Source organism: Sapajus apella, unplaced genomic scaffold (assembly GCF_009761245.1).
Source record: "Sapajus apella isolate SASKATOON/1434 unplaced genomic scaffold, GSC_monkey_1.0 scaffold40, whole genome shotgun sequence".
In the NCBI taxonomy this organism is placed as follows: domain Eukaryota; kingdom Metazoa; phylum Chordata; class Mammalia; order Primates; family Cebidae; genus Sapajus; species Sapajus apella.
The window spans coordinates 12,603,949-12,748,127 of record NW_022436980.1 but is presented as its reverse complement, the minus strand read 5'-3'; the positions used below and the strand labels follow the sequence as shown (position 1 = coordinate 12,748,127).

The 144,179-nt window shown below is 41.1% G+C and overlaps 1 protein-coding gene, 2 long non-coding RNA genes and 1 pseudogene across 11 annotated transcripts; 3 read left to right on the top strand and 1 right to left on the bottom strand.

Annotated features, from left to right (window-relative positions):
- Window positions 1-39,888: 39,888 nt before the first annotated feature.
- CD47 (CD47 molecule) lies at window positions 39,889-88,392 on the bottom strand. 8 transcript variants are annotated; one of them, XR_004275476.1, is made up of 12 exons: window positions 88,155-88,392; window positions 76,958-77,311; window positions 67,779-67,868; window positions 57,274-57,381; window positions 55,963-56,055; window positions 54,710-54,802; window positions 53,492-53,584; window positions 51,645-51,690; window positions 48,024-48,055; window positions 46,666-46,690; window positions 46,018-46,050; window positions 39,889-44,056 (listed from the first exon to the last, which is right to left on the bottom strand). XR_004275476.1 is itself a non-coding variant. In XM_032299180.1 (11 exons), exons 1-9 carry the CDS (start codon window positions 88,198-88,200, stop codon window positions 48,025-48,027), a joined length of 954 nt encoding a protein of 317 aa, XP_032155071.1. In that variant the 5' UTR covers window positions 88,201-88,392; the 3' UTR covers window positions 39,889-44,056; window positions 46,666-46,690; window position 48,024. The 8 variants fall into 8 exon arrangements, 7 of the variants coding, with proteins under 7 accessions (XP_032155071.1, XP_032155069.1, XP_032155072.1 ...); XM_032299180.1 differs by lacking the exon at window positions 46,018-46,050; XM_032299178.1 differs by lacking the exon at window positions 51,645-51,690 and having other exon boundaries at window positions 46,018-46,110.
- Window positions 88,393-88,466: 74 nt separating this feature from the next.
- On the top strand, window positions 88,467-104,506 carry LOC116565512 (annotated as a pseudogene). Its single transcript, XR_004275475.1, has 2 exons — window positions 88,467-97,510; window positions 97,702-104,506. The product of XR_004275475.1 is annotated as an elongation factor 1-alpha 1 pseudogene (transcript).
- A 4,989-nt stretch (window positions 104,507-109,495) lies between these two features.
- Window positions 109,496-119,332, top strand: LOC116565514. The gene is made up of 2 exons (XR_004275477.1): window positions 109,496-110,187; window positions 117,140-119,332. It is a non-coding gene; the product is annotated as an uncharacterized LOC116565514 (long non-coding RNA).
- Window positions 119,333-119,902: 570 nt separating this feature from the next.
- Window positions 119,903-123,260, top strand: LOC116565511. Its single transcript, XR_004275474.1, has 2 exons — window positions 119,903-120,894; window positions 122,738-123,260. It is a non-coding gene; the product is annotated as an uncharacterized LOC116565511 (long non-coding RNA).
- The last annotated feature ends 20,919 nt before the right edge of the window (window positions 123,261-144,179 follow it).

Genomic DNA, 144,179 nt, shown 5'->3' with positions numbered 1-144,179 from the left:
TATTGGTTACAGATTCACTTAGGAAAATAAAAGCCTCTCTAGGTATTTCAAGCAAAGAGGGATTTAATATAGGGAGTGAATCTCCCAAGTTGTTGTAAGGAAATGGGGAACACAAATGGGAGTGGGAGGAGTGTTGCCCCCCTCAAAGATCAGGCCTGCAATCTACCTGTTTGATTCCTATGTGAAGTCACTTGCCCCTGAGCTCATGGGACTCTGTAACCCTGCTGTCTGCTCAGCTGCTTCAGAAGCCAGCCGTCATCGGCCAGGGCCTGGAGAATCACACTGCTGCCATCACCCTCTCTGCAGGACCTGGCATTAGACTGTCACTGCCTAGGCTGCAGCAGAATGAGAATCCCTCTACCTGCCTCCTGTTCTCATGCAAGTGCTTGCCATAGGCAGAATCTAAACTCAAACCCTCTAACGGAGAAGTCTGAGGAATGTAGTTTGCAGGTTTCTAGCCCTTGTGACTGGAGAAGACAGAAAAGCAGGGGTTTATACCTGGCAGGTAATTCCTGTACAAACCAGTGTTGTGTGGCAGTTGAAATAAGCACCTTCTCAGAGATGGCCTGAACCCTGCATGATGAGTCAGCCCCAGGCTCTAGAAGGATCATAGTTGCCAAGGTCGACAGGCTTGTCTTACCAGCCCTGTAATCTTGGGCAATAATAGCAATAGCCAATTATCAAGCCCTTCCAGGAAGCCAAGTGGTCTGTGAAGTGCTGTGAACATTATGCCAACGTGCTTGTAACGTAGGTTTTACAATTTCCGTTTTACAGACAAGGAAACTGGAGTCAGAGAGAAGAGGTCACATAGTAACTAAGTGGTGGAGCTAGAGTTTGAACCCGGGTCTGACCAAGTCCTCTGCCATTTAACTCTGATCTTCAATTTCTAACTCACAAGGGGTGTGATGAGACCCCGGATATCCATCTACAGTTGTTTTTTTTTTTTTTTTTTAGACAGAGTTTCGCTCTTGTTAACCAGGCTGGAGTGCAATGGCGTGATCTCGGCTCACCGCAACCTCCGCTTTCCGGGTTCAGGCAATTCTCCGGCCTCAACCTCCTGAGTAGCTGGGATTACAGGCACGCGCCACCATGCCCAGCTAATTTTTGTATTTTTTAGTAGAGACGGGGTTTCACCATGTTGACCAGGGTGGTCTCGATCTCTTGACCTCGTGATCCACCCGCCTCGGCCTCCCTCCATCTACAGTTTTAAGTTTCTACTTCCTTATGCCTCGGAGTGTTGCCCCTTTCCACTGGCTCCTGAGTTCCACAAGCACCTCCGTTCAGAGCATCACTGTATGGTCTCCCCCTCTTCTGAGACTCGTCACTGTCCTCTGCACAGATCAAGCACCAGGCAATACCACTGCCTCCCTGGTCTGATAAATGGACCCAGTCCTGGACTTAAGAATTAATTCACAAGATTCAGAGTTGCTTCTGCCACTGGGTAACTTCTTCCCATGACCACCTGTATTCGCTTCCAGTGGCTTCTGTAACAAATTACCGTAAAGTTGGTGGCTTTAAACAAAATCAGTCTATTCTCTCCAGTTCTGGAAGCCAAAAGTCCAGAATCTAGGTGTCAGCAGGACCACACTCCCTCCAGAGGGGGTCTAATTGAGCTGATAAACATAAGCATAACCTACAGAAGGCTAAACTAAACGAGCACCCTGTAACACATGCACACTGGGGCCTCAGGAGCTCTGACCCCTAGACACTGCCGTGGGGTCACAGCCCCACATCCTATGGGTTTTGAGTAGCAGGACACTGAAGAAGCGAGCTGCACCCCCATCAGACGCCCCACAAGGGGTATAAGGGAACTTTGTTTATTTCATTACTAACCTTATTTTACAGATTAAAAAACCATGGTCATATGACTTGTACCAAGTCAACAGCCTGTGTGTGGCATTGCTGAGGCCCCAGTGCAGGAATTCCGGTTACACAGGAAACTTGCTTTCTGTTCTAGACTTGTCTTCTTCTTCCCTTTTATTCTGCTCTTTCTTTCTTTTTCTTTCTTTCTTTCTTTCCTTCTTTCTTTCTTCTCTCTTCTCTCTTTCCTCTCTTTCTTTCTCTCTTACCTTCTTTTCTCTCTTTTCTTTCTCTCTTTCTCCTCTTTCTTTCTTTTCTCTTTCTCTCCTTCCTTCCTTCCTTCCTTCCCTCCCTCCCTCTCTCCTTCTTTCCTTCCTTCCTCCCTCCCTTCCTCTCTCTCTCTCTCTCTCTCTCTCTCTCTCTGTCTCTTTTCATTTTCCCTTTGCCCCCTGACTCAGTTCCCTATCATGTAATCTTCCTCTCTATTCTAATTCTTTCTGCTATTACCCTAACTGGCTTTATCACTTACTAACTGTGTGATCTTGGGCACATTTCTTAACCTCACTGAGCTTTGGTCTCCTCATCTTGAAACAGAAATAATGCTGGTTTCTTCATGGGGTCGTGGTGGAGGTTTAATAAGATACATATAGAAGGCCTGGAGTGGGGCTCATGCCTGTAATCCCAGCACTTTGGGAGGCTGAGGCAGGGTGGATGGCTTGAGCTCAGCAGTTTGAGACCAGCCTGGGCTAAATGGCAAAACCCAGTTTCTACAAAGAATATGAAAATTAGCGAGGTATGGTGATGCACAGCTGTAGTCCCAGCTATTCCAAAGGCTGAGGTGGGAGGATGGCTTGAGTCCAGGAAGTGGAAGCTGCAGTCAGCCGAGATTGTGCCACTGCACTCCAGCCTGGGCAACAGAGCCAGATCTTGTCTCAAAAAAAAAAAAAAAAGATTTTATGTATAGAGAGAAATAAAAGCAATAAGATAGAGATGACAAGAGAGTGAGAGAAAGAGACAGAGAGAGTAATTAATAGTCTCTGGCTCTTGGCTAGCAGTCCACAGAAATTTTCTTCCTCCACTTTTTTAATAGGATGGACCTATGGCTACGGCTGTATGCTTCTGTCCCTCATTCACCTGTGCCATCTTTATCATAGAACTGTTGGATTTGATTTATCAGGAGACCCTGGTTGTGCCTCTGTGACTATGAGCCGTGGCCAAATGAGAGAAGCCTGATAGATGTGGTCAGAGTGATTAATAGCAGCCTGTCTCCAGAGCTGCGAGAGTGGCAAGTGAGACACAGTGCCCTGACTCCACTTCTAATTCTGTGTTGTTATATGCGGTTGTTTGGCCAAGCAGAGGCCCACACCCAAAGCACAGTATCTGGCTGCAAGCCCTGGATTTCCTGGGTCACCAAGATAGATTCTTATAGTGGAAAAGAAAATGATCCGGGCAGTGGTATTTACCCAGAGCAGGCGAGAGCACAGGGTGCACGTGCAGCTGCGCTTCCATCCCTGACTGATTTCATCACTGGGCAAAGTGTAAGCTGGACAAGGCGCAGCAAAGGCGTGCCGGTGCAGGCTTCGGCCCCATTCCTGCTATGCCATTATCTGGTACTTTCCTGGTGAGAAATTCATCAGTAGGACAGCATGCCCAGGAATGTGAGAGCTGAGTCCAGGGAAGTGGTGTCTGTTTTTAGACATTGTAGTTGCTAAGCTTCACCATCTTCTGCAAATAAAATAGCATTACTTTGCAAAGCCAGGTACTTACCTACTTCTGTTCTGCAGGTATCTAAATGCCCTAGCATAAGGAGGATTAAACAGAAAAAATCCCCAGATATATCATTGTGACTTACTAATATTAGGATTTTCTTCCTGCAGCAACATGTCTTCACCATTGTCAGAGCATTTACTGATTCCATTCAAGGGAAAAGGCAATGGTGACTGTATCTTCTTTCTCAAGCCAGTTACGAATTCTTAAACAGAGCTTCCGGGACTGTCATCTGTCAGAAAAGGGGAAATCGAGGTCCTGGTCTGCTGGGCCAGTGGCCCTGATCTCAGCCTGGGAGTGGAACTGGAGAAAAACCACAGTTCCTATTTGAAATTATACAGTTGGATGATGTTTTTCTTGGCTTCAACTATAAAAGCTGGTGCCCAGAGCCAATTTTTGGCAAAACTGAGAAGTATGAAGGTTTTTTTTTTCCTCCAAACATTCCCAGCATCCTTCTTTAGCACTTTTTGTCTTGATCTTCCTCCAAGTTCCCCAAGACTTCTTTCTTTCTTTACCTCATCCACATGTGAACACCGAAGGCTCAGAAACATATTGTCTCTATCTGCAAGTGGTTGATAAAATCTGGAGGAGTGCTTTACAACTGGAAGGTAGCTATGAACCTCCTACTTTTTTTGCTTGTTTGTTTTTGTTATTTGTTGTTTTGAGATAGAGTCTTATTCTGTCACCCAGGCTGGAGTGCAGTGGCGCAATCTTGGCTCACCAGCCTCCACCTCCCAGGCTCAAGCGATTCTCCAGCCTCAGCCTCCCAAGTAGCTGGGACTACAGGTGCATGCCACCATGCCTGGCTAATGTTTTTTTTTGTATTTTTAGTAGAGATGGGGTTTCACCATGTTGGTCAGGTTGGTCTTGAACTGGTGACCTCAAGTGATCCACCCTCCTCGGCCGCCCAATGTGCTGGGATTACAGGCATGAGCCACTGTGCCCTGCCCTTAAGTTTTAAAAATGCAAATTTGGATCCAGGGGTTCTGGAGTGATGTCTGTGTGAAGGTCTACATTTCTAACCAGCTCCCAAGTGATGCTGATGTTGCTGTTTTGTGGACCACACTTTGAGTAGCAAAGCTTTAAATCAATCCCAAGGGGAGAAAGTGGGAATGGAGAAAGGTCCCTCTTTTGCCTCGGTGGTTTAGGGGTGTGTGTGTGTGTGTGTGCGTGTGTGTGGGGGGGTGGTGTGTTGTGTGACTTTTTATCCTAGTGACTAGTTATATCCTTATGCTGTTTCCAAATCATGCAGTATGATTGGTTTACTTGATCAAAATTTTAAACTAATTGCTCAGGTTTCAGTTCCCATTGCCGTGATAAATACAATAATCACTTTTTTAGAAATGTATTTTCCCTTGAAGAGAGAGAAATCAAGAGACCTCAGACTTAAAAAGTTCCTTACAAACTTTGTGTTCCTCCTCTGTGTTTGGGGGCAGAGGTGAGCAGAGAGGAGTCCCTGGCTAAGGGTGAAAGGTGATCTGAGCTTATGGACTGCTGCCATTCAGTGCATCTAGTGAACTGCCAGAAGAAACAATTTGCCTGAGACACTGAAGAGCCTTCAGATGGAACTCATTTTGGAAAGGAGTAACAATCCAGCTCACAAACCTCATCTAGGACCAGAACCACAGTCCTCATTGACCCAGATTGGTTCTCATCCCAGCTTTCCACTGACTCAATTATACGGTTTCAGGGGGCGAGAAGCTTGTAAACAAATACAAAAAGTTTATTTCCATGATGATTCTTGCTTTGGTACCCGTTTAACAGAATGGCATGCATAAAAGAGGGAGGCCAACCTTAGACAGAGTCTCCCCGTCTCCACAGCCTTAGCAGGGATACTCACTGCAGAGGGCGGCAGCAGACATGCCCAGCAAAAGCAGTAGCAATGCCTGTTGGATTTAGGAGCACAGACTCCACCCTGTATGGAGTCGAGAGGGCAAGAAGGGCAGGGAGATGGTGCTGTGTGGGGAGCTGACCGATTTCATTCATGTTCACAGATGAGAAACTCTCTGGAACCTTCCAAGAAGATTCGGGAAGAGGTGGCAGTGAAGGGGGATTTTGCAGGGACAGAGACCCCACATTCACTATGAGGAATTAAAGCCTAGGGCTATGAACTCAATGTGTTCAAAATCCCAGGAGATCTGTAAATCCAGAACATAGGCTGAAATCAGTGGTTCGAAGTCTACGTACGTGCTTCAGTTAGAGCAGCTCTATTCTGTCTTATGGGACTTCCATGTATGATTCATTTGTGGAAAGCATTCCAAGGCTAAATGCCCGGAGCAGGATGCTCTTAAAGGGCCCATCCACCACTAGGACTCTATGATTGTCTTCCTCTATGAGTAAGGAAGCAGTGGGCTTGTCAGAGCCAGGGGTCAGGCCAGGAGAGGTTGTAGTTGAAGAGGGGATTCCTGGGGTCTGTGTTCAAAGAGGGGTTTTGTGGTCAAAGAGGAGATTCCAGAAGTCTGAGCCCTTCATAGCTCAACAGCTCTAAGTGCTGATGAAATCCAGTCCCCAGTAGACACAGAAGTCATCCAGGACCACTGTGGTACCATTTAGGACAGTAAGAAGATATTCAGGACAGGGGCCAAAATCTCTGGAAACAAGGGTGATAGGCAAGGATCCAGACCTTGCAGGCTATTTTAAGCCAGGAATTAAGAAGCTACAGTTCATCCTCCTAGCTTTGGAGTATTCAAACTCAGGCTCTATCACCAGTTGGCTTCAGCAGCTCTGAATGTCCCCAGGGAGAGAAGCCATTTCTAAATTAGCCAGGACCCAGATCAGAGACCTCTTTCTACTGTGATTGAAATGTTTCAAGTAATGGGATTTTTAATAAATTAGTTATTCATCATGGAAGCAGTATTATAGATAAATACCGTACCTTATTGCTATTCCAATCTGTCCACCAGCCATCTCTTTTCAGGAGAAAAATAGATGAATTAATGTGGTCTGAATAGTGATCTGCTTAATGACTTCAAGGTTTTTATCTGGAGAGGATTTCAATAAACTACTTTAAAAGAAGTGGAATGCCAAAAAAATTGTGTGAAGGGCTTGTGTAATTGCTGAAAGGTTGGTTCTCTAGGCTACGAATCAACAGAAAGGGTGAATGTTAACGAAAGATTTTTAAGTACTTATTGCAGAGCAACTAAATAGAAAATCAATCAGGAAAATAAAAAATTCATAAATCCAATTGCTTCTAATTGGCTCAGAACATAGTACAGAATTCAAAATGTTTGGCTGTGAACAGCTCAGTCTCTTGAAATTATGACTCTTATCATAGAAGAGTACATTTGGGTTACATTTTTTTTTCATCAAAGAAAACTCATCAAGGCCAAGGCAATCGTACAAATGGCTCAAGTTGAAGAACTCTTCATCTTGACAATTTATGAAGAAATTTCTACTAAAGATTTAGTCAAACCAGGGAAGAAGAACATATTTACATTTCAAGTCTTTAAACATTGAGTCAGCCCCTATGATGTACAGAGCAGTAGGCTGGGCCCTGTGGAAGATACACAAACTAATGAGGTATGATTCCTGAGATTTCACAATTTAGAAGGAGAAATGAATGGGTGAATGCCTAATTAACCTGAGGTAGGACAAGAGCTAATGTAATAAGCCTTAATAATAGACATATCACCATATAACATGAAAAGAGAGAGGGGGGCACAGACTATTTCTGACTAAGGGGATCTGAGACGTTTTCCTGGAGGAGGTAAAATCTATTTCAAGGGGTAAGTAGATATTCTGCATGGAGAAAAAAGTTTGAGCAAATGTTCAGTGGAAACGTGAACTAGGCTTAGGGAATTCAGAATATTTTATAATAACTTAAATTAGTTGGTACAAGGTGAAATCCTGAAGAACACGACATTTATATTTAGCACTGTAATCTCTGCCTCTCCATCTCCAACTTTTGTGGGCGTATATAATCTGTGTACTGCGTTTATTTCTCTTGTTGGGATGAAAATGTCCCAGTAAACGTATACACCCTTAAGTGTTACTGACTCAATAGGTTACCCCTCCAAGGAATATTTGCTTTTTACAATAAAAGAACTTTTTAAATGCACTAGTTTAAGGTAAAGAAGATTCAAGATATAGAAGTATTCATAATTTAAATAGTAAGGACAGCTTTAAGAAGCTGCCGGCCCCCTTTTCTTTATTGTAAGCATTTTCAACATTTCAAAGCTTGCACAGTGTTTGTTTTGATAATTACAACAGGGCCATGGGAAAAGAACCACATACTGTTTTTTCTTTTTTCCTTTTTCTTTTTAGTTTCCTTTAAGTTCTGGGATACATGTGCAGAATGTGCAGGTTTGTTACCTAGGTATACATGGGCCTTGGTGGTTTGCTGCACCTATCAACCCATCATCTAGGTTTTAAGCCCTGCATGCATTAGGTATTTGTCCTAATGCTCTCCCTCCCATTGTTCCCCACCCCCCAATAGGCCCTGGCGCATGGTGTTCCCCTCCTTGTGTCCATGTGTTCTCATTGTTCAATTTCCACTTATGAGTGAGAACATGCAGTGTTTGCTTTTCTGTTCCTGTGTTAGTTTGCTGAGAATGATGGCTTCTAGCTTCATCCATGTCCCTGCAAAGAACATGAACTCTTTTTGATGACTGCATAGTACTCCAAGGTGTATATGTGCCACATTTTCTTTATCCAAACTACCACTGATGGGCATTTGGGGTGGTTCCAAGTCTTTACTAACATAAATAGTGCTGCAATAAATATATGTGTGCGTGTGTCTTCAGAGTAGAATGATTTATAATCCTTTGGGTATATACCCATAATGGGATTGCTAAGTCAAATGGTATTTCTGAACCACATTGTTTTCTAAGACCTAACCTTTCTCTGGTGGACAGGTTGCAGGCATCTGTGTAAAGATGGTATTTTCATGAAGGAAGATTCACTTAAGAAGACCTCTAAGAGTTATCTTAGTCTTGTAGAAAAAGCACACGTTTTATAGACAGACAATCCTGGGTTCTAATTCCAGTTTTGCCTCTCAGAGTGGGGCAAGTTGCTCTGTTTCTCAGAGACTAGACTTCTGTGTGTGCAATCTGGAAGGGATCACTGATGACCAAGCCCAGAGTGTGGCACAAAATTGCCTCAGATCACAGCAGGAGGTGGCAGCTGATTTCATCTCTAAACAAAGCCACCCCAGCATGAATGCAGTAGAAGAGACTTTCCAGAAGTGCCCAGGGCCACGGGCATCCCCCAGAGCAGCTTCAGGCTGGGATCAGGAACACCTTCTGCTGCTTGAGTGCAAAAGAGCTCCCACACCCCTCTCCCACTGCCCTTGCTGGCCCCCAAACTCCCTCTTCCTAGCCTGTTCCTCCCAGCTGAACTGCTCATTGTTCAGATCTCCGGGGAAAATTATTTCTTCCAGGGGACCTTCTCTCATCCTTCAGAAATTGTTTGAGTCTTATCTCTTCTTACTCCCATGGCAACTTCTAATTTACTAACATTCAATGTCTATGTTCCTAGCCAGACTGTAAGACTCACAAGAGTAAGTACCAACTTAATATGGTTTACTGCCTGGCTCATGGTAGACAGCCTTAAATATTCTTAGGTGAATTAATAAAGGAAAACAGAAATGAAGGAAGAAAGGGAGGGAAAACTAAAGGAGGGAAGGAAGGAAGAGCAGAGGAACGGAGGAAGGGCCCTGTTGAAATTCACTCCATCACAACCAAATAGACCATCCAGAGAACTGAAGGATGGTGTGTTCACAGTGATGTGGCAGCCAGCAAGGAAGAATCAGAAGTCGCTCCATTAATATGCTATGATCGTTCTGAAAGAAGAAAAAGGCAGCACTGGAGCCCACTCATTCTTATATACGTCAGCTTTGCTTTCAGTGCTATTCTTGCTAAGGTTTAAATGCCAACATCATGACCCTGAGGCCCCAGGAACTCCATATAATAAATTCCCACAAACTGACACTCTTCTACTGTTCAAGAGACAGCCTCATAATATCATGCACCTGCTTTGCAAATCGGCCCTCTTTTACTGAGTAGGGTAGATGAATACTTTAAAATAGTCTTTCAAAAGAACATTGCAGAGTATTCCATCAGGAAACAATCCACTTCCGTTTGCAATTCAAAATATTTGTTGGGATCTGGGAATAGAGAATTTGGATTGCTCTTTTCATTCTTATCTTGACTTCGGATAAGAAGTTCTAGCAAGGGGGAGAGTGAGGTTAGAGAAAGGTGAGGATGAGGTGATAGGAGATTAGCATTGGGATTTAGCATTCAATTCAACGCAAGGAATATCTATTAAGTGCTTATTGGGTTGAGGGGATTAAAATAATTCCAAGTGTCAGACACAGTGTTAATAATAAAAATGTTTTATGTAATTATGGTGCCAGGTAATAAATGATCTCGTTTAATCCTATCAGCTCTGTAGTTGGTATTGCTCTACTGTTATCCAACTTCCGGATGAGAAACCAGACCAGAGATTAATTTCAAAAGCACAGAAAAAGCCCACAAAACTTCAGAACAATGTAACAAACAAACAAACAAAAAAAAAACCCTTCCCAGGGACTCAATTATTAAATGGTAAAGCTGAGAGGCCAATGTGGCATCTGACTCAGCCTGTGTTCTTGACCACTGCGGTGAGAGGAGCAGGGCAGATGGAATGGGAGGGCAAAGGAATATGGATGTGAAAGGAAAGACAGACAGATAGAGAAGGAAGGAGTGAGCAAGGCTAGACAGGAACATGTTGTCTTGTAGTGCAGTCTGATGGTTTCGCATCCTTTAAATCTTTGTTCTTTAAATATTTATCCAACATTTGTTTGAATGAGAGGCTGAGCTCTGCCTGGGAAAAGGCAGAAGACAGGCCCCCCTCATTTGTGCCACTGTTCTAATTTAGCTGTGACCTCAAATATCATGGCCAACTTGGCAAAATAGAAGGTCCATGGGAAACAGGATCTACTGCCCCCAAGTTGCCCCTCTCAGCCTACCTCACACCTCCCTCCAGCCACCCCTTGGGGTGGTTCCTCCAGCATACCCCTTGGGGTCTCATCCCCTCACCCATCCCAAGAGTCTTAAGCTTTCCAAAAACATGCAGTAATCTCTGAGATGAGATATTTTGCTGCTAACAATTTGATCCCAGATTACATTTGCTGTTTTTCAGAGAAGCTGCTCCAATGGAAGGACTCCAAGCCTGTTCTTGACCTACTTCTGAGATGAGGACAGGTGAATTGCAGAGGGTCAAGTTCAAGATCACACAAGGAACTGGGAGCCATCGGAGGTTTTAAGTGGAAGTGATCTGGAGACGGTTCACAGAACCCTGCATGGGGCATGATTGGTGGGTCTGGACACCTGAGGGCAAGAGAAATGAAAAGAATGATGTTAGTATCTCTCAATCTCACGTCTGCCTAAGTGACTGAGTCCTTTTTTTAATAGTAATCATTTTTGTCATCGTGGTTGCCACCATCATCATAATTTGCAGGGCTCAGTACAAAATGAAAATGCAGGCCCCCTAAGAATGTCAGGCCAACAACAGCAAGTTGGGGGCATTTCTCAGCACAGGTCACATGCCCATGAAACCAGTCCTTCTAGGGGGCATATTTTCTTTGTCCTAGAATTTCCCTTCTTCTTTCCCTGTCTCCCTCCTTCCTTCCTTCCTTCCTTCCTTCCTTCCTTCCTTCCTTCCTTCCTTTCCTTCCTCTTTCTTTCAAGACTGGGTCTCACTCTGTCACCCAGGCTGGAGGGCAACGGCATAATCTTGGCTCTCTGCAACCTCTGCCTCCCAGGTTCAGGCGACTCTTCTGCCTCAGCCTCCTGAGTCGTTGGGATTATAGGCATGCACCACCACATCCAACTAATTTTTGTGTTTTTAGTAGAGATGGGGTTTCACCATGTTGGCCAGGCTGGTCTTGAGCTCCTGACCTCAAGTGATCTGCCCATCTAGGCCTCCCAAAGTGCTGGGATTATAGGCATGAGCCACTGTGCCCGGCCAGAATTTTTCTGTGGGAACTCAGCCACTCCCTGTTTCAACTTCTTGTTTCACTGTTTGTTGACTTTACTCTGCTTTTTTCTGCTTTATAGTTTCTGCTTACTGCCTTCTTTCTGTATGTCACCTGGCCTCTGTCCTTGCTACTGACTGATGATTGTCTCCAAATATCTCATTTTCAGACTCCATATAAAAGAGGGTCTGATACATTGAAATAGATAATTTAATCTAGTGGAGATCATTTTTATTGGCAAGAGCTAGAGCTCTGGCAATGCTTGATCTCAAGGTCACAGACTGACTTTAATTAAGATGTCCACTCCTGGCCAGACTGGCAAGGCGCATGGGAAGATGGAGGTCCTGGGTAGGGCAGGCACAATTGCAGGGGCCTCTTCTCCAGTGAAAAATATAGGAGTGAGTCCTCTTCCAGGCTCTAGAGCTATAAAGAATGAGAAGAAACGTTGGGGCTGGGTGTGGTGTCTCAGGCCTACGATCCTATAACTGAGTACCTTATTTTGAAAGTTTCTTGATTTCTTTTCCTTCTGCAGCTCTTTGTATTAACCTTTTAGTAATGCAAAAGTAATCTCTACCCTTCTTTCTTTCCACCGGGTACTCCCCTGCAAGCAATGCTAGCTTATCTAATTATATGTTTGCTTAGATGTTCCAGGGACTGAATCTTAAGACAAACGAGGTACATTCAAAATTCTCCCCCATGAGGAGACTACTTTAAGACAATGATTAATTTACAACCTGGTCATGCCCACAATGGTGCCAGCCAGGCCACCAGATGGCCTATTGCTCAGGATAAGGCCTCAGAGCAAGTCACGTGATGCCACACCTCCATGGCCCTCGTGCATGCCCTGCATACCAAAATTTTCCTTCTTAAGACCCTGCTTTCTGCTCAGAAATCTGAAGTGGTTCCTTTAGAGGTGAAGTGAGTCTGGTCACCTCCCCACTGCTAAGCTCTGGAATAAAGTAACTTTCTTTTTATTGAATCTCATCCTTGTCATTTGCTTATAAAGCTGCAAGTGGTGAGCAGCCAAGCCTGCCCTTGCTAACAATCCTAGCACCGTGGGAGGCTGAGGAGGGAGGACCACTGGAGGCCAGGAATCAACAGTATTGCTCACTAGACAACAGAGTGAGACCCCGGCTCTACAAAATATAGAAAAAAAACAATTAGCTGGCCATGGTGGCTCCCACCTGTAGCTCTAGCTACTCAGGAGGCTGAGGTAGGAGGATCGCTTCAGTCTGGGACTTAGAGGCTGCAGTGAACTCTGACTGCACCACTGCACTCCACCAGGCTGGGTGACAGAGAGAAAGAAAAGAAAAGAAAGAAAGAAAGAGAGGGAGGAAGGAAGGAAGGAAGGAAGGAAGGAAGAAGGAAAGAAAGAAGGAAAGAAAGAAAGAAAGAAAGAAAGAAAGAAAGAAAGAAAGAAAGAAAGAAAGAAAGAAAGAAGAAAGAAAGGGAGAAAAGAAAAGAAACACTACAGTCTTTCTTCCTGGACTCACAGGGCTTATACCCTTATTGGGTAGAAAGGACATAACCTAAATCCTGCTAGAAGGCATCAGGCAGGACTGAAATGAGAAATAAGAGATGCATCTCACTGGTTATCCCTGCCCTTGAGGTCGTCCCCTCTCCCATGCTGGCTGGGAAGTCGGACAGCTCGTGCCGGATTGTGCTGTGTGTTGGGCACATTCTTTCACTCCTCTGTGTCTCAGTGTTCTCATTTATGTAACATAAAATTAGGATATTAAGAGTACAGTCCTGATCTCACAGTTCTGTGAGGTTAAATGAGATAATCAGTTACTGACTCAGGAAGTGATTAGACCTAGTGTTTTCTACCATAAGCCGTTCTCTCTCTCTTTATTCCTTTCTCCCGCTGCTCTTGAATGGGCAGATCTTACCTTTTCCCATCCAGAAGGCTGATGCTCCTTCCTGCTCCTGGGATTTTGCTCAGGGCATTTCTACTGCGTAGTGTGTCCTCCCTTCTCTTAGCCCCCTGTTTAAGCACGATCTGTCTTCACAGCCGAATTTAAGTCCCAAGACTTTCAAGAAACTTTCCTTGATTGTTTCAACCCAAATATAGAGACTCATGGAGCCGGATGGGGTGCTGAAAGCACTGAGACCTCAGGACCCAGCCCCGCTTTACAGCTCAGGAAACAGAGGCTGACAGCTCACCTCTCTCTGTAGCCTAATCTACTTCCATCACTCATCTGTAACACCCATCATGGCATTTAATCATCCGTTGCCTCTCTTCCTCCTTCTTCCTGCCATAAAAGCTTCTCCTCTTAGGTATCAGGCCTCAACTCAAATGACTCTCAACTAAGTGTTCCTCTCCCTAGAATAGATCAATATCACCAGTTATTCTTTCTCATCGCTACCTATTTTTCCCTCAGAGGACTTCATCAATAGGCAATTCAGGAATTACTGCTGTAGTTAGTTGTCTAAGCTTTTGTTGTTGGTGGTTAAAAATCAAACATTACCAGATGCCTAGGTGCCCACTCTGTGTGTGGCAGTGTGTCAACTGTGGGGTTCTGATGGTGAACTGGACAGATCTGGTCCCTGCCTTCAGGGATTTTACATATAGCTATGAAATTATGAAGTGAGAATAAGCTCCTAAACCTTTCGGTAACCCTCATAGACTGGAAGGAGAGGTTTTTTTTTAACAGAAAATCAAACACCGCATGTTCTCACTGATAGGCGGGTGTTGAACAATGAGAACACATAGACACAGGGAGGGGAGCATCACACACTGAGGTCTTGGCGGGGGGACTAAGGGAGGGACAGCAGGTGGTGGGGCGTTGGGGAGGGATAACATGGGGAGAAATGCCAGATATAGGCGATGGGGAGGAAGGCAGCAAACCACATTGCCATGTGTGTACCTATGCAACAATCCTGCATGTTCTTCACATGTACTCCCAGAACCTAAAATGCAATAAAATATAAAACAAAATAAAATACAATGAAAAAAAAGAATAGTACTGGGAATTTCCTCGACACTAAACTGAAGCAATGTAGTGAAGTGATTTCTACAGTCAAACATAAGCTGATAGAAATATCAAGTGTTCCATGCAGCATAATAAAGAAAATGAAATACCATCTTCCTTAGTCTAGGATCCTCTTTCAAAGGGCAAGAGTCGACATTTGTTTTAGTCTTACTTGTCTACACTGGTGTAATGCTTTGTTTTTTCCAATTATTTGTTAAATAAGAAACAACGTAGGTCTTCATTATGAAAGTGGCATGGCCCCTGAACACGCAAGCAGTTGTCTTCCTTTGTTAACTAACCTGAGTGCAAGCAAAGCCCTTCATTTGAAGGTCAGGAGTTTCTTTTGTCCTTTATTTAAAGGAACCAAATTCTTGTGAAATGGAATTAAATTATAAGCACCCGATCCATTTAATGTGAGACTAGTAAGTTTAGAGGCTCCAAATTGTCCACTTATGGGGACCTCCACCTTCTGCCAGTCTGTTTGAAAATACCCTCCTTTGAGATGACAATGTTTCCAGCATCCTTCAAATGTTATGAGGTTCCAGTTACCTAAGGGGCGTTTCTGCTTAGCTATCTCCACAGGCAATTCAACAGCATGTCTCAAATAAATTATGATCTGGTTACTCTCTTTTTATTCTGAATATCTGTTAATGAAACCTCCCAACTAGAAATCCGAGGTGCACTCTTGACTCCTTATTCAAATACAAAATCCTGCTGTTTTTACCTAAACGTCTCTCACATTTACCTCTCAGCCCCTTCCTTCCATCACTCTTTCTCTTCCTGCCATCCCTCCTCCCCCTGCCCTGGCTGAGACTATAATATCTCCATTACCCTTGAAAGTACTTGAACTGTGGCTCCTTAATTTTTCTCAAGCCTCCACTCCTGTCTTTCCAACTCACACTCCCATCACACCCTAATAATCTGTTTGCAATTCCAATCTTGTCGCTCTTCTCTCTTTAAACCTTTCTCAAGGGAATGGAGCTCTTTTGAAATTTGGGGATGGATAAGGCCATCTTGCTTGGGCTGGACTGTCCATCACACTGAAAGACAGTAAGCGTCCCTGGCTGCAAGGCCACTAAATGCCAACACACAAATTTCCAGACAAGCCCTTATGCCACATCAGTTGATGATAATCTCTAAGAGAAAAGATCGTACTTCCTAATATAGCCTGCGAAGCCCTCCAATCCTTGGCCCTTACCTCAACTTCCAGCCTTCCTCACTCTTGCCTCACACCTGATTCTCTGTGAAGAGTGGATTGCTGCGCTGTTCTCCCTGCCTGATACCTCATCCAGCCTCCTCCCCAGCTGATGTCTTCTCATTCTTCAAGACTCAGTTCTTGGTCTCCTTGAACAGGCTCCCTCACCTTGTCTCCAAGACTGTCCTCCCTCCCCCAACCTGAGCCCCGATTAGACAAGTGCGTCTCCCAGCTCATGTTGACTTCTAAATGCTTCTAAAGGTTCATGTTAACTAAACTCGTAAGGCATTAATAAATATGAACCTGCCTTGCTGTTTGTTAATTAACATGAGAAATTAGCATGGGAAACACTCCTCAGTCAAGTGACAATGCCCCGTTCATGCCTGAAGGGCCCACGGGTAGTTCTGAGAAAAGGGTGGCAGAGGTAGATGTACCTTTCAGGCCCGGCATCAAGGAGGCACTTGCTGTCTGCATTAGCTTCCAAGGGCTTCCATAACAAACTAAAACAACTACAATGCATTCTGTACAGTTCTGGAGGCCAGAAGTTGGAAATCAGGGTTCAGCAGGACTACTCTTCCCTTAAAGACTCTAAGGGAGCATCCTCTCTTGCCTCTCCCAGCTTCGGTGGCTCCAGGCATTCCCTGGTTTGTGGCGTTCCAAAACCCGGTCTGTCTCCACAGGACCTTCTCGCCTTCTCTGTGTCTCTTCCTCTTCTGCTTCTTATAAAGACACCTGTCACTGGATTTAGGGCCCACCCTGGGGATGATCTCAACTCCAGATCCTTAATTATATCTGAAAGGATCCTTTTTCCAAATAAGGTCACCACCGCAGGTCCTGGAGGTCAGGAGGTGGATTTTTTTGGGGGATATTATCCAATCCACTACAATCTCTAACTCCAAGATGTCTGCGGGATCCTCTTCATAACAGAGCTGTGTTAGACCAGGTGACCTGAATATTGGCTTGAAGATTGGGATGGGTCACTAAGAATTAGGCCACCTTGTCACCCGGCAATGACTGGAAATACCCATGGCCAAGCTCTTTGTCTTTTGCTTTAATTTCCTATACTGGTACAGCTTACTTTCAGACTATCCTTCAGTGTTAATTTATGGATAGTCTTTTAAGGCTCTCACTGAACAAGATGTTGAGGTTGCTACAGAAAAAGCCTAATAGATTTCCTCATCTTCCTGGGGCCAACCTTCCTCATAAGAAAGATGTTGATTACTTGTCAAAATGAATGGTAAAGAGAAGTGGTAGCCTCCGAAAGGGAGCACGGTTAGGTTCTGTCAGGCCCAATTTCCTGGTTTCCAACACTGCAAGTATCTCTGTGTGAATTGAAACAATCAAGGTAAAACTTCATGGGTCCTAAGCCTTGGGTCTTAGGCTTAGCCATGGAGTTAGATCAGCCTTCAACAGGGAAGAAAGACAAGGCAGTCCATCCAGCCCGAACAAAAATATGGGGGCAGGAGGGGGAGGGGCATCTAGAGGAAAAGGAACAGAATTTGCCTGCTCTAGAGGAAGGGGCAGAACTGGTTTGCGAACAGAGGAGCTGGGTTTGGGGTATGAAACAGTAGGCGGTGAGGATGGGAAAAACCGCAGGTGCACAGGGCTTAGGGGCCAGCCTGCTGCACATGTGGGGTCATAGAGCTGTTGAAATAGCTTCCACATGGGAAGAGAAGTAGGAGTTGAGGTTAGTAAAGAGGTATTTGTTTTTTCAAAAAAGTATTTAAGGCAGAAGAAAAGGTGAGACCAGGAACTAGACGCTCACTCAAGATACTGTTACAGTTGCCCAGGTGTATGATGGGATGGATTTGGAGTAAGGCAGCAATAAGGCTAGAAACCTGCATGAGTTGTTGATTTATTAATTGGTCTCTTTAAAGAGAGAGAAATCTCAAATAACTCCCAAGTTAGGAGGCTGAGAGACACCTAGAAATCGGGACACGTGGGAGTCGAGGTGGAACATGTTGAGTGGTGGTAATGTCAGAGCATTCAAATAGAAATGTCCAGCTGTTTGTTAAAGATGGCTCATTGCCGCCCTGTCACCGCCACAGCAGTGTCCTGTCACAGTCTGTCCTGACGGGCTGTCTCTCCACTGCTCCTGGGAAGACAGCCTCCTGTTAACTCCGCAGAGGCATTCTCTGTCTTATCTTGAATGTGACCTTTTCCTTAATTTACAATAGCGGCTCCTGCATCTTTTGTTGTGTTAGTATCCATTCTCCACTCTCTTGCAGTTGAAAAGGAGGCACAAGGGGAGGTCAGGGCAGCATCTATTTATCTATTTGTTCAGCAGATATTTATTGAGTACCTACTTTGTCCCAGGCACTGTGCTAACCACTGGACATCTAAGAGTCGCTAAAACCAAACTTGTCCCCTTCAAGGTGGGAGAGGGAGACGGCAAACAAGGGTGAGAAGTGCAAGAAAGGAAAGTGTAGGCTTCTTAGAGCATGAAACAAGGAAGCCAAATATCTTTGGGGGGGGGGAGATCCTCGCTCTGCTGGTTCCTGCTAAGGAGCAGCAGAATTTAAGTGGAGCCCTATGGAGTTATTTAGGGCGGGGCTGCAGGGTGGCACAACTCCAGGGGGCACCTCTTACATCGAACTCTGTCAATGGGCCCCGGGAGATGTGCCCGAAAATGGTCCAGAATGAGGCCTCGGAAATCAGGTGGGGCATGGGGCAGTGTTGGACTTTTTTGGCTAGAGGAGAATCTTGGGGAATTCATTGCAGCTCAGATCTTACAGGGACCTTTAAGCTGATCAGAGTTGTTACCAACTCGTGCTAACTAAACTGATAAGGCATTAAAAAATATAAATCTGCATAGCTGTTTGTTAATTTTCGTGAGAATTTAGAGTATATCTGTCATGCAGACCAGAGATTGACAGCTTTGAGGTGCTGACTCATACTAACTAAACTCCCAAGACATGAATATATGCAAGCCAGCATGCTGGCTTGTTAATTTTCTATGAGAAACAGAGTCTATCTGTCAAGTAGACTAGAGATTGACAGCCCATCCTCTCCCTGTGTGAGGGGCTCCCTGGGAAGCCCAATTATCCTAGGATTTTGTGGTGAGCCTGAAATCAGAGGAAAGAGCGGTTATTACAGGACCTAAAGATTTCCAGACCTCAGGTTCTGTGTCTAATGCATCCGCTTCCTGCTGGGGACAGGCTCAGGGGGCTTGTCAGGGGAAAGCGGCAGCATGGGGTCTCTGTTCACAGGAACCTCTTTGCACCTTTCTGTGCCAAAGCTCATTCACTCTCCTGATTCTCACATTCTTGAGACAGAGTAGGAACAAAGCTTGACTTGGCAAATCTGACCGCGCTGCAGCAAACTTGACCCTTGCCTCCTCAGAGGAAAGAATTTTGTTAATGGGCAGAAGTAGATTTAAGGCAGAGGGAAAGACTGAGGCAAGTTTTTGTGTAGAAGTAAAAGTTTATTAAAAAGTTTAAGAGCAGGAACCAAAGGAAGTAAAGTACAGTTGGCAGAGGGCCCAGTGGGTAACATGAGAGATCCAAGTGCCCTGTTTGACACACCCCCCCTCTTTTTTTTTTTGAGACGGAGTCTTGCTTTGTCACCAGGCTGGAGTGCAGTGGCGCCATCTCAGCTCATTGCAATCTCCGCCTTCCGGGTTCAAGCGATTCTCCTGCCTCAGCCTCCCCAGTAGCTACATTGACATGGTTCCAGGGTTTCCATTTCTCCTCCCTTGGTTTTTCCCTTGGGGCGGGCTGTCTGCCTGTGCGGTGGCCTGCCAGCATTTGGGAGGGGCCCCATGTATAGTGTGTTTACTGAAGTTGTACACATGCCCACTTGAGGTGTTTTTCCCTTAGCAGTTGAGCATTCCTAGAGGAATGCAATATACCAGTTAAATTCTGCCATTTTGCCTTTTAGCGCACATGCTTGAGCCCATGTGCCCAGCTTGTGAGATCTTAGCAGGAAGCTGCTGATCATGAGCATCAGGAATTTTCTGTTGGAAAACTGTCCTTCCCTGGCACCAACTGCCTGAGCATCACCTGATGATCAGCTGACATTGCTTGCAGCAGGCCGTTCCTGCCCTGCTCATGTCTGCCTACCTCCCTAGTCTAACAGCTTCAGGTCATTCCTGCTGGAGAATTAATTCTTGCCTGCATTCCCACTGATCACAAACCCTACACCACTACCTCATTGATGCCACTAGGTTTAACCCTGCTTTTTCCTTAAAGATGTCTAGGAACTGGCCTTAGGAAATCCAGATATACAAACCCAGATTGCGTCATGTTCTACCTCAGGAAGGAATGCTGAACAACTTATTTACAGCCTTGTTGCTGCTGGCCAGACCATGAGGTGGCCCATTACTCAAGATAACCATTGAAACCAAATATGAGGAGCTGCGTACCCTGCCCCTCAGCGCTTTGCCCAGCCCAGCCTGCGTGCTCTACCCTGATGTCAATTTCTGTGCTTTGCCTGATAAAAAAGCACTATTATTTCCTTTTGGAGAGCCAGTCAGAGAATTCTCTCTCTCCTGTGCTGCCACCCTTATGTCCAAAGACACACTCCAATGAAGTCTTGTCTGAGAAAACTCTTTTGGCTTCATGTCAATTCTTAGTGCACTGAGAACCCAAGAACCTGGGATTGGTAACACTCTTCAGTGTGTGAATGCTAACTGTAGCCTGGGGTTAACCCATTGACCACAAAACTTCAGAAAAATCAATGTCTGTGTTGATTTTAAGAATTTAACTCAAGGGGCAACTCATCATTCAGGTTCTTGGTGGCACCTTCCTGCTGTCCTCACTTACAAGCTACCCACATTTACAAGCTAATCTGGTATCATGAATTGTCAGTAATAGCTTTATGGTTTTAGAGAATGCTGAATGCAAATCAGCCTGTAACCAGGTAAAACGCATGGTAGCTTTGGCCACTGTGTAAGTCGTTTTGCTAAGATTAGAACTCACACCTACAGACTTCCTGCCCCGCTCTGCTGGTGCCCCTGAAGGCCTGACCAAGCACTACCCTGCTGCTGTAGGGGTAGGGGGCTTAGGCGCTAGCCTGACCTCCACTGGATCCTCCTCAGTCTGGATATTCAATGTGGTGGCAGAATAACATCCCCCAAAAGACCTCCATATCCCAATACGAACCTTACGTGGCAAAAGGACCTTGCAGATGCCAGGAGATTAATCAAGTCTTGAGATGGGGAGCTGACTGTGGATTATCTGGACCCAATGTAACGTCGAGTGTCCTCATAAGGGAAAGAAAGAGTTAGAAGAATGAAAGAATGAGACGTGAGGGTGGACGTCAAAGTCAGAGGTTCGAAGATGCTATTCTGCTGGCTCTGAAGATGGAAGATGGGGCCATGAGCCAAGGAACATGGCAGCCTCTAGAAGGTGGAAAAGGCAAGAATACAGATTTTCCTCTAGAGCCTCCAGAAGAGACACAGCCCTTCCAACATCTTGATTCTAGGACTTCTGACACACAGAACTGCCAGATAATGAATTTGTATTGTTTTACCCCCTCTCAACAATCGGGGACCGATACAGTTGGCTTCTCCTGTCTCCAGGACTTACCTAGCAATGTTCACCTTGCTCTTGAGAGCCCCGTCACTCCACACACACGAGAGTCTGTTGGTGGGAGACAAGTCCCCAGAGTTTGCGCAGGATGGAGATTTATATTTCTCACAATCTGTGCAGCCTTAAACTCCCCAGCTCATTGCCCCTCATGCATAAGTGGTGATTCCATGCCCTGGGCCAAAAATTCAGTTCCATTGTCACTGCCTGTGTCCGACACAGCCCTCCTGGGGTGCTGATGAAGATGTAGGCTTCCTTTGAAGCTAGTCATTCAGATCAGCTCTACGGGGGCCGTATGTAAGATGAGAAATAGATCCAAGATCCTCATCATAATGCAGGTTTTGTATCAAAATGCACAATGAACTGACTGGAACAGGAAATAATTAATCAGGACATTACAGAGCAGTTAAGTATAATTAATTCATACAAAAGAATGTGAGTGTGCTGTTATAGCTGCTAGAGTGATTTTATTTCCCTGCAAATTTTGTTCAAGATAAACAAACATCAGAATAGTCTTTTCAGGTTTTTCATGACTCATGGATTATTTCCTCTTTTCTAGTTACCAAAAATATTATTAAACTTATACACTAGCACCGCCAAGTTGATCATATTTTAGAAAAAAGGCTCCCTGTTCATAGTAAATGGGAAATTAACCCTATCATAGAAGTCACTTTCCACATATGTTAATATCCATGTGAGTGTGTGTGTGTGAGATAGAAACCTAGCACTTAGTGTGGAATGAAAACTGGAGGGAAATTTTGACTTCTGCCCAAATATCTAAATCTAAGCAGAACGTATAAAAAAAATTATGTTGTGAAAACACCATCTGAGATGCGACTTAATCTGGAGGGTAAACTTTATTGATATTGTATGGGTTTTCCTTTCCTCTTATCTTCTTTTTCTCTTCTTGGAGCTAGGAGCTCTTTATAAGAAAAGAGGTGAAAAATGTCAGGCAATATGGGTTGGTGATACGAGCAGCATTATTGGTCTCCTACCTGTTTTCCTGTCATAGTCAGGATGCTCAAAAAGCCAGAAGACATGCCCTGTGAGCAGAGCTTAGTGTAGAGGTGGAAAAATTCATCAGGCAGGAGTGTTGGAGGGGATATATTCTTCTCTCTTTGGCTCCAGAGAGCACAGTGTGCTCTGTTGAGCTAGAAAAATAGAATGGGGATGATGTGATGGATGATCAGTGTTTGGAAGTGCCAATCCATCAATGCCACAATAGAAAAGGCAGGGCTCCTGGATGGCTTTCATCAGGCCAGTGTGCTTCTCTCCTCCAATGGATCGCTGTGGGATATTGATTCACTTCCAAGATTAACCGGATCACACATTACAACCAAAGGGTCGTCTGACTACCTATATCACATAGTGTTTTATTATGTGACAAATATAGACGTGCTCCAATTTTCTGATCTAATTCACAGTGTAATGATGCTCCAGCTTCTTAAGCTATAATTCTTGTATTTAGAATCAGTCTAGTTCCCAAGGACCTCAGTCTGATCCTCTTCCAGTTCTACCTCCACAATAGGATGTGGTTTTCAAGATGAAAGTTATGACCCACCAATGGGTTTTGAAATAAATTTAGTAGGTCACAACCAGTAATTTTTAATAAAGGAATAGAATAGAAAAGAAGGTATCAGGATATATAACACATAGCAAGGATGATAGTATGTAAAACTGGTTTCAAAGGTAATATGTGTCTATTTTTATATATCTATTTCACATCATACATGCTGACCTATGTACCTACATGTTTGTGCATACTTGGTTATGATAAAAAATTTTTAAATGATGGTAAAAATGTTTGAAAGCAGGAACTTAACAGCAGAAAAACAAATAATTCAATCTAAAAATGAGCAAAGAATCTCAATAAACATTTCTCAAAAGAAGACACACAAATGATCAACAAGAATATGAAAACATGTTCAACATCTCTATTAGGGAAATGCAAATGAAAATCTCATGAAATATCTTCCAAGCCCCATTAGAATGGCTGCAATCGGAAAGATGAAACAAAAACAGCAACAACAATAAAAAACCCAATATTTATTGGTAACGATGTGGAGAAAAGTGAATTCTTACATTACATTCTTTGTAAGGATGTAAATAAGTACAGCCATTATAGAAAACAATATGGGGGTTTCTGAAAAACCTAAAAATATAACTACCAATATAAATACCAGCAATGCTACTACTTCCTCAAAGGGAAGGAAAAGCACTCTCATGTTAATTCACAATAGCCAAGATATGGGATCAACCTAAATGTCTGTTAACAGAAGAATGAATAAAAAATAATGTGGCATATATACACAATGGAGTACTATTCAGCCATAAAAATGAATGAAATTGTGTCATTTGTGACAACATGGATGATCTTGGAGGACATTATGTTAAGTGAAATAAGCCGGGAACAGAAAATAAATACTGTGTGTTCTCACTCATACTTGGGAGGGAAAGAAAGGTTGGTCTCTTAGCAGTTGAGAGTAGACTAGTCATTACTAGAGGCTGGGAAGCACAGTGGGGAGAGGTTGGTTAACAGACAAAATTACAGGTAGATAAGGGAATGAGTTATAAGTGTTCTATGGCACCGTAGAGTGAATATAGTTAACAATACTTTATTGTGTATTTTTTAAATCCTAGAAGAGAGGATTTTAAATGGTCCCAACACAAAGAAAAGATAAATATTTGAGGTAATAGATACGTCATTACCCTGATTTGGTTATTACACATTATATGCATGTATTGAAATAGTACTCCGTATCCATAATATGTACAATTCTTATACATCAACTAAAAATAAAAGGAAAAAAGTTTGAAGGCTTCTGCTGTATGTATTGAGCCATTCTAATGTCCGAATCACTTATAGAGAGATGCAGAGTGTGATGAAGCTAGTCGGTACTGGGAAAGGAAATGGCTAGAGCCAAAAAAAGACAGGGACATATGGAAGCACGCTCACAGTGGCTGCTCTGCCCCCACCGTTGCCTCTGATGAGTTGACGTCTCCAGGAGGTCTCCTCACGCTCATCGTTCTTCCCTGACTGCCTGTGAGATAACTCTTTCCCTTTTTTCCTGTCTGCATACACAGCATGAGCTTCCATATGCTAAATGGGACATAACATGATTGATTAGGGGACATGTATAGACCTTCTTATGCCCAATACAGAAGTAGAGTGTGTGGGCAGAGGGAAAGTCCTGTTGTGTAAGTACCATAGCCTCTGTGTTGTACTAGAAGTAGGGGAAATGTCTAAGAAGTATTGTGATAGCCTAAGACATTTTTTTTTTTTAAATGGAGTCTCATACTGTCACCCAGGCTGGAGTCCAGTGGCACGATCTCAGCTCACAGCAACCTCCCTCTCCCAGGTTCAAGTGATTCTCCTACCTCAGCCTCCCAAGTAGCAGGGATTACAGACACTCACCACCTCGTCCAACTAATTTTTGAATTTTAGTAGAGACAGGGTTTTGTCATGTTGACCAGGCTGGTCTCGAACTCCCGACCTCAGATGATCCGCCCGCCTTGGCTTCCCAAAATGCTGGGATTACAGGTGTGAGCCACTGCGCCTGCTGTAAGGCATGATTGTTGAGCAAGAGCTGGATGGAATCACAGGCCACATTTGTATGTTTGCAGTTTCAGTGTTCTAGCTGTATACTTACAGCCATGAACAATGCCTTTGTGGTAGAGATTTCTGCAGTCCTCATGCCCCTCTTTTTTTTTGGCTGAAACAAAAGTTTGTATAATGCTGTTTTTCTTAAGGTAAGGTTGCCTGGGCACACCACCCTCACATCACGGCAGAACACACCATGCCAGAGCCCACCGTCGCTTGGGCCAACACGAGGGGATTGCTCTCCCTTGTCATCATAAGGACCTGAAACCGAGCAGGTAACAGACCCAACATCTCAGATTCATTATTTTTAATGCATATTTTTGGGGTAGCTTTAGTATGGGGCAGTCAACTCAAAGGTGCTTGCTATGACCTAAGCAATCATCATCAATAAGCTGATAACAACCAAAGAGAGAGACAGCAGACATTATGCACCTCCTGATTAAAGTACAAAAAAAAAGGCAGACTCAGTCTGCACAACCTCCTGCTCCAGGTACCAATGCCCAGGAAACATAAGAGAAAGGAAAAATACTAAACAATGTTATTATGGGAATGCCATTAGGAAAGTCAACATGTGGGAAACTAGCGGACAGGAAGATTTAGTTCCTTTAACAACCTCAACAACACAGTAAACAGGGAAAAAGAGGATGGGGCTTTTATGCCTCAGGAACACTGAGTCAAATAAACGGTCAGTAAGGAAAAGAGAGCAAGGGAGAAAGAGGCTATTTATAGGATAATCAAGAAAATGTATATACTAAATGAATGTCTAATAATATTACAGAATTAGTATTGGTTTTTAGGGAGCTGTGATGATTCTTAGGTAGGTGTCATGGTGTTGTCAGAGCTGATTTTATAAAGGGGAGTCGGCCGGGCCAGGTGGCTCACACCTGTAATCCCAGCACTTTGGGAGGCAGAGACGAGCGGATCACCTGAGGTCAAGAGTTCCAGACCAGACTGACCAACATGCAGAAACCCCGTCTCTACTAAAAATACAAAATCAGCTGGGTGCGGTGGTGCGTGCTTGTAATCCCAGCTACTCATGAGGCTGAGGCAGGAGAATCGCTTGAACCTGGGAGGCAGAGGTTGCAGTGAGCTAAGATCACGCCACTGCACTCCAGCCTGGATGACACAGAGAGACTCCATCTCAAAAAAAGAGGGTGGGCAGTCTTTGTCTTTTATCCCTACTGAAACGTTTACTGATGAAATGCTCTAAAATCTGGGATCTCCTTCAAAATTATCTGGGGCAGAGAGGGAGTGGGTAGGGGCAGAGGAAATAAGACAGGCCGTAAGTGGAAAATACTGAAGCTGAGTGAAGGGAGTTCATTGTAACACTTTTCATGCTTTGGTATCTGTTTGGAACTTTCCCTCATTAAAAAAATCAGCGTCTATTTTATAGATGTCTTTGTCATTCCAACAAGCATACATTGAAATCGTGTTGCACACTAGGAATTGGAGACACATAAACAAATTAGCTTTCTGGCCAGGTTTCTTATCATTACTTCTTATTTCCTCTTTGTAAGATGCCCTTTGTCCGGGCAAGGTAGCATGTGCCTGTAATACTAGCTCTTTGGGAGGCTGCAGTGAGAGCATCACTGGGGGCCAGCGTGGGCAACAGAGTGAGACATCATCTCTACAAAAAGTAAAAGTGAAAAAATTAGCCAGGCATGGCATTGTGTGCCTGTTACATAGTTCCGGTTACTCAGGAGGCTGAGGTGGGAGCATCCCGTGAACCCAGGAATTCAAAGCTGCAGTGAGCTAAGAAGATGCCACTGCATTCCTGCCTGGGTGACAGAGAGAGACCCTGTCTCTGTAAAATAAAATAAGACGCCATTTATTTTAAGACACATGGTTATATTAATTGCAGCTTTGAAGTCTCCTGACACGAAGTCAATGCTTGTTTGAGTGGGAGAGGGGAAAAAAAAGACCATCATATTAAAATTAAACATTGATTTTAAGACACATCCTAATTTCAGACTATCCAAACTATGTATCTTGAGATCAAGGAAGAATGGTGATTCTTACTTTCTTTTGGATCTATAGTAAATATCGGGTTGTAAAATCTGAGGCTATCCTCAGGGAAAATATTGTGCTCAGTGTAACTGTGGTTTTGATCCTTCATATACTTTTTTCTTTTTTCATATTTTTCAGTGTGTCAGAATCCGGCTATCAAGTTGAAATAGGTTAATCTGATCTTATCACCAGCAGATACAGCTCAGTCATCTGGAAGAAGACACTGTTACAAGAAGTAACTCCAGATATGCGCTTCAGGAATGCAGTTGTGGAAACCATGTTTGCAGCTGCTTTAAACTGTTTCCCAGGAGTCAAGGGAAATTCAACAGTCTGAGATCGAAAAGATAGCTTCGGCACAGCCTTCCTTGGCACAGCCGTGGAGAACGGAGTCAGGGTTTTGGGTCAGAGGAAGTGAGTTGAAGCCTGCCTGTGCTGGTTGCAAACCTGCTGACCTTGGACACCCTTATATTCTGAGCCTTATGTTCCCCCTGGATAAAATACATCTGAGGAAACATGCCGCTGCGTGTTCTGGGATTCAAATGAATAACACCGTACCTGAAGCGTTTGGTGCAGTGTTAGGACGTGTAGAAGCTTAAGTTGTTATTCTTTTTCTAAACTTCCTCCTGGAACCCGGGTGAAGCTCCCTGGGCATGTGACTTTTTAGCTCCGTCTGATGACTGGTTCCTGCAGTGAACTGATCATTCTACAAAGCAACCATTTGCTGAATTCATTGCCAAAGAATCGATACAGGTGATGTCTCAGCTCAAGCTGCTATATCAAAATACTATCGACTGAGTGGCTTAAACCACGAATGTTTATTTCTTACAGTGGTGGAGGCTGGGAAGTCCAAGATGAAGGTGCTGGCAGATCCTGTGTCTAGTGAGGGCTGTCTTTCTGGTTGGCAGAGGGCTGTCTTCTTGCTGTATCCTGACATGGTGGAGAGATCTCATGTTTCTTCATTTTGTGTGTGTGTGAGGGTATTCATCCCATCATGAGGGCCCCACCCTCACCCTCATGACCTAATCTAACCCAGTTATTCCCAAAGCCCCACCTGTAAGTGCCATGAGGATCAGGGTTTCAGCATATGAACTGAGGGAGAAAGACACAACCACTTAGTCTATCTCAGGTGAATTGGCTGCTTCTGTCCTGACTTGGAACTTCACACATAGAAGCCCAGGGACTTTCTCGGGACTTTCTCCACATCTGATTCATGCTCAGCAAACAAGTATCTCTGTGGATCACGTGGCCTTAGCCAGGGATGTTTGGGAAACTGTGTGTTGGTCTAGGTACCTAGACCATTCATCGATTAGCTTAAGTGAGTGATTGTGACTGAAGAGGCATCCTGGGCTGTGCTTTCGCACCACCCGTGCCAATGCTATGTGTTTGCTCTTTTTCTGGGATTTTGGTTTTTGAGACAGAGTCTTGTTCTGTCTCCCAGGCTGGAGTGCAGTGTTGTGACAATCTTGGCTCACTGCAACCTCTGCCTTCTGTGTTCAAGCACTTCTCCTGCCTCAGCCTCCCAAGTAGCTGGGATTACAGACATGCACCACCATGCCCAGCTAATTTTTGTATTTTTAGTAGAGATGCAGTTTTACCATGTTGGCCAGGCTGGTCTGGAACTCCCGACCTCGGGTGATCCACCCACATCGGCCTCCAAAAGTGCTGGGATTACAGGCTTGAGCCACCACGCCCGGACTCTAGGATGTTTACATGCTCCCCATGCACCATGATATTAGCGCCCTGGCAAAGCAGTCTCAGTTCCACTTCCGAGCTGGGATGAGTATTCAGCTCCTTCCTCATGCCCTCCCTGATGGTAACTAGGCAGCACTGCAGAGCCAGAGGCAGAAGACAGGGAGAGCTTCTGATGTGTCCTTGTCCATGAATAGTGTCCAGTGTTCCGCTCAGAACTCCAGGAACCCACTCTTTATGATCAGCCTCACTTGGCAGTGGCCATCTTCTCTGGCAGGAGGCACCAGTGGACTTCTCTCCCTGCCTACATCTGCTACAGAGGCTGGGAGAAGCTAGCCAGCCTGCAACCAGTGAGCGAGTGTGTGCATATTGTATGCATTCTGGGGGACAGAAGAGGGTGTGGGGAAGGGCACCTTGCTTTCCCCAGGTGAAGGAGCAAGGAAATGTTTCCTTCCCAGACTTCTTTCTAGACCAGCTAATACTCCAGTTCCACCCTTTGGGCAAGTCATTTACCTGTCTCAGCTTGAATTTCCTCATGTATATGAAAGATGGAGTAGACCGTCGTAGAAATTCATGTTACTAGCATTCCAAGCAAAAGAGCTAATGATTAGTCTCTCAAATTCCTACCTCATCTATTTTTTTCCTGACTACCTTTTTAATTTTTTCTTTTAAAAAAAAATTTTCCCTTAATTTCAGACAGGAAAAAAATGTACGAATTCCTATCTACTTTTTAAAAAAATACTTTAAGGTCTGGGGTACATGTGCAGAATGTGCAGGTTTATTACATAGGTATACACTTGTCGTGGTGGTTTGCCACACCCATCAACCCATCATCTACATTAGGTATTTCTCCTAATGCAATCCCTCCCCTACCTCCCCACCCCCAACATGCCCCAGTGTGTGATGTCTCATCTCTGTGTCCATGTGTTCTCATTGTTCAACTCCCACGTATGAGTGAGAACACGTGGTGTTTGGTTATTCTGTTCTTACATTAGTTTGCTGAGAATGATGGTTTCCAGCTTCATCCATGTCCCTGTAAAGGACATGAACTCATCCTTTTTTATGGCTGCATAGTTACTCCTTTGAAGACTGATGGATAAGATTCTTTAAGTTTGCTGCAGGTGATTAAGCATGCAAGGACTAAAGGCAGCAGAACTCTTGCCAAAGTAGGGTGCCACAGTAATTCTGCCATGACCTATATTAGGGGAAAGAGGTGGACCAGTAGTTGCAGACTACTTACAGATTTCCATCCTCCAAGTCTTCCAGGCAGAGGCTACAAAATAAAATGCCTTTCAGAGCCAGGCAGGTAATGAGAATGAGTGGTGCATGCCGGAGATTTGCATAGTAAATATTAGCACTATTCCTTGCTTCCACAAAGGCGCTTTCTGCTCTTACTGGTAAAACACACAGTCCTCCGGGTATATGTTTTGTTTTCTCACTTTTTGTAGATTCATGAGCACAGAGAAATATTTCTCCACTACAAGCAAAACACTAAAATACAGGCTCAAGCAGCAACTGTGGAGGCAGCCCTGGAGAATTGGGGAGCATGATCTCTACCCAAAGAGGACCGAAGCTGTGTGGCTCCAGCTCACCTTTAGGGGAGGGGAGTGATGCGGGCCCAGTGTAGCCAGATCCTCTACTTCTTTATTTAATGGAAGCTGGAAATCCAGATTTTAAAAAATGTAGAGTCTCCTGCTTTTATTGTTTTTCTTTTTCTTCTTTTTTCCTTTTAATGGTGCACGTGTATTTTTTAAAACTTTGTGCACACCAAATAAAACCCACCTGCCAGGGGCCTCTCTGTACCTTCCCTTCTACATGGCACACTGAATTTTGAAGGGTCCTTGCTGAATGGCTCCGAATCTGGCATTCTGAGTAACCCTCCTCATGCGGCTGGGAGTCTTTGGGATCTTCACAACCAGGAGGGTCGTGTCTTTGACCTTGATTTAGGCCTTGTGCCCTCAGGGCATGCCAAGGGGCTAGGACAGGCTAGACAGAGGTGTGATCTCCTTTTCTCAGCAAGTTTCCTTCCTGGGGTCTTTATGTCACCGAGGCAGGAGCTGGAGTGCTGACTCCTTTTGCATTTCACTTCCTGGCCTTTGCCTGGGTGGAGGTTAGAGAGGAAAGGTGACCCTGGAAACCTGACCAGCTTCCAGGGAGAGATGATAGGCTAGTAGCCCTGGGTGAGCTTTTGAGGCATCTGGGTCAAATCCTTCATTTTACAGACAAATGAGCTGAAAGGCAGGAAGCCACAGCATCTTATCTGGGTCCCCAGTTCGTCCGCAGCAGGGTGGGATCCTGCATCTGCTGTGCTTTTTGGCCTCTCCCTCCACCGAGTACACATGACCCCTCCCGGCCATCTCTGGAGTTTAGTTAGGATTTGAACTGACTGAATGACTTGAACTGCAGTGACTTGAACTTCAGTACTAAACCTGGCGACCTAGGTAAGGCCAGAGAAAAAGCTGAGGAGGGGAGGAGAAAAATTGGAAATGCTCATTTTCCTCTGGCTCTGAGCAGAATTCACCTGCGATCCATCCAGAAAAGAGTCTGTTGCTTATTTTGTCACCAGGATCTGGGGTCTCCCATGTCCACAGTGCCCATCAGGTCATGAGGGGCCGACCTGGCAGTAAGTAGCATTTCCATGGCTCTCCACCAATTTTCACCAGCCTGTTGCTTGAGATTCAAGTGAGCACCTTTCTGACTGCCAGTGAAGGGTCTGCTTCCCTGTGGAAGGCATCCTGACAGGGAAAGCTTGGCTTAAAGAATTGCTTGTCCTGTGATTTCTGACCTGTGATTTCCTACGTATTCCTAAGTAGCTATTTTTTTAATCAAAACTTTCAGGTTTCTCCCTAACACCACCCTTTAAAAAAAAAAAATTTAGAAATGGGGAAATGTAGGGATTTAATTTCTTTTCTTTTCCTGCTTATGATTGGGGGGAAAAAAACAGTATAACCTTTGTTGAGTTCCTAGTTACATCCCACTAGGCCCTTTTATACACATCATCTTATGGAGTCCTCAAAACATTTCCAGAGCCAGGCGTGGGGGCTCACCCCTGTAATACCAGCAGTTTGGGAGGCCAAAGCAGGAGGATTACTAGAGCCCAGGAGTTGAGGCCAGCCTGGATTACATAGTAAGATCCAGCCTCTATGTCTCTACAAAAAAATTTAAAAAAATTTAGCCAGTGTGTTGGTGCGTGCCTGTAGTCCCAGCTACTTGGCAGACTGAGGCGGGAGGATTGCTTGAGCCCAGGAGATCAAGGCTGCAGTGAGTCATGATCATGCTATTGCACTCCAGCCTAGGTGACGAGCACTACCCTGTCTCAGGAAAAAGAAATCCGGAATGTATGTGTTACTATTTTTAAAAATGTCCTATGTAGTAAATGAGGGGATCGACGTTCAGAGAAAGGAGGAAATTTACTAAATTTACATACCCCATCTTAGAGGGACTGTGTCTGATCCAGACTATATTCTTAGGCCTTGTGCAGTGACCAGCACAGAATTGCTCAATAAATAGCTTCTGATAATGTTATTTTCAGGGTAAGAAAGCCAGTAAATGAGGAGACTTTCATGAAAGATTTAAAAAAAAACAAAAACAAGAAACCCTTGTGAGATGAAGAAAGACAGACATTTGCATCATTAATAGTGAGATAAGAAATGTCTGATTCATCTTTCTTTTAAGGATTTGGCTTTATTTGACGTGGTATCTCACTTGTCTTTTCACCAATTCTGGCAGTATTCCTGACAAGTGAGAGGATGTGAGACATGAAATGATACAATAAGGGCCAAGCAGGCAGCTCCCGGGTCAGGCACAGTCACTGCCTGCTTGGACCCCAGCTCCTTCCTGTGCCCCTAGGGTCATCAAAGTGCATTTCTTTTCAGATTCCTCTGGAGAGAGGAGCTTCTGCCTCTTACACCATCCCCTTCCCCTAGGGGAGAACCATTGGTAAACTCAGCAAGGAAGATGATCTCGCCTCGGGTTCTTAGTTAATGGGGTAGACGCAAAACAACTAAGGAAACTGACTGCAGTAAGGCATTTAGACAAAGCAGGTGGAAACAACCCTCCTCCCAATCTACCCTTTCCAAATCTGACCTCTAATGTGTGCTAAACAAATTTAGTTGAAAAGAAGCAAAGCCTTAAGTCAATGCTTTGCTGAGCATTGATGTATTGCTTTTATTGTCAGAAAAAATAGCACCACACTGATACTTCTAGCTATAGCTCTAGATATAAGCTTTGCTTAATTTTAGTCCAATATCAGAATCACAGAGGAAGAGTTTAGAAGTGGCCTTACAGTCACAATTCTTCTAGAAGTTTTCCATACTCCAACTGCAGATTTATAGACTGTCCACTGCAAGCCAATGGGAAGTTTGCCTGAGACTCCCACATAATACACCCCTACCGCGACTCATCTTCAAAGCTTGTGTGAGACACGGAAGTCTTGATTAAATGTAGATGACACAGTGTCCTGAGTTGATTTTTCTCATTTAATATTAGACTGTCTCAATTTAAGTAGCTCGGTAAGAAGTGAGACATAATTGGGTCTTGCTTTTAATTAAACATAGACATATATTTATTTATTTACTAGTACCGCTGAGATACTGCTTAATTTTCATTAATGCTGTTGACTTTTTCTCTCCTTAGCACGTTCTTATGAATCATGCTCAGCTGCAATTAGTTGTCCTGTGTTTATCTTTCTGGCTCCACAGCTAATTCCAGTGTAGAACCAATTTATTTATAGTTTTCACCGCTCAGAACATCCTTCCCACTGAAAATTCATTGATAATGCCATAACTCACAGTGTCCTTTTATTTCTGGGTGCAAGGAAGCAAGGGATTGGTTTAGAGGAAGAAGCGAGAGGGAGGTGTCTATAAAATCCTCTTCATTTGGTAGCATAGAAAGGCAATGTTCCTAATGAAGGACACATGCATAGCTTTCTGTTATAATTATGGTGCTGAGATTGGCTCTCTGCATCACTTTCTGTTCCCTCAGAGGCAGATGACAGCCTAAGAAAGAACTCTAGTGTAGTTATTGCATTTCTAAACACCAAACAAACATAAACAGGGAAGCATCTTTTAATGGAATGTGACGTATTGTTTCACCACACATCTCTGGCCAAGTTGGGAGTCAGGAGCTATGTGGGAAGTAGAAAGGTTTCTTTTTACTTTCCTTTCTGGTTAAAAAATAAGTGTGCTAATAACTTTCTTAAGCCCTATCCTATGTAGCTGTTAGACATGTCGTGCTTACAGGCATGTAGTACATTCTACATCCTTATACTTTAACCAAGATATCTGTGCTAGATGTGCTCACAGGCATGTCCCAGCTCTCCATTGCTTTTACCTGTTTAGAAAAGTTTTAAGTTGTCAGCCAGTCGGGTTTTAGTTTACATTGTGAGGTCTGGCTGCAGCCAATGGAGATCAGACACAACAGTAAGGACGACCCCAAATGCATAAGGGATAAATTTGTCTGTTTTTCTTTATTCATTATTCCCTTGTGGCACGATGGCTAGTGAGGGTACCCTTCCTGCAGTCCAGGAAGTAAAAAAATGGCATTGCTGGAAGATCCTTCGTCTCAGTGCTGATTTTTCTTTGCGGCACCGAGCATCTATTTCCAACAAGCTAAAGTGCTTACATATTAGGACTGTTCAGGTTCCCTCTCTTTGCAAAATATATACTACTGAAAGCATTAAAGGCTTAATAGAAAACCGTGCTTTAAAATGGACTTGGGGTTTTTAATCAGGCTCTCTTCAAGCAAGTTTCTGCCTCCACTCCAAGGACTTAGGCCAGTTAGCCCTGTGTGGTGTTTTATTCCTGCTAGAACTGGGCACCATCCGTGGCCATATGAGTAGGTGGAGAAGAGGTAAATAGAAGCCACTTCCAATTCACAGCATGTCACCAGCTGCCTTTTCTGCGTTCTCCAGCCATTCAGGAGGACTGATGGAACAAGGACGCTAATCATTTTAGAGAAGAGAGCAGGCTGATTACAGTATAAACCTAAGCCTATCAAAACCCCCAACTTAAATACTTTCATTTGCTAAATAATATTTACTAGGCCTCAATATTTTCAACATCCATCTTCACTCCCAAATACTTGGATTTAGGTTCTGCTGGTTATTAGCCTAAAGACAGCTCTAAGTTCTTAATCACATTCCTTCTGGTGTGATTGGAGAGCCTGCTCTTAACACATTTTCAGAGGTCTTGAGAATCTGTCACTGACGTGAATAAATAAATGAATGAGCTGAGTGATGTTGGCAGGAGGCGCGGGGCCCCAAAGACTCTCGGTGTGCTACAGGAGTGGGTCCCTTTCCTTCCACCTTTGCATTCCAGGAAAGGGCAAATAGGATTACCCAATGCCAAATGTCACCTTCTGTCCTCTGCTTTCACTAAGGGAACCAAAAGGTGGCCTAACATGAATATTGTGCTGGAGTGGACCTGTCTGCAATTTAGCGGCGCTTGTTATTATCATTTTATATTCTCAGTCATTTTGTGTGCTGTTTGCTTCTTTGGCAATAGCCTAGCAGAGGAAAATACACATTCTAGCATATGTTATGCTCATCTCTAGACTGTGTCATGGTAAGCGTTTTCCATCTTGATCAATGAATAATAAGAGGGAAAAGATAAACGGCTTACACGTATTGAGAGCTTCCATTGAGCCAGGCACCATGCTACCCACTTTCCATGCTTTATCTCATCTCATCTTCACATTTCATCTCCATTTTACACATGAAGACATTGAAGCACAGAGAAGTCACGTTAGGTGCACAAGGTCACACAGGGGGGGAAGTGTAGGCTGGGCACTCGGCTCTGTCACATTGCTTCTCTTCTAAATGCCTGCACTGACAGCCAAGGTCTTTCATGAGGTGCTCGGAAGAGATGAAACCTAGGAGCATAGGAAGCACCTCCACTCCATGGGAAAGGAAGCAATTATCAGAAAACACTGAGGCTTCTGTGGCTGTCTTTCAAGGGCAAGAATAAATGCACTGAACTATCCTTGAAGGCACTAATAACTGGGCGGCTGAACACCACCACGGCGAGTATTGTTTTCTGGGCTGACACTTGGCTGCTTCTTTCTCCTTTTTACTTTCAGGCTAATAATTAGACTTAAATCCCTGACAGGACTCCATCCATCACCTCAGGGGTTCTAGATTTCTTTACTATTGCTTGCAAAGACTTCATTTTTAAAAAGCCCTTTTAAACTATAAGTAAGTTACACTAGCAACAGCTTTTTAAAAAAATCTATTATCTTATTGAGTCTTTTGAAGAACAAATGCTGCTCTCTCCCTCCTAACCTTGAGAGACCAACCCTTATTTTTATCTCCAATTTTAAGAATACAAATGCCCTGGAGGACGAGTGAAGGGAGACTCATAAAATGTGGTTTCCACCAGCACTGGTGTCACTGCCAGCTGGATTTGGACAGCCCTCAGAAGGCGTTGAATCAGGAATTTCATTTTGTTTTTGATTTAAAAAAATTTTTGTATATATCCTGAAAATTATTATGGTGGCTTTGCTTCTCAGGGGTGGGGGAGAAGGAACTGTTCTTTATATGAGTAAATGACGCTCTTGACCTCTGTGGCGGATTGCTCTGAGCAAGGCAGTTAGAGGCAAGATTTTGCAGAGAGCATTTTACCTACCACGGCCCTGCTCTCCTTGGACACCCATGCGGGCGAGTGCACGCACATGGCTGTGTCCATGGAAAGCCGCTTTTCTCAGTGTGACGACGCCTGGCCCAAAGGGGCCACTTTAAAGCCTTTGAGGAACAAGATGGAGTCATATAAATAAACAAGTTAACTGGCTCAGGTGAGGACCCATGGGCAACCTGGCCTCATTAGCACTGTTAAAGCAATGGAGTGGCCTCCCTGGAGGCTCTGTCACCCACGAAACATCTGTTCTGGGGCCTTTCTGTCACCTTATGACTGCTCTAGAGAATCCCAGTTGCTTCTGAGGAGAAGGCGGAGACCCTGTTGGTCTCTGTACCGAGTCTGATCTATCTACGCAAGAAAGAGAAACGATTCTCCCCAGAAGGTCCAAGGACGAGCTGTGGTAAATGAGTCCAGCCAAGCCTATTTGCTGAAGGTTCTTCTGGGAGAATATATTTAATACTTTTCCAGAGACATAAAAATAATACAAGCATATTTAATTTTACTAAATATGATGTGTTTGAAAAAACTAAAAAAAATTTTCTTGGCATAACTTCAAGCATAATTCTTTTAGGCAATTAATAAATGCCCCGTCTTCTATCATCATCAGCTTAAAGCAGAAAGGTTCTGTAATTTTCTGACAACTTTCCTTAAACAGAAATGAGAAAAACTATCTTTGTTGATGCTTTCAAACATATTCTTGCATAGGATCCATGAATCTTTTCTGTTCCATGCAGTAATAGTTGTTAGCAGACAATTCTCATTGATAGCTAGGCATATAGCTAAAGACATGAAGAGATATGGGCTCTACTGAATCCATGATAATCGAATTTAAAAATTTAAAAATCCAAGATACTAACTCAACTGTAAGAAGTGAATACTTGATAGTATTGCATTAAAGAAAGGTTAATTCAGGTTACCAAATATATACAATTGCACAAGTGATGCTTATAAACATCACATTCTAAAAATGTTTGGTTGATCTGGGGAAGGAAACTCCCTGGAGAATAAGGAGCATTTCCTAGAATGAGCTGCCTGGGAGGCAGGGGCTGGAGGCAGGCGCCACAGGCTCTCATCCCTGGTGGTGGGGCTGTTAGCTCTACAGCTGCTGGGGGAGGAGGCTGCAATGGCAGGGAGAGCAAAGGTTCCAGTTGTTCCAGTTAGCATGCCAGAGATATTCCCCACAGAATCGGTGCCATAGATGATGATTGCCAGAGACACAGGAGTTCACTCTGCCACGTGCAGCTTAACTACAACACCTTCCACAAACAATACTTACAATAAAAATGTGTTAAAAAAAAAAAAAAAAGAGAGCTCCATGAAAGACATACTCCATGCTTTGTCATTATTATTATTTTGAGACAGTCTCACTCTTTTGCCAGGCTGGGGTGCAGGGGCACGATCTTGGCTCACTGCAACCTCCACCTTCCACCTTCCCGGTTCAAGCAATTCTCCTGCTTCAGCCTCCCAAGTAGCTGGGATTACAGGCACGTGCCACCACTCTCAGCTAGCTTTTTGTATTTGAGATGGGGTTTCACCATATTGGCCAGGATGGTCTTGATCTCCTGACCTTCTGATCCACCCACCTCAGTCTCCCAAAGTGCTGGGATTACAGGTGTGAGCCACCATGCCCGGCCAGCTTTGTTATTTTAATTATTATTTTTTGAGACAGGGTCTCACTCTGTCTCCCAGGCTGGAGTGCAGTGGTGTAATCACGGCTTCCCACAGCCCCTGTTCAGGGCTCAAGTGATCCTTCCACCTCGGCCTCCAAAACAGAGGAGGTTACAGGTGCCCACCAGCACGCCCAGCTAATTTTTGTATTTTTTGTACAGACAGGGTTCTGCCATGTTGGTCAAGTTGACCTCAAATTCCTGGCCTCAAGCCATCCACCCGCCTCGGCCTCCCAAAGTTCTGAGATTATAGGTGTGAGGCAATGTCCGTCCTGTGTTATAAACAATACATTTAAAATTTTCAAGCAATCCATTTGTTTAGAAAGTCAAACCACTTATAGGCTGTTTGTTAGTTTAATCTTGAATAATTTCTTAGGCAACCCAAAGAAAATTAGGAAGCAACATCATAGTTTTGTTTTTTATTAAGGGAGTTCTATGGTCAGATAAGATTATTTTAAGTAGAGGCTTCCAGAAAGTTTAATACTATGCATGGTGGTATACAGTCTGTCCATTAAGTGAGCAATGGCAGCAGTTTTACAGTCTGGTGTCAAAACCAACATTAGATTGCCATCTTTAGTCTTACAAATCGCTTCTCTCCAAATTGGACTTCTTACCAAGCATTTCTCATCATCCAAATTTGAAAAATATACCTAGTCTTTCACAACTGGCTATCATCAGAGCTAAAAAGTTGCCACCTTCTAGTCAAATGATTAAATAAATACTGGCTAAGTAGAGTTCTAACCATTAAGTCTACTATCCTATGCAGTCATAGATACATAAAATAACCGGGCCAGTTATCCATAACGTGGGGGTAAATACTTCATTTCCCTCTGATTTGGTGAATGAGTACTTAGTATGAAGCTTACAAAAAATAAAGATTACTTCTAACACCAAACACTGCCAATTGTGCTTAAATCTCTGAGCCACTGGTAAAATCATGTCTTACCTGGATGGTGTTACCATATCCATTATTTTCTAAAGTTATCAAAGTTAAAGCCTTGAGGTGGAAAGGTGCTGCACAAAAGTGAAATTCAGTTGCATTTGGAAGACTGTCCCTCCATGGGAGTTCAATCAGGTTGAGTACAGTTCTGTGCTGCACAGAGCAGCTTCCAGTGCAGGAGGCAGGCCATTAAATGCTTTCTGAACTTCATTAGTTACTCCTGCTGAGAGTGAAAAGTCCTCATAAGTGCATAAAATTTAAATTGCCTATGAGGTAAGGAATGAGATGGTATTTTGCTGCCAAATATTATTTTCCGTTCCAATGGTCTACAGTCACACATACAATGCAGAATCATAGAATACAGACCTGAAGGAACGAAGTGTTGACTAGTAATACTGTGTCCCAAATCAAATGACATCGCATGATCCCCAGTTTGCTTCAGGTGAACTTCCCCTCCACCTGGCACCTCCAGCCAGGTACATGTGCTCAGCTGGAGCCCACCGCCTCCAATCCAGTCTAGACCCAGGAGTCAGCCAGGCCAGATCAGAGCACCAGAGATGCCTGGCCTCAGTGACTGAATGTGGCATGGCATGTGACCCAGTCAGAGCACCGAGGTGCAACCCAGGGTGGACAGGACTATTAAGAGAGAGACATGCGCTCTTTTTCACCCCTCTACTCTCCCTGAACCTGGGAGAAAATGGGTTTGGGACCGCAGCTGGCCATGTGCCATCACAGGAAACCTGGGAGAGTAAAGCCACATGAAGGACGATAAAGCTGAGAGCTGGCAAGACATTGTGTCCTTCACACTTTTCGGAGGCCCAGAATCCAGTTGTGTCTTAATTTTCAGGTTACATTGGCCAATAGATCCCATTTTTCTTAGATTTAAGTTTTCCGTCACTTGTAATCAAAATAGTCCTAACTGATAATTAAAATGGAGAACCATACATTTCAGTCTTGAAGAGGCTTATCTCATTCTACAGGTATAGACGGACACTGAGATGCAGGGAAGATGCTTCCCAGGTCCTCCACTAGCTGTAGTGTACCCAAGACTAGCACCAGGTCTCCTGCTTTCTCATGTGACATTTGCACCACACCATGGAAAAAATTAATTAAAAAATAATTATGAAACACATTGGACTGGTTTAAAACTTTTAATTAAAACTCTGCTCTAATTAAAAGCTTATTGGGTATTATACTCAAAAAATTCATAATTAATATTTTAAATCATTCTTTACATTGTTACCTAGAATATGAGCAACTTAAAAATACATTAATAAATGAAATTTTTCAGAAATGTGCTTGTAGTCTGCTGTAGCAGCAATAGAAATAGCCCAACAAAATAGCTTAAAATGTTTTATTAAGTATATATAATATTACAGGGTAATATTTACAAAGTTATGTTTCTTTAAATAAAAAAGTACCTTGGCAAAGATTGCAGATATTCAAAGCTTCAAACAGTGATAAATTGATTTAATACATATAAAAAAAAAAAAAACCTTTAACGGTAACACAGCTGTAAAACAACTTTGGTCTTCAAATCACTGCAAAAAAATGGCTACTGACAAATAGCACACCTTTAATTGCTATGCAAAAAAGCTCTCAATAGAGGATCTTGCACATAGCAACACTGGAGTTCTCTTTATTTAGAACGGTTACTAGATAAGTATACAATGTGGGATCTAATTCTCAACAATGGCTTTTTGTAAATAATTCTCCATTTAATAAAAACAAAATGTTTTCTTCTCTCACCAGCCATGGTAACATCAATTTTAAGATTTAAGATGTTATATTACAGGAAAGCTTAGTACAAAGGCTTTCTTTGTTTCAAAAGGAGAAATTTATGAGAAAGCTGGTCTTCAATGATCATAATTAAGAGCTGTCAAAGCTAAAGGCAGAAAAACTTCCTGCTTACTCACTGCTCATCTCTTCAAAGTTACCTGGAGAATCCCTAGCAGTCAATGAAAATGACTTAACAAAGGACCCCCAGCGGGTGATGGCAGTTAGTAATTTAAAATATGACACAAGTAAAACTGTTTATAAAAGAAACCCTCAACCAAATAAAATACAATAAAAGATAAACAATTGCCCGACAATCATTTCTCCAGTTTCCAACAACAGGTAAATTAGGAGTATGTGTTTCCATACATACGCCACAGATCCCCCTTTTTGAATACCCATTTTAAGACAAGAGAAACCTAGAAGGTTGATTAGAGCTTAATTTTTATTATTGAGATGGAGAAGTAAGCTTATGATCTTTTGAGCTTTGTTAATGAACATAACAATTTGGTGGTCACTTACTAACTTGACTACAGCATCCTGAAAAAAAGAAATACTTCCAATTTCGGGATAGCCCCGCTATTTTAATTCTGACATTCTTAGGGATTTAAACAGAATGGACCTGGAGTTTCCAGGAGAAAAATCATTATCTTTGAAGGTTTTTAGAGCATGTGAAATTTGTCAAAGAAAAGAAAACTCGCACTCATCCGATTAAAAAGTGATAAATCTAAATGCACCTAACTCTCAATCATCTGTAACTTATGTACCTAGCGTCTGATGTATGCAAAACACTGCAGGAAGAGAGAATGGAACAAAGAAACGCTCTAGCTACTGAAGGAATTTTAAAATCAAGGGAGAGGAGCAAGACCAAAAAACTAATAGAACTAAGCAGAGATACATCGTTCTATTTCCTATATACTATAGGAAAGGTAAATGAAGAGATGAAAGAGCAGCTACACAGATGGAGACAGCCAAGGAGAGCTGGGGGAAGGGGCTGCAGGGCCGGAGAATGTTTTGAAGGAGAAGACAAATTGAATTTTGCAAAAGTGGCTGGAAAGGTTGCTGCAGAAAAGGACAAATGGTGTCACTGTGAGAACAGACAATAAATAAAACTGAATGGAAGAGTCGACAGCAGAAACTGGGATCAGGGAGTAAAAAGCATATTGTGGGACAAAACAGATACATGATGCTCAAATGCTCAAAACATTGTCTGCATTTAAATGGGGTGTGATGAAATTTGGGAGCTATTACGAATCTGAGTTAAAGAGAAGGAACTGGCCCAATGATGCCCAAGCAGGAGGACTCCTGCTGCTGTGGTCCCTTATCCAGAGAAACTGACAACTAGTGATGCAAGAGTTGATTTCATCTGGCATTTCCTCCGCTACCTCTGGTGGCATTGTCTAGGGCAGTGAATGCCTCAAACGCCAGGCAGCATTGAAGAGAACGCAATGGATGGATGAGATCCAACAGTGAACCCCAAATTAATGAGAGGTAACTACATATTAAAAGGTACAACTTTAGTTTACAAAAAATTTTACTATAAAGATTTTCATACCTTTCCTAATAGGAGTTTGGCTCTTTTTCAAGTCCATCTTTTCCCCCCACTTTCATTGAAACTGATTTTTAAGGTAACAAACTATGTGAGGAAAATGTAACTATTTTCAGAAGGAAAAAGTGCAGCAGGAGCCATCAGATTTGTATAAAGGAATACAGCTCCCTCTATATACGCTAATATTTTGGACAGCTACACAATCAGGGAAGAACATATATATATACGTACATATAGATATACGTATATATTTGTGTATACATAATTTTTTTTTTTCAGGAAGAGCTGTCTTGCTAGTATGTTCAGTTTTCTGAGAGGCCTCAGCAGGTCATAAATTTAGGTTTGCCACGGGCAAACTACTTGGTCCCAACATGAAATATGACAATTAATTTGGCATAAAAGAGGCACACAGGAACATCTGATGGACTAAGAAATAACTATTATTAATGCAACTACAAATATTAATATCTTATTACACAAACAGGAAGAAATACGTAGTTTTACAGGGTATTGGTGAGCAGTCAAAAAGCGTGGCGAATTACCTAGAAGTTTTAAAAGTTTTAAGTGATCAAATATTTGCATCAAATATAATTCCACCCAATAAAGAACTTTGTATTTAAATGTTTTTACTAAAAGCACAAAATTAGCCTTTGCTCTCCTGTAGGTACCCCACCTTTGTCCATACAGAAGATGCATGTGCCTATCTCATACGTATGCACATACAAACACACACCCACAAACAGGTAAAAAACGAGTGCTAAAAGTCTAAAAGTACTCCAGGCGATCACAACTGTCAGAACGTTAATTTTCTTCTAACCGGGATAGGAAACGTGGGTTTTGTTTACTTTTCAATCATAGGGGAAGGGGAGTACGAGGCAGGACTACAGGAGGAAGGTGATGAGCGTTTATCATGCAACATAGATACAACAGTAATAAACCCCGGTCAAGGGCTGGCCTTTGGGCCTGATGGTGACACACACTTTGTTGCCATGCAGGAGACTCATAGTTCAAATTTCAATCTTGCTTTTTCATGCCCCAGATCAGAAAAGAAGTGAAGAAACACTGTAGATTTTTGCCTTCAAATCAGAGGAAGGGAATACATATGTTACAACCATAGCTATTTTTGCTGAAAAGTGTGAACACAGTGCTCTGAGAACAAGTCTGGCTCCTTCCTGCAACTGGTGCTACCGTGTCACTAGACCATGTTCAAAGAGGAGAAAAGGTGCTACATCTTGTACAGCAGAAGCAAGTAACAGCAGGACAAGACAGGGCTTCAAGGGGTTATGTGAATAAAAGGAAAACATATCCATCAATAAAGGTACCCGAAATCTGGGAAGGACCTGTTACACTGTTTGCTGAAGGGGAAATGTGTGAATGGCAACCCCCAAGAATGAGGACCACTATCTCCATCAATATCACATCATACGGGGATGGTATACAAGATGCTCCCAACCAAATTCCTGCCTGTACTTAACTTATTATTCCCTTGACCCAGAAGTGGCAGACACATCTCAGCTAATGCCATAACTGCCCAAAGCTGCTGTGAACCTGAGTTGGCAAAGGTTTGACAGAAGCCACAGTTATCTCTGGGTAATCACCAGGGAAGTGCTAAGTAATTATCACCCTGAGCCAATTTAAGCTGGTTACCTAGAGGCCAGAGGCCCTAGGACCTGAAAGGCATCATTCTTGGAAACTGTCCATTCTACTTTTGCCCCTAATTGATTAAAAATAATAACAAAAACTGGATCTCAATTGGGCACACAACATAGATCATAATTATTTTATTAACTAAATTACAGCTGCTTTGAATAAAAACTTAACTAACAATCACGTAAGGGTCTCATATGTGACAACCAGTTACTTTTCTTGTTTCTTCTTCCCAACAGTGAATCATCAAGGCCATGGTGCTTAAACACAAGTGTATTCCTTTCACGTCTTACTACTCTCCATATCAGAGTCCACCACTTCACTTCAGTTATTCTGGAAAATCGAAAAATGAACACACAATCACTATTTGTGTCTATTTTCTATCCATTAAAAAGTTGATGCATTAAAAAAAATAGTTTCAGATATACAGCATCCAAAAATTAAGAAAATACATCTGCAAAGGTCAGAGATATAAACCAGGCAAATCATTAGCCTTTTTAATTTCTGTAAGAAAAAGGCCAATGCTAAATGAAAGTAAAAAATCAACACAGTCTGATAATCTCTGTTTGCTGGGTTGGCTGAGGAAAAGCCAAGAGATGTTGATTTTTCAAAGCAAAAGACATTGATCCTAGAATAATATTCTATCATATTCACTTTGGATCTCCACCACTCATTTAATGTAAGTAAAATAAACATCTGATCAGCAGTAGATGAAAGGGAAAAATGGTACTGACTCTGATCCCTAGGAAAGCACCTTGAACCTCATTCACTGACAAGGCAGACACACGGTGAGCAATGAGCATTTGTCAGTGGGAAGTACCCACCAGAGAGACATTTTAAAAACAAATTATGATCAGCTGAATATTAGCAAAATTAAGGGAATCTCGATTTCATCACATTGTCGATTTCATCACAAATATTCGACGGAAAGCTGTTTTACAATATTTCTGGATGCAGTAGTTTAAAAGTCATGTCTTAAGAGAAATTAACGAAGGAAGAGGCACTCAAGATTTTTAGACTGCTTTCCTGAAAATGGAGAAAAGTTCAGTTTCTTCATATAACTACAGAACAAGGACACCAATAAGTAAAAGGAAAGGACACCGAAATAAAAACACAGGACATCAGAATGTAAACATGTAGAACAAACCATGCCATGCCACAATTCCTGGAACCACATCACAATTCCTAGTACCAGTTCTTTTTTTTTTTTTTTTTTAATGTCTTTTAATTTATTCCTGCGAACTATAGTGTTTTTAGGAGGCTAATGGCTTATATAACAAACATGCTTTTAAAGGCTGTGACACAAACATACAAAAGTGGGATCACTCTGTGACACCATGTTGAATATACATTGTTTTAAACTTTGTTCACCAATGCATATTTAGAGTGTTTTTAATCTTATGCAAACATTAATGGCACTCGGGGGAATATAGCTTCCTGAGTTAAATGCTGCACTTTGCTACAGAAGTGGGCAGGTAAGGTCACAGACTTTAAAACAGCAAAATACAAGGCAAACTATTTACATGACTGAGGAATGATTATAAATGTCAAAGGTAAGAAGAAATTTTTGATAAGATAAAAACATATAGTTACTAAATGCCAAGAAAACTGAGGAATCGCAGTATGTTAAGGTAAAACCAAAATGAAAGCTTGTGGCACTCAATATCTCAAACCTATGTATCTTTAAGAACAAATATGTGTCTTTGAAATATTCAGTAAAGATTAAAAGTTGATAGCCCAGAGTCCTTATATTAAAAAAAAAAGAAAAAAAAAAAAAAAAAGCAAAAGCTGAAGACGAAACACCTCTCTCTCCCTCTCTTTCTCTCTCTCTCTCACCATCTCCCAAAAGGTTAGAGCCAAGCTCCTGGTTGGAAAAGCAGAGATGTTACGTCCCCATGGGTTAAGTGCAACAAAATCACCAACACAAGCATAAAAGAAACTCTGTCTAAATGATAAAGATTTGTGCGAGATTGTTTATCTGTCTTATAAAAGGCATTTTAAAGTTATAGTCACCAGACACTGAATCTGAAAAACGTTTTACAAAAAGTGGTAATTTCTCTTTGCTGGGAGCCATATGACTGGAGTCTGATTTGTGACACCCTATAGCTTTTATAGTAGTAGTTTTGCAATTTTTAGCAAAGTACATTTAAGTTTTATACATCAAGAAATGAGAACCTTTATCATTTGATAGTGTCCCTTTTACTAAAGAAGAGCCACATTTTCAAGAAGCTTTTTTGTTTTCCAGTGACCATGTTTTAACCGATCTAAAATTATTAAGTACATTTTATACTTACCATCATTCATCATTCCTTTTGATTCTTTAAATGCTAGGGATTAGTAACAAGCCAAGCAGGCAGTTAGTAAGGTTCCACAGTTAGAAATCATTTCTAAATAAACAAATATGCAATGATGTGCTAACTAGTCTACAACTCTACAGCCAAATTAATTGTAAAGCTATCATTTTACTATGTAGCCTTTCTGTGGATCATACTCACAGCATTCACAAAGCAAACAGACTCAGTTGGGAAATCAGATCTAGGTTTACAAAGAAAGGAAGTGAGACGTTTTGGTCTCACTCTGTGACAATAGCCTGTATCTTTCTAAAATTTGCAAATCAGAAATTGGAAGTTACTGGGATCCTTCTCTACTGGGGGTGTCATGCTTCATTTCAGCCAAAAGGGCAATGATCCCCTTGCCCAAATACCACTTGGTTAAGGTAAGCAGCTATTTAGACACAGAACAGTTCATTTTCCCCACAGGTGAGAATATTATAAAAGCAGTACTCATAATTCTTGATGAATAATCAAGAGTAGAGATGTCAAGGCAAGAGGAAACAAAAAAACCCAGATTCTTCCTAAGGCATAGATGGGGCATTCTAACTGGATTGTGGGCAAGCTCAAATTACGATCTGGTAAGGGATTAAGAGTGAAACAACCACATACCATTAAGGGGTTCCTCTACAGCTTTCTGAAAAATATTTAAAATATATTTACATAGAAATATAATTTATGTTATATCCTTTTATACTAAAACTTACATAGGCTAATATTTAAACTATGTAGTAAGCAGTAAATCCTACAGTCAAAAACAAACAAACAAATAAAAACTAAATAAGGCTATAAATGTTAAAGCAAAGCTTTCGAAGTCTGGTTAATAGTTTAATAATAACTGTATTATTCTCTTAAATTTTTTTTTCTAAACAGAATTTCCAACTTCACCCCTCCCAGCTCAAGAAAGTCTAACTTCTAAAAATATTAAAGTACAAGCATAAATAATGACAACAGAATAAGTAATAGAGTGAAGAGGTGGGAGCAAAACAGAATCATCTTTCAGACTCGCAAGTTGAACTCAGTAACCAGGAAAGAAAACGTGCTGGGATTTACAGGTCCAGCTGAATTGCTGGCGTCTTGTGACCAATGTGGCTATGGCACCAATGTTTCTAGAATACACCCCTGTTGAAGACACACATACCCACCCCGCCTGCCCTTTAGGCACACTGACGCTTGTCAGGCTTAGAAGCGTATGTGACCCCCACCTCCTGCCACAGACAGAAGACTCTCTGGCATTCCAGATAAATCTATCATCACTCCGTTATAGGAAGCTAAGTACAATATAATCCTTTCCAGAGCTTATCTCCCCAAAATAGCTCTTGGGCCTGTGGCCGTGATAAGTCTATGTTTACAAAGATGTTTTTCTCTTCATTTATGCCCTCTTAAAATTACTCCTTTCTTGGAATTTTCTCAGATGGCTTAATAAGGTATCTAAGGTACAGTGAAAACTTAAGCACAGTTTTAAGGAAAAAAACGTTTATAAAACATTTGTATGGGAGGGGATTGAATCATTGCTCCAAATAGATGTTTTCAGCAATATTTACATTTATTTTATAGATTATAATTTTTAATGAACTCAATTTAGTATAAATTTCTCCTCCTCATTTTTCAGCTGGAAGTTGTCATTCTGTGTACGCACATCCAATGAATCTAACAGGTGAGGTGATATATTGGAATCAGCTTCCTTCTGATTGCAGAGATAATATAGCTATTATTTATGCTTTCCAGTTCTGGCTGTGAGAAGTCAGTACAATCTTAAGGAATCATTTATTCCATTCCATTGATACTAAAATGACCAAACACAGGTTTCAAAACAGAAATGGACCCATTCATGCAATGGTCATGCAATGACTTCAACATTCTCTTCGTTGATGTGACATTAAACAGATAGCAAAATATCTCAATTAGCAATTTCTCAATATAATCCCTCAAATGATCATTCACAATTCATTTAATATGCTTTAACTTACCCTAGGAGGTTGTATGGTCTTCTGATTGGAAGCTGATATAAATAACAAATAAGAATATAAATTTAATAAATGAAATAAACTAAGACAATGGGTAACGTTTAATTTTAAGATAAAATGTTCAGGGCTAAACTGAAGGTGCCAGAGATGTTAGTGAAAGAGTCCCAGCTCTGATAATCTATTCAAACATGCTGAATATTCTTGATTATATACACTGATTTGAAAAATGAAGCAAATAACCCACCTACATCAAATAATAAACACATTCTCTCGTTTGTTCATGCCATCTTTCCCCTAATCAGCCACTTGTTACACTGCTTGGTAGGAAAATGCTGTCATTGACGTACCCGCCCCCCCATGGGCTCTCCATCCTCCTTCCTCTAGAGTCTGGGCAGAACGTGCCAGAACTTGTCCCCCCCGCTCCATCTCCCTTAGCTCACTGCTCCTGTTTCTTAAAGCTCAGTCTCTCTCTCCACACCACCCCCTGGGTCTTTCCAGTTTCAAAGCTCCAAATAGCTAATAAACTAAAGAAAATATTCAGATAGCTCCGAGTATTCCTCTATGTATTTCTTCTTAGCTTTCTGAGTTGCCTTTTTTCACGGCTTCTAAATGGATGCATTAATGAAGAGCAAGGAATATAGGACATGAAAAACAGTGACAAAAGGGAAAGAATACTCTAGTTGGGTAGGGAAGAAGAGATAGCTTCCTTATAAAAAACAAATGAGAAGGCTGGCCGCGGTGGCTCACACCTATAATCCCAGCACTTTGGGAGGCCAAGGCAGGTGGATTTCTTGAGCTCAGGATTTCGACACCAGCCCGGAAAACAAGATGAAACCTTGTCTTTCCCCAAAATACAAAAATTAGCTGGTGTGGTGGTCATGCCTGTAGCCCCAGCTACTTGGGAGGCTGAGGTGGGAGGACCACCCTCTAACTGGGAGGCAGAGGCTGCAGTGAGCTGGGGTTGCACCACTGCACTCCATCCTGGGTGATAGAAGGAGACTGTATCTCAAAAAAAAAAAAAAAAAAAAAAACCCAAAAAACAAATGAGGAGGCTGCAAGCAGCTAAAGCAAGTCCTAAATACAGAATCAGAGTCCTACAGATGGAAAAGGTAGAACAGAAGCATTCCATGAACCACTGAGCAGGAGGGGGATCCTACTGAACAGAGACGTCCATTCCACTGAGAGCTGGACTAGATGACAGCCCTGGATTTTCTCAGCAGCAGATTGGGGCACGCCTCCAGGACTGCTCTGTGTTCCTTACTATTTATTCACCACCACTGCACACCCGCACTCTGTCAAGCTTCCAAAGCTGGCAGGGAAAAGGGTGGGTCTTGACCCAAGGAAAGCCAGTCTGTGAGCTAGCCAAAAGCTAGTGAGTCTTTCTCAAACAGGAAAAATGGCAACGGACTGGACTGACAGGCTTCTCCCTGCCACTGGACTCTAAGGAGAAACAGAAAAAAGGACCAGAAAGTTGGCGGTGGGAAGGGAAAGCAAAAAAGGAATAGAACGGCGGCAAGGACGAGCTCAAAGCTGTGGGTGAGAAAAACGGTCTGTGAGAAGACAGGAATAGGATGAAAAACAGGGGCGTACAGCTCATCAGAGGATGAGCTAACTAGCTAATAGGCAAAGAATCAAAGACAGAAGAAATCAGTAACTATAACTGACAGGAGCATCATCTTACTCTTGCTGCTGAGAGGGCCACATGATGCTTCCGTTCTTAGAGATGTAACGGATCCTTCCAATGCCTAGACTATATACTGTCCCATCCCTGTGAGGCCCAGTTACAGATCTGAGCTCATAGGAGTCTGGTCTCTGTTAGTGCTGTGGGCAGCTTTAAATAAACCTCCCTTACTGTGGACACACCTGGGGGAGTGATTTGGTCCTTGCATCCAAACAAGAAGCCAACCTTTTTGTAAAGTGGAATGGAGTAAAATGGCTTGGGATGCACCACATTTAGCAGCCCCCCCAATAAACCAAGCAGAAATACAGAGCTTTATTTGGGAACATCAAGATAGTTACATGTATATACAACTGACTTCAATTAAATCATGCACTGTATCTATGTTCTACAAAGAAAAAGAGAACTAAACAGCTATCTAATTTTCTGATGGTAATATGAAAGGTCAGAGAAAAGGTTTTAGAGTTACATTTTTGAGCTCATAAATTTATTTATCAGAATAAACATTGCCAGGGGTGGTGGCACATGCATGCAGTCCCAGCTATTTGGGAGGCTGAGGTGGGAGCATCCCTTGAGCCCCAGAGCTTAAGGCCAGCCTGGGCAACATAATGAGACCCTGTCTCTAAAAACAAAACAAAACAAAATAGAATATTACTAACTGCCAAGTTACTCCTTTTCTTCCCTAATAATGTGTAAATAATAGTTTCTAGTTCTAAATCTCAGATCCAAGAGATGTCACATTTGGCCAGTCCATTCTGAAAAAAGAGACCTATGAAGAATGGTACTTCAAAGAGACATCAGTCAGTTGTGATCCCTCTAAACATTATAAAATCAAACAGTGTAGAAATTAATCTCACCTGAGTTAATTCTCTCCAATATGGATATAATCCATGTGACAAAACAGTGATTATGATTAAGCTTCTATTACCATGAGCCTAAGACATTGACAACCATATATATATATATATATATATATATATATATATATATATATTTTTTTTTTTTTTACCACAAGCCTTAAGCATTCCATATGAGCTTACTTGCAATGCTTCTTGATTTGTTCTTCTCTCCCTGAAACATCTGACTACATGCCATAAATATATTTCCAGGGTTTACATTTTTCAGAAGCATTTTTTCTACTGATGCCAAATTTACCTCTTCTTAAATTGAACAAGAAAATATCTGAATTTATATATGAATTTATATCTACACATAGATATAAATTCTACGTACATATTCTGTGTCTGCATCATTCTAAAATATCTGGGTACAAATTAATCTTGATTTGTACCAAAACACTACATGACTTTATATTGAACTAACTGATAATGGCTCTAAAAAATGGGTAGGTATTGACCCTTATAATTACGTAAATGTTCTGCACAAACAACAAGCCCAACTTTAGTGAGTTTGGTTAGTTTCTTGTAATCTTTTCTGTGCTTTCACATTGGGTTATTGTGCCCAGTCCCTTGTCTCATCTTATAAAATTAAAATGCTTCCAATAAAAGAAAAAATATAACAGTTTAAAAAGTTAAAGAACAGAAAGTGAACACCACTTTCACAGAAAGTTGTAGAAAGTGAAAGTCCTACTCTTTAAAATAATAATTAAGGCTACAAATTTAAAGTTGGAAATAAAAAATATAAAAGTTAAATATCTCATAGCAACATTAACTTCTTCTTGAAGAGAAAGCTTGCATTTTTGACTATCTGAGGATTTTGTTGCATTCTAGTCAAAACACAATCATTTGGCTTTTCTAAAACAGAACATGTGCAATGAGTAAAAATTATTTTGGAGACACTTAAAGTTTTAACTTCCTAATACAAATGCTCAAATTTGCAACCTTAATGTTACATAGATTCAGATTTACATAGTCAGATTATATAAACAAATCATATGAATGTTCCTCCTAGTCCACCAGATTATCTAAAGAGCAACTTTCCTCTACCTTGTCTCTTCTTGCCTTTCACTGACCGTAGGTTTCCCTCTGAACTCTGGCATCAGACAAGTTGATTCAAAAAGTTAACTGAGGATACTATCAATAAAATTAGGATGCTATCAATAAAACTGCACTAAATTTAAACATATAGCATAAATTTTAGCATATAGCATACTTATATGGTAACCTATGACAAAGAAAAAATAATTTGGGGTACTTGTCAGGATTTGAGTCAATATCAGAACAGTGACAGGTGCAGTGCAGTGATTTCACAGCCTTCTTAGGAATGTAAGTGATGGAGAAGGCAGGAGAGCGAGGTTAAGGGGGGTGGCAGAGAGACAATGCTTAGTCCACTTGAGGCATTGTCGCCAGACCTGCTGGCAACTGTACTGAAGATCATTCTTTGCTAGATATGGAAAGGATAGGAAGGCATGGGAGTAAAAGGGAGGACAACCCAGACAGTGAGGAAAAAATAACAGAGTGCTGCCCATCAGCCAAAGGCATCTAATACTAGAGTTGTGTGGATACGGCAAATCACACACTGGTCTCAGACATTCGTGGGAGCAACACCACCAGGACTGTCATCTTCAAGAACCAGACACGTGGTGATTGGAAGATGTTACAAAAATAGAATACGCATCAACATTCAAGATGTTCACTGTAGGGACCACGTGAATTCCATTCTGCTTTAGGTATCTCATTGTATTTTATGGAGTTAAGTTGGTATGAAATTAGAAAAATCTTACTGAGCAACACCTAGGACTTATGAACTCCTATGTTAAAGATAGCAGATTTTGGAAATATTTTAATTACTTATCTAATAAGCATTAATTAAAGAAAGATACAGAACATATGACAGAACTGAATTCAATTATCAATCACCAAGAACCAAAGTTCAGAAATAAAGGCAACTTTTTGAAACTATTATGTAAGTCATATGAGAAACTATTTGACTATAACAATTCAACTTTTGTATTAATTTTTAGAAACACAGACAGCAAAGTTTACTTAAAGCAAAGCAGAAACACTATTTTTTAACTCCATCAATTTATAACGTTTGATTACTTTGGTAGATGGTTAAGGGTTTGCTTTATTTCATAAATTAAAAAATAATGATTTTTTAAAGGGAGAAACTAATATAAATTAGATTATTGAAAACATCTTGAAATTAGGTAAGGTAACATGAGTTTCAGGCACAATTAAAAATACCTCTCTGTGTGCACACATCTCAATAAAAAATAAGAATTTATGCAGAAACCTGTTACTTGAAAATTGGCAGTTTAAATATAAAAGCTGGAAACAATGAAATGAATTCCATACTTATTAATAATTGATTTTAAAAGGAGTAAAAGCCTAAATTTTAAAACTCAATGTTTTCATTATATTGGTTTTAACTAGATCTGTTTTAAAGTCGTACATTAGAGGTCACTGCTCTTTAAATTAACAAAGGTGATAGATGTTTAATTTTAATTCCTATCTAGGGGTATCTATGTCTCCAAGAAAAAAGAACAAGTGACAAACATGTCTCTGCAGGACAGCTATATCACAGGAATACTGGAACAATTGAAAATCCTTTTCTATTACTTAAAATTGATACTCAAAGATTGGGTCCCCTTTTACTTAGTATAAAAAGATACACATTCTAAAATACATAAAGCCATATTCTTTTAAACTAGTTTGTAACCCAAATTTTTCATTAGTCCTATATGTCTTCCACCCTCCTTAATTACCCTCAAATCAGTCCAATTATATTTTCTCATTTTTGGTCCTAAACTGGAAGAACAAACTAAAAAGCATTTTCTAAGTGATATATTTGAAATTACTGGCATAGGCTAATGAAAATAAGATTGACTTACCCACAAATTTCATATAAACTAGTCCAAGTAATTGTGCTAGAGCTAAGATACTCAAACCTGAAATCAGAAGAGGGCCATGCATTGGTATACACGCTGTAAAAACAAATAAAATTCTGTATTAGCAATGCATATGAAATAACTCGTTTAAAAAAACAACAGTAATAATCTCAAGTTTTAAGAGAGTAATTATTCTAATGATCAAAAAACAAAAATCATCCATATATGTTTATTATTAACTTAGCCAGTAAAATGACTACAAATTATCATAAGAACAAAGCCCTCCTTTGTATAACACATACCTTATCATACCAAGAAGTGAGGACTAGTGTTTCAAGTCTAAGGCTCCAATCAATTGGAGCCCAGTTATTTTACGAGTTCCTCCAGAAATACAGGCCCATCAGTTTGGGTGCCAGAACAATCAGCCACCAAGCCACATATACAGTCAATATCCTTGTAGCAAGGAGCAAAGCACTATTCACACTGGGGTAAATTGGAAGTTTAAAAAGAATAGCTCAGAATACTAAACGCTGTCAAGTATGTGAATAAACAAAAACTCTCATTTATTGGTGGCGATAATGCAAAATGGTACAGCCATTCTGATACAGGGAGTTTGGCAGTGTATTACAAAATTAAACATACTTTCAACATACAATCCAGCAAGTGCACTCCTTGGTATTTGCCCAAATGGAATTGAAAACTTATGTCCACACAAAAATAGGTAAGTGAATGTACTTTCCATTCAATTTTGCCATGAACCAAAAACTGCACACACAAAAAAATCAAGTCTATATATATATATATATATATATATATATTTTTTTTTTTTTTTTTTTTTTGAGACAGAGTTTCGCTCTTGTTACCCAGGCTGGAGTGCAATGGCGCGATATCGGCTCACCGCAACCTCCGCCTCCCGGGTTCAGGCAATTCTCCTGCCTCAGCCTCCTGAGTCGCTGGGATTACAGGCACGCGCCACCATGCCCAGCTAATTTTTTGTATTTTTAGTAGAGACGGGGTTTCACCATGTTGACCAGGATGGTCTCGATCTCTTGACCTCGTGATCCACCCGCCTCGGCCTCCCACAGTGCTGGGATTACAGGCTTGAGCCACCGCGCCCGGCCAAGTCTATATATTTTTTAAAAGAGAGAAAGAAAAAGAAAAAGGAAGAAGGGCTCTGTCCAAGAGTAACCCATATTAGGTCTTCAGAAAGGTGACTCTTACCCGCAATACAGAGACTCAGTCCAACCACAGCGAGGACATAGGCTATCACCTGAATAACCAATATGGCGATGACGAAGGAGGTTAATCCAAACGCTGGAGAAAGGAAAAGGATGTAACAGAAGTGTGCTGAGCGTATTTAAGAAACCATTACTTCCACCTGCATTTGGTATAATCAGGGATCTCCTAAGACCAAAGGCTGACTCTGGAGTTCACAGTTTGATGGTAGATATTAGTTCAGTGATCTAACCCTTCCACACGAGTAGTCAGCTCCAAATTCACACATTCGGCAGCCTTTAATTTTCACAGTCAGCTAAGCTGGACTCACAGTTTTTATCCTAAATCTTAGAACAATGCTGCTTTTACCACACTTGCGCATGTTACAGTATGAATGGCTATTATGAATGGCTTCTCCACATGCACACAGAATTGCTCTTGTTGAGAGAACTGTTATGCAAATATATGACTGGAAACATCTTACTCTCTAACTTGCACATCGCTAGATCTGTCATTTCACAACAAACTAATACCTCTCCAATGCACAATAAGCCAGAGATAGGCTCTAAGACCAAGTGTTAAATGTGACTCTTGAATGATAATAACTAAATATGGTAGTGATCTACTTTCAAAATGCAGTGAAAATGATACTAACTATAGTTTGGATATCCATGCTATCTTTTAAAACTACAGTGTTAAGGTTTACTAATAATAAAAACAAATATGGGGAGCCGCAGTGGCCAGGCCAGTTGTCCTGGTGCTGGAAGAGGCGAGGCTATGTGTCCGAGGCCAGCCTGGGCAACATAAGAACCTCTCACTCATTAAAAATAAAAATAAAAACAAACATGTTTCTACTATCTATGATTCATAATTCCATTTCATAGAACCAGTCTTCTTAATGTAGAAGCAGAAGCTTAGCAAAAGAAGAGAAAGGCTGTGTTTAACATCTACTTTTAACTTCAAAAAACTGAAATGAGAATATAAAAATAATCATTAAGAAATTATATGGCATAATTTAAAATTATGCTGATTGGCATTAAATACATATGAAATCACTTTTTACAAAATAGCTGACCTAGAATAACCTTAAAATTAACATGAATGGGAAAATGTCCCTAAAAATATCATGAAAAATATTTTAATAAACCAACTTTTATTGAATTGCAAAAAAATTATATAAGAGTATTTTCACCAAAACTGCTGCTTTTTTTTTCAATAAAAAAGGTAGACAAAATCATACTGCAACAACGAATACTCACCTGTACTAAACACATAGTAGTGAAGTAATATTAATATCCCTGTAGAAGTCACAATTAAACCAAGTCCAGTAGCATTCTTTAATGAATATTCACCTGTTAATAAATCAAAACATTTAAAATATTTTCTTACATACTTCCTAATCTTTAGGAAGTTAAAGTAGATTTTTTAAATGTACTAATCTAAATTCTACTCCTAACAACTGTGAAAGTTTTAAAAATACACATATCCCCAAAAACCTCGCACAAAATTAGTGAATATTTTTTGATTATTTACGACCAAACATAAGACATCTAAATTTCAACATTTAAATTTCAACATGCTGAAACCCTGAGTTGGCTCTGCCTCCTTCTTAACTAGCTTACAGAATTCCAGATGAGGGATTGTGTATTCACCTTTTACCATTCCCTTCATCTGCTGTATTCAGTATGTCCCAAAGTCAAATCAATTGTTCTTTTACGTTATCTTCTGAATTCACCTCCTTCCTCCCGCTGTCCTCACGAACTTCAGATACAAATAGAGCTGCCAAGCCCATGTTCCTACACATTACACCTGTACTACATTCTTCTCCAGAAACAACGGGGTGCTATAGTTATCAGGCTGAGTCCCAGCCTTCCTCTGTATGTGCTATATATCCTCATTTCCCACTCACATTCCCATCCCCCAATAGCAACTGCCAATTTCCACAGACTTGATTCCCACAGTCATTTCACTTTCATGTCTTGGCCAACGACGTTTGCCTCTGCAGTGAGTTGAATGATAACCCTAAAGTTATTTCTATCTCCTAATCCCTAAAACCTGTGAATATTACATCAGGCAGCTAAAGTGCATTAGATGGCAAAAGATACGATGAAGTTAAGAATCTGAAAGGAGGAGCTTACTCTGGATTATAAGAGTGGGCTCTAATTCCAAAGATAATGTCCTCCTAAGAGAGGGGCTGAGGGAGATTTAACAAAAACAACACAGGCAAAGACACACAGGAAGGAGGAGGCAGAGTGACCAGATACGCAGAGGGTGGAGTTATGCTACCACAAACTAAGGAATGATAAGCACTGTCATTCTTTAGCAAATTCCAGAAGCTAGAAGAGGCAAGAAATTGATTTTTCCCTAGAGCCCTGAGAGGGAGTGTGGCCCTGATGACATCCTGATTTCAGACCTACAGCCTCCAGAGTGGTGAGGAAATTTCTATCATTGTAAGGCAGCCAGTTTGTGGCAGTCTGTTCCAACAGCCCTAGGAAACCAGTGCATCCCTCCTCACCTGGGAACACACTCATCCACCTCTTGTGCTCCTGCCCAGGAACGGAATACCTTACCTGGGACGAAAAGAATGGCTCCAACAATGACAATGACAGTGATCGTCAGTCCAGCAACAAGTAAAGCGATCGTTTTCTCATCCATACCACCAGATCTATATTTAAGCGCTTAAAAAAGAAAAACAAAGACTTACATAAACTCAATCACAAGTGATGCCATTTTAATAGCCTGTAAGTTACACAGACAAACTGACAAAAGTACTATAATGTGACAACTTCTGAGGAACGACTCCTTCGTATCACCAAGTCACCCCACATCTCTCTCACAAGCCAATAGATAGTTACATGGCAGTATAAATATGGATGGTGAATTTGTAGGTGACGCCTTATTTTCCTATGCTAACAAATGAGGTTCTACACATCAGTCTTTCTCATTGATGTATTACTAATATCTCTAACGAGATAAATCTTTTGGGGGAGGGGGACACTGCTCTGCACAATATAGAATGTTCCTTGGCCTCTACGTACTAGATGCTAGTAACTAGATGCCAGTTACATCAAACAAGCTGTCTTCGGATATTGCCAACGTCCCCTGAGGAGTAAAATCACTCCAGGCTGACAAGGCAACACTGATGTACATAACACTAATGGGAAATAACGGGTTAATTAACAGTACTGAGAAAAAGAGAATTTTGTTCCACCTTACATAAAGTAAGTAAACCATCTGGAAATCTAGTTATTTTGTTTTGAAAAAAAAAAAAAATGACAGAATACACACTGGGCAAATTATACCCTTGTGAAATCCTGACGAAGAAAAAAGCTTAAGTTGTTCAACCAAAATATTCTTTTTTATTGCATTTTAGGTTTTGGGGTACATGTGAAGAACATGCAAGATTGTTGCATAGGTACACACGTGGCAGTGTGATTTTCTTCCCGCTCACCTATTTCTGGCATTTCTCCCCATGCCCTCCCCCCCAACTCCCCACCCCCCACTGTCCCTCCCCTATTTCCCTCCAACAGACCCCAGTGTGTAGTGCTCCCCTCCCTGGGAACTAAAATATTTTAATAAAAATAAACCGCAAAGACGCAACAGGATTCATCACACACGTTATTGTTTCTGCTGCTAGCTCTCCTGTCAAGTATCTCATACCATCTCTGAAAGAAGAATGGAATGGATCAACCTGCAAATATTAGTTCTTTTACTATATATGGATCTTTTAAATTTTGGTTAATATTGAAATTGATTTTTTCATCAAGAAAGTTGTTTAAGGTAGCCTAAAAGAAAACTGAGTGGCAGAAAGAAAGAGCACGTGACTGAAAAGCTGCTGTGTGTCATCCACACAGAGATATTCTCCATGCCAGTAATCAATGAGTGACTGTCATGAAAGGGAAAATATTTTAAATGTTATATCTAGCACCCAGTTTTTTTCTTCTGCAATGAAAAACATTAAATAAAGTAAAAACAAGAAACAAGCCCCTCAATGATCATGATTAAAAATCTATGTTTAAGGTATACGACAGGTACCTAAAGATTTTTGGAATTTCTACCTACCCATACTTTAGATTATAACCTCAATTTTAGTCTCTTTATGGGGAGATGAGACCTAAGCAACAAATAACCAACTTATTAATGTGGATTTCAGTTACTCCGCTGAAGAGAAGAGAAATCCACATTAATCAGAAAACATTCTATGGCAAGTTCCTCAAGTTTTTATTTGATCTGTTACTTCCCCCCAGCCCTGGGACTTAGGTGTATAATACTCAGTCATATCCCTGCCTTCTTATAAGGCACAGAGTTCTCATAGATTCCCTATTTTCTAGGCTCAAATGCTGACTAGAATGAAACTGAGTGTATAGGTCACAAAAGGCACATACACAGAAAAAGAAATTTTCTTTAGACATGTCTTATTTTCCATTTTAATCCCATATGTAGTTATCTAAATAGAGCTTGAAAGTTCTACAAAGGGTTACAAAATAGAAGCTGTTTCAAAAGCACCTCACAATCAGTCATTCATAAGAAACTCTTTCAGGTTTAATTCAATGCATAAAAGAGCTACTAAGGGTCAGGCATGGTGGCTCCTGCCTGTAATCCCAGCACTTTGGCAGGTCGAGGTGGGCGGATCACCTTAGATCAGGAGTTTGAGATCAGCCTGCCTAACATGGTGGAAACCTGTTTCTACTAAAAATACAATAAATTAGCCAGGCGTGGTGGCACACACCTATCATCCAAGCTATTCAGGAGGCTGAGACAGAAGAATCACCTGAACCCAGGAAACGGAGGTTGCAGTGAGCCAAGATGGTGCCATTGCACTCCAGCTTTTGCAATGAGAGTGAAACTCCGTCTCAAAAAAAAAAAAAAGCTGCTAAGAGCAAACAAAAATTTGCCTTAGAGTACAGTATAATTTCACACAAAAACGTTGACTTATGTACATCTTTTTTTTTTTTTTTTTTTTTTTTTTTGAGACAGAGTCTTGCTCTGTCACCCAGACTGGGGTGCAGTGGCACTATCTTGGCTCACTCACTGCAACCTCCGCCTCCCAGGTCAGGTGATTCTCCTGCCTCAGCCTCCTGAGTAGCTGGGACTATAGGCCGGCACCACCACGCCTGGTTAATTTTTGTATTTTTTTTTTTTTAGTAGAGCCAGTGTGTTTCACCACGTTGGCCAGGCTGATCTCAAACTCCTGACCTCGTGATCTGCCTGTCTTGGCCTACCAAAGTGCTGGGATTATAGGTGTGAGCCACTGCACCCAGTGACTTATATCCTTCTTAACAAAAATAGGAGTTTGAATATCATATAAAATTGTTCCTCTTTAGGCTTAGAGGAGCTGTTATAGGAGAAAATAGTGTGAATACTAGCAACAAAAATAAAACAACACAAAATACTACCATAGTCAGGGTTCCACCATAAAATGGTGTGTCTCCCCTTGAGTATAAGTACACTATATATTAGAAGTAGCTTTAGTTCCTGTGGATGAGTTCAACCACTACTTATTTTCCAGGCCACCTTAAACTGTTCCTTAAATTAAGCAGCCATTTCCAACAAATATACATGTTGAAGATCCCAAGTCTGAAAAAAATCTGAAATCCAAACACTTCTGGTCCCAGGCATTTTGGATAATGGACATTCCACCTGTCTCTGTGGGATCTACTTAAATAACCACAGGCAATGAAAGAGTTTCTCCAGGCTTTCTTCAGTGAATCTTCAGAAAGAGTTTCTTTTGATTCATTTTCTTTGCTCACCTAGCCACATATCAGCAGATACCACGGCAATTGTGGGGTAGGTATCTTGTTGCTAGCCCAGTCATCAAATTTCTCAGTGTAACAAAAGGGCAAGGAATTTGATATAGATGCCATAGAACCCAATAACCTCAAGGACCTTTTATTGATCTCTTCTTGTCCTTCAATAAGTGAATTTATCCTTATTTATTGAATTTATCAAAACATTAAATGCAACAAAGAAAATAAATTTAAATAATTCTCCACTTAGCATTAAGATAAAAATAATAAAAATAACTTAAGGTGTCCTTAATAGCAGGCAGGCTCTTATCAAATTTCCTAGTATGATTTTCAGACTGCTAGGCAAGGCAATCTATGTAATTTTAAAAATCTGCATGCTTTTAAGGATTCTCCTCAGCTACAACTACTGAAATCAATATGTAAAATAAAGTACATGAGAAATAATAGTATTTACATGCTTAACAAAAACTTATAACTTTAGTGCTCAGCCTGATGTCACAGGAATACCAATTATCAGGGGAGACAATATAACATTTTTGTGAACAAATTAGATATTCTAAAATTTTCTTTTATATGTTCTATAAAATAATTAGTAACCAAAAGCAGGCTACTTCTCAGAAATCTGTTGGGTTGGTTCATTCATTTGTTCTACAAATATTTACTGTGTATCTATAATGTACCAGGCCCTTTTGTTAGTCTAAATAAAGGAACGAGTAGAAGATTACTTAATTTGACAATAATTGATTGAGCACTATCCATCTATATGACAATCATGATTCTAAATGCTGACAGTGAACACTAAAGGTTTTCTGATGTTGTGACCAATACACAGCACATATACGATAAAATGCAGATTGTGACCAATGAAATCTAATGAAATTACCAAGTCAACCTGGGGATGAAATCAAATCTATCATGTAGAGTTTCCATGATACCCCAAAGACTGGATTTGACACACTCACTTACGCCCACAGAGACTGCAGTCCATCCGACAAAACCCAAAACCCAGGAATTTAACACCTGCCCAAAGACATGACATTGGAGGGATGGGTAAGTAAGCAGAGAGATAGAAAGGCTTACTAGGCTGATGCGTATCAGACTAAGAATAAATCATAAAGAAAGATGTGTTTGATTTCATTATTATAGTGCTATTTTCTGATAACTCTAGGAAAGTAATTTTAGAATCTTTTTGGTATCTGTTGGGCTGTAAATGAATATTGTTTTCAGTGCAGAATAAAGCACATCTGACACTTTTACACACAAAATTACAATTTCATTTTTTAAACTATTTAAATTTTTTCAAGTATTTAATACACTTATTTAACACACACATGCACACACAAATGAAAGCTTCTGAAACTGGTACTAGAAAAAAAAATAACATTAATACCAGTTATAAACTGGTTACTTGCCAAAAGGCAAGTTAAATAATTTTATAATAAACTCCACACATGATCCAATTTGCTCTGATGAAACAATTTTGTCACAATGAATACTGACTAGACATCAGTCTACAGGACAGAGATAAAAGAGCCTGGGCTTTGCGCATCAAGTACTTTGAACATAAAAGATTAAAGGAGAGGATGTCCAACAGCCCAAACTTCCTTTTTTCATTATCAACTTTCCCTGGCTTGTGGCTGGTTTCTCAGTTTTAGACTATACGGAGAAAGTTGCATTGTCTGGATTTGGAAAGGGTCAAGGGATTTCTACTGAAGAGTAAAATGCTGAGCTACAGATTTGCTAAATTCCTCCTACAATGAAACCAACACATAGTCACATTATTTAATAACAGAATGTGATCACTATATGGACAGGACCAAGGGAAAGCACAGGGAGTTCAGGATTATTGAATAGAATTCACAGTAAACTTAACAACAAAGTCTTATTATTAGAGGCAATCAACTAGATCATGGAATGATTCTTCGTGGTAATACTTATGGTAGTGATATTTTACTTTGTTGGATAGAAATTTCCTAGTCCAAGTTAGAATATGTCTTCACTTTTTCAGATAATTTTTCTAATATAGGAAGAAATTTCCTGTTCCATTACTTATTTTAAATATGATTTCATGGCCTAATTACTTTCATTATTAAGGTATCCTCAAGTCTAAACTCAAGAACTTAGTAGGATCTCAAGGTAGTGTAATGAGAACTTTTTTCCTTGAATTTTCTAACAATGCTTTCTACAGGAACATCTACTCAAAGATGTCTGGGCCGTAACCAAAATCTCTGTGGAATAATCTTGAGCAGGGAGGGGAAAGTCGAAAGAAAGTATTAAAGATGCCTAGAATACAGTTTTAAATTTGAAACCAATTACGGCAGTCCTCACTTTGCACTGTTCTGATATGAATTCCAGTTACCTTGGTTTAATCAAATAAATCCTCACAAACAGTCCAAATTTCAATTACCTCAATATACTAACTAACTGCATAAAGTACAACTTCACTGCTATTTCTTCAGTTCGCAAACAACTATGTAAATAGCAGATGCCCCATCATGATCAGAGATCAAACATGTCACTTCTTTTGAAGACTGCTAGTGACTAGTCACTGTACATCTGATATTTAGGTCATGCACAGACAGCAAAGTATGGATTTTTGTTACCCCCTTGTTTCCCAGTGATAAACCCATATGACACGGTATAATGGATAAACCAAAGAGGAAACTAGATAAGAAAGATGAAAGAGTAAAGAAATAAAAACTGACAAATGCAGGGTGTGAAATCTGAATAGACCATACATGGAAGAGAAGAAACAGCTGATTATGGAAATGTTGACACTACTGCTGTGCAAGAACCTCTAGAGACAAAGCTAGAAGAACTCAGTGAAGGTGGACTTACTGACATAAATGAGGAAAGTGAGGAAGATGTAACAAAAAGAATAAAGATGTCCCAGAGGAGGTGACTGGCAATAAAATAAGCTTTAAACATTGAAAAACATTAAAGGAATTCTTTCATGACATTGACAGTGCAAAGGATAAAACGGAAGAAACCGATCCAAACTTAGAAAGGGGTAATGACAATTCACCATGTCACAGAAGAGACGCTTGTGCTGTATCTAAAGTCATGCAAGAACACACAATGTTCAGACTACTCTTGATAACACACTTTCATCCTCGATGTCTCTAATGATTTGATTCACCACAGACTAAATACTAGCTTTATTATTTTTCACTTCCCAATGTCACTATTATTGATAATAACAGAGTTTTTAAGGTTTTTGACAAAAAAAATTAAAGGTGATGGAACAATACAATAATAGTTTTTCCCATGCATCATGAAGATTGCTTTGCAGAGTTTCAGCTGACATGGTCATGTTTATCGTCTTGCAGTTTTGTGCCTGTGTAAGACAAAGTTACAAAGGCAAAGAAAGAACAGATAGGCCTATCTCAAAGAATTTCAAAATCTTAGCCAGTTCTTTACATACAGTTAGACCTTAATCCTGCAGGAACTAGAGGACTAGGTGGCCAGCACTTAAAATGTTATCAAAGAGTGAGAAAGTAGAATCCTGAAAATCAGCCAGGAACTTAATTGCCAGTAGAGTGGCTAACTGTGAGTTGATAAGAGTTTTCAGAACACAAAGTGTGTGACATGCAATACTATCAGTTAAGGCTTGGTGTTTCATTCTAGTCATCTCTAAGCTGTTTGCTAAGCATAAAGATTCCGCTTAAAAGTTCCTAAGTTAAAGCTAAGCTAAAGGTGAAGGTATTTAGGAATATTTCCCTGTAAGAGGCCTTTATCTTTGAAACATGGTTCAGGGCTCACCAAGTCCTGACTGGAGGACTTAAGAGTCTTCTTGGGCTACTTCCTCAGTAGGACCGATGGCATCCCGAGATACCACTCAAGGTACAGTTCTGGTATAAAGAGACTCTTTCTCCTCAGACTGAGCAAGTGAGAGCATAACCTGCTGTCTTTACTGAAAGTAAAGGTCAAGGTTTTGTCTTGGACCACAAAGACTCACATGCAGAACTGGAAAAACCACGGAGAGAAAGCCCCTGTAGCCAAGTACAGACCATAAATGGTAATCAGGAAAAGTTAAGGTGAACTAGAGCTCTATAAAATAAAAGTCATGGGTCTGAGTTATTATGAATACTTCAGCGGCTTTACCACACTGGAGCCTAAAAAAATATACATCTAAGCAGGTGGAAAATAGAGGTGCTATTTCTATTTGGCGGAATGCTCAGGCTGTCAGCAGGAGGCACTAACAGAAAAGTTAGATTCAGATCTGTGACTATCTCAAAGACATGATAAGGCACAGGACATGCATACATACATGTCTCCCTGGCTGCAATGACTTAAATGTGGGCGTTACAAAGCCAGGGCAATATGTACATCACACCCGCATTTCAGGCAGGAAGTTTGGTGCTGAGCAATCGGTAGGCACCCTGTCACTAGCTATTTGCAGAACAAATAAATAAATTAGGTCAACATTCTATTCTATTAATAGGTTTTATCTTCTCAGTATTATGTGCTTAGATACAGGTTAACCCTTCATGGAAAGAAAATTCTCAAAATAAATTCAAAACAGGGAGGCAGTACAGTGCAGTGGTAAACAGTACCAGTTCAAATCCCAGTACTACCAGGAAACGGCTGGGTGATTGTGGGCAAATTGCCTCATCTATCTGGGCCTGTTTCTTATCTACAAAATGGGAGAAATAAAGATACAGATACAGAGTACTTTGCACATTTGTGCAGAGTACTCTGTACATTTCAGATACAGAGTACTTTGCACAGAACCTGTCATGCAGAGCAAGAGCTCCACAAGTCTTTGGCTACTATTATCAACAACACCTTTTTTTTTTTGAGACGGAGTTTCACTCTTGTTACCCAGGCTGGAGTGCAATGGCGCGATCTCGGCTCACCGCAACCTCCACCTCCTGGGTTCAGGCAATTCTCCTGCCTCAGCCTCCTGAGTAGCTGGGATTACAGGTACACGCCACCATGCCCAGCTAATGTTTTGTATTTTTAGTACAGACGGGGTTTCACCATGTTGACCAGGATGGTCTCGATCTCTTGACCTCGTGATCCACACGCCTCGGCCTCCCAAAGTGCTGGGATTACATCAACAACACCTTTAAATATGAGTGCAAGCTGTGTGAATCAAGTATAGACATGCCTTTCCCATGCACATAAATACACATCTACCTGTTTCAAGATGAGCCAAAATAAAAAATTCCCACCAAAATATTTCTTTAGGTTTATAAGCACGTTCCTTAAAATACTACCAGAATAAAAAATATAAAAAAGAAATATTCCACCTTACTAATGCAAAAATTAAAATTAAAATAAGATGTTTTTCACCCAACAAATTAGTAGAAATTTCAGAGTTATAATATCAGAATTATAACTAGGTGAAATACAGGTATTTTCATCTGCAATAGTAGTTGATACAAATATTTCAGGAAAACATTTTGGCAGTATGTATCTAGAGCCTTAAAATATCTCTGCCATTTCCAGGCTTCATATCTTTAGATGAGTTATTTTCATAGTATCAAAAAAAATTGGAAACATCCTTAAAATCCATCAGGATGAGAGTTAAGTAAATTATAGTGCATCCACAAAAGTAGAACACAGGCAGCTATAACAAGATTTCTGAAGACATGAAGGAAAATCAGAATGTACAAGTATATAAGCTGTATGAGTGCGTTTATGGTTATCTTTTTTAAAAAAAGGTAATAAAAATGAATAGAAAATGACAGAAAGGAAAATAGAAAATTCACCAGAATACACCAATAGTTTATTTCTAGGTTTGGGGACTACAGATAAGTTTTTTTCTCAATAACTTCCTACTTTGTATGAAGTGTTCTAAAGTGATATGTATTACTTTTTTAAGTCAGAAAAAATATCGTAAAGCTCGTTTTGTAAAAATACAGCCAATAATAGATTTATTCCTGGTTCATTTCACTAAAAATAATGTCACCAATGATAACATCTGGAACAGCAAATATTCATCAAGCCAAACTAAAAAAAAATGCACTATATGAAATAATTTCATGATCTTTAAAAAAGGCTATTCCCTGCCTAAGTCATATGACTTAACCCTCAAAGCCTGGATCTGTCAATATGGTTAAAAGCTTTCCCTAATATCATTGATGTCAGACCAGGTCTCGATGCTATAACTAGTCCTTTTCTTGATAGAAAAGATTAAGAAATTATAAGAATATTTCCAAAAGAAGTCTAGACCCTATCTTGAAAGTAAAAGTTGTAAAATGTCTTGACAGTTACCACTGCCATGCCTTTCCTCCCCCTTTTTCCCTCTCAGACAAAACTGAAGAACACTTCTGAAATCACTAAGCATTTCCAGAATGCCATACATGTGAAAAGCACTTAAAACATATAATCCATCAGTCATCTTCCTTCCATGTTTATACATCACCATAGATATACACAGCTTAAACTGCTGAGTAAAAGTAAAATTCATAAAATATACAATAGGCCAATCCTCTGCAATATTTTACTAGCTTTTGTGTGTTTAAAGGTTGCAGAATAAATAAGCATTATTTATTCCTTGCCTATATAAATATTTACTGGTCTTCAGGGTGCTACAAGGAAAGAAGTAAGTCTTACATTTAAAAAGCTTAAAAGTTTAGACTGTTACCTCAGAATTGCATTAATTTTGTAAATTTTCTTTACCAAAACATGAAAATATGGTTGACTATAAACATTAATCATAATGCATATTACCTATTTGCCCACCAATGACAATTATATTTTGTTGATGTTAAATCTAGTGCAGCATCAAGATCTGCCCTCAGAAGTCTGGTTATGTTACTATTATTGGAAAGGAAGATCAAAGAACACAACTCTCTGGTGGCTGCTTCTGTAGAGGCTGCAGAACTGCACAGAGAGGATGATAAAACGTGGTTCTAACTGGACCTTTCCAAGGGTGAACACATGCACACAGAGAAATTCAAAACTGGGAAAATAAAAAGAGGGGAATCTAAATGCTCCAAAGTATAACATCCTATCTTAAAACTAATGCAGCCTGTCACCATCTGTTTACCAAATAACATGTGTGTGAAGACGTTCCATGAATATTAAACTGTGACATGAGTTTAAGGTGTTGGTACTAATATTCCCACCATTCATTCTTAAGAGATTTTTAAAAAACACCAAATGAAAACCGCCTTCTTAGGAATTAAAAGTGAACTGCAGCAAAATGTGGGTGACAACATATACTTCGAGGAGACTATTAGTATTCAAATGACGTAGCATATTTATCATATCAGCACTTTTCCTAGTACGACTTTAAATATTTCATTGATAATGCCTCCAAGAAATAACTATATCATCACTGAAGCGAAAAGTAGAAAAGCAGAAATAATACTTACTTTTAATACCAAACTGTCCCCAAAACAGCAGTATAGCAAAAATTGGGAAAATAACAATGAGGATATTTTCATTTGGAGAAAACCATGAAACTGGGGAGGAAGAAAACAAAAGTCACAATTAATATTTACTATAACACTTTAAATCCTGCTAATGGACTATAATATATGCTTTATCATGGAGATGGAAAATAAAGACAATGAAAACTATGCCCTTACTTTTACATATATTTATATATATACACATATACATAAAACAAATTACACATATAATGTACTTATATAAATTTTATTTATGAATAAAAACTATATAGTAACTTAAGCATTTCCCACATTTTTCCTAACCCATGTTTCACTGGAAGAGGTAGGGCAGCACAGTAGCTGAGAACAAGGCTCTGTGGCCACACTGTCAGGGTCTGAACTCAGCTCTAACTTAACACTGTGGAACCGTGATCACGTCCTCACGCCTCTCAGTTCTTCAGCGTCCTCAACTGTTACGCTGGTATAAAACAGTACCTGTATCTTGAAGAACTGTTCTAACTATTAACAAAGTTAATAAAGCATATGCAAAGGGCTTAAAACAGAGCTTAGCACTTACCAAGCACTCAGTTAACTAAAATTATTATGTGTTCGTGTGTTGAGTAGCTGTGTGTGTAAAGTGCCAAGAATGTAGCTTCAAGTAACAATGAAGTAGTCCCGTAAAGACAGACTCAGGGAACCTAAGTGAGGAAGATGCACCCTAGGTACGGCTAAGATGGAGAGAGATGCGCCTGGTCTGTCCTTTCTCAAACTCACTCTGCAATTATCCATGCATAATTAAGCTTCAAAAGGACTGTTTACATGTAAAGTAACATGAGTGGTTTTAGGATATTAACGAAGCTGTTATTAAGTGGGTCCCATGTTACTTTCACCATAAAAATATATCCACACATCCTATATAAAGGAAATTAAGATATTACGACTTCAAATAAGATTTGTGAGGATTTTTTAAAATTAAGTTTAATTGCACCTTATAAACCCCTAAGACCATAATTTTAGTTGTGAAATTTCTGCTCTAACAACAAAACCAAGTAAATGAACTGAAAGTATTTCAGAGTTTGCCTATACAAGGGGTTGTGCTGTTGGAAGAGCATTTCTGAATATGGCACTAAGCAAGCATGGGCATTCCTCTGACATCAACACTTCTTTCAAATTCTACCACGTGCTGCCCCTCAGGTGAGCAGGAGAAGCCTTACAGCCTTTCACTCCATAATGATAGCCACATATTTCTTGTGTTAAGCTTACAACGCTTTACATCAATCCCCAGAATATAACAACAGTGTAAACTCTATAGATATTAGCTTTTCAGAATTTAGCGTTTTGTTCTATATGTAGTAGAAACTCAATACAATTGTAAGACAGTTTTGCCAGTGAACGGAAGACAATTTTTTAATGCTTCTTTGGTTGTAGATCTCTACTGAGAGGTGTTTTTAGACACTCTGAATTAATACCTTAATTTCCAACTGTATAACTGAATATCTTCTTATACCAAAGAAAAGTTACTTCAATGCAGCCTAAAACCCTACCAGGAAAAAATTTTGGAGGTCATGCTTAGATTTTTGTATCTAATCCCCAATGGATTTGGTAAAAGCTGTATGGTCTAATAGCTATGTTTACCCAATGAATTTTTCCTTACTTCTTCTGTGGTTTTGTTTTTAATCGTGTACCTCAACTCCTCAAATCATTACAATTATCATGTGAGAAATTATTAAACCCTCCTTATAGTTGTAAAAACTGCGGAACAGTGAATTCAAGCTCTTCAGTTATCTCAACTGTACATGTTCCACACTGAATCCTGGTATTTCCCTCACCACCATCCCCCACTAAACCTCCCCTCTAAGTTTTCCTTATTCCAGTAGTGGTAACCTCACTTCTCCAGTTGCTTGAGACTGAAAACTTTGGAGTTACACCCGACTCCTTGATTTCTCCCACATCTAACTCTAGTTGGACAGCAAATCCTGCTGGCTCTACCTTCAAAATATAGCCAATATCTGATCTCATATTCCAGATGAACTGACAATGAAATGTTCTTTCATTGTTCTCTGCCCCTACACACAAAAAAATTTTTAGGATATATTAATAGAATATTAATACATTGAAAATAACTAGAATATATCAATAATACTAAGGGATACATTTGACCCTGGTGTGACCACTCATTTTTTACTTATTCCAAAAACACTTATTGAAAGCCCACCATGGGGAGGAACTCCTCTAGGCTCTTGAGGGCCAGCAGTGAACAACGCAGGGGACCCTGAGTGTGCAGAATGGGAGAGGCTGAGGAACAAATGCCCTGAGGCAGTAAGGAAAGGACGGTAGAGAGAGGAACAAAACGAAGGCTAGGATGAGAAGGAGTCTAGGCTGTGAAGATGGGGAGGAAGAGATGACAAAGGAATGGCAAGTTTGAGAAACCAAACGATGGCCACTGTGACCGACCTGGAATTCAGTGATGAGATCAGATGGGAAGGTCTGCTGTGGCAAGACCATGTAGAGTCTTAACAGTTTGTTGGGAGAGTTTGGATTTTATTCTAAGCGCAATGACAAGTGGTTGGAAAGCTTTCAGTAGGGAAGAAAAATAATCTGACTTATTTCAGATCTTCTCTGGCAGCCACACGGAGAATGGATTACAGGGAAGCAGGACCTGTCAGAAAATTATAGCAACAGCAATTCGGAAGGCAGAAGGGTGTGACCAACAAACACAGTGCTGAGCTCAGTTTCACTCATCACATTTAAAGATCTAACAGGGAACTGCCCCAAAGGAAGATGACTGGAATGGGGATCCTGAAACCATATGCAATGGCTAAAAGAATAGGGATTTTTATCACAGAGAAAATAAACTTGAGAGAAATACTACAGCGCCCCCCCCCCACCAGTGAGTGAGAATAGTAGTAAGTTTTAGTTTGACTTTATGAAGAACTGAAACTGCCTGATAACAGACCAAGGTCCTCTGGGAAGTAATAATGTCTCATCATGTCAAGATTTAGGTAAAAAATTTCAATGGCCAGCTACTTGGGGTATGATAGAAATAATCTGTAAATTAGATGATGAGACAGAACAGACGACTACTTGATGACTCCCAGATTCTATGTGAAAATAGGAAATATGAGACATTTCAATGACAGAAAGAGAATAAGATTATAGAACAAAAAAGGAAACTGTCTAAGTGATTTTTTTTTTTTTTTGAGATGGAGTCTTTCTCTGTTGCCCAGGCTTGAGTACAGTGGCAAAGTCTCAGCTCACTGCAACCTTTGCCTCCTGGGTTCACGCAATTCTCTTGCCTCAGTCTCCTGAATAGCTGGGATTATCGGCAGGTACCACCATGCCCAGCCAGTTTTTGTATTTTTGGTAAAGACAGGGTTTTACCATGTTGGCCAGGCTGGTCTCGAACTCCTGATCTCAGATGATCTGCCCACCTTGGCCTCCCAAAGTGCTGGGATTACAGGCATGGGCTGCCATGCCCGACCTAAGTGATTCTTAACTGGAGTTTATCAGTTTATCACCCTCCCTTCTCACTACCATGCCAGGATTTTAAATTGCTCCCTGGTGTGTGTGATGTGGGTGGGGAGCACACAATGGAGAGGGGCGTCCATGATTCTCTCAGTTTGAAAACACTGCTGTACATTTCCGCTGGAGTTTAGCTACAGTCACTGATGAATGTGCTCCCTCTCTCTCTAATTTGTTACAGTGGGAGAAGTTTGAGGATCACTGCATTAGATATTAAGAACCAAATGAGGCCGGGTGCGGTGGCTTACACCTTTAATCCCAGCAATTTGAGAGGCCAAGGCGGGTGGATCATGAGGTCAGGAGTTTCAGACTAGCCTGGCCAACATGGCAAAAACCCATCTCTACTGAAAATACAAAAATTAGCTGGGCGTGGTGGCATGCGCCTGTAATCCCAGCTACTTGGGAGCCTGAGGCAGGAGAATCACTTGAACCCAGGACGTGGAGGTTGTAGTGAGCTGTGTCATTGCACTCCAACCTGGGCAACAAGAATGAAACTCCATCTCAGGAAAAAAAAAAAAGAACCAATTGAGATGCTGGGAGGAAAAAAAAAACAACAGCGTTTTATATAAAGGCACTTACATGCCTATGAAGCTATTGATTTGTTATGGTAGCATTGTCAGATGACGTTAACTCTTGTTCCTCAAGGGGAGAGTAAGACATGATACTTTTTAAAGATCCCTTTCAGCTCTAAATTTCTATGCCACTAAGAACATAAATTAAGCTTTAAATGGACTAAGAGCAATGTCAGATATTTTTCCATCTCGGGCTTAATAAATAAAGATAAGCCAACAACGTTCACATCCTTATTCTATGTCTATCACGCTCCTCTGAGTCCTGGACAGGCAGAGTGGCTTCCATGAAAATGAACTTCTTGCCAGAGGAAAGGCAAAGAAGTGATATCACCAGGGTGTAGGCTATGAATGAGTATTTAATTTTTGCTTCCAAGCTTAAGTGTTATTAAAACCCAGGACCTCATTTGTCTTATCACTTTACAAAAATGAGACAATCTAAAAAAGTGAAGACACCGTTCCAAAACAAAGTGTCTCCTTCAAACCTCCACAAACAGAGGGAACACCAGTTTACACACACACACACACACACACACACACACACACACACACACACACACACCCCAGTAACATTTACAATACTAAAATGCAAACCAAACTTTTACTTGATGTTTCAGGATTGTGATGGCTGTTTTGATATGTCAGCTCGCTAGGCTACGGTCCCATTATTTATTTAATCAAACCCAGAATTCTAAGGTGGTCCCCAAAACCTCTGCCCTGGCCATGGATCTTTCCTAATTCCCTTCCCTTTTGTGTAGGAAACTGAGACTGTGAATGGGTTGGATTTCATTTCCATGATTATGTCACCCAGTGAAGGGAGTTTGCTGATGTAATTAAGATCCCCAATCAGCTGACTTTAAGAAAGAGAAATTGTTTTTGAGGGAGAGATGGCTGACCTAATCAATGATCTCTTAAAAGGGTCTGGGCTCTTCCTGGCAAATAAACTCAACATGTGAAAGGGATTCAACAAAAGGAAGATCCTTCTTTGCTGCCTTTAAATAGGCAAGGGGCCACGGAGTAAGAAATGAAGGCAATCTCTAGGGGCTACCAGAATTCCCTGGCAGATATTTAACAAAGAAACAGGGACCTCAGTCTTATCATCATAAGGAATTGAGTTCTGCTGTAATTATGTGAACCTGGAATAAGACCTCAAGCTCCAAATGAAAAGTATGACCTGGGCAACACCTTGATTTTAGTCGTTTAAAACCTTGATCAGACAACCCAGTCATGCCATGCCCAGGCTTGCCACCTACAAAACTGTGAGCTAAAAAATGGGTATTGTTTTAAGCCGCTATATCTGTAGTAGTTACGCAGCACTAGAAAAAGAATTCAAAGATCATGCAATGCCTTCATGTCCTCATTATGAACAGGCTGCATGTGCTGTTGATAATAATGGAATTGGCAACTCTGCGGAACTGGAACTGACCTTTCTAAACAAAACTCTAATAGTTTACTTAGAGAAAAATAAACTTTAAGCTTTCAAGTTTTTGTACCGCTAACAGAATAGAAATACTAATCACACATTTTACGATTACTATTATTTGCATTTAGTAGTTAGTTATTTACAAGGTGTTTTCACATGAACCACATACTATGGTGGTAAAAAAATACTGGGTTTTGGTGCCAAAGAGATCTAGGTTAAATTCCTGGCTCTTCCTCTGACCTTGAACAATGCCTTCAATCTCTTTTGGTTCTTCATTTGTTCAATGGTAAGACTTCCCTCTATCTCCCAGAGTTCCTGAGAGGATAACAGGATCTGACTTACATGAAGTATGTGGCACAGGTGCAAATAAATGTTAGCTCACTTTACTCTTTTTATTTGTACTGCAACCACTTCTTTGAAATCAGTGATAATGTCTTATTCTTCACAGAGCCTGTGACGCCTAGCACAGTGCCTGACACATGGTAGGCACTTGGTAAAATTTTGTGAAGCGAGAGAGATATTATTTATATCTCAAACATTTCCATGATAGTGATGGCATCCCCATTGTACTAAGAAAAATCCGAGGACCAGACAGTTGGAGTTTCTTATCCAAGTTTTCTTAAGCTATTATTAAACAGTGAAGTCTAGAAAACAGCTTTCTAAATTCAAGTCCAATGCTCCTTACATTGGAATATATTATACATAGGCTCAGAGGTACATAAAACAACATCTTACAGCGTTTCCATGTATTCAGACCTAGTTCTTCAAAAAAACAAAGGGCACAAAGAATGGTCTCCATTATCTGCATTCCATTAAGTAGAATTCAATTCTCTATTGAGAAAATTCTGTTTCTCGTTTATGCCTGTATTTGAAAAAATCACAACATAGCAAAAATGGTTTCTAATGCCTAAATCTTGAAAGTCCATGACAGGTAAGTATTCTTACTAGAAAAAACTTATATTCCGTAGTAAGAGTCCTGCCCCATTTAACCTCTTTGTGCAGGTAAGTTTTTGGTTTTTTTTCAGTTAAAAATGGGTACAACATATTGGCACCAGATATTGGTGTGCGTGTGGAGAAACTAGATCACTCTTTTACTGTTGATGGGAACGTAAAATGAAACAGCCACTCTGGAAAAGTCTGGCAGTTTCTTTAAAAACTAAGCATACACTTACCATACAGCCCAGTAACCATACTTCTAAGCATTTATCCCGGAGAAATGAAAACTGTGTCTACACAAGAACCTGTGCACAACTATTCACAGCAGCTTCATTTGTAACAGCCCAAACTTGGAAACAACCATAATGTCCTCCAACAGGTAAATGGTTGAACAAACTGTGATATACTCATACTGTGAACTATTACTCAGCAAAAAAAAAAAAGGAACTATTGATACATGCAACAACTTGGATAGATCTCAAGGGCATTGTGCTGAGCGAAAAAGCCATTCTTAAAAGGTCATCCAGTATGATTCCATTTATTTAACACTGTTGAAATGACAAAACTATATATATGGAAGACAAATTGGTGCTTGCCAGGTCAGGGACAGTGGGAGGTGGCAATATGGCTTGTAAGAATAAGCATGAGGGAGATGTCTGTGATGTTGGACAGGTTTATGTTCTGATTGTGGTAGTAGTTACACAAATATACACGTGATAAAATGAGAGAACCATTCACACATACCGCACCATTGTGAACTTCCTGGTTTCCACACTGCTATAGTTATATAGAGGAACCACATGGGGACTGTGTGAAGGGCACACGGTACCTCTCCATCTTTATATCTTCCTATGAATCAATAATTATTTCAAAAAATTTAAATGGATGCAAAGCCAAATGCCTCAAACCTCTGGTAGAATTTTCTACATTCTCCATAATAAAACAATACTGTCTCCTTTTAATGGCCCCCAGAATAAGTCTAGTTCTTATTTTTATAGGGTATTTGGAAAACAAAGAAAGATAAAACAATATTTCCATCACATGCAAAATTATAAACTATTTTTATCTCAGATCCTGGCCTTCCTTTCCCTTCCATCTTCATCTCATCTTCTGGCCTTTCAAATCTCGTAACTTCCAGTTTACCTTTCAGTGACCTACATTACCCCACAACGTTCCTGTTCCCCCACGTCTTATTCTTTCATTTCCACGAAACTGCACATTCCCTCAGAAAAATTTCAACGAGATATTAGATGATCTAACTCTGGTTATTTGCAGTGTATATGACTCACTGATTACACCCTTCCTGAAAAGTATACTTAACAGAAAAAAAAAAAAAGAAAAGAAAAAGCTCCTTTGCCTAAATTAATAGCAATAGTAAAATCTACAATGTGAGAGATCTCTGAGCTGAAAAACCTTCCAAACAGAGCCATCCCCTGCCCATTCCTCCCTGCACACAAATCCCTCTCACAATTCTTCAGGGTAGCTTCAACAACTTGGTACCTCACTTCATAAAATAAACATCCCGGGAAAACAACTAACATTTACAACACACTTTCGTTTACAAAAAAAAAAAAAAAACATGTCCACTTGGGATCTCATTTGATGCTCATTAGGCTGTAGAATACATAAAAGCAAGTATCTATTGTCATCTCCATTCCAGACACGAGGTAACTTGGACTCAATTAAGTACCTTCTCAAGATCACACAAGTGAATAGTAAGTTGCTGAACAGGGGCTATAACTCAGGCCTCCCGATTCTCAATCCTAAGTGATGTCCAAACATTTCATCAAACCCAAAACCCCATTCCTAATCTGGTAGCAGATATCTCACAAAAGCTAGGCAAATAGTTGATCCAACTGAACAGTTCTGAACCTATCTAGAGTTAAGGTTCTCAAAATGTGGTTAACCCATGATCGGTAATATGACAGGTGATTCTCAACAGAGATTTCAAAACAGAAAGTCAGAACATACTCATACGGGGTTGAAGAACTCAGCTAGCACAGCAGGAAATAGCAAAGAGGGGAGATTGTTTACTTCAGCTAATCTTACTACCTTGTATAACTCACCAACCCAAGTTTATGACAAAAAGGGCAGAATAATGGTGCTATAATCAAGCCTGAATTTGAATAAATTAATTTGAATCCCTAGCTCTCCCATATCTTGGCCAAGGAAAAGAAGACCAAAGTAAAGCTAAGCACAGAAAACCTCAAGAAATCATCCAGGATAATGTGACTTAATCTCCTGATTCTCCTCTATTCTCTCCCAAGGGAGCATGGCTGGGACTTGCCAACCCCTGGTCAAAGTGTAAGGCAAAAAAAAAAAAAAAAAAAATGGCTAAATAGTTGGAAAGAGACTTGAAAATTAGTCATAGGAAAGAAACTACTTGGATGGCAGCAGACAGAAATGAACAGTACATTGCCTCAGGACCAATCACCCAAATAGAATGGTCCTCAGACGAAAGTTTGAGAACCGCACAATATACAAATTAACAAGTAATACAAATTAAATAGCAAATGTGTTTTACTGAGAAGGGTAGACTAACAAATAGGATAGAAATGACCATCTTCAACCTGCTAAACATTATATCAACATTCATTATTAATGGACTGCTTTTTGATTCAAAGGAGTACCTAACACCATTTGGCCTACTCTCGAAAGAAGATCAAGTTGTAACAGGACAAATGAAAGAGGAGCTTTTATAGAAGTCTTACCAACACGATATTTTAGCTCGACGATTGTTTCACCTTCTCTGGTTAATTCTGTTACTTCGCAAGTGTAGTTTCCCGTATGTGAGGCAGCATCACTCTTATCCAGCTTCAAAGAGGCATCTCCTTTTAGTAATTGTGAGACTTCAATTTTTGCACTATTAAAGCCAGAGGGGAGAGTGGACCTGTTCAGAGCTCCATCAAAGGTGTAAATATCTCTTCCTTTAAATTTCCACTTTACGTATATTTCAGTAGTGTTTTGCGCCTCCATATTAGTAACAAAGCAAGGAATGACGACAGTATCATTACAAAACGTGAATTCTACAGATTTTGTTTTATTAAATAGTAGCTGAGCTGAACCTGGAAAGGAAAAAGAAAAACATTTCATTAATTATGGAAGTCTGTACTGGAAGATCTAGGTATGTTAGAAATCCTTAAGATAAAAAGCAACATTTCCCCTGTTCACTTAAGTAAACAGGGTAGCAATGAAAGAGACCTATTAGGTGAAAAATGGAAACAAATTATATTTTAATATTAACTTGCACAGCTGGAAGGCATCATTATGACTTTTCTCTATTCATTCTCAACAATACAAAGTATACATTACCATGCATCTTGGGAATAAATTCAGCAACTGTGTTGGAACGCACAGGTGTAGTATCTGGCTTTGGAACCTCTGAAGTAATCATTACTGCCTACTGATATGTGTAGGAAAATATTGTCCTTATCAGGGTAAAATTTTGAACAGAAAATCAAGCCAAACATTATATTCAGTCTCAACTTCAATACATTGCTAAATAGAACTTGCTGAACTGATATGAAATTTATCTTTATCCTTATACTGCATTTCCAAAAAAAGTGGCAGTTTCTTCTGTACTTTAATATACAAAGTAAATCGGATGAATCAAATCACATTTTTCTACTAGGATGGAAAATCTTAGAATACTAACAAAAAAAAAACACAAAAAACATTATCTGTGGCTACTTTTCCATTGCAAAATATAGGCAGCAATAGACATTTCATATGGGAGTCTTGAATGACATTTTTGCATCCCCACATTTCATTGACACTACAGAACAATCTCCAAATGTATATATATTACAGGTATTCTTCCTCCAAGAAACCACAAAACTGAAAAAGCTAAGTAAGATACAAGCTGAAACCAAGAGAAGTTACTGCTAATAAATATCCTATCAACACTTCTCAATAGGATAAACTACCAGTCGTTCGCCTTACAGAAGAGGGTAAAAATGTAATCAGTCATTGTTCAACTAGAATGTACAAGAATGCATAGGAATTGTAGCTGTCTTCCATATTCTTCAGCTGCTTAGCAATTCTTTTATCTAAGTAGCTGCTTGGCCTTCCCCTCAAAACATAAACAAAACCAAAACACAAATTACTAACAAATATAAAATATCAACTTTGTTAATAGTTCAGGCTTAATATTTCCTTCTACATAAACTGGAATAAAAATCAGAGGCATAGAATGTTTCTATTGTTAAGAACACTGTTTGTTCAATAAATACCCCATGAATTGAACGCAAGGATGCAGAGTGGAATGTGTACTGGACAATGCTCAGATCGCCTGAGTAAACGTCCTATTTCTGCCCCTTTCAAATATGCGGCCTTAAGCAGCTCACTTTTCTATGCCTTGGTTTACTCTCTGTAAACAGGAGGATCAAAAACGAACACCGGGCTACTTCACAGAACTGTGGTGAGCATTAATGTGGAAAATATAGTGGCAAGTGCTCTCTAAACAATGCTATGCTGGAAAAATGTAGGGTGATGCTATAAAAACTAGATACTCTGGCATTTTAATGTAATGATATGGACCTTCCTTGACTAGTCCAAATTGTGTATTTCTGGGAATCTGCAGTTTGAACTGTGGGCATCCACATCTCACCTCTTCCCAGTTGTCTACATTTCTAGCCACCTAAATATTAGGAAGCCCAAGGCAAAACCTGGACTTCTATGGCATTCTGTAAAACTTTGGAATTGTGAATTATTTCCCCTGATGGAGAAACACTGAGGGAGAGAAAACATGGTATACAAGAGAAGAATAAAGGGGTGAAGATGTTCAAATTATACAGAAAGGAAAGTATCAGAAAATATGGTGAAATATTTTGAAAGGGATACAAAGATTACTGGGTATCTTTTTAATGGAGTGGTGGGTAATGTCTAACAAACCTTTTGGAATTATCTGACTCTATAGAAGCCTGTGCCTTTCACTGACTTTGACAGGGCTATCTTAGAGTTTCATAAGTTGTAGAAAACTGATGGTAATTCAAATGGATTGGTGTCCATAGAGATAAAAATAAATCTTGTTTCTGCAATTGATTTCTACCTGGTGGAAGAGAAGATTCCAAAAGCCTACATTTTACTGCCCTGAGGACATTGACCAATTCTGCATTTATTAGCAAATTCATTTAGGCATTCTTGATTGCCTATAAATGTGTCTGTTTTTCCAATTTTCTTTTAAAAGGGTTTTGCCTTCTTGCTGGTTTGCTTGTTAATTAACGAGTGAAATAAAATCTTTGACACATGTTCATTTTATACTTGTATGAATCATGGTTTGACTTTTTAAAGTTATTCTTAAAAAAAAAAAAAGGTATGAATGAAGAACTCAGTCATCCCATGAAACTCTTAAAGAAGGCTTTAATTAAGTAAAAAGTCGCTGGTAAACACTCCACAATTTCATAATGTATGTTTAGAGAATAAATTTTCAAAGAAATACAGAAAACAATAATTGTACTGCACTATGTGTTATAATAAAAACATTTTATAGCTGAAGCAATTTAAGTAGAATAAATGCTATTAGTAAAAATAAAAGTAAAATTGACCTGGATAAACCACAATTTGAATAACTTTTGCACTAGTAATTAATAAATAAGGGCAGGCCAAAAATATCACTCCAGCTATTAACTATAACCTCAATCTCTATAAAGATGCATTAAAAAACTATTAAGTAGTAAAATTGTCTGATTTGGGTGTTTTTTTTTCTTTTGCCTACTGCCTTCTCATAAAACAGCAAAGTGAAGAAACGATTTAAAATGTAGAGAGCAAATAAAGAAACAGATAATTAACATAAATAAGAAAACTCTGACTAAACAAGATAGGCTTATAGCAGTCTAAATCAGATAGCAGTAGATAAATGTAACCAAGAGTAATGCCAGAGTTACAGATAAATTAGCAAATAAAATGAGAAAGTGACTTTATACCAAATGCCAAAAGTAATGGACTTGAAACCTTCCTTGGAACTGTACAATTATTGGTGAATATAGACCATCAGCCCACACCATCTCAGATCACAACCCAGAAAACAGCTTTGTAGTGGCAGAGAAGACTCAATCCATAGTGCTCACACCACACAAGTTCAGGTTAGAATTTTAAAAATGCAACAAACATTTGTTGAGAATTACCTGATATGAAATATTACAATAGGATGTGGGGATATAGCGATGAAAAAATATAGGAATTATCTTCTATGAGCTTACAACTCTCATATGGGTGATGATAAGTACTGTATATAATACAAAGTTACAAGTGTTATCTTTTCTGTATGGACAATGTCCTTATGGATGGGCAAACAGAAGAATGCCATAGTCCCTGCTTCTCCGGGCCTTCAATCTTTATCAGGTTTCTTGTAAACGTTCTCTCCATTATAACAAGTCGCATATCATTCCCTTTTGCCCTTTATCCCACATTCTCCAACAGACCTCTCTCCCTATTTCTTAATACAAACTGAATCCTTCAGAGGAGAATCCTGAAGCTTCCCATACTCCTTCCCTACAACTTACCTGCAACCCCAATTAGCCACATCTTTTTTTTTTTTTTTTTTTGCCTCTTTTTCAGAAATGAATCTCACCACCTGAGAGCTAGGTTCCATTTGTGCCTCCGTACCCATCAATCTCCCCAAGGACTTTCCCTAGTTGATTATCAGCTTCCCACATCCCTCATTCCATTTACAAGGTGTTTTTTTTTTTCTGTCTTTAAAAATTGCTTGAATATTCACCAACTTAAAAAAAAAAGTTTCTCATACTTGTTTCTCTCTTCCCTAGCATCCCAAATTAACAATCTATATGTATTTCCTCACTTCCAATTCACTTCTTAAATCTGTTCCCTGGCCTCCACCTCTTCACCCCTATTTCTTTACTACTACAGCTCTTGCCAAAGTCACCCCTTTGTGAAAAATCCCTTGTGAAAAATCAAATATGCATGGTTCATTTTCTATCTTGACTTCCACAGTTCTTGAGCCAGTGGGCAGTTCCTTTCTTGCTCTTCTCTCCTGGCCTTCATGATATCTCCTGATTATGAACTTCCTCCTGCTTTGTCTACCGCATCCTAGTTTGCTTTCTTTGTTGAAATCTATTCCTTGACTCATACTAACTGTTAGTGTTCCTAAGGGCTTCAGATTCAGCACCCTCTGCCCCCTAGTAATTTCCTTGACTCTCAACGTTATCTTCACCTGCAAACTTTTTTAAACAACTTAATCATGCACTGCCTTTCTTCTAAACTGCAGAGGCTGGACAGCCAACTGTCTGCTGTGCACTTCCACTTAGATGTAATACAGTTACTTCAAAGTCAGCGTGTCCAAAAACTTACGAGCCTCCCCTTCCTACCCTCAGCCTAAATCACTTTGCTAAAATATTTTCTATCTTCTATCAGTGGACCTAAGAATCAAGTTAGATTCCCCTCTCTCCTTAGCCATGGAGAATTCTTGGTAGGTCAACCTAATTAAGTTCCTAAATCCAATGTCTGTTGAATGAACGAATGAGACACTCATCCTCTCCATGAACTATTGCCATACTCTCCTAACTAGCTCCCTGCCTCCATCCTCAAAAGATTTCTCCATCCCGGCCCTGATGTATTTTCTACAGTTCCCAAAATAACTGTTCTAAATGCAAATGTGCACTCCTTTGCCTAAGAAAGATACTTTAACAACACCCTCAACCCTTTTCAGGCTAAACTCTAAGTACCTTAGCATGGAATACAAATGAGGTCCTTCGAGATTCTTTCCAGCCCCACCTCCTGTACTCTCTCATTTCTACACTAAGCTCCAATCGTAATGACCTTCCTGCAATTCCATGACTATGCAAATGCACTCATCCCTGTGCCTTAGCTCATGCTGTTCCTCAAACCTAAACAGCCTCTTAACTATTGTACACTATTACCCCACTGAGTACATCGGGTTTTTAATAGTTACGAGCACACATTTAGGGGTCAGACCCGGTTTGTGGCAGCTTGTACACTTCTTAGCTGTATAACCGTAGGCAAGTTACTTATCTCTGCCACTCAGTTTCCTCATCTATAAAATGTGAATAGTGATGGTATACACCTCATAGAGATATTGCTAAGATTTAATAAGATAATGAACATGTTCTTGTTCTACCTTTCACATATACAGCAAATGTTCAATAAATGGCGGCTACAGTTTGCTAACTTTTGCTCTTCCTGCTAAAGCACAGTTGAAATGTTCGATCTTGTTCACCTTCCGTATCATTACTCAATTGTATTCTTCCCCTCCTCATTGCTCCCATTGCCTCATGTTCAAATGTTGTCACCGTACCTACTACTGTATAATTACTATTTTACTTAACTGACCTCTGCAGACTCAGAAAGTAAGACACTGTCTTCATGTAGTATCCTAATAATCTAACACAGGGTCCAGAAAGTAAAATTCAATATATTCCTTGTGAATGTAAAAAGTTTAAAGTATGAATTCCAAGGAAAAAAATCTAAAAATCATGTAGGAGAAAATACACTTTTCTTCCATATTTCAAGAGAACCTGCCACTGCTTCTCAGTTGTATAGACGTGCTTATGAAATCATGAAGCTGCATATTTTAATGGAAAATCTCAAGTCACTCATATGGTTGGATAGAAAAGTTCCTTAAAAATCACAAGAATGTATCTATGAATGATCTTCCTAGAGAGTGATGTTTAAACTGGGTCTTAAAGGATGAGTAAGAATGTTATGGGAAAGAAAGGGCTTTCTAAGCAAAGTAACATGTATACAGTCGGATAAAGAAAGGGAAGAAGTGAAAGCAAAGAATTATTTAGGTGAGCTCTAGGAAATGAGGTTGGAAAAGATGATTAAGAAAAATTCTAAAGGGCTTCCTTGAATGTCACGCTGGGTTTAGACTTGATAACATAAACAATCATAAACCACTCAGATTTAATTTCATTAAAAAAAAAAAAACATTGACAGCAGTGTAAAGGAAGGACTGAGGGCAGGAAGGGAAAAGAGAAAGGGAGACCCACGGAGAGACTACTGCAATAGTAAAGAACAACTGGAGGGAAACCTAAAACTTACAGCAATCGACAGAGGGCAGACATGGAAGGCAGGAGAGACAAAGAGGGCAAAATTAAAATTGTTGACCAAATAGTATGCCTGGCCAGTTAGATAGTAGGTTAATTATAGAGAAAAGAGGCTTACATATTTGGGGAGAATACCTTTCAATATTTAATAGGCTGGGTATTAAAGTACATGTGGTAGAATAAAATGGAAATGGCCAGTAGGTTCCAGGACATATGAATCTGAATTGAAGAAGAGAAGTCAGAACTATAAAGACTTGGGAGTCACCACCAAGAATATTGAAACCATGAGCATAAAAAAGATTGCACAGAGAGTCCTTGCACAGCAAACAGAGCAGGTGGTTTATTATTCTCTAATAAAATCTTGGAAAACACCAATATTTATGGAACAAATAGTCAAAGGTGAATAAACTAAGGAAGCAAGGAAAAGAAGTGATAGAAGCAGGAGAGACAGCAAAAAATATCATTGCAGACACAGTCTTCATATGGACAAAATAGATGTTATGTGGGCTGAGTAACAACAGCCTCTGGATGGAAAGTTAGAACATCATTTGTGGCCATGTCAATGGCCTAGTGAAATCTGATGCACACTATGTTTGACAAGTGAAAGAGAACAGAGAAAGAAGATGGCTTTATCAAGCACTTAAAACATATTAAGTGGCAGTGATTCTTTTGCAATAAATCTGGCAGTGTAAGAAAGCAGAGAAGGCAACAACGGAGGATGTGGAGGCAGGGACAAGGGCAAGGACATTTTGTTTCTTGAGGTTTTTTGTTTTATTGTTTGACGTGGGGTAAAATTTGATCATGTGTGCAAGCAAAGGGAAAGGAGTCAATGGAGACGGAAAGATCTAAGATGCAAGACGGAAGAATTAAGCTGACTGAGCAGGTCTCCAAGATGGTGGAAGTGAAAAAGTAGTAGACAGTTTGTCCTTTCCATGGAAAGGTGAGTAGGTATTCTTCTGAAGCTGGATAAGGGAAGAGAATGGGATGAAGGTTAGCTAAGAGATTATAGATCAGTTTAGTAATGGTGGGAGGGAAGCTGAGGGAGTCCAAACCACACACCACTATTTTTTGCAGTAGAGTAGGAAGTTAATTATCTTCTGGGAATGCATGTTCAGGAATAGGGTAAGAAGCCTCAGCAGCCTCTAAGGTAAAGAAGCAAAGATCATCAGTAAAGATATATGCCAGAAAGGAATCCTACCTATTTTTGCCCTTAGAACTAGTGTCTGGATTGAAGAACTGGAGTCTTTAACTAAATTGGGTTATGTACAGAAAGGACGAAGTCAGATCTCTCCTCAATGGAGGCTAAAATAAAGGTCTGGGGTAGAGTGGGGTATCCACAAGTTTTATTTAATTCTGACCCAAAGCAACCCTCCTAATGAATTTAAAAGTGGCCTTATAAGACTGGAAGAGGCCAACTTAGAATTACAGGGGGCAGGGCAGTTTAAAGTCAGTAACATCTAGAATTATGGCCCTACCAAGCACCTAAGTACCATCAGGGGATAAAAACAAAATGTATCTACTGTCTATATACTACATTTTAAGTCATTAAGAGACATACTGTCTGAAATTTGTGTGTATGTCAAAGAGGGCTTTGCAAAGTACTTGGTGCATAGGATAGGCTCATACTTGCTTGAAATGGAAAAAGTGGTTTTGACAGACATTGAACTTGCCAAACCCCTTGCCTTACTTTTTAACCTATAAGTGTTAACCTATAAGTGTTTTAACCTATAACCTAGACATATTCAAATATGCACATTAATTCTCCTAAGCTAAATCTCAAACCATGAAATTGACCAGATCCTAAGTCTTACGCAACTGCTCCATGGATTTGGAATGAAATATTCAGAGGTGGGTGTAGCTTGATTTCTGCTTCAACACTGTATAACCATAGAAAGGAAAAGCCAGGTTCTATTGTCTTAGCCTAGGTATATCAGAATCAAATTTCCTGGGTGCTCTGTATTTTTTATTTTAGTAATATAATGACTTTAAGAAAACTGATTCTACACTATTATTCTTGTTCTTTTTATCACAGAAGAAATATCTGCACTAGTATACAAAGTGAAGGTAACTTTATGACAACCCAAGACAATATTATTAAAATCAGACTGAGAGATAAGATATGAAAATAGAAATGTTTATCTTGTTTAAAAAGGTAGGACAGCAGAAACCTAAAAGACAGAGAACATGATTGAAAATTCTGTCACAAAAAGAACATTACTGTATTTAAAACAATGCCTATACTGGCTATAGCTGAATTCATACTATGAAATGCAAATCTAGTTTTGCTAATATGAGTGATTATTGTAGATTCAGAACGTGCATCAATTTGGAGGGAAAGTCATCTATTTCTCATCTTTAGAAATTGGCCTTTCAAATCTCCATGAACAACTCAGTGGCAAAGATAAAACATCTGCCAAAACGCAGATGACAGCATGAGCAAGTGTCCTAATGGTAGGCATTTAGTGTAATGCTTTAAAAAACACTGCCTCTAGACTGCTGGGGCGGCCCCATAAATAAGTACTTTTAAATAGGCATTTACTTCCTTAAAATGGCACTTTGTATTTAAATATATATATATATTCTTTAAGAGAAAAGAAAACATTTTCATTTAAGCCAAATTACTTACTACTAGACAATGAAAAAAATTTTAATCATATGTACCCGATTAAAAAAAAAAAAAAGCTCATTTTGAACAAAGAGAAATCCAACCACTAAAAAGACAGTTCACAACACCATTATTATTTAAGGTTTTATTTGCTAGCTAATTAATACCACTGAAACTGGATGCACTTTTAAACAAAGTATAATTGAACATAAGGTGGGGGCAGAGTGGAAAGCAACATAGTAATTCATTCCACATCTTGCAATCCATTAAGGTGCGTTGCAGTTTGCCTGTAATTGCACGAAATGAGTATCTGAGATGAGTTATTTTATCACAAAGGCCAGTAACACTGTAGAGGTTGCCAGGAAAGGTCCCTGATTCCCTGGGCTTAATTAATGAAAATGAATGCAAAATGAAACTTCAGTACAAATGAATGTACAAATCCATGACTTACTCCTTCTAGATAAAGTCAGTCTCTCAAGTCCCTTGGTTTACAACTACTTGTGTGCTGAGACATCTTTCTTCATACATGTCCTTTTGAAGCTATATATTAAACACATAAAAATATATTTTATGACAAATACAATCACTTCCTGCTTTACAGTGCACACTTAACAGAACTCAATTGCATAACGCCTGCATTTTGCTTTTTTTTTTTTTCAGGTTAATATTAACTAAGTAAAATAAAATACTCTAAATTCTGAATTATATGACTCTAGGGATTTGAATACATTAAAATTGTGTGTAAACAAGCGCTAGTTAATAATATTAACTATCACCAAAGAGGGCCTACCAAATCCTATTCCTCAAAGAACCATTCCAACAGTTCTATCTACTTGATTTAAATCTAATTTGCCTGTTTTAAAAACAGCATATGGTTTATATTTTTTACTATTTTGGCCAGTTTGAAGAAGTGATATTGTATCACTTCATATCTGGTTTAATATGAAGGCGTTCTGAAATTATGATGCGATTATACAACACATCTCTGAAAGCAGTATTATTTTAGCTGTAATGACAGTGAAGGCAACAAGCATACTAAACGTGATGACAGGAAACACTATCTAAAATCAACCATTTAGATAACGGAGATCTTGATTCACAGCCCCAAAATCCAGGATGCGTGGGGAGGGAGGAAAGTGGTAAGCAGAGACTTAAGGGTATCATGGAAATAACCTTTAGGAACGGCACACTGAGGCTAATAATTAGTTTAAAATGGAATTAATTTAGCATTCTAGGATAAACGTAACAATTGCCGTTACTGGTACTCAAGCTCAATTCTGAATCTTACAAAAGTTCACAAAAGGCTCTATAGATGTGAAGTGTGACAGACACTGTAGATCTACGAATGTTTCTATTCCTTGCTGTTTTTACAGTCGAAGCACACGTTTTACAAAAGCGAAATGGATTCCAAAAGCTTGGGGGTGGCGGGGGGGTGGCGGGGGGTGGGGGTGGGGGGGAGGTTCTTTGGTGTCGGAAGACACCAACTCCCATTCTATGGCACATGTTTTGACTGGAGGTTACTGTCTTCCTATTTCAGGCGAAATCCAGATTACTTTTAAACGGTTCCCCCAAATAAAGTGGGAAAAACTTCAACGTACAATTTGGAATGTATGAAAGTGGCTGATGGGGCGTGGGGGGTCACGAGAAAGAAATAGTTTCCAGGAAGCTTATTTTTAGGATTAAGAACGAAAGCAAAAATTACACGGCCGGAAGATTCTTCTGATTGAATGCTGAGTTGAAAATGAAACTTAATTGTGTCCTTTACATCCTCTTCGCTCCTGTGTTCATGTGGGAGGCAAACAGCAAAAACCCCTTCTCGCCGACTTCGCCAAAATACGCACTTCCATCACAAGAGGCCCGAGCCCTCCCACTCTCCCTCCCTCAACCCCAAAGGCGTCTAAGCACAGAGGAGGGAGAGGGGTGCGAATGAAGGGGGTCCCTGGCAGGTGCAGCCCCTCGCCTGCGATCGCGCCCTTTCTTCCTAGTTAATTTCTGCGCGAGGTGCGCGGTTTGGAGTCGTCCTCTGCGTGTGCATTTGGAGATGGAGAACCGGGTGGAGGAGCTGAGCCCCGCTGTCGCCCAGGGGGAAGAAGACGACCAGGGAAAGGAAGGGAGGAAGAAAGGCGGCGCCCGATTCCCCGCGGGGCCCTCCCGCGTCCGCACTCCGGGCGCTCAGGCCCGAGCGTTCTGCGCCCCGGCCACCCTCTTGAGGGCGCAGCCCACATGCCCGCGGGGGCGAAGCGACAGCAGCCGCAGGGCTGGGAGCGAGGAGCCACTCACCGCAGCACGCCGAGCCCAGCAACAGCGCCGCCACCAGGGGCCACATCTCCGCGCCCGCCGCGGGGTCGCCGCCGCCGCCGCAGGTGTCTGGGGCCGCCGCCGCCGCCGCCGCCGTTACGGGCAGGACCGACCGCCGCCGCCCGTCACAGGCAGGACCCGCTGCCCAGGCTGCCCGGCCGCGCGCACGCTCGCTCCCGCCGCTTCCCTCCCGCTCCCCCGCCCGCCCGCGCGGCCGCGCACGCGCGCTCGGCCCCGCCCCGCCACCGCGGCTGTTGACGCCGTGCTCCCCCACCCCGCCCCAGCCGCCGCCGGCTTCAGTCCCGGCGCCCGCCCGCTCCGCGGAGGCCGGATGCCCGCTCCCGGGCGGTGGCACGCGCCGCGCTTCCCGGTCACGTCCTGTCGCACCCGCCCGCCCCTGGGGCCGCGTTCGTCCGCCGCCGGAGGCTGAGCGCTGTGTTCCCACGCTCGCCCGGGACCCCGCCGCACGCGCCTCTCCCGCAGGTCCGTCCGTGCCTTCGCGCGGCGCCGCCGCTCGGTCCTCTCGCTCTACTTTTTCCGTCTCTGCTTTCGCTCCCACCCTCCCGCTCCAGGGGCCCTGCCAAGCGCTGCTCCCCCGGCGCCGCCCCGCCCCGCCCCGCCCCAGCCGGCGCCTCTCCCTGGACCCGAAGTCTGGCTGCGCGCGTGGACCCTGCCGCCTTCTGGGCTTTCACCTGCGCCCATTTCCCCCGAACGCCGCCGTCTGGCACGAAGCGCACCCCGCGTGGGGGCGTCTCGCCGCTTCCTCCGCGGTCCCTGAGTCCGAGGCCGTCACGCCCAGGGCTGGGCGGTGGCCGGGTCCCTGCCCGCAGGGAGCTTCCGCTTGTCCCTGGCGAGTTCCGTATTCTGCTGGCCCCCTGGCTCTGCCGTTTCTATGCGGTTCTCTTCTTTCTCACTTGGTTCTTTAGTGTTTTCATCCTCTGATCAGGGTTAATCAAACAAGTTTCATTCCCGGTGGTAAACATTGTTACCCGTGAACACCGCCACCGCCGGGACTAGCGAGCGTTGTGGCAAACGGGCATTAGCAGCGTGTCCAACACATCCCCACCAGCAAGGTTATTGAGCTTGGTTCGTGACTGCCGCACGTGCGGCCCTCGGTTTAACATGCTTGAAAAATGGGTTGGACATGTGGCCGCAAGCCACAATAGGGACAAGCCTTTTAAATTTATCGCTGAATCACAGAGGCCACAGCATTCGTCCTGATGCAAAAGTCCTTTTAAAGTTACTTTTAACAGTTATCCTTTGATGTACTCTCCTGTCAAAAAGTCAGGCTCTGGTGGCTGCTCTAATGGGGTGCACATCCTGTCCACCCCCTTGATTGTTTTCCAACTACCTGCTGGGAAAGAAGGCAATTTCCTACCACAGTACCCTATTTCTCCAAAACTTCTACACAGTGCGGCTCCTCCCAAGTACCCCATTGCCACAGAAATAAAATCCAGCATATGAAAGTGGCACTGTCTATGACACTCTGTACCAGTGTATTGTATACTATCGAGCTTCTTCCTGTAATTGTTTGTGTGTATGTGTGAACCTCTTCCCCAGAGCAGTATCAATTCTTTTAAATCCGAGAGCATTTTAAGTATTCCCTCCTCCAAGACTTTCCATTGAACTCGGCAAACAGAAGGGGTTTAATAAATGTGTTGATGCGACTTGAGGCAAGCATTGCTTTAGTGAAATTTGATTGCGTTTTTAATGATTAAAAAATAAAGAAAACAATTGTCTGGCAGACATCTCACTAAAACAATGGTTAATAATTATGGTGGTAATGATTTGAATGGCAGCCTTGACACCCTGAGGCAACCAAAGGGACTCATCGATTCTCCTCCAACTGCTGCTTATGTGGATACAAAAGAATCATCCACCAGACTTTCAGCATTAGGGACATTGTGTATCACAGAGCAGCTGGTTGGCTAAATAAGGCTGTCAGCTGTCCCTGATACCAACCAACCCCCCTGAAGCTGAAGAGTGACTAGAAAGGACTGTCCCCAACCTTCAGAGGTAGAAATCGGGTGATGTTCTGTTTTACACTGGGAGCTACTGAGCTATGTGCTTAATGTCTTTTTGTGCAGAAAATGGAATGAGAGGCCACCTGGGTGACCACTGCTGCTCCCGGGAATCTAGCTGGGATATGTTTTGGTGGTGGGGCAAGAGGAGGCCTATCCCAGGAGAGACATTCCAAAGCAGCCTGCCTAGATTTGATTACCCTCTCTCTGAGATAACCTTAAGCCCTTTCAGTGTTTCATCATTTTAAAGGTTTCCCTTTTAACTTTTCCAAGCATTTTAATTTGTATGTTGAGCTCACCTTATCTGTATGTAAGGAGTTTCTTGGGTAGAGAGGGAGGGGATAATACATGTTAGAATGTTTTGAACAGAGGAAATGCACATTCGCTATATCACCTAAGTTAATCTTCATAACAACCTCAGAAAGGGTAAAGGTTATGATCTCCCTTTTTGAGATGAGTAAACAAAGGGAGAGAGGCATGGTAAGCACTCTGCCCAGTTACATGTGACACTGCTCTCTTGTTTGTCTCTCTCCCTTTTGCTCATTTTCATCCTCTTTTCTTTTTACCCTATAATATCCAAGTTGTTATAGTTTCCCCTTTACAGATAAGTAAACTTACAAAAATCACTTTTGTTACCTTTATAGATGAGAAAAGTGAGGCTTGGTCACAAGCTCAGGGAGAGGCTGTGGTCGGACTGAAGTCTCCCTAGCTCCAATGCCAGTGAAAAAAATCACAAACTTCCTCTCTCAATGCATAAAAAAATTTCCCTTTCCCTCACCTCTGTCTGAATGTTACATCTACTTTTATCTTCCTCCCCACACAACATCAAGCTCCTACTACATAGTAGGTATTGATGTGATCATATCTTAAAAAGTTTGTGTAGATACAATTGTATCCTTATTGTAACTTTTCATTCAGCGAGTGCTGTTTTTGCCCCATGGTGGTAGGTCAAGCAGAGGCATGAGACAGTGCTGTCTCCTGGTGCCCCTGACGGTTGGCTTAGAAGTCTATGTGCCCACCTACTCATGGTCTGTGCTTTGTGTAGGGCCAGATGCATCTTTCAGCTATAGGAAACATAACAGCAAAGGATCCCACAGTAAACCAAGGCCCAAGATAATGTCAATGTAAGTTAAGTGCCCTTCTCTGTGTTGTAGTCTTATTTTGGTGCGTATCATTTACTATATTTTATTGAACTTGTCTGTTATATAGCTGTCTTCCTGGTGGGTAATAACTCCTTCCTAGACTATAAGCTCAATGAGGGGAGGGACCATATGAGTCTTCTTTACTGCTGGCTCCTTTGCCTGGCACATAGTAGGTACTCAAAAAATGATTGTTAAAAGAATAAACAGAATAAGCGAATAAATAAGTGGCTGAATGAGTAAATAAACCTCTCAGGGTCAGGAACCATATCTTCCATCAGTGTCTGAAAAAGCAGCCAGCATAAAAGGGTGTTGTGTAAACATATGTGAATGAAACTATTGAACTAACCTTGGAGTTGATCTGATATATTAGAGGTTCTTAGCATCATTAAGTTCCTATTTTTGGCTTATCAGTCATCGGCTGGTTGTAGTTTCTGAGTATTATCTCTTTCGTCTTAGTGTCTCTGAATATGTGCTTTTATTGTAATTAAGATTCTTAAGTTGTTAATACTTCTGGCCAATGGAATGCAAGCTCACATCTGTTGCATGGCCAGGCAACACTAGCAACACTGCATTATTCCAAGCCTGGGCCATTCTACTTTCAGGCTTTTGTGCTTCGCATTGTTTGCTCTGCTTCTCATAATTCTCCCTTATGTTTTCTTCTTTGCTCCTCAACTCAAAGAATTCCAACTCATCTTTCAAGGCCAAGATTAAACATCGTTTCCTCCCAGAAGCCTTTCTCAATCCTACTTTTCCTCTTTGCTGTGATTCTTCATCACTTCATGGGTCTAGTTATCTCTCCCATGATGCTTTGTTCATACTGCTTACAAAATGTGTCAGTAGATACTTGTTTCTACACGATAGTTTCCTCTTCTATCACGTTAGCTTGGAGAAAATGAAACTTGTCCTGAGTATATTGGCATGTCTGTATTAGTCAGGGTTCTCTAGAGACAGAACTAATAGGATAGAGAGATAGGGGGATTGGCTCATGTGATTATGGAGGCTGAGAAGTTCCTCAGTAGACCATCGGTAAGCCTGGAGACCCAGGGATGCCAGTAGCATGGAGGGCCTCAGAACCAGGGAAGCCCTTGGCGCACCTCTCACTCTGAGGCTGAAGACCTAAGAAGCCAGGAGGCCACTGGTGCAAGTCTCAGAGTTCCAAGGCTGGAGAACCTAGAGTTCTGGTGGCCAAGGACGGGAATAAGAAGGGTGTCTCATCTCCAGAGGACAGGCAAGAGAGCCCCCTCCTTGCCTTTTTGCTCTATCAAGACAACCAGCCTTTTAGATGGTGCCCACCCACATTGAAGGAGGATCCCCCCAATTCAGTCCACTAACTCACATGCCGATATCCTCTGGAAATACCCTCAGAGACATACCCAGAAATAATCCTTTACCACCTATCTCTTAATCCAGGCAGGTTTTTACCTAAAATTAGCCATCACAATCACCAAAGTCAAACATAGTGCCTGCTGGAGACCTACATGTGTCGAATCAATCAAAAAAAACTCAGTGTGGTGTGGAGAATACAGAGTCACTTCAGCCTAGGTCCGAGTTACAGCTCAAGCCACTTATTACCTGTTAACCTTGCACATATTATTTAACCTTTCTGAGTCCTTGTTTTCTAAGGACTCATTTGTAAAGCAAGGTTGATAAAAATAATAGAAATTAACTTTTGAAAATGGCTTGAGAATTTAATAAGTTAACACCTTTACAGTTGTGTAGAACAGTGCCAGAGGCACAGCAGGCGCACAATAAATATTAGCCCTCATTATAATAATCGTCTTACATAGCGAGATTGGTCTCCTAGAAGGGCAGTGAAAATATGATCAAAAGAATCACCAGTTGCTGGTCCGGAGCCTTGAAGGAGCACCTTGAGTTGAAGAAGCGTCAACAATTTTGATTGACGTTAGATGCACAGGTCTATGCCTATTGGCTAGCCCTTAATTTGCTTGTTCTTTGCATTTCATTGGCGATAAAATGCTAATGGACCCATGTCTCTGACACCTAGCTCAAAGCCCAGCTTCCTAGGATGCTGTTTCAACTTGACCCAGCTAAATAGGCATAGGAGCCCCAGTCATCAAATAAAGCAGTCGAGCAACGAAGGTCTGTCTGTGCTGTCTGGTCAAGGGTTAGATTTGGATAGTTAGGGAGCTGGAAGATACTGGTATGGGATTGTGGGGGTGGAGAGATGGATTTGGCTTAGGGGAACAGAAGGAAGGCTCCAGCAGCAGGAAATAATTTTTTTTTTACTAGCCTGTGCTTTGATTAGGGGTAAATATTAGAAGCAGAAACTGCCTCAAGGTAGAGGGGTAATAGGACCGAGGGTTTTAGGAACGGGGTATCCTGCCACAGAGAAGACTATGTGATCTGCTACGAGTTTTCATCAAATGAATAACAAGATGCACAACATTCTCTACTCCTCCCTCTGCAGTTGCTGCTGGAGACCATTCAGGTAGGGCGCCCTTGAAAGCACTAGAGAAAGCTGGGTTCCGTGTTACATTGTAAATCGCTTGCAGGCTTGTTTCTTTGAGAGCATATACTCTTTTGGGTCCTGAGAGGGCCCCTTTGTAACTTGCCTGCCTCTCCTCTTTGAGAGCAGATAACATACATGCAGTGGGCATATACCATGCACCAAGACCTCACTATGCTAGTGGATTGGCTTTCGATTGCTGCCATAACAAATTACTCCAAATTTAGGGGCTTAAAACAACACCCATTTATTATCTCACAGTTCTGTAGGTCAGAAGTCCAGTAGACTCAGCTGGTTTCTCTGTTTCAAGTCTCACAAGACTGAATCAGGCATTCGCTGAGCTGCTTTCCCTTCCCGAGGCTCTAGGGGAGAGTCCATTTCCAGGTTAATCCAAGTAGTTGGCAGAAATCAATGTCTGTAGGACTGAGGTCTGTTTCCTTGCTGGCTGCCATCTGGGCGCCTCCTTTGGTATTTAGAGGCCTCTTTTGAGTCACTGTAGGTAGTCCCTGCACACCTTAGAACTAGGAGTGCCATATTAAATTCTTCGGACACGGGATATCTTCTGTCTCTGCTTCTTGTGCCTCATCTCTGACCAACTCTTCTGCCTTCCACTTCTGCCTTTACGTGCTCAAGTGATTAGATGGGCCCCCTTGGTAATCCAAGATAATCTTCCTATTTTAAGGTCGGTAATCTCAATCACATCCACACTGAGACGTCTCTTTGCCATGTAAAGTAACATATTCACAAGTTTGCAGAGATTGGGGCTTGGAACTCTTTGGGGGACATTATTCTACCTACAACAGCTAGGCTTTTTTTGTTTGTTTGTTTTGTTTTTTTCATATTTTTCTTCCTTAATCCACACAAGAGCCTCGTAAAGGAAGCATTGTTATACCCATCATATGTGTATACAAGCTGGAGTTCAGCGAGGTTCCTATTACCGCTGATAAATGGGGAATCTGGGGTTTGAATCCTGCTTCAGAGCTCACATTCCTTCCTCTGCCAGAGAGGGAGGGGTGGAAGCAAAGCCATCGTGTGACCCGCCACTCTCATTGCATTTCCCACCATTGGTTGCACTAGAGCTGCTTCCCAATTTAGCAAGGTTGTCACTGTGTCCATCAAAGATGTCTGACTCTCCTCCTGGGTACATGGTGTGTGTGTCTGCTGGGTCTCAGCAGGAAACAGATGGCACACTCAAGTGAAGTTATTGAGGAGAGATTAGTAAAAGGACTGTCTGCAAGGTTGTGAGTGGGGCAATGGGAAACCAACAAGGGATGGTGGAGCACGTTGGCTAACAATAGCTGTTGTACCCCGTTCCTAGAGGAGTACAGGGAAGAAGTGTTACCAGAACCCCAAGAGAAAGGAGAAACTAAAGGAGGGGCTGCCTGGCTGGAGCTGTGGCCGTCAATAGTGGAACACCGCTACAACCAGCCTGGCAGGGAGGTAGGTGGCAAAGTACATGACTTCACTCTCTTCCCTCCCTCTGAACCCCCTCTATTGGCAAATCTTAACCAGACGCCAGAGGAAAGGGGAGTCTGTTTATACAATTCTTGAATTTTAACTTTCCAGGCTCAGAGCAGAGTATAGGAAAGTAGAGAGTGGATCTGAGAGAGATTATCCAGCACTGTCAGACTGTCCTTCCCCATGCCGTTGAAATCAGGTATGGCAATGGGACTTGTTTGGGCCAGTGTGTTCATTTCCTGGGGAGAGCATAGGAAATTACCATAAACAGGAGGCTTAAGACAAGAGAAGTTCATTCTCTCACTATTCTGAGGGCCATGCTCTCTCCGAAGGCACCTGAGAAGAATCCTTCCTTCCTAGCCTGGCAGCCCTTGGCATTACTAAACTTGAGCAGTATCACGCCAGTCTCCGCCACTGTCTTCACAGGGTCTTCTCTGTCTGTGTGTGCTTGCCTCTTCTTAAAAGGACATCCATCATTAGATTTAGGGACCAATGTAGGTATCATCTTGAGATTCTTTGCTACATATACCTGCAAAGACCCTATTTCCAAATAAAGATCATGTTCTGAAGTTTGGGGTGGGCATGAATTTGTAGAGGGGGTAGGGTGGATAACATTCAACTCCCGATAACCATGTACATCTGGACCAAAGTTTCTAGGCCTAGCATGCAATTTTTTCTTTTTTTCTTTCCCTCTGCCATGGCAATCAGCAATGCTCAGACAGCAGCTGCCCCCTCAGCCTAGGTCCTGGAGTGAAGATAAGGCAGAGCAGAGCCCCCGCTGACCTTCAAAGGAAACATAATATAAACAGAAGTAAATGCCTCATCCCTCCTGAAGGATACAATGTACGGTAGTTAATGACCACAGCCCATCCCTTCAAAGATATTGCCAGCAGCCCCTTAAGTCCCTACTTCCTTACTCACACAAACACCTTCGAATTGACCAAAAGCTCTCTCCAGACTCATTGTTTCTTTTCATCCCAGCTCCATTGGCAACATTTTACTGCACCCTAATTCCTCTTTGGGGCCAAGGTATAGAAATAAATAGATCTCCAAAGACTGCCTTTTGTATCCTTGGAGGGACAAGTTTTGTAGGAAAAGAAAATGAAGGCTTGAGCACATGGGTGTTCTCTGAAATGAGCTGCAGAGTAGCGGTCTGCCTTTCAGACTGACAATTTCAAATGAATCCTCCACCAGAAGCAGCTAGGAATGTCTGCTGAGAAAACGGTTTTCTGCCCACACAGGGCTCTCTAGGTACACCCTTCCCTGCCCTGCTGTGACCACGTGTGCAAAACCGCTTGAGAAACTGTGCCTCATGATGTTTGTTTATTGATGCTACTACATGAGCTCTCTGAGCCCTTCTGCCAATCTTCTTTTCTCTAATACTGATCTCATTGCTGTGGGTGTGGGCCAATGGACTCAGACTCTCATTAGCGGGGATTTAAAAGTGAAATGGATAAACCATGTTTGAACTGTCAGACGACAGACAGACGTGTCTGGAATCATGAGAAAGGCTGCCTGATTCCAGGCCCCGTCCCCCTCACTGATCTATCTTGAACAGCCCCTGAGTTTGACCGCTCCCACATGCCAACTCCTGCTGCAGAAGCTGCATCTTCCTTCATCTCTTCCCCAGCCACAGGGCCTGGGAACCACAATGGTAGCAGGAAAGAAAAAAGTTAGACTCACACTGAGCTTAAAGGGGTGGTTCTCAAAGGGTGCTACTTGGGTTTACAGCATCTGCAGCACCCGGAAACTTGGAAATGCAAATTCTTGGGTCCAGCCCTAAACCTATTGCAGGAGACACATTGGAGTGTGGCCCAGCTATCTGTGTTTTATTGAGTTTTCCAGGTGATTCTGGGGCATGCTAAAGTTTGAGAGCCACTGGCTTAGTGTCTGACCTCAGAAGACAAGTGGCCTGCTGGGACATGATTTATCTTGGTAAAAGTATCGTCAGTTCCTCTGTCCCCTTTGCTTGGTCGGGAGGGATCCACCTGTAGTAAAGTGGAGAATCCCTGTGAACCCAAGTTGCATCCTGGCCTCCTGGGTGTTTTGTGTTAGCTGCAGGTCACAGGTGCTAGTCGGGGCTGTGCAGCACCCAGGAGACAGAAGCAAGTCGGCTGCAAGTGAAACCTCTCATGTGGACAGCAGGGTCTCTCACATCTCCTGTTAAAGCAGCACATGTTCTACCTTTGTTCAGATAGAAGCCAATGTGTACTTCAAAGTGGCTTGAGGATCTCTTTAGTTCTATATTCGGTGAGTTTAGAAATACTTTAAGAAACTGGTTTCACTGTCGTGTACAAAATGCCTTTTTTTGTGTGCGTCCATCAAAGTACTTTGTATCTGACATCTGTGCTAGTCTCTTGTGAGTTTTCATTTACAAGATGCCATTTTGATAAAATGCAGAAAGTGTCTATATGGTTACACAATTGTGTCTCTTTGTCTAGAGAATGAAGGAAATGAAACTAGGGGATCCCCTGGAGGAATGACAGATCAATAACCATTTCACCAGGTGGCAAATTCAGTGGGTCCTACGTGGCAGTGTGTGGAGTGGGGGAGAAATGAGTCATACTCTATCGTAATTTCCAAAGAAAATGGTACGTTCATTTGTGATGGCCACCTGGTCAAGACCACCTGGAGCTGTACCTGGTACACTAAGGTAAAGAGCTCATCCTAACCTGTCCTGTCCTTGAAAGGTAAGCATATTCTCTACGCAGGGCTTACATAAGTGCTGCATTCCCTGGAGACAGAACAAGGCTCTTGACAGGCAGATCAGTCAGACCTAACCGATAAATCCTTGGTAGTTTGGATGATTCTCTTAATTTTGTCTGATAGTACTGAATTGCCTGAGAAAGTCCACTGGTTTCTTGCACAGCACAGTCTGAGAATCGAGATTATTTTTTGTCTTTTTAAAGTGAAAAAGTTGTGCTTCTTAATCTTTTTCTCTTCTCCACCTTCAGAGCTCTCACTGTGTTTTGGAGTGTGGTAAGTATGGCCCCAGAAGGCCAGTAGAATCCTGTGATTTGTGCTCTGATAAACCGCATCCTGCCTGCCTTTTGGGGATCTGTTAGTCCATTTTCACACGGCTACAAAGACATACCCAAGACTGGGTAATTAATAAAGAAAAGAGGTTTAATTAACTCACAGTTCTGCATGGCTGGGGAGGCCTCAGGAAACTTAACATCATGGCAGAAAGGGAAGAGGCACATCTAACATGGCAAGAGAGAGAATGGTGAGTAGCAAAGAGGGAAGAGCCTCTTATGAAACCATCAAATCTTGTGAGAACAAACTCACTATCATGAGAACATCATGTGGGAACCACCCGCATGACCAAATCACCTCCCACCAGGTTTCTCCTTAGACGTGGGAATTATGGGGCTTACAGTTCAGGATCAGATCTGGGTGGGACACAGCCAAACTGTATCAGGCTCTGCTCCTTACGCCTATCTGGATTCCTTTTTCTTCCAAGAAGTGCTTTGTACTAGTGGCACTGTAAGCTAGACAAAAAGGTATCAAAGTGCCAAGGGAAAGAATCCATAGTATATATGTAGTGAACATAAGTGACATAAGTGACAGCTTTTTTCCATGGAAGTTAAGGTGTTCCCAGTGTCCCTAATTGGTTCCCGCATATGTGTGTGCATGCACATTCCGAGGGGGACATACCCATGGCTGCACCCACCCTGCAGAGACAGAGTAGACAGCTGTCCATGGGCTGTGATTGGATTTTACTTCAGGGACCTCTTGATGACTACCCCAGCTGGTCCAGGCCAAGTGCCTGCTGGAAATTCCCATATCACTTACCTCTTTGGAGTTAGGCATTGAAAGGTGTTTCAATATTTTCCATGAGGTAGAGACATTATTATTTATTACTATTTGGGCTTTAATGAGTCTATCAACTTAGAAGAGAATGTGCCAGGCTTCCTCTTTTGGTAATAATGACGGGTGGAAGAGGAAACAGTAAGTTCTGAAATGTTGTAGAAACGAAAACCACAGACTCAAGGAATAGCATGAGGACCCTGGTGATGTGGTAAGATATGAAATGAAAAAAGGGAAGTGGGAAAATGGAAGATAAAATACCTCCATAAGTCCACAGGTCATTTCACAAGTTATTTCTGCCTATGGTTCCTAGTGACTGCCATAAGCAAACTGTCTGTGGAGATCCTCGCTCAGACACTGCTACGTTCTGCTACAGCACTGTTGCTTCAAAGGATGTATTCATTTATTAAATACCTGGAGCATGCCTATACACTGTGGGTCTATCAGGAAAACAAAACCTCATTTATTGTGTCTACTGGCTCTCCTCATCTCCCCACTAAAATGCAAGCTCCCTCATGGGGAAATGTGGTATGTTAAGTGGTGTTAGATGCTATGGAGAGAAGTAAGGCAGCGAGTGTGATGCTGTTTTAAATAAGGTGGTCAGAGAAAGCTCACTAAAAGAGAGCATTTGAGTGTAAAGGGAGTAAAGGGTGAGCAAGCCAGGCAGATGTCAATGTAGAGATCATTTCAGGCGGAGGGAAAGGTCCATACAAGGCCGGGCAACCGGAGCATGCCTGGCTTACAGAGGAAGATCAAGGGGTGGGGGAGTGGCCAGCGTGGCCAGACCAAAGTGAGAAACAGGAGAACAGCGCCGATGAGATCAGACAGGTCATGGGGTGGGGAGGGGGGGAAGGCGGGGATGGAATTTAATAGGTTATTCCAGGGGTTAGCAAACATTTTCTGTAAAGGGCAAAAGATGGTAAATATTTGTTCAGGCCCTAAGGTCTATGTTTCAACTCCGTGACTTTGTCATTATACCATGAAAGAGCCACAGATAAGGTAAATTAATGAGTTGGGCTGTGTTTCAATACAACTTTATTTACCAAAGCAGTTTACAGGACAGATTTTGCCCATGCTGACCCTTTGGCTATTGCAATAATCTGGAGCAGAGATGAAGGTATCTTGGATCAGAATTGTAACAGTAGCGGAAGCAAGAAGGGGTCAGATATTGGCTATGTTTTGAAGGTAGAGCCAGCAGGATTTGCTGTCAGACCAAATACTCCACAGTTTTTGGTCTGAGCAAGTGGAGTCACACTGCTGAAATGAGGAAAACCGAAAGAGGAGGTAGGTAGGAGGAGGGGCATAAGGAATCCATTTGGGACATGAAAATTTGAGATTCCTTTAGGATAAAGGAATTGGATTCAATGTTCCTTAACTCCCCTTCTAGCTCTAATATTCCATGACTCTGCAACTGTGAGAGAATGACGCCTACCCCAGTGGCTTCTGCCGTGATCGTGTTCTTCAGGGAGACCTTCCACACTGTGTTACTCCATCCTCCCAAATGCAAGTGGTGATTGTGTTGGCTAGAGATAAGTTGCTGGAAGGAAGAAACACTGAAAGGGAGGCAACTGCCAGCTGCAACTAGCAGGGGGACTCGGAAGAGTGTCATAAACGGTATATGTGCCGGAGGAGGCTGTGAGGGCTGGAGGCAAATCCCTGTGTATCTTAGTTTCCGGGAGGTTGCTAATAATGGAGTGTTGTCAGCAGAACGGGCTAATGTTTAACAGGTTATCAGAGAAAAGCAATGCCGCTTCTTAAACTTCACATCCACTCCATGCTCAAAATGGCCACACTTCAGATGTGCTCACCCTCCATAGAGGTGCTTTGGAGCCCTACACAGATTCTGATGGACTCTATACGCCTGTAGGACACAGCCATGGTCTTTTTCACTAGCTTCTCCAGGCAATTTCCTCTGTCTTCGCTCTCATCTCTCATCACTGGGATATATGTCTTCTGTCTGCCCAAATTCGTCCCACTCAAAAGGTGGCTCTGTGCCAGTGGGATTGTTTGCTATATGGAGAGCCTGCAAACCACTTTGGGAGTGAGCTGATAGCAATATATTTAAAATATGAGCATTTATCAGAAGCAGCAGATGGAGGCAGCAGAGTGGAGCTCCCAGAACTGAGGGCAGGGAGTGTTTCATTCAAGTGTAAAGGCGCACCATCTAGACTCAGCTGGCACCAGCTCATGAAACCAGTGAAGAGAAGGAGGGGAAAAAAAGGCCACCTTTGTGCTAGGTTCGGAAGGTCACAGCGTTCCCTGACCTTGAGTCCTCAGTGCCTCAAAGACAGCATTCACTCTACGACTAGAAAAAACAAAAACCTTCCCCGTTGCTCTCTTTAATATTTTTTAACTTCCTTAAAGCTTAGTAAATTGAAGAAAAATTCTGAAGCTCAGAACAAATGGAAAAATAAGCCATTTCATCTACGTATGCATGCATTAATTCATTCAACAAATGTTTGTTACATGGATCAGGCATGGCAGAATCTATGGAATACTCTGGAGCAGAGAACAATGAGGCAGAAAGATATGTTATTGTAATTATTAAAGATTAAACATGTTGAAAGTATTTTAATTTTCATTTTTTACCACCATCCCCTAACCCACCCCTAAAAGTAAAAATATATTTACAGCCTTTTCTACTCACTATTTGAACTAAAAGAAGCATATGTTTTAGTGGTAAATTTCCTCAGGATACAAGTAACAACCTCAATGCATTAGTGGGAAAAGGACAACAAGATTAATTTCAAATCACCTGTTTAAGAAGAATACTGTGATGGTGGCATCCATTTGCAAAAGTCAGATTTAACACCTGATATGAGGTCTGCAAAAAGGGCCCCAAGTCACCCCACAGAGGGCTTATACATTACACCTATAACAACAAACCTTTGGGGAAATGCCTGCCTTCAGTTATTTTTGAGAGACTTTGAAAAGTGACGTTAGTGAATAAATCACATATTTCTTCATATTGCCTTTATATGAGAGTTTCAAAATATGAATCTTTGTGCTATTATATATGGAAGGTGTGGATCTTTGGAACTGTGTAGAGCTGTTTTCTGAAAAATTCTCCCCAAATCCCCTGGTCAGAATTAATCACTCCTTCCCTTGGTTCCACCAGGGAGGTATAAAGTCACATTTAACGATACCAAGTAATGTATGCAGCTGTTTCTCATGATGCATTGTGAATTTGCCGAAAGAATCTGTAGCTCAGTACCTGGCACACAATTGACACTTGAGTATGTTAAATACAAGAGCAGAGATTGCAGAAATTGTTGAAGTTATAATGAAGGAAAAAAAAAGGTTACCAAATGTCCATTTTTATCATACTATCTTCGGGGTAAAATAGATATATTGGAAACCTTCCACTTTAATGGATGACCATAGCTTATCTACATGCTCTCAAACAGTTGTTTTTTTTTAATTTTTAAAGTCATTTATTCCACAGTTTTTGTTAAACATTTACTCAGTTTTAGATTGTGTGATTCATTGTGGGGTGCAAAAGTAATTAAGAAGCATTCCTGATGTAGTGAGTAAAATTAAGAAGAGAAGCTCGCTTTTTTTCCCCCCTAAACGGGCTTGCCAACAGAACACGGTGGTCATGAAAACTACCCCTAAAAGCCAAAATGGGAAAGGAAAAGACTCATATCAACATTGTCGTCATTGGACACATAGATTCGGGCAAGTCCACCATTACTGGTCACCTAATCTACAAATGCAGTGGCATCGACAAAAGATCCACTGAAAAAATGGAGAAGGAGGCTGCTGAGATGGAAAAGGGCTTCTTCAAGTATGCCTGGGTGTTGGATGAACTGAAAGCTGAGCATGAACATGGCATCCCCATTGATAGCTCCTTGTGGAAATTTGAGACCAGCAAGTACTACATGACTATCATTGATGCCCAGGACACAGAGACTTCATCACAAACGTGACTACAGGGACATCTCATGCTGACTGCGCTGTCTTAATTGTTGCTGCTGGTGTTGGTGAATTTGAAGCTGGTATCTCCAAGAATGGACAGACCCGAGAACACACCCTTCTGGCCTACACACTGGGTGTGAAACAACTAATCGTTGGTGTTAACAAAACGGATTCCACTTAGCCACCCTACAGCCAGAAGAGACATGAGAAAATCATTAAGGAAATCAGCACTTACATTAAGAAAATTGGCTACAACCTCGACACAGTAGCATTTGTGTCAATTTCTGGTTGGAATGGTGACAACATGCTGGAGCCTAGTGCTAACGTGCCTTGGTTCAAGGGATGGAAGTCACCCATAAGGGTGGCAATGCCAGTGGAACCACGCTGCTTAAGGCCGTGGACTGCATCCTACCACCAGCTCATCCAACTGACAAGCCCTTGCGCCTGCCTCTCCAGGATGTCTATAAAAATTGGTGGTATCGGTACTGTTCCTGTTGGCCGAGTGGAGACTGGCGTTCTCAAACCTGGTATGGTGGTCACCTTTGCTCCAGTCAACGTTATAACTGAAGTAAAATCTGTTGAAATGCACCATGAAGCTTTGAGTGAAGCTCTTCTGGGGACAATGTGGGCTTCAATGTCAAGAATGTGTCTGTCAAGGATGTTTGTTGTTGCAACGTTGCTGGTGACAGCAAGAATGACCCATCAATGGAAGCGGCTGGTGTCACTGCCCAGGTGATTGTCCTGAACTATCCAGGCCAAATCAGGGCTGGCTATGCCCCCTACCGGATTGCCACACCGCTCACATTGCATGCAAGTTTGCTGAGCTGAAGGAAAAGATTGACCACCGTTCTGGTAAAAGGCTGGAAGATGGCCCTAAATTCTTGAAGTCTGGTGATGCTGCCATCGTTGATATGGTTCCTGGCTAGCCCATGTGTGTTGAGGGCTTCTCAGACTATCCACCTCTCAGTCGCTTTGCTGTTTGTGATATGAGACAGACGGTCGCCGTGGGTGTCATCAAAGCAGTGGACAAGAAGGCCGCTGGAGCTGGCAGAGTCACCCAGTCTGCCCAGAAAGCTCAGAAGGCTAAATGAACATTATCTATAATACCTGCCACCTCAGTCTTAATCAGTGGTGGAGGAAGAACCATCTCAGAACTGTTTGTTTCAATTGGCCATTTAAGTTTAGTAGTAAAAGACTGGTTAATGATAACAATGCATTGTAAAACCTTGAGAAGGAAAGGAAAATGTTTTGTGGACCACTTTGGTTTTCTATTTTGCGTGTGGCAGTTTTACTAGTTTTTAAAATCAGTACTTTTTAATGGAAACAACTTGATCAAAAATTTGTCAGGGAATTTTGAGACCCATTAAAAAAGTTTAATGAGGAAAAAAAAAAAAAAGAATATAAGGTCATAATGACATGGGATGGGCCAGTGTGATGGATGTCCAGTATGGCGGGTGTCCTTATGAAAAGAGGACAGACAGGGATGAGGAAAAATGTCACGTGAAGACAGGGGAATAACACAATGCAACTACAAGCCAAGGAATAGCTGAGATCACCAAAAGCTAAGACAGAAGCGTAGAACAACAGCTCTTCCCTAGGGCCTTCGGCGGGATGGTGGCCCTGCTGGTACCTTGACTTCGGACTTCTGGCCTCCACAACTGCAAGACGACAAATTTCTCTCTTTTCAAACCAGAGAGAGGGAGACTCCTGCTCTGCTAACAGCTGAGTGCAGTAAAAAGGACTGGGTTATCACTACATTTAGGGAAGCTGAGACAGCACCATGGAAGGAAAGAACCAGGAAATCGCCAGGGACAGAGAGGGCAATTGTGTCACCCTCAGATGGCTTCCTTCCTTCAATCGAGGCTTGAAGGAAGTTTTAGAGTTTATCAAGCTGTCTTAGTTCATTTGTGTTGCTATAAAGGAATACCCAAGGATAGGTAATTATAAAGAAAGGAATTTTATTTGGTTCGTGGTTCTGCAGGCTGTCTAAGAAGCATGGTGCCAGCATCTGCTTCTGGTGAAGGCTTCAGGCCACTTCCGCTCATGGCAGAAGGCAAAGGGGGGCTGGTGTGGGCGGAGATCACATGGCAAGAGGAAGGATGCAAGAGAGAGGGGAGGGAGATGCCAGGCTCTTTTTAACAACCAGCTCTCTCAGGAACTAATAGCAAGAGCTCACTCACCCCTCTTCTCCTAGGAAAGGCATTCATCTATTCATGAGGAATGTGCCCCCTATGACCCAAACACTTACCAGTAAGTCCCACCTCCAATACTGGGGATCAGATTTCAACATGAGGTTTAGAGGGTTGAATATCCAGACTATAGTACAGACTGATCAAGTAGGAAAGGCATTGGCCCCTCAAGAGTTTGGAAATTTTAGGGGTCATTACTGGTGGTCACTGATGGCAGGACAGCTCCAGCATTTGGTGGATGAAGGCCAGATATGTGAGATGTGCTGCTGTGCTATGATTTAATCTTATGCAACAAAGAATCATCCTGCATCCAGCATGATGTTTGAATGTCCCACAAGGTATCCATGTAGGTGAAAATGTGGTTATAACTATCTGAACCTAAAACCTAATTCATGTCACATATACACACAAAGCCTACTCTACACAATTTTAATAAAAGCTGCATTTTCCAGAAATATGAATCCTTTATGAATCAAAGGAATATTCTGTTTTGCTATCTTCAGAACGTTGCTTAAAGCAGTTTACCGTCTTGGAAAATCACATTGTGACTATATCATTGCTCGTGGTATTTGTGTGCTCAATGTAATATACCTGAATCAGTCTTGTATCTGTCAATCCCCAGTGATTCTAATCAAACATCTCATTACTTTGTTATATCTTTAAGTATGGTTGTACCAACACATTTAAATAGAGAAATAGGGAGGGATAGCATTAGGACAAACACCTAATGCGTGTGAACCTCAAAACCTAGATGATGGGTTGATGGGCGCAGCAAACCACCATGGCACATGTATACCTATGTAACAAACCTGCACATTCTGCACATGTATCCCAGAACTTAAAAGTACAATAAAATATAAATATAGAGAAATAGATATTTTATTTCATATTACTTGTCTTTTTAAATATTGTAGTGAAAGTATTATACTGAATTATTTTTAATTATGAGTATAGATGGTATATGTTATGCACAACATTTATTTCAATTGTAAAGTGGAGGTTAATGTTATTTAATATATGCCAAGGGGAGCAGGGGTCTGTAAGGATGAGAGTCAATGAGATAGGCAAAGTAGGGAGGAAGAACCTTTTAGGCAGCACTTCTAGAACTTTAATGTGTACATGAGTCACCAGGGGACCTTGTTCAAATGTGGCTACTGCTTCAGTGGTTCTGGGGTAAAGCCTGAGAGTCTGCATTTCCAACAAGCCCTCAGGTGATGCTGATGCTGCTGGCTCCTGGGTCACATTTTGAGTAGCAAAGTTCTAGACAGAGGGGATTGCAGGTGCAAAGGCTTGAAGTTTTGGTAGAGTTTTTCTGGGAAACAACCAGTGACTTGGCATAATCAGAACATAAAATGCAAAGCGTTACATGAGGGTTGATGAGGCAGTCAAGGGAGGCAGGGTCAGAGCACTCAGGACCTGAATCCTGTGTTTGGGCTTCGTTTTGTAGACGGTGGAGCACGCTACAATGATTCTAAGTGGAGTTCTATAATTTAGATCTCTCTGCCACCATGTGGGATGGCTTTGCTGGACACGGGGAGTCCATTGAAGAAGCTTTTCCAATTATGTTGCCAGGAAGTAAGAAGGACCTGAACTGAGGAAGCCACAGTAAGAAAGGAGGGAAGAAGATAAGCTTGTTTTTCTAGAGTTCAATTTCCTGAGTGTTGGAGATTGATTGAGTGAACTGTGAAGAGGAAGGAGGTCAAGGATGACTTATAAGTTCCTGACTTCCTGACTTGTGCACTGGGTGTATGATGATGCCATTGCTCAGCACAGGGAGCACAGAAGGAGATGCAAGCTTGGGAGACAGTTTGGGGAGACTGGCTTTCAGACACATGAATTTGAGATCCTGTCTTATCAAAAACCAGAAAGATATCTGTTTGGACTTTGATGTTAAGACTTTTATTAAAAGTGTATTGTGATCCATGATAACGAGCATCACTCACATAGGTGTGTTCATTTGCCATGCTTCTGTGGATTTCTGAGAGAGTGAAGGGGAACATGTACAATCCCCATAAGCTCGATGGCTGACCAGCACAGGCATTAGGGTGAGAAGAAAAGGAGCAGTACTAACTTTTAAGTACATTAAGTGTTCTCTTTGGGAGGCCGAGGTGGGTGGATCACCTGGAAGTCAGAAATTCCAGACTATCCTGGCCAACATGGTGAGACCCTGTGTCTACTCACAATACAAAAATTAGCTGGGCGTGGTGGTGCATGCCTGTAATTCCATACTTGGGTGGCTGAGTCAGGAGAATTGCTTGAACCTGGGAGGCAGAGGCCGAGATTCGCCACTGCATTCCAACCTGGAAGGCAGAGTGAGATTCTGTCTCAAAAAAAAAAAAAAAAAAGGGAAAAAAATACATTAAATGTATAATCGGCGAGATGTCAGAAAGTAGGAGACACAGGTAGAATTAATTTCCTGCTTCCCAGGGTGGTCTGTCTTTCCGTCTCTCTTTGTCTGTCTCACTTACATAACACACACACCACCTACACTGCTGTCTTTGCTATGCCCCTGTTCACAGATGTTTGTAGGGTGGTGAGTTTGAGGTGGTCCTGTGAGACCACAGGTCCCAGGTCATGTATTTAACCATGTCACACTCCACCAACACCATGCTGCTAGTCTTCATTGAGTGCTAGGGGCCAGGTTTTTGTCCACAATCTTAAACAACACAGCTCTAGGAAGAAATTTTATAAATAAGGAAATGGAGGCTTCTAGAGACCAGATAATTTGCCTCAGGTCACGCAGAGAGAAGAAATGTTGAATCTAGCCTGATCCTATTTCTTTTCTCTCGGAGGCTACAATTCATTTCCTCTAACCTCTCCCAGTTCTACCGAAGTAAAGCTGTCTGTCAAATGCAGCATGCTGGTTCACACCTCTGCACCTCAGAGTACTTCTGCTAGGAATCCTCGTCTCTGATATTTAACTGCCAAAGTCCTACCCAGTATATCACCACATCTGTGAAGATGCCTCTAAGCCTCCTGACTTGATGCCCAGTATGTATTTCCCGTCTTGCACATACCACGCTGCACTGTCACCATGTGTTTACAAGTCCCTTTCTCTCTCAAGGCTGTGGGCTCCTGAAGGGCAGGGCTCATGTCTTAGTCCTCTTGCATTGTTGAGCCTGGTCCAATAAAGACTTTTGAAGTGAACTGGTGTGCAGAGGCATTAGTGGGTTCTCTGTCAATTTCATGGATTGTAATAATGCCTGGAAAGTATAAGCCAGTTTCTAAAGAAAGTCAATGTTAGCAATGGACAAAAAAGTGGCTTGGAGAATCATAATCTTTTAACACATTATTTACATATACAACTTTTTATTAAAAAAATCAGGTTTCACAATGGACTCCCTTCCTCCTCCCTCCTGTCATCCCTCACCAGTAATATTAGGCTTAATTATTTAAATTAATTTAGTGGGAGTCAATATTTAATTTAAAGTATAATTTTTATTAGGATTTTAATAAATAACATTTAATAACTAGCAATGACACTTCAGTATATAAGAACACTTAATTCTTAACATTATTAATTTTTAAATAGAACCTAATGGAAACAATTACTCCACACAGAAATCTACACCTTGAATTAGAATTCAAGTCTGAATTCTAATTCTTATCCTTGGTTCTCTTTGTATTGCTCATGTCTGCTGCTTTCTTTCTCTCTTTTCCTATTATTTCTTGAGTGGGTTTTGTGTGAAAGAAGATGGACTTCCTTCAGGCCTATAATAAAGTGAAGTGACATTGACTTAAGAAAAATAAAATATAATTTATTTTAATATACAAGAAGATGTAAAATGCCTACAAATGAGCAGAGTTGGGTTTGAACATTAAACTTCATCATTCACATGCTACATTATACTGTAGTGTGTGTTTAATTTTTTTTTTTAATGTGATAATCATTGAAATTTTATTTATTATGTTGGCATAAAATTATATCAATGAAAAAATAAAAACTTCAGAAATAGACCCAGGGATTATGATTATTTAAACTAAAAGGACGTACATATTAAATATTGGTGAACCAAATAATATTTAATCAATAATGCAATAAATGTGTTGTTAGAAAAGGCTAGATGCACACATTTTAACATATTTAAAAAATAAATTCTTGAAAGATTAAAAGGGCAATCTTTTTTAAATCAAATGTTAAAAAAACCAACCGTTTCAAAAATTCTGCAAGATTTTTAGTACTATTTGCATAGTATGACTGGGAAAGTTTATCTGAAAAACGTTTTTTTTTTTCCCATTTATTTATTTTATTGCATTTTAGGTTTTGGGGTACATGTGAAGAACATGCAAAATTGTTGCATAGGAACACACGTTAATTTTATCATAAATTTTCAAGTATTTTAAAAACACGTAAAGTGCTGTTTTCCGACTTTTGTAATTCAGATAACATTCTGGAATAGGACACACACACACACACACACACACACACACACACACCCCCATATCTCCCTAAAGCGACTGCATTAATTAGGATCTTTAGGGAATAGTCACACAGATAACCTCAAGTAATATAAGTTTATTGTAAGATCATGTTTCTCAAACTGAGGTGGCCAGATTTCAAGGGATTACATGGCATTAGCCAAAAATTACAGGAACTAACTGAAACAAAAAAACAGGGCATGTCTCTCTAAATTATCCATTTTAAATGAATGAAACATTTTTAATAAAAAATAATACTGATCTCTTAAGGAGGCAAATGCACATGGAATTTTGAAGATGAAAACAACGTGAGACTGCAGAGAAATGTTGAGCTTGTGATAAGCCTCTTGGGCTATGTCCCAGACTGCTAGTAGTACTAAAACCTTCCCTTCTTTCATTTAGTAGAAAAGTCAGAAAAGTGTCGTGTAAGATTCACATAGAAATAAGGACAATCACAAGAGCTGCACAAGAGTTGATATTGGAGACTGGAATGCTACTCAAAGACCAGAATTCCCCCAAACATCCAAGATGGTCCTGAGCAACTGAATTATCAACATCAACTTAGCAGTAGAGTGCCGTTAGGTAACTCTGGTAAGTGTATACGTATAATCTGCTTCAATAGTCCTATTCCCACCAGCCAACTGCTCTTCCCACCTTTTATTAGCTTTTTGTTACAGCTGTCTTATAGCTTTTGCCCACTTCTAATTTCAGTATACGCAATGGCTTTTCACAACATCTACAGTTGACTTTCTCTCTGGGTATCTTCTGTTTCTGCTCCATCTTCCTAATGCTCAAACCAATTAATGTAATGGTTTACATTTAATGGTAATGCATTAAATGAAAAAAAACAAAAAACAAAAAAAAAACACCCAAAGAGGGCATATCATTCCTTCAGTTTATCTCCATCATCCCCATTTTGACACAGATTTTGTGCCATGCTATTCATAAAGCACCAGCCAGAATACATGTTGTTTGCCTTTGAGCTCACTTCCCACTTTTGGCAAGGCTGGCTGTTGTTCTGTAGCAGGATAACACAGCTGAAGAATTGAGGTATGTCAGCTTAAGGATTCACCACGGTCAGGCTCCTCTGCAGAAGACCATGGAAGTGTGTCATGGGCATTCTGACCCTTACCCTCTTCAGAATAGCCCCGCTAACATGCCAGAAACTGATTCCTTTCGAAGGATAAACAAATGGTATAACCAGAAAAGTCTTTGAAGGCTTTGCAACGAACCCCAAATTATAAGTAGTTACATAGAAATTTAAAGAATGGAATCTCTGTTTGGCTAGATGTCCTTTGTAATGCAGGTATCCTTTTTTATTTATTTTCCTTTCCTTTTTTTTTTTTTTTAAGTTTTGTATTTCAGTCACAGTGGTTTCAGTTACACATACCTCTCAGTTCATATTCCACCATGGCTACTGGTACATACAAAGCCTCCTTAGTCCTTTAGTGCTACTGTAACAAAATAACAATGGCTAGGTAATTTATAAAGAACAGAATTTTATTTCTCTCAGTCCTGGAGGCTGGGAGTCCGGGATACAGAGTCCAGCAGGTTTGGTGTCTGGTAAGAACCTGGTCTCTGTTTCCAAGATGGTGCCTGTTGCTTTGTCCTCTGGAGGGGATAATGCTGTGTCCCCACATGGTGGAAGGGGTGGGAGGACAAAAGGGTGCTTCCTCCAACCTTGAGGTCTAAAGGGCCTAATGCTAATACCAGTTTTTAGGACGAAGCCCTCATGACTTAACTACCTCTTAAAGGCCATGCTTCTTAATGCTGTTGCACTGGGGGACATGAAAACATTTAAGCCCTAGCACCTCCCTTGATTGGTTGATTGATTGGAATCCTTTTCACAATCTCTGATAGGGGTTTTAACCTACTGCCGGAACTTACTATCTCATAATGGCAACAACTGATTTCATATATTGAACTTGCTAATTCTTAGGTCATTGTTTCATACGTTAAACCAAAAATAACTTTCCCCTAATGTCTGCAGTTCTTTCTTGCAGAATCATAGAGAAAATGTCTATTTCTTCCCTCAACACAATAGCCTTTCAACCCTATAAGGTTGGCTATTAATATACCTGAGTCTTCACTTTTCTATGTGAAACACATTTTGTTATTTCATCAATTCTTCATATGATGTGAGTTTAAGGCACTTTACTACCCAGTCACTTTCCCTCAGACACACTCTAGTTTGATAATTTCTTTTTAAAAATATACATATCAAATATTTTAAAATAAATATGCTCTGCCAATGCAGAACATGATGGGTGCAACCTTGTCCCTCCCTTCCCTAGTTTTGGTTTTTATAAATGTATCCTAAAATTTGTGTCAGTCTTTTTGGAAATAATATCGCATTTTTGACTCTCATTGAACTTCAAATTTTTTTCAAGTGAACTCCTGTCAATTCAGAGCTTTCCGACCTTATATTTAAGTAGTTGATTCTTTGAACTTAGAAGCAGAACTTCACATTTAACCCTATTAAATTGTATATTGTTAATTTCATTCCATCCCTCTCCTTTTCCAAGGTCTTTTCAAATTTGATTCTTTAATATTGTTTATCAGCTTTACCTCCAACTTTCAGTCATGTAAAACTTGATAGGCAAAGTTTTTATTGGACTTCGCCCAATTCACTTACTAAGATGTTTACGATTTTAGACTAGAAGACAAAGAATCACTTTTAGTAGTGGCTCTCAAATTTTTGTGTACAAAATAATTAAGTAGGACATTTGCTAAATTTGCAGGCCCCTAAGTCCCATTTCTAGAAATTTTGATTTAATAAGTCTGGGATGTGATTCCGGGAATGTGCATTTTTAACTAGCACCACATTTGATTCTGATGCTTTTTGTCCTTGGCCACGCCTTTAGAAATATCTTCAAAATTTTCCTTTTGGTCTAAATTGACATTAACATGTTCATTAATTGTAATAGAGTGCTGTGTCTTCTTAGCACAGTGCTGGACACATGATTAATACTGAATGAATGACTGAACCAAAGAAAGAATGAAGGGTGGAAGCAGTGTTCAGCTAATAATTCAGCTGTATGTATTCATTTTTGTCACAAAGCCAATATGATCAGCTTTTTAGTGCTTTGTTGTAATTGAATTATATTATGTCTTTGATGTTCCGCACTGGGGGAAAAAAAGAGATGTATTTTGTGTGACCTTTTCTTAATGAACATATGTTGTCTCTTAGTGATCATTGCTTTCCTTTCTAAGTGCTCACAAATCATGTGTTTAATTCTGCTGTCTAGAATTTCATTGAGAATTAAAAGGTGTATCATATTTAAACCTGGAAATCTCCCTTTATGAGTTCTTGCTTTACTTTAAGAAATTAGGGCACAGGCGTAGTGTTTTACTTATTTACTATGCTTTAGGCTATGTTAGTTCTTTCATGTCTTAATATGTTTGCAGATAAATAAGAACCCAAGTACTGGACACTTTGACAAAAAAAAAATTTCTTACTTTTTCCTAGAATTTATACTTATAAAAACTTTCAAAATCTACAGAAAGACTCAAAGAATATTACAATGTTCTTAATCTAGGGCAACAATTGTTAGCATTTTGCTGTATTTTTTTTTATATCTAGCAAGATATATAGCTAGCTAGATTTTCCCTTCCCCTGTCTCCTGAACCAGTCATTTAGTCTCCTTTAGTCGAGAACAATTTCTCTGCACTGCTTTCTGCTTTTCAGGTTGGATGCCTGAATTCTCTGATTATACTTCTTGGTTTTGTCTGTCTGTTTAGTTTAGTTTTGGCTTTTGAACCATGTGATGTTTTACATGTTCAAAAAATAAAATTAAAGAGGATTAAAAATAGTAAATTTTAAAATTTGCTCCTAAAGGGGAACTGGGCTGGTATATCACAGTGTTCATCACCAATTTTAGGGAAACCAGAGAAGGCTGATCCAAAGTACAGAGGAGAAGGAAGGAAGGCTGGGTGGAAGAATACTAGACCACTCTGAAGGTTCAGGCAAACTCAGCAAGGTCATCAGGGACTTCTCCAGATAAAAAGCAGCTATCAGATCAGTCCCCTGCTCCCAGCAAGAGGCCTGCCCCAGTAATCCCGCTGGCTCTGTTACCAGCTGAGAGCAGCCAGGGCAAGGCGCCGCCCACGCGGTGCAATGCAGCCATGGATTTCAGATCTCGGGGTCTGTGGGAGGTGACTCTCAGGGCTGTCAAGTCAGGGTCCAGCCCCTTTCAGGGGGTGGCCGTCTTTTGATTGATTGCAGGGGTATCAAGGACCCATCTGTAGCCCCAACTCAGGAAAGTTGTGGTGGGGCCCCACTGAGGCTCTGTCAAGACTTCATCACAGCTCGACCTCTTGCTCTGCTCTGATCAGTCCTGCTTCCTTCCCTTCGCTGCCCCTGTGGCTGATTTTAAGTGCACCCTCTAATAAGCCGCCTGCGTGCCCACCTGCCAGCACTGCTCCAAGCTCTTATTACCCTGTTAACACCTATGCAATCCTCACAACGCTGAGGTGGGTGCTGTTAGCATCTTCATTTTATGCATAAGGAAACTAAGGAACAGAAACTGGCTAAGTGGCTGCCCAAAGGTATTCATGCCCCTGGGAGGTGGCAAAGGCTTGCCTCAAACATAGGCATGCTGACTCCCTGCCGCCCCCTTACCTGCCACTCACTGCTCTTCTCCGTGACACAGAGATTGCTGTTAGCATACCCAGTATCGCAGTCCTATTATATTTTCCAGATGCTTTCCTAAGCAAATACGTAGAAAAACTTCCCGGAGATTTAGCGTAGGAGGAGATCTGCCCTGATTGTGTGAAGGCAGTTCCAACCTGAATCTATTTATCCGCAGGGCCTTAGCTCCAGCCCGGAGAACTGGCTTCACCCTCTAAGCTGCATTCCCCAGCACTCAGTTTTTCTCTGGCAAAGTGATACACCTGCCACTACCATTCTGCAAAAGCAAGGAATATGTACAGCACAAATAACAAAATGAGAAATAAATACTCTCCTCTTCCCTAAGACAAGAGCTAGTTCTTGCTTCCTGACCTATTTGAGTGCGTATTCAGAGCTTGCATAACGCTGCTAAACTAGCCTATTTAGCATTTATGCATCTGCTCTGTGCTCCACAAGCTCTTTAAGATGTGGCGTTTAAAAATCTTCATAACACAAGGTCACAATAGCCGTTTCTATAGGGAGACTGAGGAATTATCAAGACTACAGTTGGAATTTAGGGTGGGGAAGTCCGTCCACTCCGATGAGCTTCTCAGGCGTTGGAAGGATAGCCAATTGTCCTAGTTTTCCTCGGGGCTGATAAGTTTCCCAGGATGTGGGACTTTCTTCCCCGAAACTGGGAGAGTCGCAGGTAAAGGGCAACAATTGGTCACCCTACAATGGACTTTATGGCCCACATTGCTGTGTTACAGAAATGCCTGCCCCTCTACTGTAACTATTTTGTATTATTATTTTTTAAATGCTTTTTTTTTAAATTAATCTAGGAAATTCCTTATAGAAACTATGGAGATAAACAAAGGAAAAACTAAAAACCACTCAGTAGCTCATTATGCAGCGGTCACTCTTTAAACCTTTCAACATCTTGTGGTTTTGTTTTTTTTTTTTTTTTGCATTTGTATATGTGTACACATATATTTTATACATCTAAAAATGTGCAGTAAGAACCATTCTGGGCCGGGTGCGGTGGCTCAAGCCTGTAATCCCAGCACTGTGGGAGGCCGAGGCGGGTGGATCATGAGGTCAAGAGATCTAGACCATCCTGGTCAACATGGTGAAACCCCGTCTCTACTAAAAATACATAAAATTAGCTGGGCATGGTGGCGCGTGCCTGTAATCCCAGCTACTCAGGAGGCTGAGGCAGGAGAATTGCCTGAACCCAGGAGGCGGACGTTGCGGTGAGCCGAGATCGCGCCATTGCACTCCAGCCTGGGTAACAAGAGCGAAACTCCGTCTCAAAAAAAAAAAAAAAAAAAAAAAAAAAGAACCATTCTGTATGCTTAGTGTAAGCATTTTCCCATATCAGTAAGTATTTTTGAAAACGCCTTTGCTATTGATTGAATAATTGCCATTGAGGATGTCCTATATTTAACCATTCTCTTATTGTTCAGCATTTAAACTAAGTTTTGCTGTTAAAGATAATTTTGCTGTGAACATCTTTGGGTTTCTAACGGTTTCTTTTGGAGTGGTTTCTAGGACCTTCCTGGATGAAAAGTTATGGGCTTAGTTAAAGCTACTGAATCCTATTTCTAAAATGCTTCTGGAAAAGGCTGTAAGTCAGCAGTGTTTAATGCTCACTCCACTGAACTCCTGCCAGCACTGAGAATTTTTTCAATCTTCACTAATATTATGAGTTTTTAAAACATGTTATCCTAGACAAGCTTCACTTCTTTGTTTACGAAGGAAGTCCGAACCTCTTTCATATCTTTCTCATTTGAATTTTCCTGAAATTGTTTGTGCATATATTTTTCCAGATTATTTATTGAGTTTTAATGTCTTGCTTCTCAACTTATATGACCTCTTTACACACGACAATAAATCTTTTTAGGTAATAATTGTTTCAAATACTTTTTTTGACTCACTGTTTGACAGATATCTTAAAAATACTGACCCTCAAAATGTTTAGATGTTTATAATCTTTAAGCAATATTTTAAGACCTGCCGTCATATACACACACATTTGGTGGAGGTTTATGCTTTCTTTAAAAGTCTCTTATTTTTTTTCACTTTTAGCCGATCTGTGCTGACTTAAAATTATTTGGTAATATTTGAAAAGAATATGTGTAACATATACGTAATCATAAAGAGAAAAGGTAAAACAAAAGTACATGAATACATTAATCCACCATCCAACTTAAGGACTAGAACATACCTAGTTCACATACTAGAACATACACTCCATGTTCCTCCCCAATCTCAGAGCCCTAGCTTTCCCAATATGGAATTATCATCCTGCCTTTGCCTTTGTTATTTGATTGCCTTTTAAAAACTAGTTTTATTTTATATATGTTTGTGCCTGTAAGCATATGTTTAGTTTTAATATTTTTGAGCTTTACAAAAATAGATTCTTCTTTTATCTCTTCATCTCAGTCTTGCTTTTTTTCAGTAAGTACTATGTAGGTTTATCCATCTTTTATGGGAAGATGTAGTTCATTCATTTTCAGTACTGGATAATATTTTAGTTCATTTCTCATGTATGTATGTATTCATGGTGCATATGTACAAGAATTTCTTCTAGAGAAATAACATATTACATTATATTCTTATTACATATATTATGTGGGAGTGGACTTGCTGGGTTGAAGTGGATGTGCATGTTCAATTTTACAAGCCATTGCTAAATTGTTTTCCCGAGTGGCTGTACTAATTACATTCCCAACTGTAGAATCTAAGATTCCTGTTGCTTGACTTTCTTGCCAATACTTTGATATTTTCAAGTATTGAAATCTGGTAGCCATTTTTCACCCAGTAGATTTACACTGATTTTTAAGGCTTATTGGTCCAAGTTCTTAAAGTCTGAAAAGTAGTTATCAAAAACAAATCAAACATCTTTTTATTTGGGCTTCTCATTTCTCCTAGGGTCGGACACTTAACAAGCTGTTCATAATATGTCGTGCTGGGCCTAATGTTCATCCCTTAGAAGAAAAGGCTGTATCAGCTGGGACAAGTGAACAGCAGACAGAGTTAGGAATTAGGAAGCTTGGGCTCTAACCTGCTTCTGTCACCGAAGCTTTGCAGGGCCCACATATGAGTCATGTCCCCGCTTCGCATCCTGTCTGCTCACTAGGCATAACAGAGCTGACCTTCTTCCCAGCCCCGCCGTGAGGATGAAATCCTGTTGTGGAGCACTTTGAAATCTTTGGATGAAAAGCACGACAGAAGTGCCAAGTATGATTGTTACCCGTGCCAGCCACACTAGAAGACAGCATAAAAATAGGAAGCAAAGAAAATTCCATTTTACAAAAGCTTCAGTGAGAAAATTGGCTGGTCAGAATGTCATTCCCTGGTTTTGGTTCACATACACGTTGTCTTTTATGAAATTAAAAGAAAAACATAATTGTACACATTTTTGTCTTTGCCAGGAAGAAGCCCTTTGATCACCATCCCTGTGCTGCCAGGTGCGTCACTGATGCAGAAGGAAGATCGATACATGAGGAGACCCTGTGGAATGTAGTTGCTCCCCAATTTCTGTTTTTCATTGCAAGAAATCGAAGCCATAAAGTCTGAGGGAATGTTACAGGTTGAGGATTAGGGTGTCTAAACCTTGGCATCGTCACAATATAGGATCTGAGACACCTTCAGCTGAAACAGAGACTGTGCTTTCAGAACTGGCCCAGCACCAAACCTCTACTCCAATGCTCTCAGATCCTCCATCCTGCCCTTAACAGGAGAACATGAGAGTTGCAGATTTAAAAACCTAACAGCGAACCTTTGCAACAACCTTTGTCATATTAGGAATCCCAAAATAAGGTGAGTCATGCCCGTTAGTGTGTGCCTCCATCCTAAAAATGACTTAGCTGTAGTTTTAATAGCTTATATCCATCTTGGCATAATGCTGATAGTTGTGATGAGCTGTAATCACCTCTCCTTATAAATTGGATAGACTGTGGAAACAGTTCCAAACCACAGAAAAGACATTTCAAACTCTGAGCTTGCTGCCTGATATGACACTCAGAGATTAAGAATAGGAGCTTTGGATGCTGTTGCCATGTCTTTACTGCCTGTCTTTTATACTGGAGTTTTAAAAAGTCAAAACCCAACAGGGTGGTTTGGCTGCTGCACCCCACTGAGAAGCTGAGAAAGTAAAAGGTAAGGGGGTGTAGCCATGGGCTTGTAAGGGGGACGTGAGTGACACAAGTCCACCCACAGCAACTGTTCCATTAAGTTATGAATCATATTGTACTCGACTTGTAATTTCCCCCCAGGAAGGGAAAGCTACTGAGCACTATTGAAATGTTTTGTTCAGAAATTTCTCAGAGGGAGGGTCCTCACAGTGTTTTATGGAATAATTTGCATTCTAATCGGCATAATTAGATTATTGCCATAGAATTCCCATTGTATGACTCCAGTAGAAATACTTTCCATTAAGAAACAAATACTCTTTTGGGGGGAAAAATGTCCATCCACTGTAGTATCCAGTCACAGGACAATCTCTATTTATTCCTCTTCATAACCCCATGAGAAGGGTCATCCTCACTGGATTTTCAACTGTTTAACTGAAGAAATTAGTTGAAAAGTGGAAATACAACCTGGTGATAGTTTCTTCATCTGTCCACACCTAATAATGGCTTTGACTGATTCTTCTATTTACATTGACAGATTATTTACACCTCTGTGAATTATACTGTTCCTATGGTCTTTCTTTCCTTTAATTTTTTTTGTGTGTGTGTGTATGTGTGGTTAGAACTGTCTGTAGTCAGGCTAAAATTCAGATCCCATCTTTATAATTCTTATTTGTGTGATATGAATTTCTCACAATGGCAGGATAGTGGATTATCATGCAGCCTTGAAATATCACACCAATTAAGACAGTGGAGAGCCATAGGGAAATGTGAAGTGGAAAAGAGTATGAAATTATATCTGCACCATACTTTCCAAATGCTTAAATTGTGCATATAGAAGCATGGGCTGAAAAGGAAACATGGAAAAAAGCAACAGATGGTTGGTTGAAATGAAGGGATTATGAGAGTTCCCTCTCTACCTTTTTATTATTTTGTTTTTCATTAACACTCTTACAACATTGCTTGTGTAATAAACATGATTGTAAAATTATTCAGCTGGGTGATTAACAGTAGCTGGGATATGAAATCTACTTAAGTGTCCATCAACAGATGAATGGATAAAGAACATGTGGTATATATACATGATGGAATATTATTCAGCCATAAAAAAGAATGAAACCTGTCATTTGCAGTATCATCAATGAGTCTGGAGGACATTATGTTCTGTGAAATAAACCAAGCACAGAAAGACACATACCACATAATCTCACTCATATGTGGAATCCAAAAAGTTGACCTCATGGAAATAGAGTAGACTGGTGTTACCAGAGGCTGGGAAGGATAGGTTGGGGAATGGGGAGAAATCGGTGAAAGGGTACAAAGTTACAATTAGGCAGGAAGAAGTTAGATGGGAGTGAGGTGGCAGTTGTAGTCTGGATGCAGTGGCTCACACCTGTAATCCTCGAACTTCAGGTGGCTGAGGTGGGCAGATGGCATGAACCCAGGAGTTTGAGACCAGCCTGGGCAACATAGCAAAACCCCATCTCTACAAAAATTTAAAAAATGAGCCAAGCATGGTGGCACGTGCTACTCGGATGGCTGGGGTGGGAGGATCACCTGAGCCTGGGAAGGTCCAGGCTGCAGTGAGTCATGATCGCACCACAGCACTCCAGCCTGGGTGACAGACTTAAGCGTTTTTGAAACCCCATCTCAAAAAAATAAAAATAAAAAATAACAGTAGTTACGTTAGATAAATTCTAGTGTTCCATCGCACAGTAGGGTGACTATAGTTAATAATAATTTATTGTGTATTTCAAAACAGCTAGAAGAGAGGAATTTGAATGTGCCAAACACAAAAAAATGATAAATGTTTGAGATGATGGATATGCTAAATACTCTTATTTGATCACTAAACATCATATACAGGTATGGAAACATCACATGTACACCATAGAGATGTACAATTATTATGTATCAATTAAAAATAAAAGAATAAAATTATATTTCAGAAATGTACTTGGTTACAAGAGAACATCTTTCATAAAATGATTAAAATGTGAGTTACAGATCCTTTCCCATGCAGGGCACCTGTGAGAGCCTGGGTTGCTAAGAGTGATAGAGTTCCAGGTGGAGAGAGGAAGCCGGGTTACAATCAGGAAACATTTCTATGTCAGCATTTCTGGTAAATTGCTTAAAGGGATCTCAGAAGAAAAGGAACTAATTCTCCAGCACTCTTGTAATTTGTCATGATATAATTTCTCATTCTAAGTAAATATTCGCTTTCATGACTAATTTTGTATTTGCAATTTTGCATTCTTTTTCTTAAAGAGGGCTCCCATAATTGTGTAAGGCTCGTGCCACACAAAACCTGAAGGTGCCTTTGGTGAGGTGGGTCATCAGAACACCAGCTGGGCGTCTCGCAGTGTGAAATCTAGCACTGGATTCCATCCCTGACTTTTCCTAAGAATCACTGTGAATGTCCTGAATAGACTGCTGCTGCACCAGGTGCTCCTGTGTCATCACACTTCCTAACTGCACTTCTGGGTCCTCCGAAGCTGTTCCCAGTGCTTAATCATAAGAAGAGAAGCTCCAAATACCAGTTCAGAAGCTCAGGTAGAAAGAGACCTTAAAGATCATGTCCAGCTACTCTTCTGATGCTCGAGTCTTCTCTTCAAGAGGTATCTGGACCTGGGCTTGAACCCCTTGCCTCAGTCAACCCATTAGAAAGGTCTTTCCTTATTTTGAGTCAAAACCAGTCCACCACTACTGGCATTGCTCTATACTTCCAGGCTCTATAGAAAATGTCTAACCTTTCAGATGAGAATGGCAGAGGCAAGTGAAGAGAAAGAAACTTTAGTTGTTCCTCGGCTTCCCAATTAGGCACACAGTTAGGGGTTTTTAATACAGTGCTTGATTTCATCTTCTCATTAATTTTCTGATGTATTATTATTTTATTCTAGGTTCCCAGATGTAGCAAATGAAAATAGAGGATGCCCAGTTAGATCCGAATTTCAGATCAAAACAAATAATTTCTAAATAAAACATACACTCCCAAAAGTATGAAATTAATATGTCTGTGAACAAGAGATATGGAAGTATCATGTATTTTAACTGGAAATCCTGTTGTTATGCCCATTTTAGAGCTGAGGAAACTAAAGGTCAGAGCCCAGGTCTGATCTTGAGTGAAGCTGGAATCTAATTCCAGGTCCTTGATTTTAAAGCACCACCCCATGTCCCACAATATCATACACTGATTTAGGATCTGCCTCCTACCCACCCCCAAGAAAAATGTGAACTTGTCTTTAATTCATTAACTTGTCTTTAGTGAAGAGCTACCAAAACTATAAAAACAAAAGAAAACAAATGTATTCTCAACTAAGAGAAGACAATCTTCAGGAAACTAGTGCTTCATTTATTTGACATGGGGGGCAGAATTTTGGGGGAGAAACCAGCACGATCACAGCATGGAGTGAACACTGGAGGCATGAGATGTCCTTGAGAAAAAGGCTAGAACAGAGGATGGGATGTCTCTTCAATTAAAGCAGCTGCTTTCCAGGGTCTCTGTGGCGGTCGGTGGTGGGGAAGGGGAGGCTGGGACCCTAATGCCTGACTTTCCACCTGGGTGTCACCGGCACCTGATGTCCTAATCATATTTCCCTGTCACCTCCCAGTGCTGATTTACTTTCTCCTCCCATTCTACATGCTGCAGAACTAATTGCCTGCCTAATTGCCAAAACTAATTGCTGTGACATTCATTGTTCATCTGCTCCTTTCTCCGGCTTGAGCTCAGGCAGGTGGCTCCCATGAAGGCAAGGGTGGAATTATTCCTGCTTTGGGGCCAGGACGCCTCAGAGTGACGGCCCAACAATTATCTTCCTCATGGAGGCAGACCAAGAAATCACCTTCCTCACTGAGGAGGGGATGATAATTCTTAGCGGGGGTTCACCTTCCTCTGGTGTGAGATTGCGTTGCTTTCACAGGTTGTGAGTCAGTTAAACTGTACTTTTCAGGGAGTTCCTTTCTCCCATTTAAAGACTAGGATTAGATTTGTTGGTTAAGAAACTGATCCAGAGAGGTGAGACAGCTCCATGCTGGCCACATGGTTCATTCATGGTGAAGTTGAAGCTGGGGCTCAGATATCCCAATTCATAGCCCAGGGTGATTCCTACTGCACCACACCACAGCTGTTGCAATTGCACTAATTACAGTTTTATATTTCCTTATAAACTTTTATTAAACCACTATTGAGTAGTATGTCCTCATAGGTAGCGAGAATAATATTTATTGAGTTGTTATAAATATTAAACTCACTTTTTTTCATGTAATCCTTAAAAATGGGCAACATGACACAGGTGCTGTCATTCTCCTTATTTTATATCAGGGAAAATTGAGGCAAAGGGAGGTTAATTACTTGCCCAGGTCTGACGCCAGATCCCATCCTCTTACCCCCCACAAGGCCATGCGCAGAATCCTGCTGACAGCTTCTGGATTTCGATACACAAAAGAACCAGTGAAGACGGCTTGGTTGGAGCTAGAGCAACATGAAACTCATCAACCAGATTATGCAAATTATTATGCAAACTCATATTATTGAGCCAGGAATCACTACAGGCCCTTTCTTCCAACACTGCTGAGATAAAACCAAATGGATTGCAACACTAGCTTGGGGTGAATTCAGGGAGCTCGGAAAAAAAATTCCTGGGATTTTCCGTGCAGTGGAAAAGACAGTGGGCTGGAACTCAGGGACCTGAGGTTTAGTTCTGGATCTGGCACTAGGTAGCTGTGTGGCCCTGAGAGGACCTGTGAGCCTCAGTTTCTCCAACTGTGAAATGAGATGACACTCCATGCTGTAAAAGACCCCAGCCACTCTACGCAATTTGGATGGCATGTCCAAGATGGAAGCACACAACGGCAGAGGCTTGTAGTGACCTTCAGGACAGCTCTCCAGTAGCTGGAAATAAAAGTCTTATTGTTTGGTTCTTGGTCTTTCCCCCTCTCAGTGACAGGAAGAATAATAAAAGCAATGGCACTATTGTGTGAAATAAGTGTTTTCTCATCCAAAAGAAAACATGACATGTACAATAACAAACCATTTGGAAGCTGAAAAAGTCATTAATTGTATAATTCACTGAACATGATAGGAAAAGTAAATTATGATAAAGGAGAAGGACTGAAAGTTAAAAATGAAAATTTTATTTGAAAGTTTAGATTTTTTTAAAAAAGGAGAGCATTGAAAGGTGATTAATCTATAGAAAAAAAAAGAACTATTTCAAACACATTTAAAAATCCACAATGAGAAGAGTACCAGAAAAATAAAAAGAATAATTCAGTTTGATCGGGGTGGGGGGAAGCTGTCTTCATGAAAACAGAGGTTTTGAAGTACTTTTTGTCATCAGCTTCCTTTCAGTTCTTCTGGTTGATTTCACAAAGCCTGCTGTGACCTTTCAACTTCCAAATGCTTGCAGGAGGGAAGGGCAGTAAAGTGTGAGTGGAAAAAAAATTAATTTTCAAGATATGGGATTGCTAATGGGCCATGACAGGGTGTTAGTGATGGAGGCCTTGGGAGGAGAGGGCAGAAGATAGGGGTTTGAGGCCCTGACCTGCTCTGCCTGCTGTGTGACCTTGGACAAGTTCTAACCCCTCTCAGGGCTTCAGTGTCTTCCTGCTACATGAAGCAATGGGATCAAACACCCCTGTGGCCCTCTCTAGTCTGTATGTTTGCATTTCTTACTGTAGAGCATGATTTAAAAAAAGAAGAAATTGAAGTCTTTAGGTTACTAGTCAGGGTAAAATTCAGAACATCTATTTTAAAAATGATGAGTATTGGGTGTGGTGAAACTATTCATATTTGGGGTCAGAGAGTTTTTCTAATAGAATCAACTCTAGAGCATTCAGACTTGCTCTCATGCCAAAGAGGAAGTGACTGTAAGCTCTTCTTTCTCCTCTGCTGCTTTCTTTGTTCATGGGAGTATGCAAATTTCTCTGGCAACACAGAAGACTGAACACAGGAAGCCTGAACCCCATGAAGCCATAAGGCTTAGCATGGGCGTGGTGGGTGAGCAGCCTTTCATCTGTCATTCAGAACTCCATGCTGCAACACGGGGGAAAAAAACCTTCTGCTCCCCGTTTCAACCTCAAGGGCAGAGAACACAGGCCAAGTTGCTGTTCTTGTCTCACCATGTGGAGGCGAGAAGTCTGAAATTAAGGTGTCGGCAGGTTTGGCTCCTCCTGGGAGCTGTGAGGGAAGTATCTGTCCCAGGCCTCTCTCGTTGGCTTGCAGATGGCCGTTGATACGGTTTGGCTGTGTCCCCACCTAAATCTCATTTTGAATTGTAGTGCTCATAAACCCCAGGTGTCATGAAAGGGACCTGGTGGGAGGTAATTTAATCACGGGGGCAGTTACCTTCACGCTGTTCTTGTGATAGTGAGTTCTCAGGAGATGCAATAAGGGAATTTTCCCCTTTTACTCACTCCTCTTCTGGCCACCAGCCACCATAAGAAGAAGGACGTGTTTACTTCACCTTCTGCCAGGATTCGAAGTTTCCTGAGGTCTCCCCAGCCATGCTGAATTGTGAGTCAATTAAATCTCTTTCCTTTATAAATACCCAGCCTTGGGTATGCCCTTATAGCAGCGTCAGAATGGACTAATACAGCCACCTTCTCCTTATGTCTCTTTACATTGTCTTCCCTCTATGTCTGTCTCTGTGTCCAAACTTCACCTTGTTATAAGATACTAGTCTTATTGGATTAGATACTCTAATGACCTCATTTAAATTTGATTACTCAGTAAACACACTATCTCCAAATAAGGTCCCATTCTGAAACACTAGGGGTTGGGACTCCAATAATATCTTTTTGGGAGGAGACACACTTCAATCTATAACATACCTCAAGAGAAGGGAACTATCACTGTCCATTACCTGGAATCAATTCAGACAAACATCATCTTCCTACATGCAAAGGGGAAAACAGTTTGCCCTGGGCATTTTTGCTATGGCAGCAGGAAACGACAGTGGCAAGCCATTGGAGAAGGTAACCGTGTAACTCGGTTGTGGCAGCAACCAGCTTTCCTCCTGGCACGACCTCGCTAGGCTGTGCCACGTTGGGGGGCAGTGTGTTTAGTACCACTGTGAGCCGAGTGAGAGCTTCAGCTGCAGCCTGGAGTGACCTAGGGAGGAACTGGGTCTATAAAAGGGAAACACCTGCCACAGAAGGTTCACTGGAGCCTGAAAAAATAAAGGTCGAGGGCTCTGGGCTGTGCCGCCACCGCCACCACTATCTGTACCACTATTACGGGGCAGAATGCACCTATTGGCTCTTAACGCTGTGAAAGAAAACAAGAAAGCCGTGAGGGTGAGCACTGGCCTGCAGAGATAATGAGCCACTGGAGTAGTTGTGAGGCAGGAGCCAGAGGAGCTGCGAGTCAGAGGCAGTCAGGGAGTGGGACTGGGGCCATGCGAGGGGCTGGACCCAGTGGTCTTGTGCCTCGTCTCATTCCAGATATGTGGCCTAAGATCTGCATGTGTGTGCCTGTGCATGTGTGTGGTGTGTGCCTCTGTGTATGTGTATATGTGGCCACATGTATGTGTGTGCATGTATGTGAGTGTGCATACATGTACATGTGGGGATGTGTGGGTGACTGGGTAGGGGGAGCATGGGGAAAGGGAGGGAAAAGAAAGAGAGGGTTGAAACCATGACAGGACAATAAGCATTTGAAATATTTAACTACCACAAAATGTTCTGAGGCTTTGCACAGCCGTATTTTCCAAACTGCAGGTTGTAGCTCAGCAGTCAGCTGGGAAATCAATTTACCCATGGAGGGATCCTTAACCTGGGGTCCATGGACACTGCCCTCTCCCCACTAGAGGACCAAGGATAGAATTGTATTTCAATATCATTGATTTCCTTTGTAAGCCTGTGAGTTTTGCTTCATGCATTTAAAAACAGTCCAAGAAAGGATCCATAGTCTTCAGTACATGGGGGAGAAACGGCACATGCACACACACACACACAGATATACATACACATAAACACATATACACATATACACACACAAGATTAAAAATCTCTAGGTCAAAACCAGCATTTTAAAAAGCTATGAAGATAGATTATAATGAAATTTAAAAATTTGAGCTCCTCATGTAATGAGGGTAAGTATTGTTTTATGAAACTTTTAAATGTAAAGATACTTGTGTATATAAATATATACATATGTGTATATGTGTTTATATATTTACGCACACGTTTATTTCTAACTTTAGAGCATGGTACAAAAATTTGATAGCCACTGTTCAATAGCCTACTAGACATTAGGGTAAAAGATTTTTTTTTTAAATTTCAAATATTATGCGTGAGGAATATAGTGAGCCATCCGTGTTTTGGACTGGAGGGCTCTGCTGGTATGCAGACATTTGGCTTTCACTCGGCATAGCCACACTGCAGCCAGTAGCCCAGTGAATGGTGATAAGCTGGCCCTGACCATGCCTGTATGGCTACATCCCTCTCTGCCTGGTGGAGGCCTGGTTAATTTGAAGTGTTGCAGAGACATGCGTTGATTCCTGTGGCTACAAGTGTCGGTATCTTGTTTCCTGGGAGGGGTGTCTTCCTGTGTACTGCTGGTGTATTCTGGACCAGAAGTTTGTTCTTCTATATAAACAAGGCTACCTGAAAAAACAGAGAGAGGGGTCTCCCACCGAAGGGGGCAGCAAAAGGAGTAAAGCAAAAGCGAAGAAAAAAGAAATAGGGGGCAGAGAGGGGAGATGTAGCAAGCGTTCAGGGAAAGGGGATCAGATAGGAGAGAGAAGCAAAGAGAAAATCACAAGTGTATAAAGCGAGCGGCGGGACCCGCTGAGCCGTAGGTGTAGTGAGAAGCTGTTGCACCATCCTGTTAGCTCCCTGCAGGATTCACAGCATCAAGGATGGTGAAACTGAAAGAAAGAAAAGGCAGCTCAGCAAGAAACATCAACAAAGACAAATCCTGGGACGAATCCAAACTGCTATGAGAATCGAACCCAGCCACAGATAGGACCACCCGTGTTAGTGACCTGTTGCTTAGTTTATTTTAAATACAACTTATATTTACTTGATTAATTTAGAAAATGTGAGATTTACTAAAGCAGGAAGTTTGCCTTCCTCAGTTCCTAGATCAGTACCAGTTATATGGTGAAGGCTTAATAAATATTTATAAAGGAATGCTAATTAATCAGCTGGTAATTGATAAGCAAAATTGCTTGAAATTATAAAACAATAGTGATAACTGAAAGTAATACAGTGATTAATAATTTAGAAATCCATTTCATGGTTATCTCATTTACTGCTCACACAGTCCCATCAGGCATCGCCATGATCATCCTCACCTTAAGAATAAGACACTAGCTCGGCCAGGCACAGTGGCTCACGCCTGGAATCCCAGCACTTTGGGAGGCCGAGGCGGGTGGATCACAAGGTCAGGAGTTCGAGACCAGCCTGACCAACATGGTGAAACCTTGTGTCTACTAAAAATACAAAAATTAGCTAGGCGTGGTGGCACACACCTGTAATCCCAGCTACTCAGGAGGCTGAGGCAGGAGAATTGCCTGAACCCAGGAGGCGGAGATTGCAGTGAGCCAAGATCGTGCCACTGCACTCCAGCCTGGGCGACAGAGTGAGACTTCGTCTCAGGAGAAAAAAAAAAAAAAAAAGAATAAGACACTAGCTCAAAGGCACTCTATGATTATTGCCTGGGATTTTCATCCATCTTCTCTGATGCAAAACCCAGCATAGCACTTTGCCTCTTTGGGCACGTGGTATACTTTAATATACCATAAATGCTTTGTATATTTAAGTAAGCATATCCATAGTAGGTATGGGTATCAGTTTGGATTCTCCATGAAGCAGACACCCTGATGGAATTAGGAGTGTATGAAGAAGAGGGGGTCACACCTGGAAAAGATAAAGGGAGACCGACAAGGTAGGGACAATGTATTAGTCCATCTTCACACTGCTATTAAAAAAAATACCCAAGCCTGAGTAATTTATAAAGGGAAGTGGTTTCATTGATTCACATTTCCACATTGGTGAGGAAGCCTCAGGAAACTTAGATTCATGGTATCAGGCAAAGGGAAACCAAGGACCTTCTTCACATGGTGGCTGGAGAGAGACGGGCCAGTGAGTAAGGTCGTGCCACACTTTTAAAATGATCAGATCTCATGAGAAATTCCTCACTACCATAAGAACAGCTTGGGGAAGCTTCCCCATTATCCAATCACTTCCCACTAGCCTCCTACCTTAACACCTGGGGATTATAACTCAAGATGAGATTTGGGTAGGACACAAATCTCAGCCATATCAAACAGGGATGCTGATGAAAGGAGAGGCAGAGGGAAGCAGGATGGAGCTCGAAGCCCATGATGTAGATGTGATGAAGTCTTAGCCAATACCATGAAAGTCCCATAGCAAAGACTGCCTGCAAAAGAGCCCCACGCTGGATAGAAATGGCCTGGCCTGGCCATGAACCTCGACCAGGCTCAGGCAGTGTCTGGGTCTGCCTAGGATGTGCATGGCCTTGGCTTGAAAGTTAAGGTGGATTCTGCAGGAGATGTATCTAGATGCTGTCAGCCGACTGCACGTCTTGCAGCTGAACAAGTTCTTCCTTGAAGGGAGAAGCAAGTGGTATACCCCATGACTGTATGTGTATATTTTTAAAGACATGACATTTTTAATACAATTCCCGCTTCAATACTCTAGCTGGCTATTGTTTTATTTACCATACTCACTTTCTAGTTAGTGAACTCTAGCCAACATAAAGACTAAATGTCCCAGTTTGAAAATACAAAATTCCTACCTTCAGGGTTAAGAGAAGAGAAGGGATTATGCTAGATTGAGCATTTAAAAATTTGATACACTGGATCAGGTCAACTGTTACAAAAATACAGGTGCTGCCACTCCATTTTTCATATCCCTGGTGGACTTGGCCGATTGATCACAGCACTCTTCCTTATGAGTTGTGTTATCTGCCTCAAAATTATTTTCAACATTGTGATCCAGACAGCCATTCCCAATCTATCACCATTGGCGCCTAAGATGAAACCAATTTATCATCCCATCACGAGGTAATAGAGGAAAACAGGTGTGTGTGTGCACAAATGCTTGTGTGGGTACTGATAAGAGTGTGAGATTGAGGGAAATATAACGAAAGTAAACACTTGAAATTATTTCTCAATTAGAAGGCTATGTTTTAATTTTTTAGTTAACACATCTGTTTGAACCCAGAATACCTTTTTCTCAGAGGCAATATTACAAATAAGGATTATTTACAAAAGTCAGCATCTAAATCCCTGCCTATCTATACATAAGTATTCCTGAATTTGCTTCTGGATCCTAACAATAAACTCAGTGCTCGCTGATCTTAACAAATAGGGGTTTATTCTTTCTCCCATAAAAAGAGATCTGTAGGTAGGCAACTATCAGCATAGGTTCAGGATTTTGGCAACAGATTTTTGTGATTCTGTTGCTACTTTCCTCATAGTTACAGAATGGCTGTTGTTCCAGGCATTGTCTTCAATATTATTTGGAGGTAGGGTACCCCTATTCATCAGGAAATTTAAAACTCTCTATGTAGTCTTCCCCCAAAAGAATTCCATGTACATTTCATGGACCAGACAGGATCACATGACTGTCCCGAGCTTCAAGAAAGACGGGGAAAGCACAAATTTTATTTTCCAGCCTCCATGCTCAGAGACATCAAAGGAGAATTGGTTAGACATAGCTTTTGGGTAGCTTGCCAACAGTGAATGGCACTTAGACCTAAAAGAGAGCAGTACTGCTTTTCTAGCAGTGAAAATGATACTTAATGTTTTCGAGCATGAGCAGAAATATCCTGCGTTTACTCCTCTTACTCACTCATTCCCACTTTCTAATAAAAAAGAATTTGATAAATATAACGAGCATCTCTGTATATTTGTTGGGTGAGTGTAGATTCTACATGTTTGTGCTTTAGCAAAATAAATTCCTGCTTTGGGTTTTAACAGACTTTTGTCTTAAGAGCTAGTCATTGGGTAGATTTAAGCTGAAATGCTGTTGATACATTACTATTCACTGTAGGATTAACCAACAACCCACCACAAATTAAATGAGAATTTAAAAAGTAAATTAACAATGTGTTATAATTAAAGGTAAGAATAGCAGAAATTGAAATCTCCAGCCCACTCATGGTAACAACACTCAAAATGTATTGCATATTTACTAAAAATTATAGAAGTTCCAAACTATCTCCATGTCTCTAAGTGGGTCACATGCCAGAATTAACAGTTCTTGGTGCTATGCAATCTTCTTAGTAAAGTACAGAAATAAGTCCTTGGCAAACTGTAATAATGTGTTAATTTTAGATCAATATGCCATAATTTAGTAATCCTTAGTAAATACTTAGTAAGTTACTAGAAAGTAGCTTTTCATCATATGCAAAAAATAAAATTGAAGACATTGCATGTCATTGGCTTCCAAGAATTGGAGAAAGGAAATTTTAGAGTAAGTTTTTGGTCTATCTATAGGATGGTATGTTGGATCATATTGTAAACAATTGTGATGTACAGACGAGAGCACTAGTTTGAAATCAGCAGCTGGATTTGAATTTTCATTCCACCTCTGACGACTTAGGACAAGTCTCTTAAGCCCTGCATAGCCCAGTTTCCTCATTATGAGACTGGAAACTGCTAACACAAAAACTTGTTCTACTTACAATATGGTTGTAAGTGAATCCATTTGTTGGAAATTCCAAAGTGACTAAGCTTGCAGTCACAAATGCACTTCCAGGAATAGGAGTATGAATCAGTTTCTCAAAAATTTCTCAAAAATTTAATAAAAGCTGATGTTCTTATTTATACATGTTCAATGTCGTGTCTGCCTAGGTAATAAAATAATGCTTCGTACATAGAAGGCACTAAAAATGTACCTTTTGAATGAGTGAAGGATATTTTCCCCCAAATTATTGTCATTTGTCTCTGCTGGAAGTTTGTGGGGGCAGATAACTGTTCTCTTTGGGGATCTCCCACGTGTTCTGATGAGGACCTTAAGAGCCACAGCCTGCATTCTCATCACCTCCGCCCTCATGGGATGTGAACCAGACGGGAAGAGGCATTCCTTTTGCCTTGAGGCAACAGTTTTAGGAGCAGAGGCTCTTCTGCCAGCCCTTAACCTTCTCCCATGCTAGCCCTCCCCGGAATGAACAGGAGGCTCCTCTGCCCATCTGGCGTCGAGGTGCCCACTCAAGAAAAGTCATCCTTTGTCTTCCTCTTCCATTTTCTTGCTGATGTTGTCCACTGGTACAAGAACAGCATTTTTATATATTTACAGTTTGCTCTTTGCCCTTTATAATAATTTCTACTATTGAATGATTCATCCTATATTGGTGTGAAGAGTTCCTATTTTTCTCATCACTTCTAGTTTTTAGACGTCTCTTCTGTTTCCATGGTAATTGTATATATCAACAAGGACTTTGAACACTTTCCATTTTCTTGGATTTATTGAACCTGATGTGGTTCATAATGCTTGGGAAAACTTCTCAAAAAAAAAAAAAAACACTCTCACAAACACAGCAAAATGCATTGATTGTGAACAAACAGTTTTTGAGTTCAAAAGGCAGCAGTATACATTCCATATCATCTGCTGGCACCATGTAGTATGTTCTCGCAGAAGAGCTCGGGTTTTTATCTGTGAATATCCATAGGTTGACAGTTGGTAAGCTGCAGAACATCTGTAACTAACCTACATTTTTCTGCAGGTTTGTTGTTGAGATAAAAGTGAAAGTGCTGTATGTCCTATAGCCTATAAAATGTTATCCTTTCTGTGATGCACGCCCCATTTCCACAGGGCCATGTGGCAACACGAGGAACAGATCTTTATCCCACAGGAAAAGTGGAAACTCAGAGTTGAATTTCCTCTTCACTCTAAACATCACCATGCATGCATGTACACACACACACACACACACACACACACACGCACACACACACACACGCAAACTTGTAATAGCAGGAGCCAGGAATCCAGGCTCAGAGTTAGAGCTCTCGCAGCAGGAAGGAGAGTAGAGACAAAATTCCTAGTTACTGATCATTTGCTAACTCTGTTTTCACAAAAAAACACCTTCTGGCATTTGCTTAATAGAAGGCACCTTTCTAGTCAGTCACCTGACAAGTGTTCTCAATTGGATTTTAAAAGGTCAGAGGTTGAGATTACGGTTAGGGAGTTTTATTACATCTCAAAGTGCCTGTATAAGTTACACAGTGGGGATTTTCCATTGGAAACTTCTCCGGATAATAAACAGGAGACCCGTGTATTGGCATTTTTGTAATGCTATAAGCATGAGGAAGTGTAGGTGCTGGCATGTATTCATGTAAACAAAAACTGAATGACGAATTTTTACCTTGAGTTTTAGAATCACACTCTTAAAAATAATTTACAAATAAGGAGAGATCATAGAGATAACCTGTAGGAAAACAGAAGATGAATTTTTTCCAACTAAACTTGTCTTGCTACATAACTATCTTGGGCATATCAGATTTTATAAAGATACTTTTCCTCTTACACTTCACACTTCACTTTCACTATTTAGAAGCCAAGTGGAGGCATTTCCCCCGACGAGTGGGAGTTGTAAGGACTAGCTCAAGAGTAGAATAGGCTTAGGCAAAACTGTAATGTGGGTGAAATCATTCATGTAGCTTGAATCCTCTTTTAGTGCCTTGAGCCTAAGCCCTATCTTAATCCCCAGAACCCCAAAGTCCTGCAGATAAAAAGTTCCCCATAGAAGTGGCCTCCTGATCTTTAAACAGAGCCCTGGGCTTAATCTTCCTTTTGCTGCCATCTAAAATGTAACAATTCTAATATTCATTTCTTCAGGGCCTCAGCTTGTGGACAAGCTAATGTGTGCTAACATACTCAGGGTTTTTATGATCTAAAAGCATTCTTCTTCTGGGTAAGTAGTAAGTGGTTTGCATTTCAACAAGGGTAAATAAATGCCTTGGTTCAAAAGAATGACAGGATAGGATTGTTAAAAATATCACTTCCTCCAGGGAGCTTCTGCCTCCCGCTATCCTCATGGATTACAAGTTCCTAGGAAGGCTCCCAAGTAAAGCGTGCTTCTCCTGCCATGCTACTTGGCACCTGTTACTGACAGCACTTGTTTAATAAGCTCTGTGGGTACAGCCCCATGTATATTAACTCCCGCCACCCAGCTCCTGGATGGAACTCATAGAGGACATTAATAAATACCATCGATTGAAGAATAGACAATGCTAAGGATTTCAGAAACTATAGGAAGATAACAGAGTGAGAGAGAGAAGAGCAGTATTTGAAGGTCAGATGGCTTTCACTGATGCTTCCTACTTGGTTATTTTATAACTGACAAACCTCTGAAAATACCGCTTTAATAGTTTTAAGTGCTTTAGAATTACACTCAGCATTGGATGTAAATAGTTAAGGAGGATAGCCTTGATCTACTGCTATAGGTACACTTAATATACAGAAATTACACAGAGAGTGTCATGGTATTCTTGTTTTACCCAATGAGGAAATCCACCGTTCAAATGGAAACTAATGTGGAAATGACTCCTTCCATCAAAAGGAGAAGGGAATGAAAACAAAAATAAGATCTCCTCATCTCCACAGTGATGACACAGAATGTTCAGACAAGAAAGAGAAGGCTTTGGGAAGACAAAACTAAGAAAGTATTTCAATGGTATTGCAAGTAAATAATGGCTAGAGTTTTGGTTCAATGTACTAGCAACACGGTGACAAGAGCTCTTCTCAAAGTAAAGTGAACTTGGAGCAAGTGAATGCGGAAACAACGAACACAAGGGTAGGCTGAGAAAAATGCACCCTCTCAGAGCATGCAGTGAAGGCTCAGCTGAATTAAAGGAACATTTACCCTAGACTATAGATGACTCTGTTAACCTTTCTCATGGGAGTCTTCTTTAGTTGTTAATGAGGGGGAATTGTAGGCTTATATTACAGCTGCATTGTAATGTAAGAGTTTAGCAATGCACTGTGGCTAAGACAGCTGTATCATCAACTGGATGTGGTTCTCAGTGATATCTCACTCAAAAGTCATTTTCAATTCTGCTTTTCTTTCATTTTTCTTTTCCCCTTCTCATTTTCTCTCTCTTTTTCTATCATACTTCAAGTTAAAGAATCTCTTTATATGCTGATATAGACAAATATATATGGACCAGGTAGTACACAAAGTGGCCAAACCCAGCAGACCCTATACACACACACACACACACACACACTCATTTAATCCCCTCAACACCTCTACTCTATAAAAACTTTATGCCCCCCTCCTTTTAGGATTAGTAAAGAAATTCAGGTAGGCTCAGTCATTTGACCAATGACAAACAACTGGAGTGTGGAGCATGAATTTGAAGCATCAGAGGCTGTACCCTTTTCCCTGACTATCTTGGGAGATAATAGGTACAAAGTACATAAAAATCACTATTGTAATTATTGTCTACTAAGATAACGATGCAGTGTCTTCATTCATAATGGATTGCAGTTCCCTGCTCAGGAAGAGGACACTTTTAAAAACTACCAGATACAAATAAGAGCTTGGAAGCTATCCATGCACAAGCTTTAAAACCCAGCAACTTCATGATTTCCTTCTTCTGTTGGCCTGGCAAGTGGACACAATGGTCACATTCCTGGCATGGAGGAATCATTTATGGTAGTTGTTCTGCCATGGGGGCCTAAGGCTCCAGGACTTTTGCAGATTCCTCCAGAATACTACACGCCTTATACACTCCCACAGGGAACCTGCCCAGGTGAGTGGCATGCTTCATGGTACCATTTCAGATTCTTTCACCCCTACTTCTCCAACCCTGGCAACATGACCTAGGGCAGGATTAGAATGTTGTTATATGCTAATTTGCTCCTATGCCAAATCACAGTGCTTATATTTGCAGCTCTGAGAATTGATTGGAACAATAAGTAGATTTAGAATTCACATGTGTGAGCACCACGAAGAACTTTGAACTTCATTAAATGGGGGAAAACACAAGATATTACATTTAGAAATTGTTTAGAAGCAGCAAATGGAGACAAGCAACATTTTTGCTTTAAAAAAAACTCACAACATCACAACCCCTTCATTATGTGCAGCACACAATTTAACAGGTGTGTGATTTATTCATTTATTCACAAACTCGTGGGCCAACCATTCCATCACAGCACTATTGTCTGTGGAGCAAAACGCATTTACAACAAACTGTATCTGCTCCTCAGAGAGACTGAATGAGCCCCTCTAAAAATCCTTTGCTTCTGATTGAAAAAGAGGGTTTAATAATCATCACAATGATGAACATCCATAAACTTAACCTCAGTAAAGTTCTTTCCATCTTTGGATTTCTGGGTCATCTCTAACCAGTGCTTGATATTAAAGGAGGGGAAATAAAACTTGTGTATTATTTTTAATGGAGAAATGGCATAAAATTGTTTCACCACGTGCATCTAGAATTATGGCCTTCTTGGGGAAAGTACTAGAGACCCTCTCTTCCCTGCTCACTCATCTCTTTTCTTGGGAAAAAGATGGTTCTTCTGATTGGTGAGACTGGGGAAAACTTGATACCTACTCTGCCATATTTCTTTACCTGGCAAAGTTAAGTGTTGATGAGTCATTTCTCTTTTTCTCTATGCCTCTCAGACCCAACTAGTGAAGGGTGTCCAGGTTCTTGACACTTAGAACAAAGAATTGGACAAAACGCACAAATAAAGCAAGAAAAGAATGAAGCAACCAAAGCAGGGATTTATTGAAAATGAAAACACACTCCACAGGGTGGGAGTGGGCCAAGCAAGCAGCTCAAGGGTCCAGTTACAGAGTTTTCTGGTGTTTAAATACCCTCTAGAAGTGTCCATTGGTTAGTTGGCTACACCTTATGTTAATAAAGTAATGGCCTGTGATCAGTCTGATTGGTTGAAAGAGACCAATCAGAATGCAAGCATCTGATTGGTTGTGGAAAGTGACCAGTTAGAGGTTGAAGTGAAGTTACAAAATAATACTCTTATGCAAATGAAAATTTGGTGCATGACCAACCTGATTCGTTGTGAGAGGGGACCAATCAGAGGTACTTTCAATTTTTCACCTGTCATGCAGGAGAACAGCCCCGGAAGGGGTGCTGCAAAGGAGTAGCCTCTGGTCCTTTTGTTACTTGGGCACTTAGGCATGGAAAGTTGGGGTTTTCCTTTTGATTTAGTTCTAGAAAGTCAGCATGGATTAACCTTAGATTCCCTGCCTCCAGACCCTATTCTCCTGCCTCACAAGTGCCCCTAGAAAATGTACATGCCTGTCTTGTGTCCCTGTGTGGTCAGCTTGTTACAGGTAGGTCCTGCTAGGTCTCATTCTTGCCTCTCCACTTCAAGATGGCTAGTAAGTCCTGATCCAGTGAGTCCCCATTGCAGACATACAGCAGAAGGGAAGTAGGTCCAGCTGCATTTCCTGCAGTTTAATAAAGAACCCTGTGCTCTCTGGCCCATTACTTATAGCTGATATTGTGCTTGGAACATGCAGTGATATCCAATCCAGCTTTACCACTGCTAAAGCTGATACCACGCTTTGATCCTCTGCTTGCTCATTTTGCCAAGTTCTTAACTGCATGGAATTGGAAGGTGAGGGCTGGATGAGTGATTTTTTTTCAAGCTGCTCCCAAACTCCAATAGAAACCAAGGGCAGAGTAGCAGAAGGGAGACTGAAACTGGGGGGGAAGGGCAGGAGGGAATGTCTTTGAAGTGTGCGTTTGCTTAAGGTGCCTATGGAAAGATAGCTACTTTTCAGTTTCTGCCTGCCTTTAATAATACATCACAATGTCCTAATTAAAAACATTTAAAAAGCTACACTGGAAAGTGGCCCCTGAGGCTAGAATGCTGTCGGCACAGTGAAAAAGATGCAGTCAATAAGTAAACAGACAACAACGTCGGCCCGAAGACCTTTCAGAACATGTATACTCGGGAAAACAATTAGAAGTCACTTTAGTCTATTTAAATATTTTCCAAGATCTTTGTCAAATTTCGGGTAGTAATATTTCTTCCTTTGAACAAGCGTTGTCTGTTTGCCTTTGACTGAGAATGGCCTAGGCTAGAGACCATTTGGTATTCAACCTGTGACTATTTTAGTATGGGGCTGGACCCAAAAAATTCATTCGCAATGAAATGATTTTCACTTACTGAGATGAATTTACTTTTTGCTTCCTTCAGCAGTTCATCAATCTAATGGGAGAAAGAGTAGCTATCATAATAATGAGAATAGACTTCTAGGAGCATGAGCCAATATCAATACTTTATTAAATGCAAATTCTATTACTATATATTTGGTCTCAATCCAAATTTGTTTTAAATTTTCTTGCCATTGCATACTCCTCTCTCTCTGAACACACACCAGACACACACACACACACGTTCTATTGAGCTTCACTTTATTGCACTTTTCAAATAATGCGTTTTTTACAAACTGAAGGTTTGTGACAACCTTGCACCAGGTGAGTCTACTGGCATCATTTTTCCAAGAGCATATGCTCACTTCCTGCCTCTGTGACGAATTTTTAGCAATAAAATATTTTTAATGTTTTATACATGTAATGCTATTAAAATATTTTAATTGCTTTTTTAGACGTAATGCTATGGTACACTTAGACTACAATACAGTGTAAGTATAATTTTTACGTGCCATGGGAAACTGAAAAAAAACATGACTTACTTTATTGTAATATTTGCTTTATTACTCTGGTCTGGAGCTGAACTCACAATATTTCTGAAGTATGCCTTTTCATAACACAGATATCACATTTAACCAGCTCCTATTGTTAGTAAACAATGTTGATGTTAACACTGATGACATCAATATTACTGGTATCATTATCAACATATCAATAAACAACCATTTTTAGAACATTTTGAAATTGTCTGTCATCTGGGTATTGGTTACAGTAAATATTTCTTGTCTGATATATTACTTACCAAAACAATAACAGTAACTGAAAATACCAGAGAAGATATAGTTTTTAAAGTAACATATTATCATAATGTATAAGTATCAAAATTTCATATTGTGGCGTGACTGATATAACACAGAATGCTTTTTTTTTTTTTTTTTTTTTTTTTTTTTTTTTTTGAGAAGTCGTCTCATTCTGTTGCCCAGGCTGGAGTGCACTGGCACAATCTGGGCTCACTGCAACCTCTACCTCCCTGGTTCGAGCAATTCCCCTGCCTCAGCCTCCTGAGTAGTTGAGGTTACAGGCACATGCCACCACACCTGGCTAATTTTTTTTGTGTGTATTTTTAGTAGAAACGGGATTGCACCATGTTGGCCAGACTGGTCTTGAACTCCTGACCTCAGGCAATCCACTCGCCTCGGCCTCCCAAAGTGCTGGGATTGCATGAGCCACCACACCTCACCACAGAACATTTAAAACCATTGAACTAGATAGAGGGGTTATAAAACTTTCTTATTTAATTCTTTTTTTTTTTTTTTTTTTGAGACAGAGTCTTGCTCTGTCACCCAGGCTGGAGTGCAGTGGAGCAATCTCAGCTCACTGCAACCTCCGTATCCTGGGTTCAAGTGATACTTGTGCCTCAGCCTCCTAAGTAGCTGGGATTACAGGTGCGTGCCACCAAGCCCAGCTGATTTTTGTATTTTTAGTAGAGATGGGGTTTTGCCATGTTAGCCAGGCTGGTCTCGAACTCCCAACCTCAAGGGACTCGCCCTCCCATTCAGGCATGAGTGACTGCACCTGGCCTATTTCATTCTTTATATGCAGAAACACTCTAAATATTTCTAGGGTAGGTGGTTTGGAGCAATAGGGATCTATGTATTTAAGAATATGATGTGTAATCCCAGCACTTTGGGAGGCCGAGGCGGGTGGATCACGAGGTCAAGAGATCGAGACCATCCTGGTCAACATGGTGAAACCCCGTCTCTACTAAAAATACAAAAAATTAGCTGGGCATGGTGGTGCGTTCCTGTAATCCCAGCTACTCAGGAGGCTGAGGCAGAAGAATTGCCTGAACCCGGGAGGCGGAGGTTGTGGTGAGCCGAGATCGCGCCATTGCACTCCAGCCTGGGTAACAAGAGCAAAACTCCGTCTCAAAAAAAAAAAAAAAAAAAGAATATGATGAAATCTTATGGTTTCTCCAATCCTGTCCACCTACCTTTATTAGGATGCCCTGAGCATCTCATTTGTTAGAAATGCAGGTGACCCATGAACAACATGGGTTTCGACTGCCCTGGTCCACTTATACATGGATTTTCTTTTGCCTCTGCTATTCCTACAAAACCAACCCCCTCCTCTTCCTCTTCTGCCTTCTCAACATGAAGATGATGAGAACGAAGACCTTGAAGATTGATCCACTTAATGAATAATAACTTTATTTTCTCTTTGTTGTAATTTTCTTAATAACATTCTCTTTTCTCTAGCTTACTTTATTGTAAGAACACGGTCTACGAGACATAAACAAAATATGTGTTAACTGACTGTTAATGTTATCGGTAAAGCTTTGGGTCATCAGTGGGCTATTAGTAGTTAAGTTCTTGAGTATCAAAAGTTATATTTGGATTTTCAACTGTATGAGGGGTTGGTGTCACTAACCTCCACATTGTTCAAATGTCCACTGTAATTTTCCAGCCCCTGTATCTCTGGTTTCTGACCTGCTGCTGACCTGTTTCCAGCTTGTTCCTGACCTGGCTTTATAGTCTGCTACTTTATATCCCCCTTTATTCCTTGGACCAGGCCTTTGACTTTGGGCTCCCTTCAAGAACTCTTGCCTCCTTCCCTTCTGGCTGCACATCACTTTTGTGAGGAGTGAAAAGCACCCTAGCAGGTTCTACATGCAGCTGCTGTCCTAGCTTCCCTTGTGGGTGGATTTGGGACAGCGGGGATTCAGACCATACTGTGGTTGTTCCTCATCCTTCTTTACCTAACTGTTAAGCATTGGATTTCCTCAAAGCTTAGTCCTAGGGAAGCCTGCTTACTAACTCTGTGTGCTCTCTGAAAGAAGGAAAATCTACATTTATTGAGCAGTTAATTGAGTGGTTACTAAATACTGAGAACTATGCTAAAAGTTTTAAATGCAACAAGCCATTTTAATACTCCCAACAGCATTATAAGGTAGGAACTATTATGTTCTCTGTTTTGAATAGATGGGAATTTGGAGTATTTGAGTAATTTCTTCATGGTTGCACAGCTAGAAAGTAGCAGAGCCGGGCTGTAAACTGAGGTGGCTTCATTCCTGCACTCCTGCTCTGAACCACTACCCAATATTGCCATTGGTTTATACGGAAATATTTAAGTTAGCTCATCCACAGTTTTGAGTTCAGTTGACATCAAAGCATTGATGATTCCCAAACTTCAGTTGCCCACTGAATGTCTCTATTTGAATGTCTCAAAAACACTTCAAACTAAACACATTGAAAAGTCAACGCAGATAACCCAACCCCTTCAAACCCAATCTTATGAGTTTCCTTCATCAGTGAAGGAAATCATCTTCCACTCGTGGTATGAGCCAGATACCTGGGTGTCAACACTGGCTCATCACTCTCCTTTAATTCTGTACCCAACCCATTATTAAGTCCAGGGATTAATACCTCTGAAATATGTTTCAAAGCAGTTCTCTTTGCTCTGTCTTCACAGCAACCACCTTTGTCCAAGCCACATTACCTTTCATTCAATCTACTGGGTAGCTCTGTGCTCGGTAGGGTTCTCTCAAGAAACAGAAACAGTAGGTGATATAGACAGTCCATGACTTAAACGGTGGTTCACCTTATGATTTTTTGACCTTACAATAGTGTGAACCTGTCTCCGTTTTGACATAATATAGTACATATTCAATAAATTACATGAGATATTCAACACCTTATTGTAAAACAGGCTTACTGTTTGATGTAGCCTACAGCCTCAACTGTGGGCTAATGTAAATGTTCTGAGCATGTTTAAGGTAGCCTGGGCTAAGCTATGATGTTTTAGAGGTTATATGTATTAAATGCGTTTTCAACTTATGATATTTTCGATTTACAAAGGGTTTATGGGAACATAACCTCATTATAAGCTGATGAGCCTCTCTATATATAGATGTATAAAAAGAGATTTATGAGGGATTGGCTCATGCGATTGTGGAGGCTAAGTTCCACAATTTGAAATGTGCAAACTGGAGGCCCAAGCCAGTCAGTGGCCAAAAGCCCTGAGAACCAAGCCAATGGTGTAAGTCCCAGTCTGAATCTGAAGGTCTAGTAACTGGGAACACCAATTTATGAGGGCAGGAAAAGACAGATGTCACAACTCAAGCAGAAAGAGTGAATTTGTCTTTTCTCTGCCTTTTTGTTCTATTGGGGCTCTCAAAAAATTAGATGATGCCCACCTATGTTGGTGAGGTGATCTTCTTTACTCAGTCTACCCACTTAAAATGATCTTTTCTTTTGGAAATGCCCTCAAAGATACACCAAGAAATAGTGTTTTCCCAGCCATCTGGACACCTTTTAGCTGAGACAAAGTGACACATAAAATTAACCATCACAATCCTTGGCTGGTCTCCTCATATACAGCACTGTCCTCCTCCTCTGCTCTTTACACTGCAGTCTAAGTGATCTTCTCCAGATGCACATCTGACTACATCAGCTCCTGCTTCAACTCTTTAATGGTTCTCATTGTTCTTTCAGAACAACCCGCTTGGCATGAGACCTTGCAAAGTCTGGCCTCTGCCTGGCGCTCCAGGTCCATCCAAATCTGTTTCATCTTGCTCTGCGCTCAGGCACATTCACCTTCTGTCATTTGGACCTCTTCAAATCAACACAGAACCTTCGCACATGCTACCGCCCCCACTGTTTGAAAGGCTTTCTACTCCTGAGTCTGGGTAACTTTCACTCATTCTTCAGTTCTTAGATCATATGTCAATTCTTTATGGAAATCTTTCCTGGCCCCCTCCCAGACCAGGTTAGGTTTTCCTGTTATATGCCCAAATAACACCAAGAACCTCACTGTCATAAAACTTAGTACAGTTTATAATTATGCTTTTATTTATGTGATTATACAATGGCCCTCTTCTCCAGTGGACTATAAACTTATACGGGCAGGGACCATGTCAGCGTCGGCTGAGCATTGTATGCCCTGTAGGCGTTGGATATATATTCATTGAATGAATTAAATGAATTAATTTAAAAACACAACAAAGTTAATTTAATTTTTTTGAGACAGGGTCTCACTCTGTCAGTGGCACTCAAGTACAGTGACATGATCATATCTCACTGCAACCTCGAACTCCTGGGCTCAAGCAATCTTTTCACTTCAGCCTCCCGAATAGCTGGGACTACAGGCATACCCCACCATGCCTGGCTAATTTTCTAAAAAATTATTTTTTGTATATACAGGATCTCGCTATGTTGTGCAGTCTGGTCTCAAACTCCTGGCCTCAAGAGATCTTCCTGCCTCAGACTCCCAAAGTGCTGGGATTACAGGAGTAAGTCACTGTGCCTGGCAGTTAATTTTAGATATAACAGATTAAAGGATAAAAACTAAATCTGTGGTGAATGATAGACCATGTACTAAATTTTAAGGCAGTTAGTGTTTCTCCGTTCTTCTATTATGAACCTCTTAATAACTCTTCATATCTCATTGTATAATCCTTTTAATTTTCTCAGTGGCATGCGATAGAAAGACATGATCTGGTCTTTCCTGTCCCTGGGTCCTGAGACTTGTCCTCACTCTGATGTGTGGAGGGGGAGCAGGCTGCTCCAGGATACTGGCTGGCTGCCTGCTTTCCATCACACTCAGGACACGTCCTTGCATCTCCACCTTCTGGGGTTCTTGGCTTCCGGCCTTGATGTCAGAACCTACTTGGTTGAAGCGACTCCTCAAACTCTATTTTTTAAATTTTGTGTTCCTATGGGTTCAGCAGAAGTCAGGAGTTGGGGGTTGGTAGCGGCAAAGGGATGGTGGTGGTAATACCGTAGGCTGGGCTAATTCCTGAGTCCTGGCAGTAGGAGAATTTGTGAAGATCTGACGTGAAACCCCAACTGTGTAGAAGAAAGGACAGGGAATGATGGGATTTGCATGGAAGAATGAGATGCTAGTAGGAATCTCATTCTCTATTTTCACTGTGTTTTGGGGGAAATGATTAAGTGCCGGGACTGCCAACTCTCATCCTCTGAGACTAGCCCAGAAATCTGTATCTTAATATGCAGCCCAAGTAATTCTGAGGCATTTGGTCCCTGTATTGCAGTTTGAAAAAACACTGGCATAGAGATATCTTTGGCTGGGTGTGGTGGCTCACACCGGTAATCCCAGCATTCTGGGAGACTGAGACAGGTGGATCACTTGAGCCCAGGAGTTTAAGACCAGGCTGGGCAACATGGTGAAATCCCGTCTCTATGAGAAATACAAAAAAATTTAGCCATGTGTGGTGGTATGCAACTGTAGTCCCAGCTACTCACCACAGCACTCCAACCTGGACGACAGAGCAAGACCCTGTCTCAAAAAAAGGAAAAAGAAAGAAAGATACCTTTTATTCAAAACAACATTAACCCTTATTCTTAAAACAAAAAACCCCACTATATTCTCATTTCTAATGACTTGCTTGGAACAACATACACAGATGCCATCAAGGGGGCTGATCCACAGGTCCCTTCCATTACGGTATAATTACAGTACAGTAATGGGTATCATTGTATTTTTGTGCTAAGAAGCATACAGGAGCAGTTACCTTTTTCTTTGTGAATCTCAGGAACACCTGTAGACTAACACCTGGTGTTCTCTGTAACAGGTGCATGCTAGAGATAGCAGTGGTAAAGGAATCATGTGATGTCAGCCCACATCACAATTGCAGCCTGTCTCTCCTGCCAAGTGGGTCAGTTGAAATGGAGACCACAATTTGAGCAGATGTGTATTAAGAATTAA

Bases quoted from the DNA above. Each gene is read 5' to 3' on its own strand.
- CD47 (XM_032299178.1), bottom strand. From the start codon at position 88,200: ATGTGGCCCCTGGTGGCGGCGCTGTTGCTGGGCTCGGCGTGCTGCG. The intron at 54,803-55,962 runs GTGAGTATTCGT...TCCTTTCTCCAG, and splicing joins CTACTATGTGTTTAGTACAG to CGTTTGGATTAACCTCCTTC. The intron at 46,691-48,023 runs GTAAGTTAAAGC...AATATTTTTCAG, and splicing joins AGACCATACAACCTCCTAGG to AAAGCTGTAGAGGAACCCCT.